The sequence below is a fragment of the Eulemur rufifrons genome, chromosome 14, assembly GCF_041146395.1.
Source record: "Eulemur rufifrons isolate Redbay chromosome 14, OSU_ERuf_1, whole genome shotgun sequence".
Taxonomy (NCBI): Eukaryota; Metazoa; Chordata; class Mammalia; order Primates; family Lemuridae; genus Eulemur; species Eulemur rufifrons.
In genome coordinates, this window is record NC_090996.1 from 11036511 (window position 1) to 11158406 (window position 121896).

A 121896-nucleotide genomic window follows, 5' to 3' on the forward strand; every position below is an offset into this window, starting at 1 on the left:
GATCATAAATTTGGTATAATTCGAAACAAAATTCAACAGATTTTTTTCTGTGAAATGTCACAAGCTGATTCTAAAAGTTGTATGTATAAAAAAAAGTCTAATAACTAAGATAACTTTGAATAAGAACAAGGGGTGGGCGGCCAGATGCGGTGGCTCATACCTGTAATCCTAGCACACTGGGAGGCCAAGGCGGGAGGATAGCTTGAGCTCAGGAGTTCAAGACCAGCCTGACCAACATTGCAAGATCCCCTTCTCTACAAACGTTTAAAAATTAGCTGAATGGTGGTGTGCTCCTATAGTCCCAGCTACTTGGGAGGCTGAGACAGGAGGATTGCTTGAGCCCAGGAGTTGGAGGTTGCAGTGAGGTATTATGATGCCCACTGTACTCTACCCAGGGTGACAGAGCAAGATTCTGTCTCAAAAAAAAGAAAAAAAAAAAAGAACAAGGAGGAAGATTTTTCCTACCACATATCAAAATATATATCAAGCTACTATAAAGCTCCAGTAATTATGAAAGCATGGCTTACGCTTTAAAATAGATTAGTGGAATATGCAAATTTGATTAATGAGTGAAATCGCAATGCAAATCAGTGCAGAAAGGATAGATTAATCATTAAATAGTATTATGACAACTGCATATTCCTTTGAAAAACAAAATGAGAGTGATCCCTACATCACACCATAAATCAACGCAACATGAATTAAGAGTTAAATACAGAAGGCAAAACTACAAAACTTCAGAAGATAGTATAGGCCGGGCAAGGTGGCTCACGCCTATAATCCTAACACTCTGGGAGGCCGAGGGGGGAGGATCGCTCAAAGTCAGGAGTTCAAGACCAGCCTGAGCAAGAGCAAGACCCTGTCTCTACTAAAAATAGAAAGAAATTAGCTGGACAACTAAAAATATATATAGGAAAAATTAGCCAGGCATGGTGGCGCATGCCTGTAGTCCCAGCTATTCAGGAGGCTGAGGCAGAAAGATTGCTTAAGCCCAGGAGTTTGAGGTTGCTGTGAGCTAGGCTGACGCCACAGCACTCTAGCTCAGGCAATACAGTGAGACTCTGTCTCAAAAAAAAAAGATAATATAATGAAATATCTTTAAGACCTCACCAAGGAAATATTTCTTAACTACTACACAAAAGATAGCAACCATTTAAAGGAAAATATCAATAAATTTAATTACAATAAAATTAGTAATTTCTGTTCCTAAAAGACACCACAAAAGAAGTAAAAAGCCAACCCATAAACTGGGATAAGATATTTGTAACACCTATAGTAATAAATTACTGTATCTAAAATATACAAAGACCTCCTACAAATCAATTTGAAATGGACAAAAATATAGGCAAAATACTAAATAGGAACTCCTTAGAAGAGGAAACACAAATGGCCAATAAACATATCAAAATATGTTCAACCTGATTAATAATCAAGGAAACACATTAACAGCATAAGATACCATCTTACACCAATTAAATTGGCAAAGTTAAAAATCTGATGATTTCAAGTGTTGACAAGGAGATGGAGCAACAGGAATTCTTTTACCTTGCAAGTAGGAGTGTAAATTGTTATAATCTCTTGGGAAATCTATTTGGCATCATCTGAAAAACCTGAAAATATGCATAATATTCTCAATCCAGCAATTCCAGTCCTAGGCATATATATCCTAGAGAGCGTCCTGCACAAATGCAGTAGGAAACATGTTTAGGAAAGTTTCTAACGGTTTCATTGATAATAGGGAAAAAAAATGAAAACTATCGAATATCCACTGACAGGAAAATAGGTAAATTATAGAATATTTACACAATTAAATAAAGCAACAAAATTGAATGAACTTCAGTTACTCTTATTATTATTGAAGGAATCTCAGAGATACAATGTTGACCAAACATAGCAAGTTCCAGAAGAATAAATACAGTATAATTACATTTATATAAAGTTTCAAAACATGCAAAAATAAATACTATATTATTTAAGAGTATATATGTGAGTAGAAATTCTAAGTAGCATAAATTTCAGAATAATTGATTCTGGAGGGGAAAAAAGAGGATGAGATCAGGAAGAGCTGTGGGGGATGGGGTGCTTTAAAGATACTGGTTATGTTCTATGTTCTACCATATTTCATTAATTCTGAGAAGCCAATTTTTTTTCACATTTTAATATCTCTGAAATAAAAATGTATCTTAAAAGCTGTAGCATTTAGAATTATACTTGGCATTAATTTTTCTTTCTCAGTGGCACATAAAATAATGGCATGACTTACAATTAATTTGATGAACTACAGCTATTTCTTAAACTATATGGCAGAAATATGGGTATGTGGTTTATTTTTAATTGCTTGAGTCTTATAAATATTATTTTTTATATATTCAATGTGTAATAAAATTGAGTTTTGATAGCATATGATGATGGGTCAGGTTAATACAGGGGGAGAGGATTCGGAGTAGGAACAAAACGAGACAGGATTAAGAATCTAGATGGCAATGGCATTTTGAAGATAAAGGGGGTAGGGTAAGGAACAAGATGGTAGATTTCAGGATAAAGTTAGAGATAGGAATAACAGCCTTTGCAACCAGGTGGTATGAGGGAGAGTCTGGAAACTGGAAGAGTTTGGTTCTATAGCCAAGAAAGATAAGAACAGGAAGGCCAGGGATGGGGAAAGCACTGAGGCACCAGAGCAGCGGCTGTCCAGTAGAACTTTCTGCAAAGACAAAAATTTCTCTTTCTGCACTGTCCAGTGTGGTAGCCACGAGACACTTGTGGTTATTGAACATTTGCAATGTGGCTGAATTTTAAACTTTACTCCATTAATATTTTAACTAATTAAAGTTAAATAGCCACATGTAGCTAGTGGCTGCAGTTTGGAACAGCGCGGCTCTGGCGAATCCTCAGGAGAGAGGCTCCTAATCCCAACGGAGGGCAGGAAAAGGGGCACCAGCCCCTCCACACTCACCAGCCACCACGAACAAAAAGATGCTGAAGCCCAGGACGTAGTAAGGCCACTGCACGAAGAACTGTGGGGGACTGGGCTTCATCCTCAGATCCTGGATCTCCAGGGCATGCAGCACCAAGGCCAGGAAGGCACAGGCCCCTGCAGGATCACAGGGAGGTACCCTCGCTCTCCTCTAAGGCTTCCCACCCTGGGTCCCGCCTACCTCAGACTTAGAGCCATGTGTGGCCGACAGCCCATGCTGCTCTGCCCAGAGGCTCCTTTATCCTGCCTGCACCCCTTGCCCTTTCTGAGCAGCAACCCCCTCCCCCATGCCTGTCCCTCCCGCCTTTCCAACTCACCCTGAAGCCCTTATGCCTCACCTCCCAGGGGCCCATCTTCAGAAATCCCTCTCCTGGTACCCTGTGGATCTGTGCCTTTGGCCCGCTCTAGGTTTGGCCCTCTGGGTGTGACACTGGATGAAACTCACCCTGATTTTCCCACTGAATGTGTTCCACCTCCTCCATTTGCCTGGGAGCCTTCCAGGGTGGGCCCTGGGTCACCCTTTTAAAATGTCAAAAGCTTCCAAAGGGCAGAGATGGTCTCTTACATTCATTCTTTCATTCAAGAAACATTTCTATTTCATTTATATTATATATTTCTATTGTAATTCTATGCCAGCTTCTATGACAGTCTCTGGGATACACAGGTTCTGGTAAAAAGGCCTCCCAGACAAACGACCCCAAGCCCACATGGTCGGGGCTGGCTAGCAGGAAATGGAGAGTGTTCAGAAGCCCCAAAGAAGAGGGATCCTAAATTGTGAGGGGCACGTGTGGGGGTGGGTTACTTCACAGACATGGCAACAAAAATTATGCCTCTCTTGACACCCCAGAGACCATATGACCCCCTTCTTGTGGACCCCTCCCCAGGCCCTGGCAATGGACAGGGACTGCCTGGCTGTTCCATACCTGTGAGGAAGCTGATGAAGGATGACACAAAATTGTACTTCCGGGTCCTTGGGAAGAGCTCAGATGCAAAGGACACCATGATGAAGGTGGTGAGGAAAGCCAGTACGACTGCAGAGAGCAGGAAAACCCGGCCGAGGATGATGTAAACTGCAGGGGACAGAGAGCTGGAGCTGGAGCTGGAGCTGGGTACCCTGACCCGAAGAGGCAGAGCCCGGGCAGGGCTGGCCCCCGGAGCCTCCCCCATCCTCAGGTCCCAAAGCATGGCCTTGGGAACAAGGTTGCCACTTTGCCCCCAAGAGTGCTCCGGCCTCACCATTTTGTTGGAAGTATATGGAAAAAAAGTTAGACTGACATCAAACACTGAAACCATTCATCAGTTCTTAAAAAATATTACTGTATGAATCTGGTTGTATCAAACCATGTGGGGAAACCGTGTATAATCCATTAGGGAAAAGTGGTGGTTTTAACAAACAACATGAAATCAAACTCTCATGATAAAAATTTGTCACATGTGCAAATGTGAAGAATCGCATCTGAATTGGTTACACTGAAATAACTCACCCATGCAAAATCAGAACTTCCTGAGGTCAAAACGTTCTGAACTCTGTGGGCACCCCCACACCCCTATTTAATTTTACTGGTTAATAGGAGTAGTGAAACAGACCAAGATTAGCAGGGCCACTGTCTGGTAGCAGGGTGGTTTATTCTCCTACTGCTGGCATGATGCAGACTCATGTTAAAAGGAGTTTGTACACCCTTCTGGGCGTGCAGAGATGGACAGCTGAGGGTAGGACAAAGAGGCAAAGGCATTTCAGAAGACCCAGAAATTCCAGAATCTACCCTCAGGTTAAATAGTGGTTCTCAACCAGGGGCAATTTTGCCCCTTGAATATTTGACAAAGCCTGTAGATAATTTTGATTGTCACAACTAAAGGTGCCTGTAGCACCACAGGCATCTGGTGGGTAGAAGAGGCCGGGGGTGCTATTAACTACCCTGCAGGAAACAGGAAAGCCTCACAACAAAAATGACTCAGCCCAAAATGTCAGTAGTGCCCAGGTCCAGGAATCTTGGATCAAGTTGCTCACACAGGCTGGCCCACATTATCTGGAGAGCTGCCACCTACAGCTCTGCAGGTGTGTGACCACCAAGGGGACAAGTAGGGGCGGAAGTCCAGCCACGTTCTGCTGACCAGGCTGTTCCCCTGGTTTGGAGCAGTGCTCACCCAAAAGGGTGGCGAGAGCTGGTGTCGCCTCACAGAGCAGTGGGACCCCCTCCCTGCTCCTAGCTAGAGCACTGCTAGCATAGCAATAAACTTGGTTGCTGACACATCTGCTCCGACTCCAGTGGCCAGCCTGGTGTGATAAACCAGCCTCCTACATTCCTCCAGCCCCAAGACAGTGGAGATTCAGGGAAACTGCCTTCACGGGCTTACTAAATTTTGTCCTATCTGCCCCCGACCTATCCTGTCATTCCCAGTCCCCACACTGCCCCATCTCCCTTCCCCCACCACGCCACCCCACCATCCCCGCCTCCATCCCTCCTTACTGGATAAGGGTCGAGGCTTCCAGCACTTGATATGGAAGCAGTTCTCAAACAGGCCACTGAAAAACACTTCATGGGAATCCTCGTTCATGAGCCTCACCCAGAAGGGAAAGACAGACACCAGCAGGATGAGCAGGTAGCCCAGGGAGGTCAAGGCCGGGGCTATGGCCCAGGTGAATCCCTTCATATCCTTTTCCTCTAATGTCAGCATCACCTGTGCAAGGGGAAAATGATGGCAGAGGTGGGACATCAACCTGAATTCTCCGGCAGCACAGGGTGAAGACGACAGTGGCTGCAGAAGTGCCAGCACCATGCATGGCATGGATGTGAGGCTCAGTAAGTGTTGATTCTGCCTTGCTTAACTTTACAGCCTACAGATCTCTGCAGCAGACCTACAAATGCATAAAACATTTTCTGCCACTAACTCACTGGGTGATCATGGGCATGTCGGGTTCCTCTCTGAGTCCCAATTTCCTCCTCTGGTGAAGTGAGGAGGTTGGACTGGGCCATTCCCAAAGCCTCTTCAGCTCCAAAGTCCTAACCATTCAACTGTATCAATGCCCACCCCACTGGCCATCAGAAGGAACATCGCCACTCTCTTTTGCAGTCAGCTGTGGCCTTCTGAGACCTCAGAATGAGAACCAGAGGAGAGATAGCAGGACCAGTGTCTCAGGTGCCCTTACTCAGTGACCAGCCTTCTGACCACAGGAACCCTGGGTTTAGACGGGGAGGGTCCATCTGGCCTGGAGGAGTCCTCTGCTGAAAAACGAGCAGATCATGTGCACACAGACAGTTTCACGAACACTCTCAGTGTTTCACAGAGCCTCCTGCGGCCCCAGGCCCTCAGTGAAGGATCCTCTTACATGCAGTCCATCATCTACACGGCTCTCTTTCATCACCATCTGTCATTAGATTTCTTTTGAATGAGCAAGTCGTGCCTTGGTAGGTAAGTGCTGCCTGGTCTTGTCCCAGCTTTACCACTTCCCAGATGTGTCATCTTGGGGAACTTGCTCAAACTCTCAAGACCTTGGTTTCCCCATTTGGAAAAGGAGAGAGTATGACACCTGCCCAATAAGGTCACCAGAAGGACCAAAGGAAACAACACATATCAAAGTGTCCAGCATAGTGCTCGGTGCTCAGGTGCTTGGTTAAAGCTGGGAGGCAGGGGGTGGAGGGCAGACTCCTTCTAAAATTCAGATATCCCTGTGGGAGAAGAGGCCAGTAGCCACTCACAACTTCAGGGCAAACCTCTTCAACGAGTCCTTTCCTCTCTGTGCTGAGCCTGGCAGCTCCAAGGAATGACAGTTTCCTGGAGCCAGCGAGGGAGGAGCAGGGAAAGGAGAAGAGTGGCTGGAGCCGGGCTGCAGGGAGGACAGGCCTGGTCGCAGACCTCCAGGTAGTACTGTAATGACCCTGGCTACCTGGCAGTGCAGAAGGGGGCATCAGATGAAAGGAAGACCTGAGGAGGCGGGTGCACCCCTAGACAACAGCTCATCTTTCCAAGTCACACCCAATGCCAGGCCTGGAGACTCCTGCTTATGCAGGATGGGCTTGGCGGCACCAAGGTTTACAAGCTGCGCACAGTGACTGCAGAAGACAAGGCTGTGGGGTGCGGGTGCTTCTCTCCCCTTTCCCCTGCGCCCTGTGCCAACACCATGCCCAGTGCCAGGCACTGGGGCCTCCCCACAGTCCCAGTGAGGCCCTCACTGCAGCTGAGGGGAGGGTCATCTTCCTAACTGCTGATGGCTATGGCCAAACAAGCCTAAGGGCAGAGGGCAAAGGGGTAGGTCCCCTTCTGTACCCCCCACACCCAAAAACATAAGTGTTCCTCTTGGATGCTGTCAGAATGACTTGAAATGCTCCAAAGTCCTTCCTCTTCCTTTCTGTCCTTCACTGGCTTTTCTTCTTCCCATCTGAAAAAATGTATCCTTCCCTCTCTTATAATCTCCCTTTTCCACCTTCCATCCTCTCTCCAGGCCACACTCACCTCTTACCTCACCCTCAGGGCCTCAGCCTCCTTCTCTCTAAAATGATGAAGTTGGTTGGACCAGAGAGAGCTGAGGAGTCCTGTTGGCTCTAGAACTCAACAGGAAGGAGTCACGGCTGTACCTTGACCCCTGTCCTCTGCAGATGGTGTGTGCTGAGCACTCTCATTTGGTAGTCGGCACCTCCTCCTGTCCCCCTGACCTCAACTTGTCGAGAAGTGACCTTGGTGTCTTCCCTATTTCCATCATCCTCTCCTGTATCCCAACACTAGCCTTGAGCTCACGCTGGTTTCTCCCTCCCCCCCAACACACTTCCATCTCCTCAGCCTTCCTCATCTTCTCAGTGTTCCTTTCATAAGTTCTCCAAGCATCCATTCTTCCCGCCCCCATAGCTGCCACACCTCTGTCCACACCTAGAACACCCCAGTCGCCCCAAGCCCTCCGTGCCTGGGTTCGCCCCAAGGGTGCCTGCTCTTCCCCTCCAAGCCTTTCAAATCCCACTCCCCTGACAAGTGTGGCTTGTACCATCCACTCCACACCGCTCCCCCAGCCACTATCCATTCCCTCGACAAAAATTCACTGTGCACTTACGAGTCACCCCATGCCCAGCGTAGGCCAGTGGTGGGGATTCAGAGATGAAAAGACAGGAACTTGGAAGCTCTTGGTAACTACTGGGGGGAAAACACATGTCATGTGATGCATTGGCTTTGATCTACCCTGCCTAGGACCACTAACCCCTGTCTGTCCCCACTTCCCTGGGCCAGGCTGCTCTGCAGTGATGAGGAACTTGTCCTCCCTTCCCCGGGCACTGGCAAGACCCTGTATGGCACAGCCCTTAGTGCTAGGACTGGACATCTGTGCCTCTACGGACAATTTAAGATACACACTGATGTAGGCCAGGCTTGAGGATCACAGACATTTGAATGTAAAAAGGGATTTGTAGAACCCTGTGTGCTGACGAAGACAAGGGCAGCTGGAGCACAGAGGACCGGTGGGGGATGCCAGTCAGTCAATGCTGGTGCTGCCTGACCCGCTGCACCAGCCGCCAAGGGCCAGCAGGTCACTTCAGTGATCCCCAAATCTGGAACTGTGTGGAGCCAGAGAACTTGTTCTCATAAGTATGTCCATGTGCACGTGTGAGAAAGGGACAGAGGATGGGGGAACATGTGATTACAACTTTGTACAATAGGGCATTCAAACCAAAACTGTTACCTACTATCACTGACTTGGTTTTTTTCACTATTATTTTTTAAAGGACCTATAACTCCAGGGAGTAGGAGAGCTGATAATCCTGGTGCCTGGACCAGCATCTGGGGACCACTGGCTTGGCTGCAGGTTCCTCATCCCCATCCAGATCCTGGAACCTCCCAGTCCCTGCGCCCCTCCCTGGGACAGCTGGCAACTGCTGGAGGCGGGGGCGGGGAAGAGGTGGGCTTGGAAGCGGGAGGAGGCTGAAGGAGCGGACCTTTCCCTCCGCTGTTCCCTCCTGTAGCTTGTGGCAACTGGGGCTGCAAACGGACTCAGGGACGGTCAGAGGCCCCTTCCTGACGACAACCTTTTCTCAGAATGCCAGGAGGCCGCCCTTCCGTGGCCCCAAAGCTATAGGGACAATTTCCACACCCCAAAATAGGCCCTGACCTGGCCACCGGCCCCCAAACCCTGCCCTGCGCGTCCTGACTGCCAGTCAGGTGACGTTGGAGGGGGGGCTTCTCTACGCCCTTCCCCTGCCCCCTCCCAACCTGTGGGCCCCTCCTTCGGTTGGGGTCCCCCTTCCCTAAGCGAGGGGTTCCCCCCAGATGTGTCCCCTTGGGCCCCTTGTTGGCCCCTTCAGACCCAGGCTCGATCCAAGCTTCCGTTGGCCCGGAGGTGCCGTCTCCCGCAGAACCCCCGGCACGGTCCTAGGCACGGTCCTGGGTGCCGAACTCCACCCCCGCACCCCAGGCCGGGCACCCCCGGCCCGCGGGAGATGCAGGGATGGTGGGGGGCGGGGGAGCCGGGCCTTCCCCACCGCCCGCTCACCTGTCCCCGTCGGCGGTGGGGTGATGTGGCCGTCGCGTGTTTACTGTAGTACTGGCCTCGCTCACGGGAGGGTCGGGGGCGGAGTAATCGAGAGTCGGACGGGTCTGAATTCGAATTTCAGCTCTGCCATTACCAGCAGGGCGACTTTGGGTAAGTCACTTCTCCTTCCTGGGTCTGGGTTTTCTCATCTGTAAAACGGCAATAACAGTAACTCTGCGCCTGACAAAGATCCCCGCACATAGTCCGCACTGCATAAACGCAGCTCAGAGCCGGAGCCCTGAAGAAGCCCGGAGTCTCTGACTCCCCCGGGTGCTGCGAGTCACTCGCCTTCCCCAGACCTTTGCTCAGCACCCCCACCGCGCCCCCACCCGCATGCACTCTGTTCCCGCAGGCCAGCCTTGCACTCATTCATCTCCCCCTTCTCTGCCCTCCCACAAGACTGTCTGCCCCTCTCACCAGCACCAGTGATATTATTGCACCTGCCCGGCTAGTTTCAAACTGGAGGAAACTTCAAGTGGGCACTGTTGGAGACAGGACTAGCTTCTGGTCCTGGGATGGGGGAGGGGGGCTGGTTATAGCCGCAAGAGCAGCCACTTTCAGCTGGATAAATCACCAGTGCCCCTCGTGCGAATTCTGTGTTCACCAAGGAAATGCATTTGTAACTCCTGAGATTTTAAAAAGCCAGGATCTCCCTACATCTCTCCACTAGCTGGAACATAGTCACAGAACACAGGAAGGGGTGAGAGCAGATGGGCTGAATCACCTATCATGTCAGAAGCACATGATGGGTTCTTGTGCTCTTGAGGACTCTATTTGCCATAAGGTTTAGAACCCAATTTGTAAGCACTTAGGCAAGAGAGGGCCTGTATTGACTTGGCTGGGGCCTGGTGGAGGTGTGGCCGAGAGGAAGGGAACCAGGCCAGGAGGCCCCTGCAGTCCCCCTCTCTTCCCTGATCTCAGAGAGAGCTTTGATCTCCCCCGCCCCCTCAGGCTTTCATTTTGTAGGTGGTAGGGCAATAGTCACCAACAACTTCCAGACTCACATCCTCAAATTTGGCTACCCTAGGGAAAAAGAATGCTTTTCTCACCCCCACTTAGTTCACAATTTCCCAGGGAAGTATTCTGATGGGCCCAGCTGGGGTCACAGGCTCATTGCACTCTGGCCAAAGGAGATGAGGTACAATGACCAGCTAGCTGCACCCCACAGTGGCCAGGCAAGCAGGGTCATGTCAGAAGCCAGCAGTTTGGACCACATATCTGAAACAAGGTAAGGAGAACTTTCTTGAGGAAAGGAGATGGTGTTCTCAGAGGAAGGCAGAAATCAGGGCAGACCATGACAGCATTTTCATATGAACTATCTTATATAACACTTTTAAACACAGTAATTTCAAAAGAGAGGCATTATGATCACCATACTACAGATGAAGAAACGGAGCCTCAGGTTAAGAACTTACTCAAAGGATTATCGATGGTTGCTTCAAACATTAGGCTGTGGAGGAATAGATTCCTCACATGGTACTAGAGTTTATTATCCGGGCAAATTACCAGAGCACAGGGAATGCCCCTCACCCAGTGGGGACCAAGGCTGTGTACAACAGATGCCTGGGGACTGCCAGGCCAGCCCATCCTAGGATTGGACATTTTAGGCAAGTATTAAAATGAGGGTTTCTTCTACATATCCATGACCGAGCCTCTACCTGTCTCCCCAGCCTCATGCTGATCTTCTCCCCTATACAGGGCCGCTTCGACTGTGGATGCACTCTGTTCATTCTCTCCCACAACATGCTAAGGCTTAGATGTTCTAGAGAATGTGCCTTTTATTTAGCCCATTGCCAAAGATTTAACAGCCTGCCCGACATATTCAAGAATGTAAATCCTACTGCTCTCAGGCCCTGTTCAATATCACCTTCTTCATGAAACTGAAGGTGACCCTTCTCCTGTAACTCTCCTCATCTCTATGAGTCACATGAAACTTCACTCATTCACATTCATTCAGTACATTTTACTGAGCACCAACAACATGCCAGGTACAGTACCAAGCTCTGAGATATATCAGTGAACAAAATGGACAAAAATCCTGCCATCTAAGATCTTTCATTTTAGAGGAAACAGACAATAAACCATGTAAATTATATATTATCACAAGGTGAGAAAAGTTCTATAGAGAAAAAAGCAAAAACTGTGGATTAGAGTGCTCCCTAAAGGGAATAGGAAGAAGGGCTGCAATTTTAAATACCATGGCCATAGACTCACTAAGAAAATAACACACAAGCAAAGACTTGAAGGAGAGAAGAGTATCTTGGGAAAGAGCCTTCCACACAGAAGAAACAGCAAGTGCACAGGCCATGGGCATTCAAGGAGGTGAGTGTGACTGGTGTAGAATGAGCAAGGGGGAGAGTAGTCAGAAATGAGGGCAGAGAGATCGCAAGGAGAGGCGAGGACAGTCCTGTACACTGCTATAAGAGCTTTGCTTCTACTAAGTGAGATGGGAAACCACTGGAGGATTTTAACCAGAGGAAGACAAGACCTGATATTGTCACAAGATCACTCTGGCTGCTATGTTGAGTACAGACTGCAGGAGGCAAAGGCAGAGGCAGGACAATCAGGTGAGAGGTGATAGTGGCTTGGACCAAGATGGTAGAGAGGAGGTGGTAAGAAGTACTTGAATTCTGGTAAAAATGCAGGTGGTCATGTCGACAGGACTATTGACTGATATGAGAAAACAAAGGTTTCTCTCTGGGTTGAGTAGCCGGAGGGATGGTGTTATTAATACTATCCACTGAGATGGGGAATATTTGTAAACCAGCTACAGCTTCTCCAATAATCTAAAAAGACATTTCTGTGTAGCTCTTCTACCAGTCTCTTGAGATCACCATGTCCCAAACCTGCTCCAACTTCTGGTGTATGAATATTCCTGCAACTCTTCCGTTGCTGTAACATTTTTCAAGATAAAAAGGGGGAGCACTGTGACAATAAATACTTCCTTTCTCTGCCCCCACAATGACTCACGAAACAAGTTCCTTGTACCTACAACATACTTCTTGATCGTGCCCCTGCCTTCCTGTTATCACTGTTATGTCCTAAACTCAGATCCTAAGACCTCTAATCTCCAGCTTCTTAATTGGCCTCTATGTGCCAATGTTTCCCTACCCCATACCATGCTAAGCAACTGTCAGACTGCTCTCCCTTGATATATAATCCTCATCTGCCATCCTCCTTTTGAGAAAAGTCAACCATTCTTTGACATCCACCAGACAAAATCCAAACTCTTTGGCCTGGCATTCATTTCCCACCTTCTTACTCCACTCTACTTTCACCGTCTTATTCACTATCACATCTTCTCTAAAGTCCCGTAATCTGAGATACTATTTCCTGAACATTTCTATCCCCAGGCATTTCCTTTTCCACCCTGGAACAGCCTCTCTTCTACCTTCACCTGTCTCACCTATCACAATCCTATTTATTTGCCTAGACGCAGCACAGCCTCCTTCATGAAACCTGCACCTGCTCCAGCCCCCAGCTGGAAGGGATCTCTTTCCTTGGAATGTCCAAAGCATATAGTTCCTGCCTTCCTTATGGCATTTAACCACATTCTGTCTTTGGGCCCCTCCTTAGAAGTATTTAGAGTGTGTGTGTGTGTGTGTGTGTGTGTGTTTTCCCTCCGTTTATGTTGTCTGCATTTGTAGATGCTTCCGTCTCTAAACGTCTTCCATTTCTTTTTCTCCAGTCCAAGTACTATGTAAAGAACTGAACACATTAAGTGCTTAAAAATGCTCCTGAGTACTTCCCAGCAATCCATTAAAAGGAAGTTCTACTCCATTAAGAGGAGAATCTATAATTTCCCAAATGGACCCATTTATTAAAAAGTCTTCAGGACCGAGACTCAGAATTCAGAGAGGTATGTCTCCTCAGGGGTCTGAACTATACTTGTAGAAGAGATATCAGAAACTTGGATGGCAGGAGCCCCTGGATTGCCTCAGCTGACAGCAGCCAGTGTGGGACAGAGCTAGAGAAGCAGCTGCCTTCTGAAATGACAGGCAAATCAAACGTGTCCTGTGGAGGAAGGCTTAAAAAAAAAGTCTCTTCACTGATCTGCTTCTAACTTAAAGGGAGGGGGAAACTTACGAAGTTCTTCAAGTAGTTTAACTACAAAGCTGTGTGATCCCAAGCACATTTACCTTTAACAGCAGAAGAAACGAACAATGCTTCCTGTACTGGGTCAAACAGAATCTCCCCGAAACGTCATGTCCACTTGGAACCTCAGGTGATATGATTTGGAAATAAGGTCTTTGCAAAGGTAATTAGTTAAGATAAAATCAAAATGAATTAGTTGGCCATAGGCCCAATGACTGGTATCTTTACAAGAGAAAGGAAAGGGAGATTCAAACACAGAGACACACAAGGAAGAAGGCCATGTGACAATGGGGCAGAGATTGGGGTGATGCAGCAACAAGCCAAGGAGCACCATGGATTACTGGGGCTACCAGGAGCTGGAAGAGTAAAGGAAGGATCTTTCCCTAGAGCTTCAGAGCCCTGCCGACACCTTGATTTTTAGACTTCTAGCCTCCAGAACTGTGAGAGAATACATTTCTTTTGTTAAAAGCCATGCAACTGTGGTCATTTGTTACCATAGCCCTAGGAAACTAATACATTTTTATTTCACCAAATCAACAAACATCTATGTACCAACTACTATGTATAAGATACTGGTAGAGGGACTATTATGGATATATATGACCAAAGTGCTTTGAAGCACAAAATTAAGAATGTTAATCTCTACTGAGTCGAGAATGACATCTCCAAAGAATGACATCAAGCTGAGTCTTGAACTATGATCAGGATCAACAAGGTAGAGCATTCCAGGTAAAAATAATAGCATATGCTAAGGCTCAGAAACATAAAAGACTACTAAGTTTAAGGAATAGTGAAAAAAACTCAATGTAAATGAAATGTATGTTCCATGTGGGCAGGAAGTAGGAGATAAGGCAGAAAAATAGAGTAGAGCCAGAGAGTGAAGAGACTTAAAAGCCACACTCAGGATTTTGGACAGAGAATAATATGATCAGATTTAATTCAGAGAAGGTCATTCTGACAGCAGTGTGGAGGACAGCCCAGAGCAGGGGTGGGGTGGGGGGACCAATAACACAAGAATATGTTAACAATCCAGAAAAAAAAAATTACAGGGGTCTAAAATGAGGAAGTGGTAGTGATAAGCAACAGAATTAAGCTTCTCTGAAAAAAACTGATAGGATTTGGTGACTGACTGAATACGAAGGGAAGGAAAATGACTCCAAGTTTTATAGCTTGAGACAACCAGTTACCAGGATTAACCAAAGTTGTCATTAGAAAGTAAGAAAGTGGCAGAAAAGGATGAGTGTGGAAGTGCACCTATGAACATCTAGTATTCGAGAGTTAGCTGGAAGCCAGACCACATAGTGGCATCCAAAGTCACAGAAGGAGATAGCATCACCACAGGAGTGAAGAGAGATGAGCACTGAGAACAGTCTTGGGGAAAATCATGTTTAAGAAACAGCCGGAGCCCAGCACAGTGGTTCACACCTGTAATCCTAGTGTTTCAGGAGGTCAAGGCAGGATTACTTGAAGCCAAGAGTTTGAGACCAGCCTGGGCAATATAACAAAACCCTGTCTCTACAAAAAAAATTAAAAATTAGCCAGGAGTGGTGGTGTGTGCCTGTAGTCTCAGCTACTTGTGATGCTGGGGCAGGAGGACCACTTGAGCCCAGGAGTTTGAGGTTGCAGTGAGCTATGATCACACCACTGCACTCCAAGCTGGGGAAAGAAAAGGAGAAAGAAAGAAAAGAAAGAAAGGAAGGAAGGGAGGGAGGGACGGAGGGAGGGAGGGAAGGAGAAAGGAAATGAAAGGAAAGGAAGGAAAGGAAAGGGGGAAGGGAAGGGAGGGTAGGGCAGGGAAGGGAAGGGAGAAAAGAAGAGAGGAAGAAGGGAAGAAAGGAAGAAAGAAGAAACAGCTGAAGAAGTAGGAGCAGGCAAAAATCCTGAGAAGGCAAGAGATATACCAGGAGAAAACGGCACTTCCAAAACCAAGTAACAAGCATTGCAAGGAGTGATGACATCTAAGGGATCTAAAAAATAAGGGCTGAAAAAATGTGTCCAGTAGATTTGTGCATTAAGCCACTGTTAATTTTGATAAAACTCAGTTTTGATGGAGCAGAAGCAGTGCCCTGCATTGAGAGGTGAATGGCAATTAAGAAGATAATAACAACTAGTGAAGGTTTTTTCTTAAAGAGGCATGGTAAGGAAGAGAACACAGGGGATTGTACCCAAATTCTCCTGCTCAATCAACCACCAAGTCCTGCACTTTTCATGCAAATCTCTCTCACATCTGTTTGTTTCCTTCCTCACAGCCCCAAGTCTGCTCCTGAAGTTTCATGGAGGAGTCCGCCCAGCACAGGGCCCCGAGATGTGTGGGGTTTGGGCAGGCAGAGAACATGGGAAGGACACAAAAGTACAATGGTGGGTGGGGAAATATGTCTGGGTTTGTCTTGGGGACCACTGAGGTAAGACTTCAAAGTCGAGTTGAAGAGGACCCTGAATGCAGGTTACAGAGTATGGATTCCAGCAGGCACTGTGAATTAACTTGAATAAATGAGTCTTTCAGGCAGGCTAACAAGGCACTTGGCCCTTAGAAAGAATAGCAGCAGGGACCCTTGATAAGGCCTTATGCCCTCTCATCTAAAATCTGATTGCTTTCTTACTCAAAATTCTTTTAAGACCAAATTCATGACCTTCCAAGGCTTCCTGGGCCAACATCCCGTTCACATTGATCTCCTCTTGTGAACTTCAACATTGCTGATTGGTCCACAGCCTTCGTAGTTGACTATTTCAACTCAATTCTAAGTTCGTGGGTGGGTACGGGTTAGGTTTTTTTTCAACTTAGTCTCAGCACCTCACAATAATTACTCAATAAATACTTGGTAAGTTCAAAAATTAGCCTGAACACATAATGAAAAGACTAAATGTGTGAAATAAAATCCCCCAAACATAAGCCATCTCAAAGTCCATGATGTAGATTATCTAAACCTTTGTCCCATAATTAAATTATCCAACTTCATTTTCTTTAAATGGCTGCGCACTATATAATGGTGGGGTGGCAGACAGAAATCCAAATGTTGCTATGAACAGTCTAACTTCATTCTCCATCAGCAGGTGGCTGACCTGTGTGTTACACTCTACAGACAAGGCACCCTCTTGGAGTTTACACCTTGGGTAGAAAATGTATCTTCCCTAATGATGAAGGAGAGCTTGGGTAGAGTAGGGGTAGAGTAGGCAGATGTCCACTCTTCTCCTGGTGTTTGGGGTAGGGGACATACTTGGCTGGGTTCATTCATTTATTTATTCACACATTTACTGAGCTTCTCCAGATGCCAAGCAAGTTAACAGGTACTGGAATGACGGATTCTCACGACAGGGCAATGACAGCGCTGCTGCAGCTTTGCTCCACACAGTGAGAGACGAAACATCAGCCACAGGCTTTATTTACAGAGGATAGAGCTTGGCGGGGGGAGGCGGGGGGGGGAGGCGGGGGGGGGGGCGGGGGGGGGTCAGTAGTCTTGCACCAGGACAATCCTAAATGTAAGGCTAATCTTGGCCATCTCACCTGGGACTGTGGTTGGAAGAACAAATAAATTCCGCCCAAACTTTGTCTAAATGACAAAGATAAGCCAGCTAGTTCAGCTCCTCACCCTTGCTCTTTCGAGGCTCCTGCTCTGGGGATGGACACATGGACTCCGGGGACATCTGCTCTGGCAGCTTCTCCATGGGCTGTATCCAATCTACGATATTGCTCCAAGGCCGAGATCTCTAAAAATTCTTCAGAACACGATGCAACAGACCAGCAATCACCTCAGGAAAGGGTGAGAGAAGAGGACGGATATAATAAGGGCAACGGTAGGCGAAACTTTCCCAAGAGAGGCTCCCAACCCAGAAGGAATTAGAAACTTCATTCTTGCTCCAGGCAGGATGGGCGAGAGCAACCGCCGCTGACGGTTCTCCGCAGGGCGCAGCCAGGTGAGCAGAAAGCGGTGTCCCCGCCCCTGCGACACTGACGCGGCGACACCTAGCCCGCCCCCCACGGACTCCGGGAGGAGCCCAGCGCCCCGGCCCACGCGGCCGCACTCCCTCGGCCCCAGCGCCGCCCTCCCCGCCCAGCCGACGCTCACTCACCCGGCCCCGCGCTCCGCAGCCTCGCGAGGGACGAGCAGAGCTTCGGGGTCCGCGGCGTGCACTTCCGGGGCCCATCTAGGCAGCTCGGAGGCCTAATCTTGATCGCGGGTTCTCAGGGAGCCGCCGGGGAACGCGGTCCAGAGCAGGGTGGGATGGGGGACTCCCTCGGCATTTGTCCTTCCTCGAGGAAGGACTGGAGGAAGACGGACCGGATTTCCTTACCTGTCCTTCAGCGCCCAGGTGGGCCTAGAATCTAATTTGGTTGTTTCCTTGGCATCGCCAAGGTCCCGGTTTTCCCCCTCAGTTGTCCTGCCCGTGACTCCTGCCCTATGTCACCATTCATCTCCACCGCTCTTGGGGATCACAGACCAGGCTGACCCTGCCGGGCCAGAACTCCTTCCCGGGTCCAGCCCGCCCTCCCTTCTGCCGCTCCCCGCAGCGCCTCCCAGCTTTGCGTGGAGCACACACACGTGAGCAGGGGACGGACTCTACCTGCCGGCCAAAGTAGTAAGAAAACCCTCAGGGAAAGGGCCAAGATCCTAATAGCCTACGGGCCAGAAGCACGGGTCTGCCAGAGGCACATTCAGTAAGTTAGAGGAGGAAAAGAAAAAGGTAAAGGAGATGAATTGTTCGTGATAAAGGATTTCCTGTTAAACTCAGGAACAGCAGCTACCAGTTATGGAGCACTGAAACTGACATTATCATTATTCTTCACAGCAATCCTATGAAGGTGGCATTTTTTACTATCTTACATGCCAGCAGCTGCAAAGTTAGCAGCAACTGCAGCATTTGAGCCCAGGCGTCTAACCACACCCATGAAGGCCAGTGGAGAAAGACTGAGTGGAGATGCGTGTAACATGAGCAAATAAGGAAAAAAAAAAAAAAAAAAAAAACAGACGCTTATAATTATGCCCAAGTTGTAAATTTATAAACATGAATGAAATATAAGAGCCAACCATTTTCTAAGTGAAGAGAGTAAATGGGATGTGTTACCAAAATAATTTAAAAATTCCTATACTTTTTTTCCTGTTGATTTGTAAAGGGCACCCCATCTGTTTGAAATCATTCTTACAGTCTTGGACTAAATATTGGCTCCTTCACACACTCATATTTTGAAGGGAGTGTAAAATGTGATGCCATATAATAAAGAATGTTAGAAAAAAGACACCGATGTCAGTTTGCTAACTCCAGCTGGGAGTGCCTGTTGGGAGGCAGTTCTTACCATGGCCCAGAGTGCTTGATCTTTTCTCCAGTCATATGTACATGCTCCAAATCCAGGGTTCTCAGACAATGCTAGTCCTTCCTACACTGCTGTTTGCCCACTTTTTTATATTTTATACTATCTCCCTTCTAACTTATTGGTCTTTATATGAATATTTGTATTCATAACATTGTGAGCACTATGTCACCAGTACCTTTTATTTATCTCATTTAACTTTCATAATGGTATTATTGTGTAGACAAGGAAAATAGTGAGGTTAAGTAAAATTCCCCATCACACAGCTAATAAACAGTAGAGCAAGGCTCAAATATAAGTACATCTAATTCCAGTCATTGCTTTGATTACTGCTCTAACCTGTAGTCATCTTTATCCAATGGACAGTTTAATTCATTAGGTCAACTGTATCCATTGGCTAGCACTGATTATCGTAGTGCCTAGAAATTGTATTACTGAATGAATGGATGAGGTTACATTTTTAGCTATGGGAATCCCATAGTACTTTGCTGTCTAGATGACTCCCTAAGGGCCTCCCTTGAACTTTGTTCTTAAACCTCCTCAGTTGCCCACATACTATTAATATTTCCTAGGGTGAGGCATTTCTCCAGAGTGCTCACTTATTACCTAGAAAATGCCATACTTGTTCATATGTAGGCCTTCTGACATGCCAACCCTTTTGCCTAAAATACTCTCCCTGCTCCTCTTCCAATGTTCCCCACCTTTCCAGGTTACCTCTATCCATCCTTTTGCTCAATCCAAAAACCTGGGAATCTAACTTGATTCTTCCCATTACCACTTTGCCCCACTGCTATAATATAACCAGAGGTGATAATAAATCTTACGTAATGTGAACTAAAAATAAAATCCTAAGCCCTTTGCTAACTGAATGGAACCCTCTCAGCCAAGGGGGCCTCAGAAACACCTTAAAACTGAGTTCCTAGCCATGATGGGATGGGAGAGATAGAGCACAATTACATGCGTATGATTTTCCTTCATAAATATTCATGACTCCTCCTATAGCTTGTTAATCATGTATTAATGTATTTCACCACTCAGCTCAGTATAAAATCCTGTTCCCTTTTGTCTCTTCTTCAAAGCATATGTGACTGGCTTCTGGCTGTTGCTCTGCTTCCCAACCTGTTTGAATGGCCACCCAACAGGGGGCTACCCTTTATGAGAAATAAAGCTCTTCTTTTTCCAAAGTATAAATCTCATTATTTATTAATTTATTTTTTTGGTTAACATTAAAGAGATATGCACATCAGCAAGTTCTAATTAGCAGGAAAAAATTAAAAACAAACGTGGGGCACTGAGAAAAGGAAATGTAAATCTAGTGATGGGCACGGGGTGTATCGGCAGGAGATATGAATTTGGGAGCTCTGACCTGTGACCTGTCATTGTCAAAATTGTCTGAGTCACTAAGCACGGTGGCTCACACCTGTAATCTCAGCACTTGGGGAGGCTGAGGAAGGAGGATCACTTGAGGCCAGGAGCACAAGACTAGCCTGGGCAACATAGTGAAATCCTGTCTCTACAAAAAATTAGCTGGGAATGGCAGCATATACCCATAGCCCTAGCTACTTGGGAGGCTGAGGCTGGAGGATCACTTGAGTCCAGGAGTTCGAAGCTGCAGTGAGCTATGATCCTGCCACTGCACTCCAGCCTGGGTGACAGAGTGAGACCCTGTATCCAAAACAAACAAATAAATAAAGTCTAAGCCTATTTGAAGGAGGAGGTTTGACTAGCTCCTAATATGTCGCAGAATATCCCCTCCTAGTATCCCAGAGAGTTCTGGGAGCATTTGGGATCGGTTGCAAACTGATGTAATGAAATCATTAGGGATATAATAGGGAATGCAGAGGTAGCTAGCAAAGAAAACTCTAGGTTCCAAGATGTGTTTAACACCAACACCATGATGACGGAATGCTTTGGGGTCAAACAGGCTTGACTTTGACACATTAACTTGCTGTGAGATCCTAACAAGTTCTCTAATTCTTCTATACCTCAGTTCCTCTGTAAAATGGAGCTAACTCCCTTGCAGAATTGTTGTGAGAACTAAGTTTGAATATGTTCATACATATATGCGTATGCAAGTAGATGGGGAAAGAGAAGATAAATAAATCAGGTGTCCCTATACTATTAGATTTCTTCTCTTCCCTTCCCCTTCAATACCAAAAAGACTAAGAACACACATTCATGTCTGACCAATTAAGTATCTGCTTAAAGAGGCAAGTTACTTGCCCTCAAGGATGACTTTGATTTCTCATTTTTAAAAATGTTTATTAAGAAAGCACATTCTTCCTAGTTCTGCTGAAACCTCAAACTATTCACTCTTATTTTATGTACCAATCATATCCCAATTGAATAACCCCTTAAATCCCAAACCCTCAGCATTTGTTCCAGAGGTCTGTGGAAAATCAGGCTATATATCAATAAAAAGGAGAGTAATCCACTCTTGCTGTGAAGCGAATTTCAGTGAGGAACTGAGTTGCAGCCAAGAAGGTGATTCCAAGATTCCCAAATGCTTCTGGCTGAGGCCTTCAAATTTTTTGAAACAGATTCTCAGAATATCAAACACACCTTTATTCAAGTGGAAGTACAAAAGAACATTCCTACACCAAATGCATACATGTGATTTTTACATATTCTGCTTTTTAAGGATTATGTAATCCTGTTTCACAGTCAGCACAGGTGGCTACTGGCAAGTACAAGTATACATGTTTGATAGAGAAAAAACATGCATTTTTCATTTGATTTTACATTTAGATCAACTCATTCATACATATATATAAATTTCATTTAGATCCCTACCCTGCCTTGATGAGATCCTATTCTTGCTGATGGCTAAGAAGTAAAATATAGTGGCAGAACTATCCTAGAGGTTAACTACAAGAGGCTTAAGAGAGTGAGCAATAAATTTCCATATACTTGTTGAAGATTCCTAGTGAATATTATAACATCTGAACTATGAAAGCCTCAATTGCTGGACTAGAATTTTTAATAACAGTTGTCTTATTCACTAAATGTTGTAAAACTTAACGAAAAATATAATAAAATGCTTTGACATGACCTAAAGAATCATGAGTTCTTGCTAAGTATGTGACGGTGGCCCTAAAGTATGGAGCCAACATCTGTGATCAATTTTATCAATCAAAAAAGCCATGTTCTTTTATATGGCGTGTAGACTCCATTAAAATACAAAAATGTAATGAATGAACAATTATGCACAAAGCTCCCACACTTCAAATACTACCCTGGATTGATGAGGGGAGACTGTGAGTAGGAGGATCCAAATAGATAAAGCAGCAATCCTAATGGTTAACATTTTACCAGGAACAAACCTGCCACTCTCTTGAAATACTGTCTCTAAAGACATTACATAAGAACAGCATTATCTTTGCTGGAACACTGAATTTCCTTGTGATGCTGATTTTTTCATAGGTTCTTTGTTTGCCCTATCAAAAGCAGACCTGAGCATTTTGCTGGCCATAAATAGAGGTATATAAAGAATTCTGAACTTAGGCATGCAGAATAGGCACTAAATGAATGTAGTTAGGCCACCAGGGGTCTTGTTGGCTTCCTGATGTCCTTAGCATCTCTTTTCTCGGGTTATGGATGCAGACAAGGCAAGTAAAAACTCGGGTGTCACTTGAAAATGTTTAGCTGCCTGCCACAAACTCAGGCAAAACTGAACCCTTCATACTTGTAAATGGACTGGATGTGGAAATCCAATTCCTTTCAAAAAGATGCTTTGCTTTAGGAAAGACACCAGAACAGTAACATCAAGTACAGACGGCATACCTGCTGGTGAAAAGCTTAAAACTAGGAAACCATCATTTGAAGTGCTTAAGAGAATAGAGAAATCAACAGCAATCCAAGTGTTGTGGCTGTAAAGGAATATCATGTAGGGTCCTTTAAAAAGAGCAGGCCTAGGAGTCTATTTTGGAGAGAACTTAGGCAGAGAATAGCAGAAAAAGCTAAATTAGCTACTTGAAGCTGATGTTTAACACTGGTGCATTAACGATATCTTATGGAAGTTGTGAACAATAAGAAAAAATTTCAAGAAAAATTAAAATGTTTATGGGCCATATTAAAATAAAAATCACTGATCCTATAAATAAAATATACATACCTACTCAGAACACTTATTAAAGGAATGCCACAAGATAATGGCACTGCATTCACCATGTCATCCCTCAGACTAGATTCTTTTGCAATGAAGATTAGGATTAGGTTAATATATATTAACAATTTCATATACAAATAATCAACAATTTTCTCTCCAATATCTTGACGTTGGGTACAGCCTGAAATATGGTGTCAAATTTTTCCATTTGCATTATATCAAATTCTCATCTGGTACGGATATTCTGATTGTGACAAAGACTAGATGAACTACAGAAAGATTTGCCACATTTACTACACTCAAATGACTTCTCTTGGGGATAGATCCTTTGATACTGAATGAGCACTGGGTTATGACTGAATCTCCTCACACACACATACATATTTATTACATTCATAAACTTTCTGTATGACTTGAATTTGATACCAAATAAGGTAGTTTGACTGACGGCTTTTTCACATTCATTTCAGTAATGGAATTTTATTCCAGTATGAACTTTCCAATTATGACTAAGGTATGAAAATAGCATGAAGAATTTAACACATTCAATACATAGATTTTCGCACTGGTATGGATTTGTGGGAGTTGATTAAGAGTTCAACACTAGTAGCTTTCTTACATTTGTCACATTCAAGAGGGTTTCTCTCTGGTGTGAATTCTGATGCTGAGTAAAAGTTGAGCTATGACTGAAGGCTTTACCACATTCAGTATCTACATTTCTCCTCCCTGGTGTGAACTCTCAAATGCTGAATGAAGCCTGAACTTGACTAAATGTCTTCCCACGTTCATTACATTCATAAGGTTTCTCTTTGGTATGAATTCTTTCATGCTGAACCAGGTGTGCACTCTGACTGAAGTTCTTTTCCCATGCATCACAATCAAAGACTTTTTGTCTGGTGAGGACTTCTTGTTGCAGGATAAGATCTGAGCTACGACTGAAACTTTCCTCATAATCATTACATTCATATGACTTATCTTTTCTGTGCATTTTGTGATGCTGAATAAGGCATGAGGTTTGACTGAAAGCTTTTCCACATTCATTACATTCGTGTGGTTTCTCTCCTGTGTGAATTCTTTGATGCTGAATAAGATGTGAATTCAATCTGAAGTCTTTTCCACATTCATTACATGTATAGGGCTTTTCTCTGAAACGAAGTCCTTGATGTTTAATATAGGCCAACCCACACTCATCGTACTCACAGGATTTCGCTTCTTGGTGGACCCTCTGATGTTCAACTAGGTATGAAGTATGACAGAAGTCACTGCCACATACAGTACACTTACAGGGCATCTCTCTGTGAATCCTCTGATGTTGAGTAAGGTGCACACTACGACTGAAGACTCTTTCACAATTGTTACACTTATAAGATTTGGCTCTAGTGTGAATTTTCTTATGTTGAATTATGCCTGAACTTGGACTATAGGACTTATCAGACACTTCACAGGATTTATCAGACGTTTCACATTTATAGGGTTTTTCTCTAGCATGTATTCTTTTATGTCGACTAAGACTTGAGCTCTGACTGAAAGATTTTTCACATTCTTTACATTTGTAGGGTTTCTCTCTAGTATGGATTCTCTGATGTCTAGTAAGGGCTGAGCTCTGAAGGAACATTTTCCCACATGCATCACACTTATAGGATTTCTCAGTGGTAGAAATGCTCTCCCATTTATTAAGGTGGGAGAGATCCATCAAGCTTTCCTTGTACTCACTACTCTGAAAATTCTGTGTTAGATTTATGTGTTCATGTTTATCAGCAGCTGCATTCTGCTTGAAGCTCATGTTGTATTTATCATTGTCATCAATATTCTGTATTCTAAGAACTCTCTGATCTGTATCAATGGTAGAGTCCAGACTGAAGCTTTTTTCAGGTTCACTGCATTCATTGTTCTTCTCACTGGTGAAGGTTTCCTTGCTGATTGTTATTTGCCTAAACTCTCTCTCCAGGAAGAGAAATTTCCTTAAAATTTCCTGAAGCCTTTCTAATCTGTCCTCAGACTTATTCACTTCTCTAGTATCAGGAACTTGGGCAATATCCTGTTTGAGTCTTCCTACTCTCACTTTGTATGAATGTACTTCTTCCGAAATTTTCTGCTTAGGAATCAACAGCTTCTCTTCTCTGGTCTCTGCATCTGATACAATATATAAATAGAAAATGCACATGTAATCTGTATCCTGTACATAGAAAAAGAAAACTCAAAGAGAGGAGAAAATGAAACAAAGTAGTATCTACGAAGATAAGAAGATAAGCGAAGTTTATTTACTCTCAAAAATAGGCACAAAATCTCAACAGGTGTATGGGCATGAATAGGAGCAGTGAGATAGGATCCAAATTGTCCAGGGTGTGGTATAAACAGAGGACATGTTGAGCAGAGTAAGATAAGCAGTTAAGGTGTTTCAAAGGAAATAACAGGGAAATAGTTTAAAAGAATTTTAGATAAGCATCTTAAATAGGGACCTAGTACAACTTGTGCATAAGGGACTAAATAAATGGACAGGGTCAACCTAAACTGAAGGGCAAAGGAAGGAGCTCTCCATTCTGGGACACAGACAGAGCTCTTCAGTTTGAGTGCCAGAGCAGCTGTAACCTGGCTCCACAACTGCACTTTACTTCCCTAATTCCATCTGATTGATGCTGCCTTACTCACCTGAGTAGTCATCTCTTAAGACTTCTCTATTCTTAGTTTCCAGATCAAAGATCTGTAGATCTTGTTCCAGCTGGGAGATCCCATCAGGCTTGGAAATTGGAAATCCTGATCATGGAGAAGGAAATGGGATGTGGCAATTTATCACCAGATGCCACACCAGCCACCTTTTATTTTAACTAATGGTTAATAGAGAGAGACAGTAAGTTCTAAGAAGACATTAATTAGGAAGACCGGGAGAGTGAGAAAGGCAAAGAGGCTCTACAAGGAACCCAGATTTGTGCTCTAAAAAGAGGTATGTTAATGGACAAGATGACTTGAGAGAAGAAGCCAGTCATTTAAACGTTATTCTGACAAGGGAATTTGTGCATGGGTGTGTATCTGTTTTCACAGAAGTTATCATTACCACTCTCCATCTAACATCAATCTTTGTATTAGACTTGGTCTGTAAGTATCAAAATGGAGGTTATAAAAATACAATTTTGCTAGACTAGAGAAAGGTGAAACTCAAGCACCTGCTGCTGCATGGTGAGCTAAACTGTAGCAACAGAATCAATGAAAACTGAATAAATATTCCAAGGACCAATCTCAAGAAACAATTAGTTTCAGTGCATATAAGGAAACTAAGAATAATATGACACACCCGTACCCATTAGGAGCTTACCATTTACTCAACGAACATTTAAGGAGTGCCTCCTACATGTGAAGTATGCAGGGGATAAAGAGCCCAAGTGAAAGGTCCATCCCCTCAAGGACCTCACACTCTATAGAGACAGCTATAAACAACTAACTACAGAAAGGTATCGTGAGAAGAGTGCCATAAAAGTGTATCTTCATATAAAAATGGTCTTTCCATGGCTTGCATAATGGACTGCTTGGCTCTAAATCTCTATTAAAGCTAAAGCAACAGGCAATCTGCTTCTGAGGGGACAGAACTTGATACTATTGGTATCAAAGGGCAATTTTTATATGTTTAGCCTAGAAAGCTTCTAGCAGCACACATACAAGGTCTAATTCAAGCTCCTCATCTCCAAAAGTCTCTCCATTTACTGAAGGTCTATAATATTTACTATTTGTTTCCCTTATCCTGAGATATCATCATACATTATACAGATTTTTTAAAAAGTAATTTTAGGTATTACCATCCCTACTTGATTTATAAACTCTTTGATAGCAGTGACCATGTATCTTATATCTTACACTCCTTTTGATTCATTTACTTAATAGCTATTTATCAAGTGCCAACTTGTGCCCAAGTGTCAATATATGAACAGCTACCCAATTTTATAAAAACGACATTGGACTAGAAAATATGATGAACAGTTGCTCCCCTGGGATTCTATGTGAGAGCCTATGAGAAAGAGATTAGGACAGATTTAAGAACAGTATTTATTGTGTTTCTGAATTCATGCTGAGCATTAATAGAGTCAGTTCTCGGCCGGGCGCGGTGGCTCACGCCTGTAATCCTAGCACTCTGGGAGGCCGAGGCGGGTGGATCGCTCAAGGTCAGGAGTTCGAGACCAGCCTGAGCAAGAGCGAGACCCCATCTCTACTAAAAATAGAAAGAAATTATATGGACAACTAAAATATATATAGAAAAAATTAGCCGGGCATGGTGGTGCATGCCTGTAGTCCCAGCTACTTGGGAGGCTGAGGCAGTAGGATCGCTTGAGCCCAGGAGTTTGAGGTTGCTGTGAGCTAGGAGGACCATGGCACTCACTCTAGCCCGGGCAACAAAGTGAGACTGTGTCTCAAAAAAAAAAAAAAAAAAAAAAATAGAGTCAGTTCTCTTTTTGGACACTAATTAAGGTTCTCATGTCAAATGTTTTGCAAGTTTAAAAAGTAAAGAGTGTGACATGAAGCAGCAATATTGTGCTCAAAATTCCAATAACATAATTTGCAACTTTTAACCTTGAGATATTTATTATGGTGTTTCTCAGTATTTGATAACTGAAACAAATTTTGGTTATTTACTTTGTACCTATATTTAAAACACATATGCACAACAAAAAAGATTGTCTTCATGTGGGATGAGGGGTTTGATTTCAGACTTGTGTTTAAGCTAATGAAGGAAAGTGTAAGAGAAAATGCCTAGCAGGCAATTAGAAATATAAGAATATAGTTTAGAAGAGAGAACAGGGTTCAAGATATAAACATAAAGTTACCTGTATCATCAGTATCATTAAAATATTAAGGTTTAGCAAGTATTTGGTAGGTGCAAAGTACCATGCCAAGAGCTTTACAAGTTTTCACTCATTTTATACTCACCATAATTTTATCAGGTAAAAACTATTATTATACCCACTTTACAAATGGGAATACTAAGATTCAGAGATTCAGAAGTAACTTGCCCAAGATTATAATAACTGGTAAAGGTACTTTTCAAACTCAGACAGCCCTATTTCAGAATCTGGCTTTTACACAACCTACTAGTAAAAAATAATGATTGTGAATGAAATCCATCCTTTCCTCCAAAATACACAGAAAGAGAAGAAAAGAAGACCGATAAACTGACAACGGAGTAAAAGGTAAAAACAATATAAACAATATAAACAATAAAGTGATTAGAATAACACATAGAGAGCCAGGATCCTAAGGATTTGTAGTCAAAGAGTTTTAATTAGATCATTGGCCAGGTGCGGTGGCTCACACCTGTAATCCTAGAGCTCTGGGAGACCGAGGCGGGAGGATCACTTGAGATCAGGAGTTCAAGACCAGCCTGAGGGGCCGGGCGCGGTGGCTCACGCCTGTAATCCTAGCACTCTGGGAGGCCGAGGCGGGTGGATTGCTCAAGGTCAGGAGTTCGAGACCAGCCTGAGCGAGACCCCGTCTCTACTAAAAATGGAAAGACATTATATGGACAACTAAAAATCTATATAGAAAAAATTAGCCGGGCATAGTGGCACATGCCTGTAGTCCCAGCTACTCGGGAGGCTGAGGCAGTAGGATCGCTTAAGCCGAGGAGTCTGAGGTTGCTGTGAGCTAAGCTGACGCCACGGCACTCACTCTAGCCTGGGCAACAAAGTGAGACTCTGTCTCAACAAAAAAAAAAAAAAAAAAAAAAAGACCAGCCTGAGGGAGGGTGAGACCTTGTCTCTACTAAAAATAGAAAAAAATTAGCTGTGCGTGGTGCACACACCTGTAGTCCCAGCTTCTGGGAGGCTGAGGCAGGAGAATTGTTAAAGCCCAGGAGTTTGATGTTGCTGTGAGAGCTAGGCTGACGCCACAGCACTCTAGCTTGGGCAGCAGAGCAAAAGAGAGATCATTCTTTGTCAAAGAATTGCAAATCTTTTTATAACAAAAATCCAAACCCTAGACAGTAGTTCAAGCAATATTCAATTTGAGGAAATTCCACTATCAAGAAATAACTTATAGGCAGGTCTATGATTTAAATAAAAAAAGGAAAGGAATCCAGAAATAATTTGTACACAGTCCTGAAATTTTTATTTATATTTAAAAATTAGGTCTATAGCTCATATCACTTCCTGTTCTTTCAAAAATATTAAAGTAACTAGCATGAGCCAGGTACTTAAATACATAATCTAATTTAATCCTCATACAACCCAGAAAGGTAGACATAATTTTTCATGTTTTATAGATGAAGAAAGTGTCAGACTAAATAATTTGCTGAACATATTACAGCTAGTAAGTGGAACCCAAGTTTGATTCCAGTTTATATCCTTTCCAATCTATCATACTGCCTGTCACAAAATGCATTAAAACAGGTTTTCTTGCCATTGACCCAAATGCCTTTTTCCTAAAAAAACTCAGAACTCTATGCTTTCAAAATATGCACTTGCTTTAAATTTTTCCTATTTATAATTAATTTTTTATTAAAACTTCTTGATTTTATTTAAATCTTGAGAGTTTTCTAATAAGATTTCAATCTGGTCTTTTAAAATTTTTTTTTTTTTTTTTTTTTGAGACAGAGTCTCACTCTGTTCCCCGGGCTAGAGTGCCGTGGCATCAGCTTAGCTCACAGCAACCTCAAACTCCTGGGTTCAAGCGATCCTTCTGCCTCAGCCTCAGACTACAGGCATGCGCCCCCATGCCTGGCTAATTTTTTCTATATGTTTTTTAGTTGTCCAGCTAATTTTCTTTGTATTTTTAGTAGAGACAGGGTCTCGATCTTGCTAAGGTTGGTTTCGAACTCCTGAGCTCCAAAGATCCACTCGCCTCAGCCTCCAAGAGTGCTAGGTAAAAATAACATTTTAAAATTTACCTTATTATTTGGTTTGTTTCTTTTACCAGAGTTGTGCTAAGATTTTAGCCATCTGGAAACATCATGTTTTTCTTCCTTGTCCGTAATAAATACACAAACAAAATCTATCCTTAGCAATATTACTCTTTTGTAGATACCTGTGAGTACTGGAATGCATCCCTGGACAGTTTTACTTGCATGTCTTTTCTGGTCCCAAACTATATAAATTGGCCTGTCTAATTTATAATGGCCATTTGAATTTTTCTTATAATCAGAGTACAGACAACTCATTAAAAATATAAAAAACTCCATATACAGTTAGACTAATTGTCCTAAGGCACAAAATAGTGAAAAAGAACATGGGCTTCAGAGACATGTCTGGGTCCCAAGCCTATCACTGACCATTCAAAAATCACTTAACTGTTCTGAGCCTCAGTTTCCTCAGATATAAAATAGGAGTAATATCATTTGCTCACAGGGCTATGCTAAGAATTAAATGAAATATACATATACACATATATATATGTATGTGTGTGTGTGTGCATATATATATATATATATGTACCTAGTAACACATTGGCTGCTCAGGAAATAGTAAATAGCTGTGAAACAGTGGTCGTCTTCCATGACATCAAGTTCAAAAATCAAGGGGTGCATGCCAAACATTCCTGACCCATCAACTCACTTAACATCAACTAGAATTTTGACAAGCATGTTTCTAAAGCCATTATCTGACAGGGTACTTGCCACACTGACCCATGTGAAATGCAACCCAGCTACCTGAGTCTCCAACACTAAGTCACAGGTAACTTCTCTATGAGTATGACCCTCAAGCCAGTTATTCATTCACTGTCAACAGAATATGCTTCTTTTTTGATTTGGTAATGAAAATTATTTATTACCTACTTTTTTACCCAGCTGTTTGTACTCTGTATATTTACTACTATGTAGTGGAAGCACTTAACCAAAGGACCAAAATTCTGATGTCTATGACATAAACAATCCGGAGCTACTGCCATAGGAAAAAGATGTGAACTAGAAAGTGGGATTGCTAAATCAGTGACTGAATTATAAAGTCTTATTTTACAACCCCAAACAGTAAGTTAATAAGTGCATAAACTTAAATTTCAGGTGGAGTTAGCTGAACCCACAAATATGAAAATGACTTCCCACGGACTGTAAAAATAACTGTTATGGAGATACTGCTGACTTGGTCACAAAAGCAAGTTAAGTAGGAGAGTTTCTTACGTGCATGTGTGCCTGGTATGTGTAAGCATGCATGCGTGTCCTGTGTGCATGCAGAGATGACAGAGGAAAACGGGTAAAGTTCAGTCTATAGCATACTGTGCTATTAGACTGCATTAAGCTGCTATAAAGTTTCTTTACTCCAAAAAGTAGACAAGTTAACTGTTGGAAATTCTGTAATTATTAGGTAAAATTAACAGGAGTTTACAATTGTATCACTTTACAGTTTACATAGTTATTAAATAAACATTCCTTTTGATATCCTGAAATAAAGAAATGTAACTTTTCTGCCCTCCCTTTGCCCCTCCATCAAGGACAGTGCTAAGGAACAATTACTCAGGAAAGGTAATATAAACGCATCAATGTGTATAGTGCCACAAAGAATAAAAGGGAGGAAGGTAGGACTTTGAAAAGGGAGAAAACTAGAATGTTAAACATGAGGAAAGCCCAGGGGTTGCAGGAAAGTTAGGCAATATAAGGGGCAGGTCGTGTCCACGACATTAAAAGGAGGGGCACACAGCATACGTTCTACATTCTAAAATAACATGAAAAGACCATAACTGAAGAGCTGAGGTTGAACTTTGTGATTTCTCAAAACACAAGTAGATGACCACCAACCATGGTTTGTGAATGAACTGGCTTCAAAAATACATCTGGTTGCAACAGAGGGCTTCCTGGCCCCTTACATTAGAAATTTAACAAAGGTCATTTGAGGAGCTGCAATTTACATAGTGGTGGCTTCCTGAGGAGCTTCTATTCCATCAGTCAAGTTTAATATCTTACAATCGTGGAAAAGGAGTTTCCGAGCAGGAACGAGCAATATCGATGGGAAGCCGACACTTGGACCATCTCTTGGAGATTCCTGCTTTAAGGACCGCAAGTGTTTCTCCAGAGAAAGCACTTGCCTGGGTATGACTCAGGGCCGGGCAGGAATTCACACTATGAATCCGGGTGATGGGAAGGCGGAGAAGTATGCCTATAAAGATCAAAGAGCCAGGAATGGAAAACACACGAAAAACCTTCTCAGTGGGCAGGCTGCCTCCCCATGGATAACACTTTTGAATCCTGAGCACAATCAGGGAGACAAGGCAATGCCCTGGATGCCACCAGCATAGGCAAAGCCAAAAAAAAAAAAAAAAGAAAAGAAAAGAAAAAGTGTTCTAAATACATATATACACAAAAAGAAGAATGCAGAAGCAGAAACAGGCAAAAAAGGAAGAGTAGGGGGCAGCCAATAACCCCTACTGATGTGTCTCAACAGCACTACAGATTCCTAATCCCAGCCACCTACTGTACCATTCAAAATCACAAAGGAGAGACATGGTTTAATAACTGACCCCACCTTACTGTGGGGTAAATATCTGAAACTTCTGCTGCCCTGGGTGTGGTTTCTTGGGATTACCATCTGGGTGACTCACTGAAATGTACTCACAGTGAGTGATGCCTTCAAATGAAGTCTCTCAAATTCTGCCTGCTTGGAGACAAATTTGGGGACCTTAAGAGGTGAGGGACTACTCAACAAGGATTTTAACTCATCTTTTAAAAAGGCATTTCTTCTTTCCAGGAAAATGGGAAACTCTCAGATATAGGGGCACTAAGATACCACAGAGGAAAGTGTCTGACTGGGGGTTGGGAGGCCACCTAGGGTCTCACCTATAAAAACGGAAAAGACAGGGAAGATGAGAACTCAGGCAAAGCACAAGAAAATTTCCCTTTGCTAACAGGGAACAGATGCCCCACACAAGTAGGAAACATGAACTGGGGATAAGAAGTAGAGTGTAACCTCTTGACACTCTCAAAGGAACCTTAATCACCCCTCCCAGAGGAGGTGACCTTAAAGATAGAGGATTCAAAGGTTTTAAGACCTAGAATCAAAGCCACACCCTACTGACCTCAAAGACCACACACAAACAAGAAAGTAAAGAAATCCAAATAGGTAAATTGAATAATAAGGTAGTCCTTACCCAGTGAGATCACGTTCCCATAATTCTCTAACATCACTTCTCTGTAGAGGTCCCTCTGAACAGGGTCCAGGTATCCCCATTCCTCTCGAGTAAGGTACACAGCCACATCCTCGAATGTCACAAACTCCTGAAATAATACATCCTGGCTACTCTGGGGAATGAGACCACTGTAGCAACATGGCCAGAGAATGAGATGAAAAAGAAGATATCCAGTGTGTATTTATGTTGGGAAGGTGGGAGAAGAGATTAGAACCTAGGGAATAAATCCCATAACCCTTAAACATGTAATAAGTGCCCATCACAGAACCATGGACAAAGAAGGAACAGTGTTTGCACGGGGTACTGGGGAGATGGGAAGGTGGTCTGTGTGACATCCAGATCTCTGAAGAGGATTGGTTCCCAAACTGGGATCTACTACTGAAAAAAATTCCAGGCAAGGTCTACAGATGGGATGAGGCAGAGGCCACACTCAATCAGCAGCAACAGTCCCTGAGGAAAAACAGATGGTTCCTCAGCTCACCTGGTACCTGGCTGTCATGAGCGCAGCTGCCTGGTCTCCTGGGCTTCCCTCATGGGGAAGAGCAGGCACCTGGGGAACAGGTGGAGCTGAGGGAGGAGAAAGGAGCCAAGAGTGAGAGCAGCCCTTCCCCAAGACTCCTTTTCAGAAGAGGCCTCTCCAGCCCAAAGGTGTCAGTGGGACCCGCCTTCACATCAATATTCCAGTAAAACCAATGAACAATTATCAGATACTGGGTGGGTCTACCCTATTCCTTCTCAGTACCTGCATGCCCTACTTACGCATGTTTAGACCTGAGATACAGAATTTTATTACGAAATCTTATGTTTCACTTTATCCTCATGGTATAACATTCCTCTCACAGAAGCATAAGCACTATACCTGTTTTGCAGATGAGCAAAGCAAAGCAAAAAGACTTGCGGTGACTTGTCCAGGGCCAGAGTTATTTAGTAGACTTCTGACCCTTTCCCAGACACTGTTCTGTAAACTTCACTAAGCTTCTCTCTTTCGCTGTCTCTGCAATCAGTATGGGAGGCCCACAAGAACAAGGAAAGTTGATGTTTCCTCACAATCCTTTCCACATTCCCACAATGCCCAACAGCACTCTACACACTGTGGCACTCCATCACTCCATCACTGTTCTGGAGGACAATAAGCATCACTGTGAGGTGAGATTAAGAGAAATTACTATAATAAGTTAAAATATCCCATCTGTGTTGCTGACACACAAGTTATTTCAGGCACTGGAGCTGGCCACAAGCAATCTAAGACACAGTTCTTACAAAACAAAGGAAGAAAAAAACCAACCTAACAATACATAAAAATGTGATTATATAGTCAAAACATAGTATGTATACATATATACAGGCATTGTGCACAAAGAATTTAAGGGTTGCTTTCTAGGCCAAAATTAGATTAGTCACAAACACTTAAATTGCAACAGAATGGCAGGTGGCAAAGCAAAGGAAAGAGAAACTAAGTGAAGGGAATGGGGGAGGGGAAAGGTCCTGAATCTAAGAGGAAGCGAGAGCTAGGCAAGGATTGTGAGATGTGACAAAAGCAGCATATCTCAGAAATTATTCTGGATGTGGTAACTGGGATGAAGTGAAGGTTATCTGAAGGAAAAAAAAAGCCAGAGCAGAGTGACTACCACTCTGCTAATTAAAGAAAGACAAGCTGTCCTTAATAGAGGGGCCCAGCCCAGGACTGAATTGAGTCACATCAGCCCCTCCCTTCCAGTCCTCCCTCTAGGGGCCATCTTCCTATTCAAGTCCCTGGCCTCTTTCACACCAGGCCCAGGAGCCCCCTCAGGAGGCCCCCTCTACCTGCCCATTCTCCTGGATGTAAGTGCTGTCTCTGCCTTACCCCCAGTGAGTCCCTGTTCCATGTCGGTGTCCTGTATGAACTGAGGCTCTGGGGATAGACCCTCAGACTGGGTCTCCAAAGACTGAAACTGGATCCTTGGTGATCCTGCTGCTTCCTGGGCCGACAGTTCCTCCATCACTGTTCTGGAGGACAATAACCATCACTGTGAGGTGAGATTAAGAGAAATTACTATAATAAGTTAAAATATGCCATCATTTTATATCCTCGGGACTTAGCAAAGTATCTTATGCACTGTAAGTACTCAATAAAAAATAAGTTGATAATGATTAACCACCCAAAATAAATAACAGAAAAAAAAATGCATGTTATTCGGTTTCAGATACTTAAGAACCAAATCATATGATCCAAGTATGCAGGTTTAATTGAACTTCACTAATTCAGAACTTGTGATATTAAAAAAAGTCAACACAGTACGATTTAAAAATGTTAAGCTTTCTCTGGAAAGTTTAAAATATTTACAATTTGCAACCTCCTTTGAAGGCTCAAGTTTGTAGCCAGAGAAATACTCTAGTTAGGATTGCTCGTTATTTTTTTTTAAAGGAGGCTCCTTAGGAATTACTTGGTAACAGTCCGTCAGCCCACTTGGAATTACTGAATGGGCTTCACTGATAATAAAACTCCACTTTGGGGTCAAATCCTTTGCTAACGCAGACTAGGTCGGCAGGCCTTTGCCCACAATCCTGAGGTAACACACAGAACAGCTGTGATTCAAACAGGTTTAACTGGCGTCCTTCATACCCAAGGACGTGACAGGGTTCCGTCCTCCTTCCACAACCCTCACTAAGGGCCCCCGCCCAGCTCCTAGTTTGGTCCTCAGAAGGCCTTGCCCAGCGCTGCTGCCCTCTTCCCACTTCCCTTTTAGTTAGACGAAAGGCACAGTCCCAAAGGGCCTGGGCGCGCCACACAGACCCAACTCACACTAGGGTACTGGGTCCTACGATGGGGTCACCGGGGCCGGACGGTGGGGCCCTCAGTCTGCGGGGCGAACCAGGACTGAGGAGAAACAGGCCCTCACACCCGGGCCTCCGCGCGCTCCTGGGGAAGGGAACCGCCGCCGGCTGGGGCCAGGTGACGCCTCCTCCTACTCCTGGGGAGACGAAACAAGTAGCCGCCCCTCTGTGACCCCAGAACGTCTTCTGGGTACTCACCCGACAGGAGGGCCGGGCCTGGCGGCTGTCCAGCCGAGGACACTCTCACTCCCAGGGGTACCACAGCCTTTCCGGGGCCGCTCTAGACTGCGGAGAGGCCAGCGTTTCTGACGTCACTTCCGGCGGCGGAGGGCGGGCCCCGGATGTGGGGCTATGATACTGCGTCTGGGCCTCGGAGCCTCGTTTGCCTCGCTTTCCCCTCGTCCTTTTCCGGTCCTACCGCCTTCACTGCTAACCCGCAAGGCATGTCTAGCCGTTATACCAGTAACGACCGCGACCGATGTTGGGAAAGGGCCCGTGGCCCTTCTCTGATGCCAGCCGACCCTTGAGAGTCCCCGCAGGGAGGTGGCCGGCCCAAGTGGGTGCGCGTCCGGGGGAGGAGGAATGGCTGACCTAATTGTCCGACTTCTGTGAATTGGCGGGTTGGAAACTAGCACGAGGGTGCCTGTGTAGAGTATAAAATAACGCTGATTGCTATGAGGCAAGGACCACAAAGTCGTGGGATCGAAATCTACTAAAGTCCTTGGGGAAAGCCGGGGCGGCATTGAGCAAGTTAGAATGAAAGAGAGGCTGAGGACCGAGACTGGAAGTCAGCAGCATTCCTGGCGGAAAGATTAAACTATGCAGAAACAGGATAGGTAAAGCATGGTGCACGGGGCCCAGCAGCGCTAGGACAGAAACCCTTAGGGCATTGTGACCCCGGTACCCCTGCCCTGTATTCTTAGAGAAGGTGATGTCTTACGGATGGAACGAGATCTGCTAGGCACAGGCAAGCCACTTAAAGAATCAAAAATGTGATTTGGAAGGAGGTTTAGATGTTACTCCTTTATTTAAGGAAATCAAATGCTGGCCTTTAGTGTTATTTGACATTTCAAATTAAGTATAAGGAAAATCCTAAGTGTGGCATTGTATTATATATGCTTTTTCTAACTGCATCAGCTTCTGGGAGATTCTGGTATACCTTTCCTCTCTTTCCCCCTTGAGTATCACTGATGTGCTCTAACTTAATACTATGACACAGTCTCTCTATAGTATCCACGTCACAGTGGATTCTGGATCAGAGAAAGAAAATGCACTGCTTAGACCATTGCTTGCTGGACGACTCCAGTTAGAAACTTGTATTGAACAGAAATGTACCTCCTGGTGATGTCTGTCATTTCCTTGGGACAACAGATGACACATTGCTTCCTCCTTTTCATAACCACTATTCTAATATCCTAGGATAGCTGTAGGTTTGGAGATCTTTCCTGAGTTGCCGTTTCCCGACCTCAAAGCTCCTCACAGGTTGTACCTATTGCAGAGTGGTGGGAAACCATTTCTGCAGCAAAGGTGAGCAAATTATTGTATCCAAGTTTTAGCTGACTCAATTTGCTCCAGCGAGAGGACCACTGCTACCTCACCCATAACTTACACCTATGCCTTTACGGAAGTTCTCTATGACTAACCTGTAAGCCTGAGGGATTACAGGATGCCTTATCCATTGACATACCTTAAACTAAGGAACCCATATGATAGCCAAGGAGGTATGACAATGAACCTAAAACTACAGAGTTCATGGTACTTACTCATCATCCAGAAGCAGCTAGCCAGATAGAACTTTGGAATGGCCTATTTGAAGACTTAGCTAAAATGCTAAGACAAAATGTCTTGCAAAGTTGGAGAGCTGTCTTTCTGGATGCAGTATATGCATTGATATGCATGGGACCAATATGGATATACAGTACTGTGTCTCCAACAGAAAGACTACATGTGTACAAGACCAAAGGGAATGAAACAGGAGTATCCCCTATTACTGTTACACCCAATAACCCACTTGTAGAATTTGTGCTTTCTAGCTCCAAAATCTAGACTCAGCTGGGTTATAGTCCTCATTCCCAGGAAGAATATTTCCTCTAGTAGACACATTAAGTGTTCCACTGAACTAGAAACAGAATACCACTGGGCCACTTTGGGTTTCTTGTGCCAGTAGATCAGTAGGCAAAGAAAGGAGTTATTATAGAGCCCCCCACAGTCCCTGCCACACACACTACATAAATACGAAAACTTATACCCTGCCAGCTGCATTCAGTAATCTACCTTCCTGAACCCTTTAGGCATTTCAATGTAGGAATGGAGACGGGGTGGGGAGGAGAGACTGGTTTAGATAAAGAAGAAAAATACAATGCATAATAGTGCTCTTAGAGATGACTTGGAACACTGGAAGAAAATATGAGGATGTATCTGGAGGAATAAATTCTGAAAATATGATTTCATCAAGGAGTTGGAGAGCCAGCCAGTGATAAAGGAGCAAAGGCACACTCAAGTGGATTATTGGAAAGTCATGAGGAAGTAGAAAGGCAGAAAATAATGGCAACCACAGCAAGGTCAAACCGCATAAGGAGTGAAACATTGGTCAGGACTTAGAAGGTAATTCAAGATACCACCTAGTCACAGGTAAGCTCTGTAACAGGTGGCTGTTCCTTTTGTGTGCTTTTCCATTGTTGAGCTCTACCACAAACTTGTCTCAGAACTTGAGTCGTGTCACAGCCAATCAAGGTCTCAGTTACTGTTTTATAAAAGCTGGTTATTCTTGACCTCCTCAGGAAGTAATGGTGGAAACCATACTTACTGTAATAACACTTTGACAACAAAAATGCCTCCAATTCAACTTTACTGTACCAATTTCGCTATCATTACTCTGAAAACTCCCTGGAAACATTAGCCACACTCAGAATCTCATAACTATCTGATGTTGGAAAGAACGTCTGTTGTCCATAGACCAAGTATTCAAAAATACTGCCCATTCAACTGTCAATACAAAAATAATCAGGGTCCCAAGAGAAGCACCCACGTCGGTTTGGGACACCACTTATCCTTGATCTTCCGCTGTCTATGGCGCTTGGTTTCAGTTCTTCTGCCACAGACACACAATCACTATTATTATTGTTTGATAATAATTACAACTATTACAATCATTGCCATCGATAAGAAAAATAGAAGAAACGTATAAGTATCTGAGCAGGGCAGTATGAAGGGAAAGCTAATCTCCTCGCCCCCGCACGTCCTCCGAGCCGATAAGCTGAGAAGTGAGATCCCCAAAGCCGGGGGTTGGAGCCCTGCGATTTGGAAACCGGGACCGAAGTCCTCCCGCGTGCTAGAGAGGACCCCGCAGCGAAGCTCAGCCGCGCGGAAGGCGTCTGTGACGCACTTCCGGCTCTTGTGACGCTTGTTCTGGGTTCTGACGCCCACGGGGGCTGGGTCCCAGACCGGTGTCCTTCGGTGCTCCAAGCCCCATCCCTTTTCTATCCCAGCACCCCAATCTCGGGGGTTCACAGGTGAGACGTGGGTGCTGCCCGGGAGGACGGGCGGGGACAGAGGTGGATGTGTGCGGCTGTGTTCCGCTGCCCCCCTCACCAGGACGCCCCCGAACGGGGTGGAGGGGGCCCGTGTCTCCATCCCGTGTCCCAGCCCCGACAGTAGGACGCGTTGTTTCCCAGCAGAGACATCCTTGGGTTCAGGCGAGAAAGGAACGAAGTTTTGGTTTCCAGACTGGGATGCGTACTCCTGGGACTGGGAAGAGGGAGTCTGCATGTCCCTTCTTGTCCCCTAGTCTTCGGTTTTCACCCCACGGAGTCACAGACAAAATGACGCTACTCTGATTTCTGTGCTCCCCCCTTGTCGCCATTTGTTTTCTTTCTGGTGAGGGCTTTTTTTCTGGGTTCCTAGGGACCCCAAGTTGTAAAATTCGGGCGACCTTAGAGAATACCAAGTTCCATGGGCCTTTTTTTTTTTTTTTAATTTGGTGGGCTTGGTAAGTCTCATAAGTGTCCACAGATTATCTGTTCACCCTCAAACCACCACTATTATGGTGGTGATGAAAGAGTCAATTATTGAGTAAAGAATTGATTAGGATGCAATAGGAAAAGATTATATACACTTCACCCTTTTCATTTCAGTTTCTAGAGGTTATGAGGCTTTTTAAATGAGCAATTTTGGACATTGCAGGGATCCGTTGTGGAAGTAACTTTGCTTGAGTCGGAGGGGTGAGTAGTGGAGGGAGTTGGTCGGTGATGCAGTGGAAAGTGCTTTGGGCCATTAGGAGATTGGTTATGGGCACTCTTTCCGCCACTGATTAACAAGATGTTCTTTGAAGAAACACATAGGCCCACCAAGTCTAAAATTTGTCCTAAATAAAATAGTTTATCTCAAGGGCCCTTCCAACTTTGGAGTTCTGTGATAGACTGAATTGAACTGTGAAAAATTCAGCTAGGGAACACCTAATGCCCCACCTCCATTTCCTGCTGTGCCACCAGTATACAGAAAGTTACTCCCATTATTGAGAAAGGTTAAGTGACAGAACCTAACAAAACATTTATCATACAGACCAGTGCGGCGTAGATCATAGGCAATCAATTAATTAATGTGGAGAATGCATTGTAAGCAGATCAATGAAACCTTATTATTTGAGAGGAATATAAGTTGGTTACACAGGGAAGTATAAGAGAGACATTTATATAACTTACCCATGGACATAACATTTATTTCTGTATTCTAAACCTGTGCTGCTATATAATATTCCTTCATTCTTACTCAGATGTTTTATAAATAACCTGACAATCATAGTGAAATCTCTTAATTGATAAATGGCCTGTCCTTCCTAGTATTGAAATAACAGGTCTATGGTGGATTTGTTGAACTTTCTACACATGAGCAGAAAATATTGATATTGTTCCATTTGAACAAAAATGTTTTAGCACATTAACTTCCCTGTGAGTTGTATTTAACTCATGCTAGTTTTGAGCCTGTGACCTCGTGAAGCATATGTAACTCACGCCTCTTCACTTTGGAAGCCATGTAAACTATTTTTCAAGGTGTATATAACTCATGCACAGAAAACAATAAAAAGTAACATATTTTTCATTAAATTAAAAAGGATCATTTTGTTTTTGAAGTTTTTATTCTATTTTGTAATAAAACACTGTGGCCCCAAGGGAAAAAAAATTTTTTTTCTAATGTGGCAGTGTGTTAAATGTCTACTCATTGCAAGGAACTATGTTAAGTGACTTACAATAATGAAAGCAAAAGACAATGTTTACTCTTAGGTAGTAGTCTAGCTGAGATAAGGCATGAAAGCATTAAAAATTAAATTTCAGGGCAAGAGCTGTCAAAATATATACCCAACCAGTGGTATAGACAGTGAGTCTAAAGTCAAGAGAGAACTGGGTACTGGGAGCATTTGAGAAATGTATAATAAAACCCAGTATTTTTATGGTTACCCACCCGAATTGAAGCAGGAAAATACTCTATGAGGGCCTGTCCAAGTCAGAGAGGAGTGACTGTGCTTCTGACTGCAGCCCTATCTCTTTCAGTTTTTCCTCCTCCTTGGATTCCCTTCATTTTGATTCATATTGCCACCGTGAGGGACAGAATGGAATTTTCAGGAGCTATGTCACTAAAAATGAAGAGAAATGAGCACAGAAAATATAATAGTTAGAAGGTGAGGGTAAAAATGGAAACACAAATGATGACAAATACTAGAAATGCTATAAGATGGGACAAAAAGAAAAATTAGAGCTGTCAGGAAGTGGTTAATGTTTTTCAAGAAAGGGTAGACTTTTGAGAGGTGGAGTTAGGGAGGGAGATGTTCCAGGAAAACAGATGAAGATGGGAAACCAACACATGTTGAACAGTGAGTCCAATTTGGGTCAAGTATAGAGTCTGTAAAGAAATAGGAGGAAAGACTTGAAGATTGTCATGGTATGGTGACCTTAGAATGGGATTTATGCTTAATTTTTGAGAGAAGAGAGTGATATGTTCACAGCTGTATTCTGGCAATACTGTTCAGACCCAATTATGTAGTTTGATTTGGAACAGGGAGAAGTTGCAGCTAAGTAGGTTATTGCAGTGATCTATGCTAGAGGTAATGAGAGCCCCAATTCTAGTTTACAAATGGACATGGGGCAGGGGATAAATTTGAGAGACATTTTCTGTAATGGTTCTTACAGATTAATGAATAAAAGAATGAAATTAAGATTTGCAGGAATTGCATTAGCTTCCATTAGTGGATAAAGTTAGTCAAAACAATGAATTCTTGGAGCATCCTTCATTGGATAGCTATTCTTGGGACCATCCAATCCATCCTTGACATACTTGCTATTATTACTTTGCAGGAATCAATGAAGCCATCTGACTAATTTTGAGGGTTAGTTTAGTAAAACCAAATAATATCTGTAAATCCACTAGGCTCACATAAACAGTAAAACATTGCAATATACTAGAAGCAAGGAAATGAGGGTACATTGTCAGCCCCCATCTGCTTTGAGATCTCATTCTCCCTCTAGAATAACTCATGGTTCTATGTAACATGAAATGTTCCCGTATTCATGTAATTATACAGCTTAATTTCTTCTTAATTCTAATTCTTTTCCCTGTGCCCCAGTGGATCATCTTGTGTACCCTACTTGGTGATTACTTTTAAGAGCTACCAGATCACTTTTTTGATTTGGCTATATAACAGTATACTTAGGACACTGGCTTCAGACTTGGGTTTGAGTACTGGTTCTATGTGTTGTTAGACTTATTTAATCTTTCTCAGCTTCTATTTTTTGTCTGTAAAACAGGACTAATAATCATGTGTACCTCATTAGGTTTCGATAGGTGTTAAAAGAGCTGTGTATGTAATGTACTAGATCTGCCTGGCACACAGCTAGCATGAATGACGGTTACTCAGCATTTACCATGTCACAACACTGGATTTAGTGAATTGTGTAAGTTGTTAGTGGCATAGCAATACAATGTTGCTTTTTAATACTGCCATTAAATTTTTCTACCCTGCAGGATAGCAGAAACCAATCTCATAAAACCTCCTAGGTCACAAAGGACAGCCCTACAAGACAGACCCTGTTTGGATCAAGTAGGCCTGTTCCTTTAACCTGAATCATGACTGCTGAATCAAAAGATATTACAGATTTGTCTCCCCAAGCTACCCAGGAGATGGAAGGCATAGTGATAGTGAAGGTGAAGGAGGAAGATGAAGATGAAGAAGACCATTTTCAAAGGGAAAAAAATAATGTAGAGTCATCACCACAATTTCTTAGCCGCTCTACAACTATGAATGAGAGAGCCTTACTATCATCATATTTAGTTGCATATCGAGTGGCAAAAGAGAAAATGGCCCACACAGCTGCTGAAAAAATTATACTTCCAGCATGTATGGATATGGTACGTACAATTTTTGATGATAAATCAGCTGATAAACTAAGAACTATACCTCTTAGTGATAATACGATATCTCGTCGAATCTGTACTATTGCAAAACATTTGGAAGCAATGCTTATTACACGGCTACAGTCTGGTGTAGACTTTGCAATCCAACTTGATGAGAGTACTGATGTTGCAAGTTGTCCAACACTCTTGGTTTATGTCAGATATGTGTGGCAAGATGATTTTGTAGAGGATCTCTTATGTTGTTTAAATTTAAGTTCACATATAACTGGATTAGATTTATTTAATGAACTAGAAAAGTGCATTGTTGGTCAGTATAAATTAGACTGGAAAAATTGTAAAGGAATTTCAAGTGATGGAGCAGCAAATATGACTGGAAAACATAGCAGAGTTATTGAAAAATTGCTGGAAGCAACCCATAACAATGCTCTTTGGAATCACTGTTTTATTCATCGAGAAGCTTTGGTATCCAAAGAAATTCCACAAAGTCTAATAGATGTATTGAAAAATGCAGTGAAAATTGTTAATTTTATTAAAGGAAGTTCATTGAACAGCCGACTTCTTGAAATATTTTGTTCAGAGATTGGAGTTAACCATACCCACTTACTGTTTCATACAGAAGTTCGTTGGTTGTCTCAAGGAAAAGTACTGAGCAGAGTGTATGAACTCAGGAATGAGATTTACATTTTTCTCATTGAAAAGCAATCTCATTTGGCAAATATTTTTGAAGATGACATTTGGGTAACAAAATTGGCATATTTAAGTGATATTTTTGGCATTTTTAATGAATTAAATTTGAAAATACAGGGGAAAAACAATGATATATTTCAATATCTTGAACATATTCTAGGATTCCAAAAGACATTATCGTTGTGGCAAGCAAGACTTAAAAGTAATCACCCCAGCTACTATATGTTCCCAACATTGTTGCAACACATTGAAGAGAACATTATTAATGAAGACTGCTTAAAAGACATAAAATTAGAGATATTGTTACATCTTACCTCTTTGTCTCAAACCTTTAGTTATTATTTTCCACAAGAGAAATTTGAATCGTTAAAGGAAAATATTTGGATGAAAGATCCATTTGCTTTTCAAAACCCAGCATCAATAATTGAGTTAAACTTGGAGCCTGAAGAAGAGAATGAATTATTACAGCTCAGTTCATCATTCACACTGAAGAATTATTATAAGACATTAAGTTTATCAGCATTTTGGATTAAGATTAAAGGTGAATTTCCATTGCTGAGTAGTAAGAGTATATTGCTGTTATTACCATTCACAACTACTTACTTGTGTGAACTAGGATTTTCAATCTTGACACGATTGAAAACAAAGAAAAGAAATAGGCTCAATAGTGCACCAGACATGCGGGTGGCATTGTCTTCATGCGTTCCTGACTGGAAGGAACTTATGAACAGGCAAGCACACCCATCACATTAAATAAAATCTTCACAAAATGTTGTGTTTGTACTTTTTAAGGGATTGTTTTGGTATGTTGTATTTAAATGTTAATAAAATTATATTTGGAATTAACTAGGTTTTTATTTTACTACATAGTATTGTTTGATGAAACTTGTTTGAGTTACATGAATGTGTGTGTACAAGGTGGTGATATAAAATATATTAATAGTTCTGTGAATTACTATCAATAATTTTGAAAAATAGTGTTCTTAACATCTTAGTTTTATACTGAAATCTATTCCTCTGTCCAGCACTGCTGCCTTGCTGCTGCTTTTCTGGCAGAGCCCTGTTTATACTGTTACTTGCCTTCTAGGTGTCTATGTGCTTTTCCCTTTTCTTTCTAATTCCAAGAAGTGAGTCTTGATGCTAATCTAGGTTTGGCCATCCAAGGAAATTAACACCATCCTCCTGACATGGGGTTTATTTAGGGAAGCGTGTGTGTTATGATTCTAGCTAATGAGATGTTTAGGTAGTCTGTTGGGCTATTTCTGTGGTTTTCGTTGTTATCAAAAAGGACACCAGAGAGAAGACAATGATCAGAGCGGCATAATTTTTGAATCTCCCCAAATCCCTCCTTGAAAACACATGGCAACTAGGACTGCAAAACTGAAACCCATGGATAGCATCTATAGTAAAACCAGGTGACAGGGCACCACCAACAGTTGTGAAACTGACATGACCTCAAGTCATTGTATAAGAGAAGCAACGAGCATCTTACAGACCTGAGAACTGCAAAATCAACAGGTACTGAATGCAAAATTTCCATGAGCTATATTGAGAACCACAGCTGAAATTAGGAGTTTGCACACTTCAGTACAGGGCAAGTGTTAGGGTTAGTGGTACAGTTGGAGCACTGTGCGCTGTGAAATATTTAATAGAATCCAACCTGACCAAGACAGGGACAAAAGAGACTATGTAAAAGAAGTCTTATCTTTGTGTCTTTAGGGACTGCTTTGTTTAGTTTCCTCTACCCAGAATTAAGATTTGTCTGTCTTGTTGATTGGTGAAAATTGGCCTTTGGTCAAGTTCTAGGTTGCAATTTTCTGCACAAGCACCATGCTTAAGGACCATGACAGTTTTTGTGGGGCCTTCTCAATCAAAAATCCTGTCTTGGGCCGGGCGCGGTGGCTCACGCCTGTAATCCTAGCACTCTGGGAGGCCGAGGTGGGCGGTTCGTTTGAGCTCAGGAGTTCGAGACCAGCCTGAGCAAGAGCGAGACCCCATCTCTACTAAAAATAGAAAGAAATTATATGGACAGCTAAAAATATATATAGAAAAAAAATTAGCCGGGCATGGTGGCGCATGCCTGTAGTCCCAGCTACTCGGGAGGCTGAGACAGGAGGATTGCTTGAGCTCAGGAGTCTGAGGTTGCTGTGAGCTAGGCTGATGCCACGGCACTCACTCTAGCCTGGGCAACAGAGTGACTCTGTCTCAAAAAAAAAAAAAAAAAAAAAAAAATCCTGTCTTGGCCGGGCGCGGTGTCTCACACCTGTAATCCTGGCACTCTGGGAGGCTGAGGTGGGAGGATCGCTCGAGGCCAGGAGTTCGAGACCAGCCTGAGCAAGAGTGAGACCCCGTCTCTACTAAAAAAATAGAAAGAAATTATCTGGACAACTAAAAATACATATAGAAAAAATTAGCCGGGCATAGTGTCACATGCCTGTAGTCCCAGCTACTCAGGAGGCTGGGGCAGAAGGATTGCTTTAGCCTTTTGAGGTTGCAGTGAGCTACAATGACGCCACTGCCCTCTAGCTGGGGCGAGAGAGTGAGACTGTCTCAAAAAAAGAAAAGAAATCAGGTAATATAACTCCTCCAACTTGGTTCCTCTCTTTCAAAGTTGTTTTGACTACTAAGCCTTTTGCATTTCTATATAAATGTTAGAATTAACTTAGTTTATACCAAAAAGCCAGTTAGGATATTGACTGGGAGTGTGTTGAATTTATGTATTAATTAGGGGATTTTTACTGTGACACATTTGTCAAAACTAAAAAACCAAGATTGATATGTTACTACTAACAAAACTCCAAACTTTATGTTTCACCTATTTTTCCATTAATATCCTCTTTCTGTACCAGGATTCAGTCCAGGATACCATGTTGTGTTTAGTGGTCATGTGTCCTTAGTGTCCTCTCATCTATGACATGTTCTCAATCTTTCCTTGTTTTTCATGACCCTGACAGTTTGGAGGATTATTAGGTATTTTGTAGAATATCTTACGTATTTGGAATTGTCTGATGTTTTTCTTATGGTCACACTGGGATTTTTGAGCTTTTGGAAAGAATATCATAGAGGGAAGTGCCCTTTTTGTTGCATCGTGTCAGGGAATATGTGATATTCACATGGCACTGTGTGCCAGTTTCTCCACCATAAAGCTACTGATTTCCATTTTCCATATTCTGTTCTTTGGGAGAAAGTCATTAGGGGGCAGGGATAAATCCCACCTCCTGGGCTGGGTGCAGTGGTTCACGCCTGTAATCCTAGCACTCTGGGAGGCTGAGGCGGGAGGATCACTTGAGGTCAGGAGTTCGAGACCAGCCTGAGCAAGAGCGAGACCCCGTCTCTACTAAAAATAGAAAGAAATTCGCAGCCCAACTAAAAATATATGTAGGAAAACTTAGCTGAGCATGGTGGTGCATGCCTGTAGTCCCAGCTACTTGGGAGGCTGAGGCAGGAGGATCGCCTGAGCCCAGGAGTTTGAGGTTGCTGTGAGCTAGGCTGATGCTTCTTCAAAGCAGGGAAAAGGTTCTATTTTCCAACAATGTGGGCCACTTTTGCAGGGCCAGAGTTAAAGGGAAACTAGGAGTGTAGAGTGCTCAAGCACAGCTACTCATATCTTCCCATTCCTTCCACCTCTTCCCCATCAGAGCTTTGCTTAAGTTCTATTTTTCTTGACTTCTTTTTTTTTTTTTTTTTTGAGACAGGGTTGCGCTCTGTCACCCAGGCTGGAGTGCAGTGGTGTCATCATAGCTCACTGCAACCTCAAACTCCTGGGCTCAAGCAATCCTTCTGCCTCATTCAAGTAGTTGGGACTACAGGCACGCATCACCAAGCCCAGCTAATTTTTGGTTTTGTTTGTTTGATAGAGGCAGGGTCTCACTCTTGCTCAGGCTAGTCTTGAATTCCTGGCCTAAAGAGATCCTCCCACCTCTGCTTCCAAAAGTGCTAGGATTAAGTCAATTATTAATTCTTATACTTGAACTTCAGTTCTGTGATTGATTCTGTTTGCAGGAGGTGAAGGTCTCTTTCAATGCTACCAAAGAGACCCTCTGAAACTTAGACTTTGCATTAAATTGGTGGTCATATGCCTTGTTATTTTCTCTTCAAGTAGTCAGTGGCTTTCAGCAAGAGCTATCCAATTCCATAATCCTTACATTATATTCCTGTTTGTCCCAAACCTTACAGAAGTCAGTACATCCCTTTCTACCCTTATCCCATCCCAGTTCACAAGTGAATGTCTGTGATTGGCAGGTACCATATGCCAGGGACCATCAGTCACGGGGTCCTCACTGTCTCATGGTGAGTGAGCAACTCCACAACCCACTGTTACAGTCAGCTTCCTAGGACCACTCATGGCACCAAATGTCTTAGGTCAGGTTCTCTAAAACAGAACCTGAGACAGGGATTCAGTGCCACGTAATTTATTAAGGGTATGACTAATTCGGGAAAAGGCTTTGAGGGCAGGAATGAAACAGGACAGAGAAGGAAGGGAACCCAGTGGATGTAAGCTCAGATAAAGTCTAGCCTTGGCCTGATCCCAGGATTCTGGAGCATAAACTGCACCAGCTTTCCCTCACCCTTGAGGCAAGTGAAGTAGCCTTGTGTACCCCTTATCAATCAGTCATCAGCTGGGGGCCACAGAGGGGAGATAACTCCCAAGTGAAGCAGTTCCCATCTTCTAAGGGCAAATCTCCAGTTTTCAGAAAAGCGAGAGAGCTGTGAGCACTTAGCTGCCCAAACTGAGAGCAGCTGGGGAGGAATGTTCCAGCATGGTAAAGGGGTCTGGACAGGTCACCACACCATGCAACACATACAATCAGCAATATTTATTGGGCATTTATTGTAAGCCAGGCAAGTCAGCAGAAGCAGGGCCTCATGGTGCCCTGAAGCAAACTCTCCCTCTCTCTAGCAAGAAGCTCAAGTGAACTCTCTCATCCAGGTCATCTTTCCTCTCACAACTCCTACCCAGACCTTCCCATGAGGCAGAGTTAACGGGAGCATGTACCTGCCTGTTCCTCGTTACTATTTACTTTCCCTTCCAGCTGCAAAGCAAACTGAAACTCATTCCGTCCTCCCTCACCCTACAGGGGAGGTCTATCCCCAAGCCACCTGGGAATCAGCAGGCATACTGCTAAGACCAAGATTCTTCATTCACTTTGGCCCAGTTCTGCCCATGGATTTAGCTGCCCTCGCTCTTGTGGGTACTGTAAGATAAACCAGTCCATGGTTTTGCTTGTCTTCTCTTCTCTGCTCCCCTAAGGTCCTTCTTCCTTCATCTTGAGATGTGACTGAGCAGCACAGTTTCTCCTGAATTTACAAATTTAACTCCTCCTTCTATGAGCTAACCTTGATGCTAGTAAAATCAGAACAAAAACAAGGTTGAGTGTTTCATAGAGAAGTTGTAGATTGAATAAGGCAGCAGGAACACATACCTTCCAGCCTCTGAACCCCAATCGTGCCAAAATATAGATATCTTAAGTCAATTTCTTTTCAACGGGGTTAATACTCAAGATGGGAACAATGACTGGAGTATTCTAGTGGTTGGGATGATCATTTCTAGAAAAGGAGCATTGCTGAGGTACCAAAATGGGTATCATGCTGAAAAATTCTTTCTTTCACCACACTCTTCCCTGAATAGATAGGCTGTCAAACAAGGCAAAAGCTACAAATAAAGCTTATTTCTACTGTGTTCATGAGGCTTTTCCCAGTGTCAATTTTCTGAGTTTCAAATGAATGAGTGTCATCCGAAGGCTTCCCTTCATCCACCATGTCCATAGGTTCTCTTTTTGTCTAGATTCCCAAGCACGAATATGCTAACTTAAGCATTTCTCAATGGGGAAAGCAAACAGGTGTCTTATGTATTGTGGATACTCCAGTGTGCCTTAAAAGCTGAGTTCTAACTGAAGGATTTCAACATATCTGTAGGTTTGATGGATAAGTTGGAAGAATGTTTGAAGTTGTTATTACACTCATTACAGGAATAACGTTTCTCTTCAGGAAGGCTTCTCTAAAGTTGAATAAGAGATGTTCTACAATAGATATACCTATACACTTAAGGTATTTATGGAATCTGTCCTCTCATGGCTTCTCAGATGTTTAAAGAGGCTACAACTCCAACTGAAGCTCATTCCACATTCTTTACATTGAAAAGGTTTCTCACCAGTATGGATTCTCTGATGTTGATTAAGGTGTGACTTCAGAGTGAAGCCTCTTCCACATTCATTACATTGATGAGATTTTGTGCTAGAATAGATTTTCTGATGTTGTTTAATGTGGGAACACTGGCCAACATTTTCTCTACATATATCACATTTATAGGTTTTCTTTGCAGTATGAGTTCTGTAATGCTGAATAAGGTCTGAGCTGTAACTAAAGGCTTTTCCACATATATCACATTTATAAGGCTGTTCTTGTAACTCAAGCTTCTTATCTTCAATCACTGTCAAGTTCCAACTATATGCTTCCTCACAAATGCCATTTTTTTCATTTTTCTGACCCATGTGGAGCACCTGATGTTCAATTAGGCTAACATACTGAAAAAAGATTTCTCCACATTCACGACACTGATGGGATTTCTCCCTGGAGTGGAGACGCAGATGTCCAGCAAGGTGTGAACGCCTGCCAAAGCCTTTCCCACATTCATTACACTTAAAGGGTCTCTCCCCACTGTGCACACTCTGATGCTGAACAAGATGGGACCTCACCCTGAATGCTTTCCCGCATAAATGACAGGTGTAGGGTTTTTCACCAGTGTGGACTCGCTGATGTTGAGTTAAGTGCACGCGTTGATTGTAGCTTTTCCCACATTCATCACACCTAAATGGTTTCTCCCCAGTGTGAATTCTTTGATGTTGAATAAGATGTGCACTCTGAATGAAGCTTTTCCCACATTCATTACATTTATGTGGTCTCTCTCCTGTGGAGGATTTTTTGTGGACATATGTGACTTCACTGCAATTCATCCTCTTTGAAGAGGGTTGTCCTAGTATCTCTTTCATGGGAATTCCCTGTTTTCTATCCACCTTGCCTTGGTGTTCACAGCCTTCTCCAAAATCTTGAACTTGAGAAATATTTCTTTGGATTTTTCCAGATAGTTCCATGTCTGCTTCTGAAAATTCTGAAATTTTCCTCTTAACACTTAATTTGGTATTCTTACTTCTTTTGTCACTGCCTAGAAAAATGAAGAGCAAATGCAAATGCCATCAGTTCTTTTACAGAAGAAAAATAACCCCTCAGAAAAAAAGGACAGTCAGATGAGCCCATGATGTAACAGGAGTAACAGAAGTGATGCATGTTATGTACTTGATGCCAACTAATTTTGGGGTTTGTCCAGTGAAAACCACAAGACAAAAAAGAGGCTTACTTAGATGGGTGGTGAGAATGATTGCAGCTCTGCAATAATCGGGAAAAGTAAAAAATAAAAATTTATATAGGAAGGACAGAAAGTTATTCTGACATGGGGGAGAAGACAGGAAATGTGGAGGGACTCGTTACCCCAACATGAGTTAGGCAGACAGAAAAAAGCAGAACAAAAATACACAATTGGATGGTGAGAACTGACAAAAACTGGAAGAACAGGAGCAAAGGAATATCATGCAAGGGAGTTGGGGGAGTACCTGATTAGGAGCCAGGAAAAAGAAACGGGACAGCAAAAAATTCTGTCAGGAGGGTGGGTGATAATAGCAATCCCTGCCCTGCTCACTCTTAGCCAACACTCTAGTGTCAGTCTCCCTCCCACAGCAATTCATACGTCTCCTCTGGGAATGCTTATCACCTTTACCATCTGCTACCCTCAACAGACCACCAGCTCCAAGAGGGCATGAGCTGTATCTCTGTTCTGTTCACTGAAGATCCCAAGCACCTAGCTCTGGAGACTCCCAATAAATGTGGCTGGATGAGCAAATAAAGTGTTCTCCCTTGATCCAAAAAAAAATGAGGGGAGCGGTAGGGGAGTATTAACTGGGAAACTAGCCATAGGAACAACTGCAGGGAAAATGTAAAAGAAAAACATAGTATTTTAAAGCAATTGCTTTTCAAGTCCAGAGCACTACTGGATGGATTTCCCAAGTGAGGCACTTGCCAAATAGAGATAGTGCAGCTCAACCCAGAACTTTCAAGACACTAAGTTAGTGTCTGTTAATGTGAATCACAAGTAGCTAGCCTTGGGGCATCAAGGCATAATTAAAAAAACAATCTTTGGCCAGTCTTAGAGTTGTCTCAAGTATACTGTAATAATGAAAGCCTTTACGTTCACAGCACAGAGAATGGCTAAAATTCATGAGCCAAGCAACAGCAGTATTATTTTAAAATATGGAATTTCCAGAAGAAACAAGGAAGAGCTGCGAGCAGGTAGCTCTGGAAAAAGGAAAGTTATGGGCAGGGGACGGGGGGGGTGGGGGGCCATAGGGTTTTACCTATTAGATAATTAATTTTAAGTATAAATAAGAACCAAATAAACTGTAATGTTTGCTTCCTACTGTTCCCCGTATCACCAATCTGTCCTGTCGTACTAATAAAACTACTAATAAAACAATTTTTGTCTCCACTTATTCCCTGAATACAAACCCCTCACACGTACATCTTTGGGATTTCTCTCTGAAGTGGCGTTTCAGGTGTTCGATCAGGTGTGAGTGCCGGCCAAAGTTCTTCCCACACTCATTACATCCGTAGGGCCTCTCACCACTGTGGACGCTGTGGTGCTGAACCAGGTGGGAACTCACCCGGAAAGCTTTTCCACACACCTGACACTTATAGGGTTTCTCACCAGTGTGGACTCTCTGATGCTGAGTGAGGTGCACACGCTGATTATAGCTTTTCCCGCATTCGCCACACTTAAATGGTTTTTCTCCAGTGTGGATGCGCCGATGTTGAATAAAGTTTGAGGCTTGAAGGAAAAATTTACCACAATCATTACATCTGTGACCTCTCTCACCGTTTGTGTTCTGCTTACGGTTAACGTCTGTGATAGCACCAAGATCCCTTTTCTGGGATGGATTCTGCCTTGATTTCCCCACAGTGGGGTTTACCTGCCACCTTTGTACCATGCCCTTAAGGTCACTAACTTCTGCAAACTCTTGACTCTGGGGAACATTCCTCTCAGTGCTTCCTGATGCCATCCAATGTGATTCAGTGTCATCAGAAATCTGCTTTACTATGAGCTCCATATTGTTGTCCCTGGACTCATAATCTGAAATAATAGAAGGAAAATGAAAAAATTAGCTATTCACTGCATTAGGAGAAAGAAAATCATGGGATAATTATGTGAAACCAACATGTGCTAGGGACGCATGACTTTGTAAAATGACTTTACACTACGATGGGATAAAAAATATTCAGGCAGAAAACTGAGGCAGGTTAGGGAAGGGAGAGCTGGTGAGAGTGGTTCAGAGGAAAGGGACTGGGGAACGGTCATTCTGTTTAATGAAGAGGATGTTCTCCTGGCCTGGTGCTTACATACAGTACCTATTCATGAGTACCTGTGCAATATTAAATATGCTTAATGAAATCTGTTATTAGGTTATGCGGTTAACCTTTCTCTTCACCTTCCTCTTCCTGGGAATTCAGGGAGTGGAGAAGATGATCTTTCTAGTTCTTTGAATCCCCAAAAGATTTCAGTTTGGTATGAATTAGTCTAAAGGAAAAAAGACATTCTTTCTATACCCAGAGAAGAACCTACTGCTTTCAAGGGCTAGGTCAACATTCACTGGTCACTGATGAACGCGGATGTTTAAGTGAATGTAATCAGTGCCCTTGTGCACCCAGATCAGCAACAGATGTTTCACTCAAAACACTAATGTTTAATATGGTTTGCAGAGATAAATCTTTAATAGTTAACAAAAAATAAGGAATATTATTTTTAAAATGCTAGAGGGATGTCAGCCTATTGAGAATTTCCTAATAAGATTTTTTTGTGAAAAGAAAAAGAGTTCGGGCTGGGCGCGGTGGCTCACGCCTGTAATCCTAGCACTCTGGGAGGCCGAGGCGGGTAGATCGCTTGAGGTCAGGAGTTCGAGACCAGCCTGAGCAAAAGCGAGACCCTGTCTCTACTAAAAATAGAAAGAAATTATATGGACAACTAAAATATATATAGAAAAAATTAGCCGGGCATGGTGGCGCATGCCTGTAGTCTCAGCTACTCGGGAGGCTGAGGCAGTAGGATCGCTTAAGCCCAGGAGTTTGAGGTTGCTGTGAGCTAGGCTGATGCCACGGCACTCTAGCCCAGGCAACAAAGCAAGACTTTGTCTCAAAAAAAAAAAAAAAAAAAAATTAAAAAATTAAAATTAAGATTAGAAAAAGAGTTTGCAATATTACATAATAATGGTAATAAGAGCTAACATTTGCCAAGTACGTATTATGGGCCAGGCACAATGTTAAGCACTTTATAGTTTAATGGCATATTTAATCCTTATGATGACCTTATGAGGTAGGTACTATCACTACCCTTTTTTGACACAGTCAGAAATTATAATTCTTATACCAAGAAGACAATATGTATATATATATATATATTTTTTTTTTTTTGAGATATTCTCACTCTGTTGCCTAGGCTAGAGTGTCGTGGCATCAACCTAGCTCACAGCAACCTCAAACTCCTGGGCTCAAGCGATCCTCCCACCTTGGCCTCCCAGAGTGCTAGGATTACAGGCGTGAGCCACCACACCCAGCCATGAAGACCTTTTTTTTTTTTTTTTTGAGACAGAGTCTCACTCTGTTGCCCAGGCTAGCGTGAGTGCCGTGGCGTCAGCCTCACGCTAGCCTGGGCAACACTCAAACTCCTGGGCTCAAGCAATCCTCCTGCCTCAGCCTCCCGAGTAGCTGGGACTACAGGCATGCACCACCATGCCCAGCTAATTTTTTCTATATATATATTTAGCTGTCTATATAATTTCTTTCTATTTTTTTAGTAGAGATGGGGTCTCGCTCTTGCTCAGGCTGGTCTCGAACTCCTGAGCTCAAACGATCCGCCCACCTCGGCCTCCCAGAGTGCTAGGATTACAGGCATGAGCCACCGCGCCCAGCCTGAAGACCATTTTAATTTTAATTTACCATATAGCTATTTTTACTTAATTCTCTTTCTAAAAAAACATTTTACCAGCACATTTTTTGTTTTTTATTAAAAACACCTTACCACAAACCCAGATGTTTTAAGTGCTTTTTCCTCTCCCATTTAATTAGACAGGTAATACCAGCACTATAGCATTTTTTTTCTCTGCTTTATTCACATCTAGTTGTGCTCTAACATTTTATTCTTATTAGAATTCTCTCCCATTTAACAAACCAAACAAGCATATGACTTTCTTCTTTCCAGGGGTGAATTTGAAAAAAAATCAGATTAGCCCAATGCATCTCTTTGGAGCTACTAACAATTATCCTTTTCAGGGACCATAACTTAGTTAGAAATAGGCGCATAAAATTCAAGAAGCAATGTGACATGTAAAATGTCAATGCCAAGACAAACATCATAAAGTAAGTATTGATGATCTGAGAATGGTAACGCAGTGAACAACTAGACATCTAGGCACTGGAAGAAAGGAAAAAAAGAATTAAGAGATATTGTAATAGCTACTATGATGAACGGTTATTCAGCAAAGTCTGAGATGTTTTCATAAATCACAATTATTCTGTTAAAATTATCCAATTTATCAAGGAGTATAATGACTACTAAAAATTTGTTAAAATCCAAACCTGATAATTTTAAGCTCTTTTATTTTAAACCAGTAAAAGCTTTGCTGGATTGCAAAAACTATCCCCTCAAGTACCATCAGTGTTATTTAAATAGAAATAGTCAGAATAAGCTGAATAAAATAAAAAGGAAGTTGATTTATTCTTTCACAGAAAAAAATAAGCAAAGTCATAGCAATTAAAACATACATGCTTTTATAGGATGTGCTGGAATATTCTTTACAAAATAGCAAAATTAAGCTGTCCTAATCCATGCAGATGCAGCCATTCTTACCCATGGAAGTAATACTCTCATAATTCTCCTTCCTGTCATCCCTATAAAGGGACTTCTGGGACTGGTCCAAATGTCCCCATTCCTCCAGGATGAAGGATACAGCCACATCAGCCACATCTTCAATTTTCACCAACTTCTGAAACAGGAGATCTCCACTAAATTCTCATTGCCTAGGTCCAAATTTGGGAAGAACTGGGTGCATTAAGGAAAGAAACAGGGGGAGGGACTGTGCCTCAGAGAGGACAGAGAAGCACTGGGGGGAAGGGAAAAGACAAAAGCTCATGAAGGCACTAACCCAGGACGGGGCTGGTCACTGGTTAAGGAAATAGAACTCCTGAAAGGTTTGGGATTAAGGCAGGTACTTGTCAGAGACAAGGTATAGGTCCTCACTGAGGGCAAAGGGGCACCAGCTCACCTGGGACCCAGCTGAGAGAAGTGAAGTTGTCAGCTCCTGGCTGTCCTTCAGGGGAAGGGAAGGAACTTGGAGAACAGGAAGGGCTGAGGGAGGAGAAAAAGAGGTTTAAGTGAGAATATCTCTGCCCAGTTCTCATTGCCATGATGCTCCTCTCTTGCTCACGACTCTGCAATGGCTGGGCACTGCACCCAGGCTCAAGTCTTCTGCTTGGCTCTCAGAACATAATTTCTGGATCCTCCCACACTTACCCTACTATTCCTCCTTCTCACAAAAAAACAGGCTCCCTACTTTGGTCAGACCAATCTCCGCTTGTCATTCTCCTACAAAGGATGCTTTCTGCTCTACCAAGATCAAATCTATTATCTGAAAGAACAACCAAAGTCCCTCATCTTCCATGAAGCTGAAGCATTCTCTATAGCCCAGGGCTTCTCAACTTCCATGTGCAAACAAATCACTTCCAGATCTTAGACACAGCAGATTCTGACTGAGGTGGTCTGGGGTGAGGCCTGATGTTTTGCATTCCTAACAAGCTCCCAGGTGATGCCAGTGCTGCTGTTTCTCAGACCACACCTGGATTAGCAAGGCCTCAGTCCAGTCTCCCTTCAAGGAATTTCCACGGTTAGTTTATACTCAGTCAAGAAGTGTGTACTGAGTCTACTCTGTATTATAGGAATACGCAGACAAAACAATTCTCCCCTTAAAAAACTGTTGTCTAATGGGACAGATATGTACGCTTTACTTACGACACATTGTGAGGAGTACTATAATTGAAGTCCACCCAAGTTCCTGTAGGAACACAGAGGCAGAAGTGCCAGAAAAGCCTTTCCCCAGAAAGTGACTGTGGGCAGTGGGGATGGCGTGGGGGAGATGGGGTGCTTTCCCTAAGAGGGAATAGCATGTGCAATGCCTGGAGGGTCTCATCTCTGGAAGTTGGGGACCCTTTGACCCTTTGCTGTCACCTCTGCTTGTTCTTTGTCTAAGATTCATGGCACATGTGGATCTGACTGTCTATGTGAGCCCTGACTTGGACAGACCTACCTGGGATTAACCTTTAACCCAACAGTTTAGACCCTGGTACGGTTTCCTCAGTCCTGGAGATCTTCGTGCACATGTGGCTTGCTGATCTCCAGTGACTGGGAAATAAGGAACAATGGCACAAAAAGGAGGTGATAATGGTGAGAGATGAAAGCCAAAAACAGAGAAGGGATCTGAAACCAGGAGAGGCTAAAGAGTCAAAGTAGGATTTGACAAAAGTGATGGAAAGAGTCTATCCCTGAGTGAACAGTAATTTTGTTTAAATAACAAAACAGGCTAGGGTCTGGTTAACAGAGAAAGATAAGCAGCACCTGGGAACAGAAGAAAAGAGGAGCCTGATCTGATGAGACTCTGAGAGTGGAGGGAGCGTGAGTGACTCAGGGAGGACAGCAGTCTGTGCTGGGGAGAACGTGGTGGTAGAGCAAAGGTGAGAAGCTCAGAATAGGGCAGAAATATGAATTTAGAGTCAACTGCTTGGGTTAAAACCCCAGCTCTGTTACTTAATAGCTTTGTCACCCTGGACAAATTACTCAACCTCTCTAGGCCACAGATTCTTAATTTCTAACATAAAAGATAACAATACCAATTCCACAGGGTTATCATAGGATTAACTGTTGGTATACCAACAAAGTGTACTGGACACAATTTCAGTTTTTGAGTTTCTTTTCTGAGCAGTTTTAAATATTTTTAAGGTCAGTATAATATGGCTATTATTTTTCAGGTCTTTGAAGAACAAAAAGGAAATTTATTTTTATTTTATAAATAGAATAAAACTTGTCATTTCTTTTTGTTTGTTGAGACAGAGTCTTGCTCTGTCACCTGGGCTAGAGTACAGTGGTGTCATCATAGCTCACTACAGCCTTAAACTCCTGGGCTCAAGTGGTCCTCCTGCCCCAGCCTCTTGAGTAGCTAGGACTATAGGCCCATGTCATGACACCCAGCTAATCTTTCTATTTCTCGTTCTTGCTCAGGCTGGTCCTGACCTCAAGCAATCTTCTTCGGCCTCCCAAAGTGCTAGGATTACAGGCGTGAACCAGTAATGAGACCATCCTGGCCTCATCTTGTAATTTCTATACAGATCCATCAGACACTTGTACAAATGTAAGATACAGTTTGGGGTCTGTGTTACCTCATTTTTCTTATACCCTGAAGCATTTTTCTATTTTATCATTCTATGACATTAATTATTCTCAACAATGCCACAAAAGACTAATAAGAATGAAAGAAGGGAAATATTTAGGGTCATGGAATAGTGAAATAAATCATCATTCTTTATTATTCTCAAAATACTGCATATGTTGCCCAAAGTATTGTATCATTCTTCAAGAAGGCAGAAAAGACTGTTGAAACCTACATCCAGCTTTCATTGAACACAGTTGAGAATTCAGAATTTTTCATTTGCTGTCCATATGGGAAAGAGAAGAAAATTTGCAGGGGATGACATTCATTATTATCAGACAGTTCAGAAGATGACCCAGACAGAGAGCAGCACTCTCTAAGGATAATGAATGACAAAACTCAAAGTATAAGGGAGATCTTAGAATGAATCTTCAAATGATAACATCCTAAACAGATTTTCTCAAACTCAGTAATCGACAAGGAATAATATACACGTATTTCTAATTTCAAAAAGCAAATATGGCATTCTCATCCATCAAGTCACTCAGCAGGGAGGACTTCAGGACTCCATCACGCAGTATTTTGCAAAAAGATCCTGAACCATCCCATTTTGCTAAAACGATAGTACTAGTACTATATGACAATATTCTTTCACCTTTTATAATGTTTGTACATTAAAATATACTTCATATATTAAAATTTCTTTTAAGAAGTTGTTTTTACTACCCTTTGATTCTTCTGTAAATTATTCACAAAATGACTTAAAAATATAAAAAAATAAAAAGGATCCACTGGCCCCACATGGCAAATAGTAACAACTATTTTTCCTGGTATACCGAAGGTTAAATGAGTTCATACAGGTAAAATGCTCACAACAGTCCCCGCACATAGTACGCACTACATAGGTAATAGCTGCTGCTGCTGTTGTCATTCTTACCACAGTGCAAGCAAAGCTAGAAAAAATCAGGGCAGTGGAGCATGTCAAGGTAAAGACCTGACCACTGAAGGCAGCCTAGGAGAAAGTCTGGAACCAAACAGAAAATATAATCCCTTGCCCACATTCCCTTGTCCACAATTCTGAAATCAAAAAGCTCTAAATACCAAAGGTTCTTTTTTTCATTAAGCTAGGCACTAAACTAATTTGACAGCAAGAAATGACCTGAACTGATGCGAAACTATGTAAACTCTTTAACTGACTTATTGTAAATCTGCATATATTTCACTACAGAAATATTAATGTATGTGATTGTGGATGTCAATTCAAATCCTGCTGCTAGTGTAATGTGTGATATACGAACATCACCTTACTAAATCTGCAAAATTCTGAATTCTAAAATATATCTGACACCAAGTATTTCTGTAAAGGGATTATGGATTTGTAGACATATAATACGATAATCAGCTGTTAACTTGTCTTCCTTGATATATAGAAGGCAGGTTAATAAAATTGAGGGGGTGGAGAGAACAAATGTTCTCAAGGTCATTGTGAAAAACTACTTCAAATAAGATTTCAAGGTGAATGACTGAGCAACCAGAAATGAATGCAAGGAACTAGAGAGCTTTCTTTTACATAAGCATTAAGATAACAAATCTATGAGGAAGAGGTGAAAAACTGCTGTAAGATGACTGTGATACTTTTGTAAAAGACCTTTGTAGATCTTTCAACAGTGCCCACACAGAGTGATCGTCATCTGCGTTATAGCTTTTGAATAAAACTGGTATTGTTCCTAGCCATCCTATCAGCTGACCTCTCTCTTAACAACAGGGACTCAACTCTGGGTCCCCAGCCCTTCCCCATCTACAGTCACTCTCTGGCAGATGGTGCCTGCCACGTGGCTAGGGTACCCACTCTCTATCCACATGTGTTCCCCTGAATTGCTGAGCCTCACCGTTTTCCTCCAGATGAGGCTTCTGTGGCTCTTGTTCAGGCTGGGTGTCCACAGACAGGGGCTGGTGACTGAAGGGCTCTTGCACTGTTCCAGGTGGTACCATCTTCTGAGGAAGCATGTCAGAACACGCAACAATCTAATAACCACAACCACAACCAATCAGCACAGTTACAGGGAAGGCTATAAAAGAATCCAGTTGAGTCACATTAGAATTTCATTCATTCTCTTGCCAAACAATTAAAGCGCATCTACAATAAGCCATTACAGTGGTTTACTACTTCTAGTTGGAGAAGACTTTCATTAAACACATCAACATACAAATAAATAGATAATTATAAACTGTGCTAAATGTGAGAAAGAAGAACCTGGTACCATGAGACCTACATTAGACTGGGAGGCCAGGGAAGGCTTTTCTGAGGAAGTGTCACTTAAGTAAACACCTAAAGGATGAAAAGAAACCAGCCAGGAGAAAAGTAGAAGTGACTCAGGCAGAGAAAAACATTAGAAAACACCCTCAGGCAGAAAGGAGGTGTTTGAAACAACCACCTAAAGGTGGCCAGTGTGGGTAAAATTTAGTAAAGGTGGGAGAGAGATGCAAAAGGAGGTTGGAAAGGTCACCATAGGACTAAGGAAGTCACACTGGGACAGACTAACACTAAGACTTAAGCCAGTTCACATCCAGCGAGCTACAGTCCTCCACCTTTCTGCTCTTGGCTCTTGCTCAACCCTGGGGTACACAATTACTCTGCCACAGCCGCTCCCTAGAATCTGCATATTCTGGAAGGTACTAAGCATACCGGAGAGAAATAAGACCCTGCACTACGATAGAGTTGCAATCCCCCTTGCCCCTCCTTTAGGTTTCAAAGCATTTTAAATTTTAATCCTCCTGGTACTGGCAAAATGTGGTACAGAAACTACATTAAGGGGTAGCTGCAAAGTACTGGTGGCAAATACCACTCTCTGTGGAAGTGTGTGTGTCGTGGTGGATCCACTCAGAACAGGAGTTAAGGTGATTCCAAGTAGGTTAAAGGGCACTTGGCACCAAGGAACCAAAGCAGCCCTTGAGGCTCACTGGGATGAGGAAAAAGAAACCCAGGAGGAGTAAGGATAGAACCTGAGAAAACACTTGCCAGAGACAAAACTGCTCGGAGATAAAGTTCAAGAGCAATGTTGGGGATACCAGAAGGCAGGTAGAGGGAAAGGCAAACAAAGTGAGCCATGGAAGCCCTTGGAAAAATCCCCTCTATAGGCCTGAAATCCTTGACTGCCACCAAGAAATGATTTTTATGTGTTCTTTCCAAAGATGGACTGTATATCACAATGAGAGAGGTAAATGTGTAATATCTGCTGTAAATTCTCTACCTTAAAAATCCTTTTGGTTTTAAACTATGCTTTTGAATATTTATTTCTCTAAAACAGTAAGGAAAATTTGTCCATTAGTGTCCCAAATCAGGCTAAAGGAATAAATGAGGATGTCATCATGAACCTGTACTTTGTGCCCTGACTGAGCAATGGAAAAGTCCAAACATTCCCATCTACAGGAGAATCTTTCAGGACAGCTGCAGGGTCTGGCCATGGGACAGCAGCCACCTCCTCTGCTGCTACCTGCACGATGGAATAGGCTAAACCAGCCCAAGAGCCTGAGCTCTGGAACGCCCTTACCCAAGAAGTAAGAACAATGAAACTGGTACTTTACACTTAAATGCAATGGCTCTAAAGAATGATGGAATTTCTCTAACTAGCTTTAGACTCCTGTAAATTCATCATCTCATGATTTTTGATTCTTTCCTATGAAAAAAATAATTTTTTTTTTTTTTGAGACAGAGTCTCACTTTGTTGCTGGGGCTAGAGTGAGTGCCATGGCGTCAGCCTAGCTCACAGCAACCTCAAACTCCTAGGCTCAAGCGATCCTACTGCCTCAGCCTCCCGAGTAGCTGGGACTACAGGCACGCGCCACCATGCCCGGCTAATTTTTTCTATATATATTTTAGTTGTCCATATAATTTCTTTCTATTTTTAGTAGAGACGGGGTCTCACTCTTGCTCAGGCTGGTCTCGAACTCCTGACCTTGAGCGATCCACCCGCCTCGGCCTCCCAGAGTGCTAGGATTACAGGCGTGAGCCACCGCGCCTGGCCGGAAAAAAATAAATTAAAGTTTAGGAGAGCATGAGCCTAGCAGCAACAGGAAGGTAGACGGTCAGGTTATAAATGAGTATAGGAAACGACAAGAAGATGCAACAACAACATATAGATACCAATCCTCCCCTAAATTAATATATGATTTAATGCAATACCAACAGGATTCTGGAGTAATGGAAACTAAATAAGTAATTCTAAAGTTCATAAAAGGAAAAGAAATTACTGAAAAAAATTTGAAGGGAGTAAGAGTAAAGCTACCAGATACCAAAACATTTCACAGAGCTCAAATAATTAAAATGCTGCTACATGAACAGACAGTAAGAACAATAAAACAGAATAGAAAGACCAGAAATGGAACCAAATACATGCAGAAACTTAATATGTAATAAAGGTGGCATTTTATCAGAGGGGAAAAAAAGTATTACTATAAAAGTTGTTGGGAGCAACTGGATAGGTATGCGGGAAAAAAATGAGATGTAACCACACCAAACACCCTACACCAAAATAAATTCCAGATGGAGCAATCATTTGAAAATGTAAAAAAAAAAGAAAGAAAGAAAGAAAGAAAGAGAAAAACTGTAGAGAATAAACTATGAAAAAAGTTTATTTTCATAATACTGTAGTGAAGAAGGCCTATCTAAGTATGGCACAAAACCCAGAAACCATAAAATAAAATAGTTAAACTGTATAAAAAAGACTGGGCGTGGTGGCTCATGCCTGTAATCCCAGCACTTTGGGAGACAAAGGTGGGAGGATGGCTTGAGCCCAGAAATTTGAGACCAGCCTGCACAATGTAGCAAGACTGTGTCTCTACAAAAAATAAAAAAATTAACTGGGCATGGTGGCAGGTGTCTATAATCCCAGCTATTTGAGCAGTTTAGCCAAGAGGATGGCTTGAGCGCAGGAGATTGAGGTTACAGTGAGCTATGATTGCACCACTGCACTCTAGCCTAGGTGACAGAGTGAGATCCTGTCTCTAGAAAGAATAAAATAAAAAAATAAAATTTAAAAAACCTGCAAAACAAAAATCTCCAAATGCAAAGACAAACAGCAAACTGGAAAAATAACACTTGAAACTCACATGACAGACATAAAGCTTATTGTTTCTATTAGGTAAGAAATGTAGGTAAGGAATATAAACAGACAATTTGCAAAAAAAGGGTATTCAAATAGCCCTTAAAAATATGTATTGATCAAACTCCCAAGAGAAATACAAATTAAAGTTGCACAGAAATGCAATATTGCATCTTTTGCATTGTCAATAACCACAAAGTTTGATAACATTGTGCTATCAGGCTGTGGCCAAAAAATTTCTCCCATATAATACTGGTAGGAATATAAATTGGTATAATCTCTATGGGGAGGCAATGTGTCAACAGCTATCAAAATTACAAATGTACCTCCGAACCAACAATTTGAGTTACAAGCATTCATTCTACAGTTATTGAGAGAGAGAGATGGGGTATTCATTGTAGCAAAGTTTGTTACAGTAAAAACTTAGAAACAATCTAAAGGAACAACTTAAATAGAACAACTCAAATTCCTTCAGTAGGAGTTAATATAATGTGGATTCAAAGAATGAGGCAGCTCTAGCTGCACTGACATGGAACAAACCAAGAAATAGTATATGATAAAAAAAAGCAGAAGTGCACAGTAACTTAGAAACATTTGTGTGTTTTAAAACATGCCATGTACATATATGCTTATATATACAGAACACATATCTCTGTAACATATACAAGTATCATGTAACAGTGGTTGCCTTTGGTGAGGAGAACGTGGCAGTTGGGAAATTAGGGTGAGAGGAAAACTATACTTTTCATTACAACCTTATTATGTACCTTTTTGAATTTTGTATCATATCATTCAAAAAATAAATACAGCAATCTAAAAAATAAGTAAGATCCCAGATTGTCTTCTACAGGTTAACGTACTGGATATTACTTCTTTTTGCTGGAGTGGCAGGAAATCTCCACAGTGTACCTAATCCCAAGAGAACAAAAAACTAAGAATGTCACCCCTGCTCAGCAGCTCCTTAACTCTTTCCTCTCCTTCCTCACCGTTCCTATGTCTGCTCTTTGACTCACCTGTTGTCTGCGTTCCTCCAGCTCTCGCTGTATGTTTTCTACCACAGCCACCGCCTCCTCTCCGCTTTCGGGGTGATGTTCTCTCACCCAGGCCTGGAACTCCTCAGGCAGGATGGTCAGGAACTGCTCCAGAACCAGCAGCTCCAGGATTTGCTCCTTGGTGTGCAGCTCCGGCCTCAGCCACTCGCAGCACAGCACGCGGAGTTGGCTGAGAGCCTCCCGGGGTCCGGATGCCTCATGGTACTGGAAGTGCCTGAAGCGCTGGTAAAAAGTCTCAAACGTGGGCGGGTTGTACTCCTGCATCCAGGTGCAGTCTTCTTCTTCCACCTTCACTATTAGAAGGTCTTCTTGCTCCTGTGAAGTCTCAGCTGGAGGGTCTAAGTCTATAACTTCCCGGGATTCTGTCATTATCATTCCAACTCAGAGGCAGTCTCTCGAGGCTAGCTGTGTTACTCTGAACAGACTTGTTTCCTGCTCTTAAAATTTGAAGGACTCTTTCAGTAGCGCCCAACCTACTGATGTATTGGGAATCATTATTAGCAAAGAGAGATGGCAAAAAGATACTAACGATGGCCACTCAACAAAGTAATTTTCTTAAAAATATGGACTACAAGGCAGCTGTCACTCGACCCATAATATGATTGCTAACAGAGAATATCTCCAACATTTAAGGGATGTAAAGGAGAGCCATAAAAAATGTGACATCAGGCCCGACCTAAAACAGTTTTAGAGGTAAACTTTACATTTCACATAAACAATGGGACAAGACTTACTAACTAGTCCAGATGCAGCCGCTCCTTCTCTTTACCATAAGCCAAACTAAAGTCAGAATAGGGGTGAAAAACATTACAGTGGTCAAAACTGGTGCTGTCCTTCAAGCTACAAGAGCTTGACAGGCCAACGGGAGACTTCATTGATCCCGAAGAGAAGCGGCGCTATAGGTACAGATTTGGAAGTGGGTTCCTTGGAATCGCCCCTGACCCGGAGACATGAAGATCGGCCCGCTCAAGGTTAGGGCCAGGACCCCCGTCCGGACACAAAGCTCTATCCCCTCCCCTCAAGGCCCCAGTCTCGGGGAGCTCTCCTGGAAGATCAAGCTCCCCGCAGCCAGGGCTGGGAAGGTGGGGTTCTTCTTAAAACGGAGAGAAAACCGAAGCCAACACTTCCACGCCGGAAGTAAGCAAGTCCAAGCTTTCCCTGTCCAACCGCGTTAAACCTTAAATCCCACCCTCGAGAGCACTTCCGAGTCCTCTCTAGGAATCCCGGAGGTCCTCGCCTCGCAGCGGGTGGGAGGCGCCCGTTTTGGGAGGCGGGGGCCGTGCGGACCAATCGGCGGGGAGACGGGGCGCGGGCCTGGGACCCCAGCCCACCCGCCGTGACCGGGCCGCCCCCAGGCCCCCCGAAGCCTCAGGTACAGCATCACTGGAGAAGGGTAGCCAACGGAGTCACTCTCTCCTCCACCCCAACCCAAAGCCATTTAAACAGCGCGAGCTCCTCCCTTCCTTGGGTGGGGGCGGGGGCGGAGCCTTAGGGGCCTGGCAACAGTCGATAGGGTCTGATTGGCCGTGGAGCTTGCGTCGCCCCCAACCCCAACACTCTGCGCCCCAATTCGAAGTAAGTACGTACCTCTCTGAGAGCCCGCAACCCTCACTTATCGTTCATTTCGGGCCGTTGGGTATTTTCACCCGAATCCTCGCCACTCTCCCCACCTCCTCTTCAAACACACCCACCTCTGTACCACCGCGGTCAGCTCCTAGGGCCGACATCTCCAACGTCAAACTGTCCAGTAGCGGGAGCCAGCGGCTGCCGGGACTACATCTCCCAGGAAGCCCCGCGCGGGCCTCGCCGGCTGGCCAATGCGGCCACAGCTCTCTCTGCAGTCTCGGTCTCGCGGGCCTATCAGAACGTGGCAGGGCCGAGAGGCGTGTCCTCGCGCTCCCCGCTGGAAGGCTGTGTGTGGGCCTCTAGTTTCCAGGGAGTGCTGTCCCAGCCGCGCGACTTCGCGAAGAGAGGCGCGAGGTTTGCGCAGGGCCTCCCTACCCCGGGGGATCCCATCCTTAATCTCTCATTTCCGTGTGGTGCCTTACGGTTCTCCAAGCCCTTCGCAGTTTACAAAGTGGACAGGTAGGACAAGTGTTACTATCGCCACTCTTTTTAGGGCCGCTGAGGAACACACTGCGGAATTGCAGCATCTGCAAACAGAGGAGAAGGTATTTAGAGGTTAAAGGTCTCTTTTCCGGGCGCCTAAAATCATGCATCATGTAGGTAGCTTCCTATCTAGTACAGAACCCCGATGAATGTTTGTATTGTGTGTATTTTTTGTGCTAGTGAGTTGACCTTTTTCGTTTTTGTTTTTTGAGACGGGGGTCTCGCTGTATTGCCCAGGCTGGTGTGCAGTGGCTCTTCACAGGGGCGATCACCACGCAGTACAGCCTAGAACTCCTGGGCTAAAGTGATCCTGTCCCTCAGATTCCTGTAGCTGTACCTACAGGCGCGCCATCGTGCCTGCCAACGTTTAAAAATAAAAATAGAAGGAGAATCTATAAGGGGATGTGGTATAGAATTTTGCACCTGTGGTTTAATTTTGCTCATTTAATTAGCTTAGTTTTTTAGTGTATATAAAAGTTGTTTAAGGTGGCTATACGTTTTTTCTAATATACTTACCTCCATTTAAATAATTTACAAATGCCCTTTACATTTTAATAGTTTCATTTTTCTTAAATAGATAACACATTCTCATGAGTCAGAATTCAAAAGGGTATACGGAGTAAAGTGTTCCTCCCATTCCTATTCTGCATCCATTTTTTTCCCTAGAAATAGCCAAGATGACTAGTTTCTTGTGTGCCTACCAAGGTATATTACATGAATATTCAAGCAAATATTACGTTCTATGTGTAAATGGTAGCACAATTTATATCCCTTCTCCACCTTACTATTTTTATTTAATAAATCTTAGAGATTGTTCCCTATCAATACATGAAGAGTTTTCTTATTCAGCTTACTGTCTAAATAGTATAGCATTATTCAAATATACTGTACTTCATTTAATCCTTACTGGTGGACATTGACGTTATTTCCATTTTTTTTCTATAATAAGCACTGCTCCACTATATAAATATCCATATATATGTCATTTTAGACATGTGAAACTACTGTAGGATAAATTCTTAGAAGTGAAATTGATGGGTCAAAATGTAAGATATATGTATTTTTTCAGATATATAGATATAGATATATCTTAACCTTTTAGCAAAACAAGCTACAGATATAGGTATCTATTGATCTGACTAGATAAATGCCCTGGACAAGCACAAGGACATGTAGAGAGGGTAAGTACAAATGCATAGTGGCACTTTATTCTTCTCTTCTCTGCCCAAGTATGCCCACCAATACAAGACTGCTTTCTAACAACTCTGCCAAGTTTTCATGTCTCATCCCTCCAGTGACAACATTTGTCCCCAGAGTAACAATATATTTTTATCCTCTGAGGTTCATGTCGGGAAGACTTCACTAGGGTTTCCCTCTTGACCTTGCTTGAATGTTGTCTCTATCTTTTACATTTTCAGGACTTCAAAGAATTAATACCATTATGTGAGGAAATGGTCTACCAACCTAGTTCAAAGGAAGGACACACATGTTGCAAAGTTCAGGAGCACCCTAGATCACCAACTGGAAGTTCAGGGATCCCCAAGATCACCCTCGAGTTCAATGATTTGTTAGAAAGACTCACAGAACTCATTGACAGCTGTTATACTCACAGTTGCAGTTTACTGCAGCAAAAGGATACAAATTAAAATCAGCCAAGAGAAAAAGTATCTAGGATAGGATCTATCAGAGTTCCAATCATGGAGCTTCCAGTTGTCCTTTCCCAGTGGAGTGGTGCAGCCAGTGCTAACATCCCAGCAATGATGTGTGATAATACATACACAGTATTGCTGACAAGGGAAGCTCACTTGAGCCTTGATGTCCAAAGTTTTTATTGGGACTCAGTCATGTAGGCCTGGTTCACTGCCCACATGGCTAATCTTAGTCTCCAGCCCCTCCAGAGGTCAAGCTGATACCCCATGGCCCAAAGTACCCTCACCATAAATTACATTGCTAACATAGACTATCTGGCATGGCCCAAGACCCCAAAGTGAACAAAGATACTCTTATCAGGCAGGATATTCCAAGGGTTTAGAGAATACCTCCCAGCAGCTTAGGGCAAAGACCAAACTTCCCTTTGAGTAAGAATCCTCTACTGCATGTGTGTCCTAAGCTTTTTTGCTTTTTAAATTTCTTTTCCCATTGCTAATGTTAATAGACACGTCTGACTGAACAATAATTTGTAAGCCATGGAAAACAGCTAGAGTAGCATTATAAGATTCAATCTATATAAGACATTTTTATGTCTAATTATTAAAGTAAACATTCCTGGATTGGCCTTAGACATACATACTTGTTAATTATGAAATAGATTGTATTGAGTTTTGGGGGTTTTTGCCTCCTAGCTGTAATCTTCCCTATCTCTGGTTCCTTACCACTCCTACCCTGTCTCCATAACATCTCTTCTTACACATATCTCCCCAAGCCAACAGAATATAAGAGTACCCACTGTGTTTAAGACTTTATTCTAGGTTCTTGATATTCGGGAGTAACCAAGACAGACAATAAAAACTTGTTTTCTTGAAAGAGCTTTTGTGTGATCTGTTAAAAATCCAACAATGTTTTGAATAGATTAATGATCCTGTTTTATGCCTATTTTAGATATTAGAAAAATAAGTCTCATAGTCCTTAAGTCCACCAAAACCATATCTTAACCTTTTGACAAAACAAGGTCTAGGAGGTCTGATTTACAGCCCAGGGTTCTCTGCACTAAGTCATTCAAAGTTGTGTTAAATAAATCTCCAAGTTGCCCCTAAGGTAAACATTTGGAATAAAAACGTTAAAACAATATAGGAATAGAGAGTTGGGTATTGTTATCCTGTTCCAGTACCAACTCTGCCACTTACTAGCCGTGTATGCTTTGGGTACATTCCTTATTTCCTCTGGTTATCAGTTAATGGCACTAATCTAGAAGGTTATAAGGATAGAGATATAGCCCTTCAAAGTTGTTAGCACATAATAAGTGCTCAATAAATGTTGGCTTTCATTATTAGTCATGTTATCCAGAAAGGTATGGGAGAAGGTTCTGACAGGTAGAAGGTGGAGAAGGCTGGGGAGTTCTCTGTAAGTATTCTTTGGGATAACAGGAAGAGAGTTGAGAGTTGGTGGCTGCTCTCAGTTCTTTCTCCTTTTGCCCTAGAATGTCTCCCACTTGCCCCTTTAGAACCTAGAGGCTTCTCAGAAATTTAAATAAACCTATATAGTGCACATTGTTATGGGTTAATTGGGTACCCCCCAAATTCATATGTTGAAATCCTAACCCCCAGTAACTCAGGAAGTGACCTTATTTGAAGATAGGGTGTTGACCAAGTTAAAATGAGGTCATTATGGTGGGCCTGACTCCATTATGACTGGAGTGCATGCAGGGAGAATGTCATATGAAGACAATGGCAGAGATTGGGGTGATGCCTCTACAAGCCAAGGAATGCCAGAGTGCCAGTAAACCACCAGAAGCTAGGAGAGAGGCATGAACAGATTCTTCCTCTCAGTGTTCAGAAGGGACCAGCCCTTGATCTCATACTTGTAGCCTCCAGAACAGAGACAATAGATTTCTTTTGTTTAAGCCACCCAGTTTATGGTACTTTCTTACTGCAGCCTTAGCTGTTTCCCCTTGCCACCTCCCGTCATCCACCCCTGCATCCAAGCCATAAGGGAGAGCAGGGACAAGTGCTATTCCTCTGCTATAGTCTCAAGAGTGATGAATGCTCTGGAAACATTTTACTGGGCAATCGATGACTGAAGGCTCACTGGGTACCTTGCACTGTGCAGGGAGATGCATATGTAATACGTAAATTCAATTTGCTGGTTTTCCTGGAGTAGAAGCACAATAGGTGGGCATATGTTTTTTGAATGAATGGATGAATGAATGGAGATTTAGGAGGAAAAAAATTATAACAAGTGAACATTGTAGCTGTGGAAAGCCCTGGGCCTGGAATTTGAAATAGGCGTGTTGGTCTCATCATCAAGTTACCCGCAGTTTGACATCGGGCAAGACACAAAAATTCTTTGAGCCTCTATTTCCTCGTTTTTGTTAGGATCAAAGTCGTTAAAATTTGATATACATAGAAGCAATTGGCTAAAAAAAAAAAAAAAAAAAAATTCCTCCCCAACCCTGAATTACTTCACCATTATTTAACCATTTTTTAAGGACTATAGCACTTTTCACCATCATTTTAAGATGATTTCTTTCAGCAGCTCAGAGCCCAAAATGGTTTTGGCAGACAAATCTATGTTGAGGCCCAGCTAACTGGATATTTTCAAGAAGTTGGCACTAGAGCCAAGAAGTTGGTGAGAGATGAACAGTGCGCATTTTTGTGCGAGGTGAAAAGTGCGGATCCTTTTTCGTTCTGGCTTTGGGCCACCGGCTCGGAAGCGCGTTATTTTCTTGCGCGGCAGGAAGCGGCCCAGGACCGGCTGTCCCCGGGACTAGGGAGGACTGTAAACCACCGAGATGCATCTCCCCTGGGCGCCTGGAGAAGCCCCGGAAGTAGCGGGGGGCTCCGCCGGGAGTCGGTGACACACTTCCGGCCTGGGTTATTTCTGTCGCGGGACTGAAGCCGGATAGCTGCGGAAAAAGGGGAAATGCGGCAGAGGGGCCGGTCGTAGAGGGGCCAGGTGCTGGGGACGCGACGGCGGTGCGCCTCAGCTTTGGGGAGAGCGGATGAGGGCCTTGGGTTTGCTGTCTCGTCGCCTGAAGGCGAGCCTCCGGGAGAGTCCGCACATGCTGGAGAAAGGTGCGTTCGGCGCTGACCGCCCAGAGGCGCGGCAGTGACGCCGAGGCCGCAGCCTGGGTGATGGCTGCGAGGTCCAGGGACGCCGCGTCGCCCCTGCGTGACGGACTTTTGATAGTGAAAGTGGAGGAAGACTCACCCGGAGGTCGAGAGCACCACCCGCCCGGGGGCTGCGAGGGCCCGGAAACTTCTCGACAGCGCTTTAGGCAGTTGCGTTACCAGGAGGTGGCTGGACCGGAAGAAGCGCTGAACCGACTCCGAGAACTTTGTCGTCGGTGGCTGAGGCCTGAGATGCACTCGAAGGAGCAGATCCTGGAGCTGCTGGTGCTGGAGCAGTTCCTGACCATCCTGCCCGAGGAACTGCAGTCCTGGGTGCGGGAGCACTGCCCGGAGAGCGGGGAGGAGGCTGTGGCCGCGGTTCAGGCTCTTCAGAGAGCGCTTGATGGGACCTCGCCCCAGGTGAGAAGTGAAAGGTGTGTTCTGGGTGTGTGAGGCTCCGACACACATCTCCTTTCCTTCCTTATTACATTTTGTGTGAACTTTAGGATGTGCATGAACTTTCCTATCCACAGGAAAAATGACAGATCTATCCAGGAAATGACATGAGTTATAGACCTCAGCATAAAGCTAACACGGATTACTGTTTATCCTCTGTAAGGCACCCTCTTGTCTTACTTGACTACTTGGCAAAGACTAATGTCATCATGGAAAGTGGGCTCATACCCTTTTTTTAGAACAGCAATTCCCCACCATTTTTAACGTGAGGATCTCTTTTTTCTTTCTAACGGTTTGACGACCCCCTCCTCCCACATTGATAATGGTTGTCCTTTTTTATTTTTCAATCTGCAAACGTGGTGTTCCATGGAGGGTTGGTATAGCGCAGCAGTGGTGGGCTTTCACCAAAGCAGATTCAATATAATTGTAATTCGTAGAATACTGTTGAACTTTAAATAAGGCTTGTTTCGCTGAGGGACAGCCAGTGTACCTAATTCTGTACTTTTTGTTTTTTATCATTTCATCCCATTTAGCTGCTGCTGGACCAAACAAAGCCAAAGCTAACTAGTTTTACTCATCAAAAACATACTGTGCAGCAGGTGAGAGAATCCAATATGGAGTGATAATATGGTGTTAAGACATTAGCAGATATTAATATGTAGGATCTCATTTCATTGCTGCATGTCAGTTGTTCAGGCTTTTCATTGATGACCTTTCATACTTTTGCACATAATTCCATATCACTCCTCCATGAAAAACAAAAATCTAAAGGGCATTTTATTGTATAGGTATCATCACTGTTAAACAGCTGATCACAGTTCTCCAACTTTGATTTTAAAGGTGGGAAGAGAGGAATCTCATTGGGATAAGCAGCAGATTGACTTTATCACACAGCCGTAGGTTTTCCTCCTAAGCACTGAGGATTCCTCGCACAGTCATGTGTCACTTAATGACAGGGATACATTCTGATAAACGTGTCGTTAAGTAATTTTGTCGTTGTGCAGAGATCATAGAGTATACTCACACAGACCTAGACGGTGTAGCCTACTACACACCCTAGGCTATATGCTGTGGCCTATTGGTCCTAGGCTACAAACCCGTATGGCATGATACTGTACTGAATATTATAAGCAATTGTAACACAATGGGAATTTTTTATGTTCTTTTCTATCATGGTCATCATCTGTCTAGCAGCAGGGACAGGATGTAACTTAACCTAGAAATAAGGGAGGCATGGCACGAAGCCAAATTCTAAGGAAAGGTACAAGTTGCTGAGGCCACTGAGAACCTAAGGACAGGCCAGCCAACTCATTACTGCCCATCTGATGTGCAGGGAAGAGTCCAAGCAGGTTTTTTGCACCTAATCATACTTTCTCCAGTCCCTGATATCATGTCTCACACACTGTAGTGAGTATTGAGTTTTCTGTGGATTTTAATGTGATATAAGTAAGAGGTGGTGGGTGACGGGCCCTGCTGTTTGAGGCCCAGAGGGAACCGTTGAAAGATGGTGTTTTATATTCTTTTATGACATGGTCAGTCAAGTGCAACCACAAGAGGAGACACCGGAGAGGCTCAGGAAAACAAAGTTTACTATACTCTCAGGTCCTGGAGAGAGGAGGCTTGCCACACCATGCAGCACCGCATGGGGAAGCACCTGCGGCATTCATGAGGCAGAAGGGACAGCAGTGAGGGGAGGGCCCAAGCCACAACCTTTATTGGAGTTTCCCCTGAAAGGCAGGGCAGGATGTGCTTGGGGTTGGGGGTAGCACTTTAGGCTTGGCTAGTTTGAATAATTTCAGCAGGCTCTAAGCCATAGGAGTGGTCCCCAATTGCCTTGTACTTGACCCTAGGAAGATTGAGGGAGGAGTACTGCCTCCTGGGTGTATAGGCCAGACAGAGGAAGTAGGGCTCTGGGTTGGTGGGTTTGCATAGCAAAGGCTTGCATCAAAGCCCTTTGCTATTGCTAAAAATTGGCTACCCTGGGAGAGGCAGTCTCTCCCCAGCCAGAAGGGTTTTTAAAGATGTCAAAACATCATATACAGAAAGTAAAATATACGTATATGTATATACATATACACACACACACACACACACACACACATATAGTGAGCAGGAAAGCCTTGGAGTCAGTTTGTGACCCTCACTGGAACCTGGACAAACATCTCGGTCACCAGTTTTAGAACCTTCCCTTTCTAAGAATTGTGGCTTTAACCTCTGTGAATGGTCAACTTACATTTGAATAAGCCGTCTCGGAAGAGCACCTGGTTGGATAATTATCTTATTGTGAAGTGGTCAAGGGAAGGGAAAAGCGGTTTTACTGAGCACCTGCTCTGGGTGAGGTACCTTCATCTGCTTGAGATATTTGTATCTGTTGCACATGTGAGGAAACAGTGTCCCAGAGAGCCAGCCTTGGAACTCAGGACTTTCTGGTGAGATGTACTTATTTTTAATCTACATCATGTTTCCATTTTGATAAATCACAGTGGTAAGACTCCAATATTGTGCTCCTGCCTATCTCAAAATAGTGTAGACAGTCCACAGAAAGGCTTTCAGGATAACGAGAGAATGTCAGCCTCTATCCTTGGCCCCTTCGACAGTCTCTGGTCAGGACAAGACTCCATACCTGATCCTAGCCAGAGCCCGAGAAGCGACAGTACAAGACTCTCCAGCCATGGTTATTGCGTTATTCTCGGCACTCCCTCCTTTACCGTCTGGAGTCTGGCCTCATCCTAAGACCAATGGTAGCGCTGTCTGGAGACAGAAAGTACTGAATGGGGATCTCGTATTGTTCCAGGGGATGGTGACGTTTGAGGACGTGGCTGTGGCTCTAACCTGGGAGGAATGGGAGCATCTGGACCCAGCTCGGAAAGACTTCTGCAAGGAGAGCGCACAGAAGGAATACGGGAGCACAGTCCTGCCCAGTGAGTGCTGTTATTCTTCTGGTTCACAGTCCTGTGTGTGCACATGCCGTGCGTGTGTGTGTGTGTGTGTGTGTGTGCATGCACGCATACGTGTGTGGGGATGTGTGAAAGAGAGATGTGTAGTGTGAAGGGCTGGGTTCACTACCACCCCTGAGCCAGTCTGCCATTCACAGACTTGGGCCGAGAGCCTTCAAGTTTCTTTCATAACCCAGGCAGGACCTTGTGTTCTGTATTGCTAGATGGTAGATTCACCTTTTTATTTTGGTTAATTTTTAATATTTCATGCATATGGAAAAGTATAAAAAAAGATAATGAGCATCCCTTGTATCTACCACTGGTTTATCAAATCTTACTACTTGGCCATATTGGCTTTATTTTTTTTTCCTCCCCCAAAGAAATAATATGTTACAGCTGTAGGTGAAGCCCCATCCCCTCCCTGAGGCTGTTCCCCTCGCTCCTTCTGAGTGTGGTGATTGTGGTACTTACCATTTCCATTCAGGTTTTGTATTCTCTCTACATATACATGTAGCTACACACTATATAGCATTACTGTATGTTTTTTTTCTCAACATTGCATTTTTGAGATATATCTGTGTTGATACATACAGTTCTGTTGTAACAAATATGTGTTTCACTGTATGAATACTCTAAAATTCATCTATCCATTCTTTTGATGGGCATTCAGGTATCTAGTTTTTCACCATTACAGTGTTACACCAAACATTCTTGTATATTATTAGATATTTTTGTATATCTGTTCATATATTGGAGTCTCTGAAGAGAATATACTTAGAGATATATAGTAGTCCCCACTTTGTAGTTCTACTTCCTGTGGTTTCAGTTTCCCATGGTACAGCACAATAAGAAATTTGAGAAAGATCACATTCATAAGACTGTTATTACAGTGTATTGTTATAATTGTTCTATTTTAGTATTAATCTCTTAATATGCCTAATTTATAAATTAAACTTTATAACAGGGATATATGTATCGGAAAGACATAGCATATTTAGGGTTTCATGCAGTTTCAGGCATCCACTGAGGGTCTTGGAATGTATCCCCCACAGATAAGAGGGGACTACTGTGTGTTCATCTTGCCGTCCAGAGTTTGTGACTAGTGTATACGCCTACCAGCAGTATATTACAATTATTCTTGCTCCACATTTAGTGTTATCAGGTGACAGCATGCCATTTTCCTGCAGTAGCACGAGTGTTCCTTTTCAAATGTTGGATCATGTCACTGCTCTGCTCAGAACCCACAGTGGCTCCTGTTTCACTCAGGGGGAAAGCCCCTGGCCTGTGATGTCTGACGTGCTGGGGCCTCACCACCCTGCTCACCTATCCCCTGCTCTGCCCCTTGTCCCTATGCCCTGGCCACACTGCCTTGCTGCTCCTGAACGTGCCAGGCATGCTGCCTCCTGGTTTTTGTGCTGGTTGATCCCTCTGCCTGGAAGGTTCTTCCTCCAGCTCTTCACGAAGCAAACTCCCTGACGTGCTTCAGGTCTTTGCTCAAATCGCTGCTTCTCAGTTAGGCCCGACCTGACCACCTGTTCAATGCTGCAACTCGCCTACCACAGCCCCCTTGTCCTCCGCGCCCGCCCCCCCGAGCTGCAGATCCCTGGTTGTGCTCAGCTTTGTCCACATCTAACATCATGTGCAATTAACTTCATGTACACTTACTGTCTGACTACCCCTTCTAGAATGTGGACTTCTCAAGAGAGGGATCATTGTCTGCTTTGTTGATTAATATATTCCCAGGACGAAGAATAGTGCCTGGCGTGCAGTAGTGCCTCTCTGAGTTCTGTAGGTTAAGCATCTTTGCATTGTTTTGTGGGCATTCTGGCTGCCTTTCTATGACTTGCCTCTTTATATCCTTTCTCTCCCCTCCCTTCTTCCATTATCTTTTTAAAATTGCTTGGTAGCAGTTCTTTACATTTTTGATACTAATCCTTTGTTATTATAGGTGGCTTATCTTTTTACCATGGCATCTTTTGTTATGTAGGAGTTTTAAATTTTAACATAGACAAATCTTTCAAACTTTTATTTTATGGTATTTTTTGAGTCTTAAGAAAACATCAGTTCCCAGCCCTGATTTCAACTGTGCAGAGGCAACAAGTTTAAAATCTTTTAGCTGTTTATTCAGGTATTGGTTTTCCTATTTCTAAATAAGATGTTTATTCTGCTATTTTTTCCCAATTTCAGTTATTGTCTCTTGATTGCCTACTGAGGAAGACTTTTGTTTTTCATCTTCATGTACACAATTAGCAGTCCATAATTCTCTCATTATAGTTAAATTAGTCTTTCTGGTTAATTGATATACAGTGTTTCAATATTATCTATATTCACCTACATAATTTCTTTTTACGACTTTTAGTTTTCCCTGGAATTAATAATACCTAATTTTGCATTTGCCAACTTTTCTAACTACTGATCACTAGTTCACCCACAAACTCTGTGTTAGAAATGTAAAATACCCTCAGTATGTTCAGTTGTATCAGATGTGCTAGCAGTTTTGTTCTTCCCCATGGAGAGATGCCTCCCAAGGCGTCCTCTGCTGTAGCATGAGTGGGCTGCTTCTTCCCCAGGCCTGTTGCACAGCTGCTGCCCTAGGACATCCTTCCCATGGCCTAGAAATTCCTCTTCTCTTTGCTGGGTCTCATAACATTTTCTTCCTTGGTTTACTCCCTTGGTTTGGTGGAGAACATCTTCTAGTATGTTCCAGAGAACTTATACGTGGGAGCTAAATCTTTTGAAACTTTGTATGTCTGAAAATGTCTATTTCTTTCTCACATTTAGATCAGGATATGGCTGGATAGAACATTCTAGATTAGAAATGATTTTGAAGATAGTGAATTCTCTAGCTAGTTTACCAGGTAGCTACGGAGAAATGCCATCGTGGTATTTTATCCTTTGTATGTGCGTTATTTTTAATATTCTGTATATTGTGATGTTTTGACATCTTAAAAACTTTTCCGGCTGGAGAGACCCTGCCCCTCCCAGGGTAGCCAGTTCTCAGAGATAGCAAAGGGGTCAGCCTTTGATGTAAGCCTTCGCTATGCAAACTCACCAACCCAGAGCCCTGCCTCCTCTGTCTGGCCCATACACCCTGGGCAGCAATATTCCTCTGCCTTAATCACCCCAGGGCTAGGTACCAGGCAATTAGGGACCAGCCCTATCACTGAAATTATCCAAACTAGGCAGTCCTAAACTGTTCACCCTGCCTTGTCTTTCTCACGGAAACCTCAATAAAGCCTCTGGCCTAATGCTGTCTCTTCACTCCTGTCTTCTGCCTCCTAATCACCCTGGGGTCTTTGCCATGTGGCCCTGCATGGTATGATGTGCCTCCTGTCTCTAGGACCTGTGAGTACATAAACTTTTTCTGTTCCCTTTCTGGAATTTCTCTTGGTTTTAGGACTCATAGACTGATACTGTAAGCACCACCCCTTCACCCCAATCCTTCACCCCAATTTTCCATTTTTTTGTTTTGTTTTGTTTTGTTTTTTGTTTCTACTCTCTAGGAGATTTCCTTACCTTTATTTCCCAATCCTGATGCCGAAATATTTGTGTTACTACTTATATTTTCATGAGCTTTTTCTTATTCTTTAAACAGTCCTTTTCTTATAGTCTCCTTGTTTCCTGGATGTAGTATCTTACTTATCTAAGAATATTATTTTTTATTAAATTTTCTTCTGTTTCAGACAGTATGTGTCTCATCAGCATTTATATTAGAGGTTTTCCTAAAAAGTTGGTAACCTTTCACTTTCCATTTGTGTTTAATAGTCAGAATAAGAATTCCATCTAGGCCGGGCGCGGTGGCTCACGCCTGTAATCCTAGCACTCTGGGAGGCCGAGGTGGGCGGATCGTTTGAGCTCAGGAGTTCGAGACCAGCCTGAGCAAGAGCGAGACCCCATCTCTACTAAAAATAGAAAGAAATTATATGGACAGCTAAAAATATATATAGAAAAAAATTAGCCGGGCATGGTGGTGCATGCCTGTAGTCCCAGCTACTCGGGAGGCTGAGACAGGAGGATCGCTTGAGCTCAGGAGTTTGAGGTTGCTGTGAGCTAGGCTGACGCCACGGCACTCACTCTAGCCTGGGCAACAGAGTGAGACTCTGTCTCAAAAAAAAAAAAAAAAAAAGAATTCCATCTAATAACTCTGTGTAATAGGGTAGGACTTGTGGACTGGTGATCTTCACTATGAGGTTGGTCATCAGGTGCTGTTTGATTTGAGAATTCCCATATGTCAGTGTGTATAGGTGTTTGGGCCTGGGCTGGTAATTTTTCCATACAGAGATTCATGCAACAAATATTTATGGAGTATCCACAGTAAACCAGGTGCTATTCTAGGTGCTAGGGATACAGTTGTGAATACAGCCTGTGAACAGACATAAAAATCCCTGCCCTTTCTGCCTGGAGAATGAAAGTTTTGGAGCCAACAATTTGGGACCTGAGCAGATGAAAGTGCATTAAGGTTCTACCAATTCTGTGTCAGTCTTCACGTGATTCCCTTGATTTGACAGTGTACCCATCCCCTGTTCTCAGCCATGCCTGATGTCCCAATCCTGAATTTATCTAGTTCAGCCTTCCTGGAGAATAAGCTGCAAAACTTTTGGACTAGGGGATGGAATCTGGTGGCTTGTCTGTTCCTTTATAAACTTTGAGCCAGTGCTGGATTGATCCCCCTAGACCTTACCTTCAGAAATTAGAGGCACCAGCTATGTCTGTTATTACAACTCATCCTGTGAATAGGATTTCTGTTGTTGGACCTCCCTTCATTCATGGAATAAAGGCTGTGCTGCCTCTCGTGACACGCCTTCCAAATTGACCTCTCATGAGGCAGTGATTTACCCAGCAGTGGGGCAGGGCAGGGGAAGAAGAGATGGATTGCTGGGAATAAGCACAGGTATCAAAGGAGAGGAACTGGATGCGCACTGCTCAGTGTGAGCACGTCTATAGGTTAAAGATTTCAGGAGGGTTTACTGGAGGATGTTTAACAGGGACTTTGGGGTGGGGGAGTGGGGGGCGGGGTTCTTCTGCCACTACTTATTTGTTTCAGTCTTGCACAGAGATGATTATGGCAGCAATTTGTATTTTAATGTTTCAGGTTTGGAGAGCACACCTGAGAACAAACAGTTCATTCTAAAGCAAGAGATATTAGAAGAAGCTGAGCCACAGGGGTGGCTACAAGAAGTGTTCCAGGGGAAGCCCCCCCTATTTTCTGAGCATGGTGATACCCATGAGGACAGGCTAGAAAAGCAATCAAGAACCCCCTCAACACTGAAACTCAAAAATTCTCCTGAAGGGCAAGGACTCACCAGCATCTTATATCTGAACAAGAATGGTTCCACAGAAGAGAGAGACTCTAAAAATAATGAATTTGGGAACGGTGCCAGATGTTCCAACTTTGTTCTTTGTCACCACATTCAAAAAGCAGAGAGGCCCATTGATGGTGATGAACATGGGAACAAATGCAAACATAGTTTAGATATGGTGAGACATCATGTGGTGAAAACTCTCAAGTCTGCTGACAGTGGAGAAAATGCCCATTGTTCTAGGCTATCTGAGACCCAGAGGTGGTTCCACGAAGAAAGACCTTATAAATGTGACAACTGTGAGAAGAGTTTCAAACAACGTTCTGACCTCTTTAAACACCAGAGAATCCACACAGGTGAGAAACCCTATGAATGCCAAGAATGTGGGAAAAGCTTCAGTCAGAGTGCTGCCCTGATTAAACACCAGAGGACACACACAGGTGAGAAGCCTTATACCTGTCCAAAATGTGGGGAATGTTTTAGACAGAGTTCACATCTAAATCGGCATCAAAGAACCCACAATGGAGAGAAATATTATAAATGTGAGGAATGTGGGGAAAGCTGCCATATTTCTAACCTTTTTAGACATCAGAGACTACATAAAGGGGAGAGACCCTATAAGTGTGAAGAATGTGAAAAGAGCTTCAAGCAGCGCTCTGACCTCTTTAAACATCAGAGAATACATACTGGGGAGAAGCCTTATGGATGTTCTGTCTGTGGGAAAAGCTTCAGTCAGAGTGCAACCCTCATTAAACACCAGAGAACTCACACTGGAGAAAAACCTTATAAATGTCTTCAATGTGGGGAAAGATTTAGACAAAGTACACACCTTATCCGACACCAAAGAATCCATCAAAATAAAGTCCCGTCATTTTGATATGCTTCTGCATGACCTATTTTGTTTCACTGTCTAGAACTACATTCTTTGGTGTTTACAGTATTTCAGTCAATCATGGATCGTATTTCCTCAGGTATCTCATACCAGATAGGTTCTGTGTGACTTGGGTCTCAATACATATTCTGATAGTATTTCAGTAAACAGGAATGAGGAAGTAGGAAACTCTCCAAAAGATGACCTGGTGCCACATAAGAGACTTCTGATGGTAAGAGCAAGGCTGACATGTGACAGGCTTCTGTCCTTGTCATCTATCTGCACTCTTCTGACATCTGCTTTTGGACCAAATCTTGCCCACTTCCATTACTTCCCAAAGAATTCATTTTAGTCACTTAGAATTGCCTCTTTCCTTAGATGGTGGAGAGGATTCCCACTACTTCATAATCCTCAAAACTCCTGGTAAAGTTAAGTACATACAGGAGACACTATATTTTTTACTTTTTAAAAAGTTAATTTTGTGACCTAGAGCTATAATTTGGGAGAAAATAAAGGAAAAAATATAATTTTGCAAACTCCCTCTCTTTTCCATTGTAGGAGTCTAGGAGTTCAGATTTGTAATTTGATTTATTTTAAAACAAACAAAAATCCCCACCCAAGTACACACACTTAATTCGTCTCATTGCATCCATTTCACAGATATTGAATAGGGTCCTTCACCTGAAAACTTTTGTTTGTTATATGGTCATCACTAAACCTTTCACTAAATTGTGTTTGGGCACTTGTGATGTCAGACAGTCTCAAACATGTCTTCTGCAGAGGCTACTTCCTGTGTGGGACATGAGGAAGTGCTCTTGCAGGACTTCCTTGGGGACGTTCCAGAAGGGGACACTGGGCACAAAAGCAGCAATATTCACTGACATTATCTAGTACTCTGTTCATAAAATGCATTGATGTACATTTCTTTGTTTGAATTCCAAGCATCCCTCTGAGGTAAGTAGGAACATACGTCATCCCCATTTACAAAGCGAGAAACTGGGGCTCATGTTTGACACTTTACAGTTGGGTGATCTCACTGCTTCTGTAGTAAATGCAAGCTTTCCCACCCCCTGAATGTGTGGCTCCCACCCCACCATTCACGTACTGACTCTCGTCCCCGTCTTCCTTGCCCCCTGCTCCTGCTAGGGCCTCTGCAGTGATGAGCTCTGGAGCCCAGAAGTAGTGATGGAAATCAGCGGGTGCACGCACACCCTCCTGGCCAGAAATACAAGCTCTGAGTTAAAAACCTGATTGTTCCTTAATGTCCCAGCACTGCCTTTTCCCATCCTCTAACCAGATGCAAGGTGGCTACGGGGTTGGCTTTCTTATCCCTGTTGGGTTTAACTTTAGACACACAACTATTTTCTGGAAGAACTCAAGTTAGAGCATCAATCTATCTTATTACCTTTCCATTTCTGCACATTGATAACAAGTATTACATCCCAATTCTTTTAGAACCTTAATTCTTTTGATCAAGGGAATATAAGCACATTATTGGATATTTGGAAGAATGATAGAAGAAAAAATTTACTCAATCCCTACACCTTCATCTACCTGTTATTGGCATTATTGGATAGTTCTGTTTTTTTTTCTATGCTTTTTTTTTTTTTTGCTTTTTAATTTTTACTCCAAAGTTCTGCATGCCACATATTTTTAAATAATAAAAATCAGTGTATTTATCATTAAATTTCACATTGTCTGAAGGATCAAACATAAGGTCTTCATACTCTACGCCTAAAAGCCACATCATTCTCCATCAAGTGAATGTAATTACATTCCTTTTATTGGATATTTCTAGTTTTTTGTACACAATGCTGTAGTGAATATCTTAATGAATGCAATTTTAGCATAATTTAGATTGTTCCCCAGAATCTAAGGCTAGACACCCAGAAGTAGAATTTCTCAGTGAGAGAACTGTTCTATGGCTGTAAATGCACATTCCTATTTGCTTTCCTTGCCTAGTATTAATTTTTTCCCTAAATGTACAAAAACAAAAACCAACTCCATTGCCTTCCAGAACTCACCCCCTCTGACCTCAGACATGGTAGAATAGTGGTACATGTTCTTGCCTGTGACTGTCCTTATAGCCAGCAGAAGGGAATTGTGAGAAGGCTGAGTAGGTGCATTGAGGCTTTAGGGTGTCCTGCTGAGAACTTTAACTGAGATGGTAAGAGCACTGGGCTGAGGGTGAGCAGATGTGTCCATGGTTTCAGCTCCAGTAGGCCAGGAGTTGTATCATTTTGGAAAAGAAGATTGGGACCTAGTAGTTACATAATTTTGTTTCTGTGCCTCCAGTTCTTAGCTCTACTATTTTATAGCATTTCTCATGTAGGAATCCAAGGAGATAAAAGCCTTGTAAGGGATGCCAGTGTTTTCCCCAAGCATATCATGGTTATTTGCCTAAGGTCATATACCTAGTCAGTGACAGTCATATATATTAATATAACCTGGCACAGGGCACTGATCCTAGTTCTTTTATTATAGGAACTCCACAAACATACAATGCCCTGTCTTCTCTGCATTTTTAGTTTCCCCCCCATCTTTTTCTTCCTCTTCTACCTCTGCTACAGACATTTACTGTTGCCTATGTACTATTTGAATTTTTCACATCTCCATGTGGAATATACCTTTGGTTAAAGTGCTCCCTCTGCTTGGAAACTTAGCTCCCATTCCCCAGCCCCTAAACCACCAAATCAACAAAGGAAAAACTCCACTCATAAAACAGTTTTAAAATATTGCTTCTCAATCATTCTGCCCCCAAATATTTGCTGAACTATATAGCACTGTCTTACTCCAATAGGGCTGCTACAACGAAATACCTCAGACTTGATAAGTTAAAAAAAAAACAAATTTATTGCTTACAGTTCTGGAGGCTGGGAAGTCCAAGATCAAGGTACTAGGAGATTCCATGTCTGGTGAGGGCTGGCTCTGCCTCAAGGATGCTGTGTCCTCACATGGAGGACAAGGGAACTCACTACAGCCTCTTCTATAAGGTCACTAATACCATTCCTGAAGGTGAATCACTTTACAAAGGCCCATCTCCTAATACCATCACATTGGGTATTGGTTTCCAACATATGGATCTGGGGGTGGGGACACTAACATTCAGACCATAGCCAACACTACCTTTAGGCTTACCATGCAAACTGTTACATACAATGAATGTGCATATGCCATCTCTGACCCCTAGATTGTAAAGGGTGTCTTAGTCTGTTCATGCTGATATAACAAAATACTGTACACTGGGGACTTGAACAACAGACATGTATTTTCTCACAGTTCTGGAGGCTAGAAATCTAAGATCGGGCCAGGCACGGTGGCTCACACCTGTAATCCTAGCATTCTGGGAGGCCGAGGCGGGAGCATTGCTTGAGCTCAGGAGTTGGAGACCAGCCTGAGCAAGAACTAGACCCTGTCTCTACTAAAAATAGAAAAGAAATTAGCCAAACAACTAAAAATAGAAAAAATTAGCTGGGCATGGTGGCGTGTGCCTGTAGTCCCAGCTAGCCAGGAGGCTGAGGCAGGATGGCTTGAGCCCAGGAGTTTGAGGTTGCTGTGAACTAGGCTTATGCCATGGCACTCTAGCCCAGGCAAGAGAGTGAGACTCTGTCTCAAAAAAAAAAAAAAAAAAAAAAAAATTCCAATCACTGGCTGGTTGAGAGCTGCTCCCAGGAAGTGTTACTACCCGACAGGCCAAGAGGTGCAGACACTGCAAGTCAGATGAAGCCTACAGGAAGGAGTAAGGCTGGAGGGACATGGGCAGGGCACCCACAGAGTGTGCTACAAACACTGACTTGGACTCTTACTAGAATCTACTAGCACATTAATTTTACTTTATGGATAAATTTTAGCAATTCTTCCTCCTCACCACTTACTAGCGAGTAGCCCTTAGTTTGTCTGTCTTAAGTCTACGCATTAGCAGGTCATTTTTCTATGAAACCCAGGAAAGGCATTCTTAAGTTGTTACAATGCATGAAACGGTCCCCAGCCTAGAGGACTACAAGGTAAAGCTTCTATGCCTCCCTTCTGCCTTAACTAGATTGGGGAGAACGAGGGTATAAAGGGTTCCAGAGAGAGCAGACACAACAGCCTATTAACATTTTCTATTAAGTAATTCTTGGCTACCGCAGAACTTTGGCTACAAAAAGAGGGTCTCCAAAGAAAAACCATTTCATTTCTGTTTATTGCATTTCATGAAACAATCAAGTTATACACACTTGCAGTACATGGTAAGTCCTAGTCGTTAAATGGTATCAGTTCCAGCTAATATCATGTAGACATCTGTCCTTTGTGAGTGCCCTGATGCTTAATAAAGCTTGTGTGCCACTTGAAAGATTTTCCGCATATGTCACATCTAAAGGGTCTGCTTCCAGTATGAATAACCTGATGTCGAAAAAGATTCCTCTTAAAACTAAAAGTTTTTCCACATTCTCCACATTGAAAGAATTCCTCCTTCGTGTGGGTTCTTTGATGCTGAATGAGATCCACATTCCGGCCAAAGGATTGTCCACATTCACTGCATTTATGGGTGTTCGGTTTACTGTGAATTTGTTGATGGCACATAAGCGTTGAATGCCGACCAAAGGCTTTTCCACACTCAAGGCATTCGTGGGGTTTTTCTCCACTATGGATTAACTGATGTCGAATAAGCGTTGAATTCTGACTAAATGTTTTTTCACATTCACTACATTTGTAGGGTTTTTCTTTGGTATGAATCCGCCTATGTTCAACGAGATACGCGAGCTGACGGAAACACTTTCCACAGTCAGGACATTTATACGGCTTGCTTTGCAGGTGACACTGTTTATGGACAATAAGAGCTGATCGCTGTTTGAAGGCTTGCCCACACACGTTACACTCAAAGGGATTCTCGAAAAAGTGAATTCTTTGATGCTGATCAAACCATGCCTTACGCCTAATGACTTTTCCACATTCACTGCATTCGTAAGATTTTGCTCTTGTAAAAATTTGTTCGTGCCTCAAAAGCAAAGATCTTTGATCGAAGGGTTTCCCATCCTCATCATATTTGCCCTGCTTCCACCCTACTTGAGCATTCTGATCTTGAAGAAGGTTAAGGTTTTGAAGGAATCCCTTGTGGTAGTCAACACCACCAGTAGGAAGGGCAAGCCTGCAACTGTCCACAACTTCTTTACATTTGTGCAACTTTTCTGAAAGTTTCTTGGCTGTTTCCTGCATCACCACTGACATCTCATATGACTCTAAATCTTCGGAAACTTTCTGCTTTGGAGTTAGCATTGTCATCTCGTACCTGGCTTCAGAACCTTACAGACAACAAGAAAAGATGTAAATGACCTGTTCACTGCAGAGGAAAAAAAGGAAAAGCACCTACTGTTAGGATATAAGATAATCAAATGAAGCTAAGAAGTGCTCACTTGTTTACATCCTCAGACTCAAGAGGCCCCAATTCTCAATTTCGGAGGACTGTCCACTGTCATAATAAAAAGAGCTCTTGGCATCAACAAGCCCACGGAAAATGAACACGAGTATGTGGCACAGAAAGCAAGAGAACAAACCCATCACCGTTATTGGAAAAACAACTCACTCCAGGTACTCAGGAGGGTCACATAAATGTTGGAGAGGTAGCATCCTATGCCCTGAGATGCATGTTTTTAATATTTCTGGCTGAAACAAGGCCTTAAAAATGAGAAAGTATAGGATGGAACAGAAAAAGAACCAGAAGGAGGCAGAGCCAAAGCCAACTGACTAGCACAATGGGTGTCAATCGGGCATGATTTTGCCCCCTGAGGTTTTGACAGTATCTGGAGACATGTTCGGTTGTCACAACTGGGGGTTTCTACTGGCATCGAGTGGGTGAAGGCCAGGGATGCTGCTAAACATCTCACAATGCAAAGGACAGATCTCCCACCCCCAGGAATCAATCAGCCCACAATGTCACTAGTGTCCAGGTTGAGAAAACTTGAAGGAGAGGGATGTGAAAAACAGTTGAAGCAGCATCAGGACATAGTAAGTAGGAAAATGTAGATATGTCAAGAAATACTGAGGGAAAATGAAAAGCAAAATGAAGCAAGGGAAGAAGTGACAGCAGAGAGAAAGGATAAGTAAAAAGAGTAGAACAAAGGAGCATCTAGGTGGCCTCAGAGCTGTCACTTGGAAAACACGAGAGCAGCTGCCTCAGAAGCACTTTATCCTGCAGGGGAGAGAGAGAGAGGACGAGCTTTGCAGACCTGAAGTCCAATCCCACTGTCCACTCCTAACCGTGTGAGAGATGTCTTTGTCTTTCAGTTGCTTCCTCGGGGAAGGGGGGTGCTGATCTTCCTCCCACCCTCACAGGGCAGCAGGGATGAAGAAGTGGGATCACACATGCCCAACCCCTGGCTCAGTATCTGGCCCACAGGAGGACTCCGTGACCATGACTGCCCTTCCTCTTCCTGACTCCACCTGCCTGGGTCTCTTCCTCACCCACCTGGGCAAGCACTACTGGAAGCCTTCCTATTGCCAGCTCTCGGAAGATCCAGGATCCAGGGCTCGTCCCACTGCTCCAGCTGACAGATCACCTCAGGTTTGGGACACTGAAATCCTACTCAGGCAGAAGTAAATGGGATGTGGCTGTTAGTGAGTTACAGGGAGCTGTCCTAGGGCTCAGGGGCAAGCAGAGATATGGGCAGTAATCAAAAGGACAGGTGAGAACAGAAATCGGCACAGTCTTTGTACTTATTGGGCAATCTTTACTAAAAGCCTGAACAATGTTCATACCCTTGGATATGGTCATTTCACTCTTAGAAATATAGCCTAAGGAACAATTGGGACAAAGACGAACATACCAGAGATGTTCAGCACAGTGTCCTAACAGCATAAAACTGGAAGTAAACACAATGTCAATAGGGAATGATTAAATCAAGTGTTGCACATTAATGCGATGAAGGCTTAAGTATTAGGTAGATAATAAAAATCATTGTGTTCAAATATTTATTAAAATAGGAAAATGCTCCCTGTATATTTTAAAGCAGACTACAAAACTCATGGATAGTAGGATCGAAATTTTTTCAAAAACTATGTGTGTATATATATGTGTGTGTATAAGGCAGTAAATACTGTTTGAGCATCTCTAATCCAAAACTCTGAAATCTGTAATGTTCCAAAAACTAAAAGCTTTTCAGCACTGACATGACACCGCATTTGGAAAGTTCCACATCTGACCTCTTATGGTCAGCTGCAGTCAAAATGCAGGTGCACAACACACAGTTGATTCAGCATCCCCAAAGGAAAAATAAAGTTACTTCCAAGCTAAGTGTTTAAAGGTATATATGAAACATAAATGAATTTGTTGTTCAGACTTGGGTCAGATCCCCAAGTTATCTCATTACATATATACAAATATTCCAAAATCCTAAAGAATCTAAAATCTAAAAAAATCCAAAATCAAAACACTCTGGTCCCAAGTATTTTGGATAAGGGATGCTCAACCTATAGGTAAGTAGACACAGAGGTGGTTAGGAAAAAGTAAACCAAAATGTAAACAGGAGTTATTTCTGGGCAATGGGCCTCTGGGTGACTTTTATTAACTATTCACTGATGTATTTTCCAAAATTTCTATAATGAGCATTACTACTTTTAGCACTAGTAACATTTCTAAAGGAGTACAGTGATATAGTAAAAGAAGCACTCTCAAATGCTACTATTTGATATCCAAAATAGCAGAAATTTTGTTTAAAAAAAATCACTTAATAATCCATAAAGATTAAACTGCCGGACCCTTTAAATCCAAAATTCCAGTTTTGGGAATACATCTTGGGAAATAATCAGAAATTCATATAAAGATTTACAGTCAGAAACATCCACTGGAACATTGTAATAGGGCAAATGATAAACAAACCAACCAACAAACAAAAACGAAGCCAAGCTGAATGTCCCCCAATGGGAAAACGATGAAATAATATTATGGATCATACAATGGAATTATATTACAATCATTTACTTTATCTGGGGGAAAATGCTGATGAAATAATGTTAAGTTTAAAGCAGATAACAGAATTACACATAGACTATGCTCAGCTACTTTTGTAAAACCATGGGGGGGGGAAAAAAGACTGGAAGGAAATATCCAGAATATTAACAGTGGTACCCCTGAACATTTCTCCCTTCCATTTATAGTTTTCCATACCTTCCATGTATTCAAGAATGCTCTTATGATACTTTTATTTTTTCATGTCCTGAGGATACTTGAGCATTTTGTAATGCTTATAAAAGGAAAATTAACATTTAAAAAAATCCAGAAGTGAGTGGATGATCACATAACAGATGATCAAGACTCTGCCAAGAGTGTCAGTGCGGAGATCAAACATAGAGCCCCAGAAAGAAATCTATTAATATTTAATGAAGCAATTCCCACAATGGGAAACTCTGCAGCAGAGTAAGACAAAGGAAGCTCCTAGAAAGATGGAAACAGTGAAGGTTCAGAAATGAAGTCAGTTTAAAATCATTTTCTGGGCACTTGCTAGTCTTGCAAACAGGAAGTTACCCATTTCCAGAGAGAAGAAAAAAGACTTTCAAGAGCATGAGAAGTGAGCCTTTGGAACCTAAATGGCCCATAATCTTTTCAACTCCTAGAGGTCTTGAAGATGTGGAAGATGGGGTGGGAGTGGAAAACAGAGTAAGTGCCTCTGACCCCTAACACAAAACACAACTATTCAATGTCCCCAAACTGAAACCCCTTGGGGCCAGATGTGTTTCAGGATTCAGAATTTTTCCAGACTTCAGAAAGGTGACTTGGTATATATGTTTTATAAAATGTAGCATCCCCTATAGGGTTTGGAGCTGAGCCCATAATCACACACACTGTATTTCTGAGGCTAGGTACATACATATGCACACGAAGGTGGAAAAATAAGGACAATAAATTGTTTCCTATGGGATGAAATCAGGTTTCACTGGCAGGTGACTTCAGGTCAGGGTTTGTAGCCAAGTGAGTTATGAAAAAGCTCCTGGCTTTCACAGCCTTTTCTGATTCTGGAAATGCAGATAAGGAAATGAGGACTTGTGCAAACACTCAGAACACACAGACAAAGCCCTGACTTCAAGCCGAGTCATTACCCAACAAGATCATGTTCCTGTAGTTCTCCAGCATCACATCTCTGTAGAGGTCCTTTTGAGCCCAGTCAAGGTGGCCCCACTCCTCTCTGGTGAAGTACATCGCCACATCCTCAAATGATAGCAACTCCTGAAAAATTGGCTGATAATTATAACTGCAATTCTCACAATAACTTGTGAGCGATGATTTTTATTCCACAAGTGAGGAAACTGAGGTTCGGGTACAGTGGCCTGACCAACGTCACTCAATTCATAAGGAATAGATACAGGGCTCCACTCAGACCTGCTGGCCCTCAGCCCAGACATGTTGTGTTTTCCATTCCACAGGGCCAACAGACTTGTCCGCCACAAGGCCAGATGGTAAAGATTTTAGGCTTTTCAGGCCATTTGGTCTCTTCTGCAACTCCTCAAGTCTGCTGCTGTAGCACAAAAGCAGCCATACCCGTTAGGTAAGTGAATGGGCATGGCTGTGTTCCAATAAAACTTTCCCAACAGGTCCAGGGCAGCTTGCTAGCCCCTGTTCCATACAATCGCACCAATAATCTACTTCTTCTGCCCCAGGTTCCCTCAGGAAACAGATAAGGTCATTGCGGACAGATTACTATGCCGGCTATTTACAAGGGGATGCACAGGCTCCATGGATGTCAACAAGGAATACGGAGGCAGCAGGTGCTGGCTGTCCTGGGGAAGCATCACCCACCAGGTGTGCAGGGGTGGGATAGGGGAGGCGGTTGGAATCCAGAAAGCTGTTGGAGCAGCAGCAGGACTAGAGCTAGGGCTGTAGAGGATGCGGCTACCCCAATCATACTGCCTGGCAGGGAGGGAGCTATGGGAACAGACACCCAACCTCAATTTCCTCCAGGCCCCTGGTCCCCTGCCCCCTGTCCTCTGATCCCTCCATCCCATTGCCAAGGGCCAACCAGGAGCCAGAAGTCAAGAGAGCCCATCACTGGTGAATATAAATGACATAGACCAAAGTGCAGGAGTGGAGGGCACAGCCAGAGCGGGTAAACAGACGTCTCAGCACAGTGCACGTGGTAGGAGTTTACATCTGCAGTTAACTGTGCGGTCCACTCCTGTGGGCTTACGCTAGAAGGTGCCTCACCCTCACTCCCAGGACACGGCAGCCCCTGGAGCAGAGAGGCCTGACGGCTGTCCACCACACTGCCTGTTCTCACAAGACACCGTGTGGGTTCAGAGAGGACATGTGCAGGGAAAGGGCAAACATTCTCTATGAATAAGTGATCCGGAATGGAAATTCCCACCCCCGTCCTGAGAAGCTTCACTTAGGTCCCCTCTGTGGACAGACACTCGAATTTCTCAACCTATACGCCTTTCTTTCCCCTCATCAAACCTGAGTTCTACAGCTTCGGTTTCAGTCCCTTTCTCATCACTGTCCTGAATGTCCCTCCTTTGCCAGAGCTGTCCTGCAGTGTCCTCCAGCTGCCCTAGTTAACCGTCTGCATTCCCTGCACCTATATCAAGGTTAACAAGTGCTGGGGAATCAAATGGCTTCGTCTGCCAAACAGTCATCTCTGTACATTTGTAGCAGAGCCCTGCATGTTCCTCAAAAATTCTTTCTCTTACAATCCTCACATTGGTATTCTACACCTTTATCATTCTCTTTTCTTCAATAAACATTTACTGAGCACCATAAGTTGCTAGCCTTCATCCTATATGCCAATAATAAAATGAACAAGGGCTACAGCTCCTGCTGAGGCCACAGAATGCTGCTACTCAGGTTGTGCACTGCTTAATTCTAGAGGACCTCATTTCCATCAAATCTCTATGAATGGGGCCTCCAGAGTCTCAGGTGACACACGCTCTTCAACTCCTCTCCCCTCCCACCACACTCCCCTAGACAATACACAAATTTTTACCCATCCCTTCTGTCTCCTCCCTTAGAAGAAGAAGGTCACCTTCTCCTAGAAATCACTCTACCTCTACCTCCAACTCCATTCTCTCCATCTCCTCCAGGATCTTACTCCAACTACGATGACTCTTCTTTGTCTGTATCTTTACCCTCATTCCCCTGTCCATGGGCTCCTTCTTAGCCAGGAAAAATGCTAAAATCTCCCCATCTTTATAACGATGTCCCTGTCCCTTACTTCCCCTCGTTCCCACCCTCTCTCCTTCCCTTACGGACCCACCTCTGGAAAGAACACCACACACTCACCTCCCAACCACTCCACACCCCACCATCCAGCTTATACCTCCACCTATCCTCGGAAGCTGTTCTTCTAAGCCCCCCAGAGACCACCTACTCAGGAACACAGGGAAGGGGGCGGCAGAGAAGACTGCACAGAGGAGATGATTTTGGAGTTGAGTCTTACAACATGAGTGGGAGAGTTTGCCTGTGGGTGGAGAGTACAGGATGCACAGGAGGGTGGAACGGAAGATCACTGGCTGTTCCCGCCAGCAGACTCTCTGGCTGTCAGGGAAAGGCAGGTGGAGCTTCATGCTGCCCCAGAGCACGTGGCCTCCCGGGAGCAACACTGGCAAGCTGCTGCAGCCCAACCCCAGCCTGTCCCCAGCTGCCTCTCACAACAGCCGCCGCTACAGCTTCCTAACCTGTCTCCTTCCTGTCAAACTCAGCCTCTTCTAATCACCCTCCTTAATGCTACAAATTCAATAACTGACCTTCCATTGTCCCCTGTATTATAAGGAGTTCTTTATATATCCCCTTCCCCAATCAGATTGTAATCTCCTTCAGGTAAGAGTTCATCTCCCAACGCTTAAGACAGTACCTGGAGAATACAGCGGCAGGTACACAGTAACGTTTACTGACACAAAATGAGCAACTAGCGTCCCGACATGCAACTAGACTCTATGGAAAGGGCTGCGCATGCTGCATTTCATTTAATCCTCACAACTCCTGGTGTCAGGCACTCTGAGGATCCCATTTTACAGACAAGGTAATGGGAGCCAGAGTGCTTATGTAACCCGCTCAAGGGAACACATGGAAACCAGAGCCTGGACTTGAACCTCCCTGACTCCAGAGTTTAAGCTCTTTACATCACACGTTCTAAGAAGGAAAATTCCCCCAATTGATAAAGGTGGCTCAACCTGAGCTAAGGAGTTGTTTGGCAGCAGTGAGTATACTGAGGAAGCAGAGGAGGAACCACAGCTCACCTTCCACCCGGCTGTCGGGAACACAGCTTCCATGGCCTGGTCTTTGACAAGGGGTAGGATCCAGGCTGCCGGGCTGGGCTAGAGGAAGAAAAAGATAACCGGTAAGGCCAGCCCTCACTGAAGCCCTCTCGCTGGGCAGACCAGGCACCAGGAGTTCCAGTGGGGCCCACAGGCAAAACTTACTTAATACAAAGTCACTCTGTTTGGTGTTGGAACATGTGATGAAATGAATGAGCCACTACAATAGTCTTTTAGGAATTTCGAAAGCTAGATCAATTTCTAAAGCTTTATCTTAGGGAACCTGTGGCCCTGTCCTTCCCTGCCCTCCTCCCCAGAGCATGTCCTACAGCACCTCACTGAGAGGCCACATACACAAAGGGACAACAGGAGACCACACATAAAAATAGAACTCTGATCTACAACCTGAAGCCACCAGCTCTGGAAGCCAAACCACAGCCTCTGCAGCCACGGGCCCCAAATCAGGACTTGCTCAGTAACTGCCAGCTTCACCCAAATTTTTGCCCTCCAGCCCCCTTCTACTTAGAACCAACAGGACAAAGTCAAATATGCTCCCCTGGCAATCACACAGGATGCCCCCTTCTGGTTCACCTAGGTAATCCAGTCAGCCAGCTTCCCCAAGCCAAAAACCTCCCAACAGGGCACACCGAGCCTTCCCTTTTTTCACTATAAAGCTTTCCTCTGCCTGCCGTTGAGTATCTGCCAAGCACAGTGATAACGGCCAACTCCCTTGATATAGGGAGCTCTGACACTGCCGAAAATATTCAAAAGCTGGTGCCACAGGCCCCAAAGGGCCTCGTGCAAGCTCGGCAAAGTCCCCTGAAAGCCAGGGGTCTCTCTGCAGCAGCTCCCCCGCGGCCCCCACTCCCCCAAGCTCACTAGTTTCTTTCTCCCCAAACCTGCTGGCGCCTCCGACACTCCGACTCGCCGCCTCCACCCGCGGCAGCCCCGGGGCTGGGGCTGGGCTCCCCTCTCGGTTCCCGGGCCTGATCGGGGCTCTGTCCCCAGCGGCATCGCTCTGCTAGCCCCCACCAGAGAGGGACTTACCAAGCCTTCCAACAGCAGCCTGGGGAACAACCTACCACTCTGCATGAAGATCATCTAGCACCAGCTTGGACTGTGACAATCACAGGGGAACAGGAAAACACAGAACAGCTGCACGACAGGCTCTCAGTGCATCCACCTCTCCACTGCGGGATCAGTCTTCCAAAGTACATCACAAAAGCGCCATCTAGGGACCTCTCCTCACTAAGGAGGAAGAGTTCCCAACAAAGGAGAACAGGTGCACCACAAGCCTATCTGCCCTGAGCTCAGAGAAGAGGTTTCAGATGAGAAGAAACCAGGAAAAGAACTCTGGCAACATGAAAAAACAAGACAGTTGGACACCCCCAAAGGATCACAATCGATCTACAGAAATGGACGCCAACCAAAAGGAAATTGTCAAAATGCCAGAAAACAAATTCAGAACGTGGATGACAAATAAGATGAATAGGATTGAAGAGAAAGTTGAAAACCAACACAAAGAAACCAAAATTAATTTCAGTACATGAAAAAAAAATGGAAAAGTTGCTAAAGAGATAGACAACAAAAGAAAGGATATAACAGAAATGAAAGAGACATTTAGGGAATTTCAAAATACAGCAGAAAGCTTCAACAACAAGCCAGACCAAGCAGAAGAAAGAATCTCAGAGCTTAAAGACAAGGCTCTCCAACTAACCCAGTCAGTCAAAGATGCAGAAAAAAGAATAAATAATGAATAATTACTCAGTGAAATATGGGACTAAGTGAAGTGAACCAACATATGAATTATAGGTATCCCTGAGGGAGAAGAAAAAGCAAAGTGCATGGAAAACCTATTCAAGGGAAATATTGAGGAAAGCTTCCCTGGTATCACCAGATTCAGATATCCAGATACAAGATGGTCATCAAACACTAGAAAGATTCACAGCAAATAGGACATCTTCAAGACAGTCATCAACTTGGCCAAGGTCAAAATGAAGGAGAAAATTTTACAAGCAGGAAGATTAAAGCAACAACTGACCTACAAAGGAAAATCTACCAGGCTAATAGCAGAGTTCTCAGCAGAAGCCTTACAAGCCAGAAGGTTGCAGTGAGCTATGAGGACACTGCCGCACTCTAGGCCAGGTGACAGAGTGAGACCCTGTCTCAAAAAAAAAAAAAAAAAAAAGATGGAGAAATAAAGACTTTTTCAGACAAGCAAACACTAAGGGAATTTGTCACTACTAGACCTGCCCTACAGGAAATACTTAGAACTGCCTTATACGTGGAACAGCACAATAAATACCCACCAACGTAAAACTCCCCAAAGTTAAAGCTCACAGCTCTTGTAAAACAATAGCACAAGACGGAAAACAAAACAAGGTATCATCCAACACGATGAACAGTATCCCACATAACAGTACTAACACTGAACATGAATGGTCTTGGTGTCCCACTTAAAAGACACAGACAGGCTGAAGGGATGAAAAAACACACGCCAAGCATATGCTTTCTCCAACAAACACATCTAACTCACAAGGACTTGCACAGACTCAAGGTAACATTTCTATATACTAATAACAGTCAGGCTGAGAGTCAAATCAAGGACTCAATACCATTTACAATAGCTACAGAGAAAATAAAATACCTAGGAATATACTTAACCAAGGAGGTGAAAGATCTCTACAAGGAGAACTACCAAACACTGATGAAAGAAATCACAGATGACACAAACAAATGAGACTTAATTAAACAAAAAAGCTTCTGCACAGCAAAGGAAATAACCAACAGAGTAAATAGACAACCTATAGAAGGGGAGTAAATTTTGCAAACTATACATCCAATAAAGGGCTAATATCCAGAATCTACAAAGAATTCAAACAAATAAAAAAATGAACAACCCCATTATAAAGTGGGCAAAACACATGAACAGAAGTTTTTCAAAAGAAAATAGAGAAATAGCCTACAAACATATGAAAAAATGTTCAACATCATTAATCATCAGGGAAATGCAAATTAAAACCACAATGAGATATCACTTTACCCCTATCAGAATCACCATTATTGAAAAGTCAAAAAACAATACATGCTGGCATGGATGCAGAAAAAGGAATGCTTATACACTCTTGGTGGGACTGCAAATTAGTACAACCTCTATGGAAAACAGTATGGAGATTCCTCAGAGAAATAAATGTAGACTTTACCATTTGATCCAGCAATTCCACTACTGGGTATATCCCTGAAGGAAAAGAAGTCATTTTATCAAAAAGACACCTGCACCGGAATGCTTACCACAGCACAACTCACAATTGCAAAGATGTGGAATCAACCTAAGTACCCATCAATTCATGAGTGGATTAAGAAAATGTGATATATATATACCATGGAGTACTACTCAGCCATAAAAGGGAATGAAATGTCTTTTGCAGGCCGGGCGCGGTGGCTCACGCCTGTAATCCTAGCACTCTGGGAGGCCGAGGCGGGTGGATTGCTCAAGGTCAGGAGTTCGAGACCAGCCTGAGCGAGACCCCGTCTCTACTAAAAATAGAAAGACATTATATGGACAACTAAAAATCTATATAGAAAAAATTAGCCGGGCATAGTGGCGCATGCCTGTAGTCCCAGCTACTCGGGAGGCTGAGGCAGGAGGATCGCTTAAGCCGAGGAGTCTGAGGTTGCTGTGAGCTAAGCTGACGCCACGGCACTCACTCTAGCCTGGGCAACAAAGTGAGACTCTGTCTCAACAAAAAAAAAAAAAAAAAAAAAAATGTCTTTTGCAGCAATTTGGATAGAACTGGAGACCATTATCCTAAGTGAAGTATCTCAGGAATGGAAAAACAAACATCACAGGTAGGCTCTAATAATTGGGAGCTAAACGATGGCACACATGGGCCAAAGAAATGTAAAGGTCATTGGAAACCAATAATGGGGGAGGGGAGATGGGAGAAAGGGTAAAAACTTTCCTACTGGCTACAATGAACACTATTCTGGTGATGGGCACACTAATTGCCCTGACTTGGCGTGTGTGATTTGGAGGGTGCAGTGGCTCACGCCTATAATCCTAGCACTCTGGGAGGCTGAGGTGGGAGGATTACTTGAGCTCACGAGTTCAAGACCAGCCTGAGCAAGAGCAAGACCCTGGCTCTACTAAAAATAGAAAAAATTAGCCAGGCATGGTGGCATACGCCTGTAGTCCCAGCTACTTGGTAGGCTGAGGCAGGAGGATCACTTGAGCCCAGGAGTTTGAGGTTGCTGTGAGCTATGACAATGCCACTGCTGCACTCTAGCCAGGCGACAGAGCGAGACCTGGTCGAAAGAAAACACAAAGAGAGAGAGAGCGAGAAAGAAAGAAAAAGAAAGAAAACAAGAAAAGAAAAGAAAACAAAACAAAAACTCTGACAGAGCCAAGGAAGGCCATGAAGAGAGGGTTTTCATGCCTGTATGACTAATAACAGAAACTGTCATAATAGAATGAAAAACCCACAACTTTGCACAAAGGCCATCACAACTTTACACAAAAAATACTTTTGCAAGGATATCTACCCTGCAACTACCTGTCCAACCTCTGACTGGCGTCACCCTTGTTATTGATCTTTGTAGCTGAGGATAATTATTTCAAAACAATTATATAATCCTCCTTATTTTTTCCTTTACCTCCCTTAATACACACATAGTTTACTATGGCATGCGAAATCCCAATACAATACTCTGTTCCCAAATATTTTCCTCTTTTAGAAAGCCTCTGTCTCTTATTTAGGTTGACAGGGAGTACACAAGGGATGAGATACAGGTGATTTTCATTTTTTTATGTGTTTTTCTGTATTTTCCTAGTTCTACAATGAACTTCATTTTACTCTCATCAAGCAAATAAACTCACCTACATAATAAATAGGTTTTATCTTTTCTTCCCATTGTCACTGGAGCCATCAGTTTAGCTTGGCCTGAAGACATTAATCTCCATACTTGATTCCCCTACCCAAGTCTAGCTAGCCATTTAGCGCTCCAGGAACTAAGGTCATTTCGGTTAGTCCCATAGGCTATTTCTTTGTTTTTCTAAATCTACTACTACGTATTCCCTGCTCCCACTGCGATCTCCACGCACTAACAAGCCCCTCTACATGTGTTTTGGGGTCCCTCAAACACCCTCTAGTTTGGTCATTTGCTGGAAGGACTCACCAGATTTGACAGCACTAACAATAACGGACTTACTTTCTCACTAAGGATGAATCTTTATGCAAATTCATCTTAATGAAAGCCTCTCACACGCAGTTCACCTTCCCTGAAAACACTGTTCAGAAGACTCCCTCCCTCTTAAGCAAAGAGGCACTTCAAAAACTGTCCTGATCGATGGCTCCAAGGTTGGGACACAGGCCTCCTTTCTTTCATTCTCTAAATGGTATTTATTGAGCATCTACTGTGAAGACCATGCATTTGGAAGTCAGTCTTGTTAATGAAAAATCACACGGAGGCCACGTTTGTGTATACCCCTAGGCCAACCATCACAGCCACGGAACACAAACTTAAAATATCCTGATTTCATCAAAATGCTGTTCTGACCAGGAAGGAAGCTGCAGCTTTTTTCTTGTCGGCATGATAAAAGTGAACCAATTAGCCACAGACGAAAAGCTTGCACAGCTCTCCTGGTCCTAAAAGGAATGGAAGTTTATAATAGCCAATTATCGCTACACTTCCTCATTATGGTTTATAAGGTGCGTTTTAACAGTTCACCAGCTGTTCCTCTGTATGCACAATAAACTCTTAAAACGTTGATGTGATGTGATTTTAACTAAAATGTTATTTCACAACGGTGTGAACACCTTAAACTTGTATCATCTCATCTCGTTTTCCCCTACAACAAAACCAAACAATAGCGTAACCCAGACGTTCATCCTTCGGACTTTGTTCCTCCTCGCTGCTGAAGACCCGACACCGCCGAAAGTATTCAAAAGCTGGTGCCACAGGCCCCGAGAGGCCTCGTGCAAGCTCGGCAGAGTCCCCTGAAGGCCAGGGGTCTCTCCGCAGCGGCTCCCCCGCGGCCCCCACTCCCCCCAGTTCACTAGTTTCTTTCTCCCCAAACCTGCTGGCGCCTCCGACACTCCGCCGCGCTGCCTCCACCTGCGGCAGCCCCGGGGCTGGGCTCCCCTCTCGGGTTCCCGGGCCTGATCCGGCCTCTGTCCGGGCCGCGCCGCTCCGCTAACCCCCACTAGAGGGAAAGAACGGATCCCCGGCTCCGGCTCCGCCTCCCCGGCGTCCTCTGAGCTTCTCGCCGGCCCCGGGGGCGCGCGGCGAGCACAGCGTCCCGGCCCGCGTTCCCTCTAGGATTGCGGAGGTTTCGCAACTCTCTGGTGGGACGAAGAGAGCGGCGGGCTGGTGTTTCACGCACACGCCCCCTGGCCGGGACCAATCACCGGCCGCAGAGGGCGCCTGGCCCTCGCTCAAGTTTTATTCCCATACCTATAGACGTTACCATATGTTTTTTCCTCCTTATATATACTGATAGATTTGCTAATGTTGAACAATTCTTGCATTTCTGGAATAAGCGCCATCTGGTCATAATATATTTTTTAAATGTGATGCTGGATTCTGTTGGCCATTTAATTTAGTACTTTTACATTTGATATTTATAAGTTAGAATGGTTTGTAGTTTTATTTTCATGCAATTTACATTAAGGCTTTAGTATCAATTTTATTATACTGTTTTTAAAACACTTAACCCTTGTAAATTCAGAAACCGTTGAGAGATAAACTATCTCTTCAATGGAAGTTGTCACCTGCTTGTTGGCCTTAGCATACCTAAATAAGAAAACTCATTAAAACACATGGAAGCTTTTTTTTTTTTTTTTTTTGAGACAGAGTCTCACTCTGTTGCCCGAGCTAGAGTGAGTGCCGTGGCGTCAGCCTAGCTCACAGCAACCTCAAACTCCTGAGCTCAAGCGATCCTCCTGTCTCAGCCTCCCGAGTAGCTGGGACTACAGGCATGCACCACCATGCCCGGCTAATTTTTTCTATATATATTTTTAGCTGTCCATATAATTTCTTTCTATTTTTAGTAGAGATGGGGTCTCGCTCTTGCTCAGGCTGGTCTCGAACTCCTGAGCTCAAACGATCCATCCACCTCGGCCTCCCAGAGTGCTAGGATTACAGGCGTGAGCCACCACGCCCGGCCCCACATGGAAGCTTTGATGAGAAGGTGATGTTTAAGCTGTGATCTTTATTATCAATGCGAGATGCTAAATGAAGAACTGGTAAGAATATTTGTAGAAAATTCTAGAACAGAATGTGAGAAGGTCCTGAGGTGAGAAGGAACATGTTACTTTAAGAATGGGTAGTGTGGCTAAAGCAGCATCTCGCAAGTGTGATTGTATTTTGGGTGAAGTCCCTGAGTGCCACACAGGAGTTTAAAAGATAAGATCCAAGAAAACACATATTGATTCGAGAGGATGGAGGCAGAGAGAAGCACGTGGAAGTCAGCATGGAAATCAAAATGGAAGAGGGGCAGTTTAGTGACACACAAGGAAAATTTCACTAGTTTTCCCCCTGTAATCCAAGTTACCTTCTGGAGTTTCTGGCTGGGATTTTTTGACTTAAGCTGCAAAACCCAGCAGGAGTTCAGATTAATTTACAAGCTTTGAAGTGTTTCCTGTGGGTAATCACCATGTGACTGCCATATTGGTAAAAGATGATGCAGAGAGTAGAAATTGACCTGCATGACTTAGTGATGCTGTGGACTGCACCTCAAAGTTAGCTGAATGTTGCAGAAAATACTTTGAGATAAGCCTCACAGCCTTTGTAGAGTCATGGATAGTCTGTGTCAAGCAGCAAACCAAACATACGAAGCATTTGGACAGTTCAGTGATGTGCTCAGGACTAGAAAACATTCTCAGGAAATCCATGCTGGAAATTGATTTTCAACCAAACCTCAACAGATTTTCTATTTCTTAAGTAACTGGAGTCTTTCCTGGAAGGAGAATGCAGACACAAGGGAGACATATGTGGGCTAACCAAGGCTGTCTATGGAGACAGGATTCATTGGACCTGGACTGCTTCCTTGGCTAACAGCAACGGTTGGGACTTTTCAATCTAAACTCTGTACAACCAAGCCAGGCATGGTGGCTCATGCCTGTAGTCCCAGCTACTCAGGAGGCTGAGGCAGGAGGATCGCTTGAGCCCAGGAGTTGGAGGTTGCACTGAGCTATGATGACGCCACTGCACTCTAGCCAGGGTGATAGAATGAGACTCTGTCTCAAAAAAACAAAACAAAACACCTCTACACTACCAGAAGCCAGTAATGTTCTTTAGGAGGGATGGTAGATTGATAGCATTCATGGCTCAGATTAATGGTCTCCCTGGATTGATACTCTTTGCTTTGTAACATTTAGTTGTATCCTGCTCTGACTCCAGGCTCTGCCATGTCTAGGAGCCAATGGGATGTTTCCAGATGGGATTCAAGTACAAATTTGGAAAAGCACTTGCATGTTTTTTGCTTCCTTTCTGGCTTCTCTGCCTTCCTTGAGAGAACATGCCTAGGTTAGCTCTCTCTTAGAACCCTGCCACCACCATCAGGAAGAGTTTGATCTAGACTGCTGTAATGTGAAAGACACATGAAGGAGAGACAAGTCATCCCAGCTGAGGCCCTATTGGAACAGCCAGCCCCTCACTAATACACCAGCTGATCATAAACACATGACCAGGCCCAAGGGGATCCACAAAGCTGGCTCCAGAGCAACAGAATCACATAGGCAATCTATAAACTTATGATTATTGTCTCCAATGATACGGTTTCAGTTATTTGTTGCACAGCAAATCTGACTGATACTAGAGGATACCACGAAGATAGGAGAAGAGAATTTTAACTTAGCATCAGAATATTCCACTCAAATTAGAGGGGAAGGTTTTGAGAAAGCAATGGAAGTTAAGAGAAAGTTTTCATAGCCTTGCATTGGACATTATATGTGGTCTTAAAGCATCAAATACAATTTGAACCAGTCTTACAAGAATTTTTAAAACAAATGATATAAATTAATGAGACTGGGGAGAATATTAGGAATTGCATTTGAATCTGGAGATATGAGTTTTTGTTAAGCCAGCGGGCCATAAAATTCTCAATTACCAAGGATTCTGATGACCATGAATAATATCAGCTATGGTAAAGGAACCAAGTGAGCCTCTAACCTTCCCTTTCCAATTGTGAATCCAAGAAGTATATTGCACTTTGTAGATACTCACAAGATTAGTCAATACTAAGCACCAAAACTTTTGATTCCACACCTGTTTGACAGGGTAATAGATTTGCTAAGGAAAACCACTTTGCCAGACCATGATGCGGGAAGTGGGGGGTGCACACGAGTGTGTGTGTCCGGGAAGGGGGGGGGTTTAATGTGACAAATATTTTTATGGCATTTTTATGGTCATGGATATAGAGCCCTTTTATATTTTGTTAGGATTCAGATTCTTCTGAAATTCTGTGATGTGAATAATGTTTTGGCAAATATCAGAAAGTAAATCAAACAAAACTGAGGAGAAGGAATCTGAGTCCACATGGAGAGAAGACAGCAGCTTGGTTCCCTGAATGTTCTTACCCGGGGCGAGGGCGGGGGGCAGTCCGAATACTGCCCTTCAGGGCATGGTCTTCAATCAAAGCAGCAGTGGAGCCACTGAGGGCAGGGGATCTGGTTGGACTCCTGGGAGCAATTCTCACTGCAGACAGAGAGGGGAACCTGGGGAGAAAGATGGCATCTATGGAGATCACTAGGTTCCCCATTTTCCTAATCAGGAGAATTGGAAGCCACACTACAGAAAGGGGTGGTGTAAGATAATCTGAAAGAAACAGATCTGTTTATGTATCTACTCAGTCCACCATTCCAGAAACAAAAAATCCTTGTGGGAATGAGGATGAGTTAAGAGAACTGAGAAGACAGACATATGAGGTTTTGGGGGGCAGGGGCAATATACTTGCATTATCTTTTAATAAATGTTCTATAGAGATTATAATATAATACCATCTATAATTTTTTGTACTCTCCTTAGAGTTATTATTGAACTTCATGTAAAATATAGATACATTGAAATAGTTCCATTATTTTCTCTATGTCCCACATATTACATATACATAAATTAGAATCCTAAAAATACGTGTTAAAATGTCAGCTTTAAACCATCCTATGTCTTTTAAATAAAGTAAGAAGAAAATAAGAGTCTTTTGTTTTTATTCATATATTTACCACTTCTGTTGCTCCCCTTTCCTTTTTGTATTCAGCCAGAACTTCTTTTAGCATTTTTTGTACTGTAGTTCTGCTGGGTATGATGTATCGCAGATATTGTTTATTTGACAGGGTCTTTATTTTGTTTTCAAGTTTAGAAGATAATTTCACTGGATGTAGAATTCTTAGTTATCAGTTTATTTTTCGGCACTTTAAAGGTTTTTATTGTTTTTAGCACTTTAAGTATTTTATTCCAGTCTTCTGGTCTCCATTTTTTTTTTTTTTTTTTTTCTGGTAAGAACTCAACTCTCATTCATATAGTTGTTTCCCTTATTGTAATGTGTTGCTTTTCTCTGGTATGTTCAAGATTTTCTCTTTATCTTTGGATTTCAGGTGTTTAACTATAATGTGTCTAGCTAGATATAATGTTCTTTGTATCTATCCTGTTTAGGGTTCATTAAGCTCCTTGTTTAGTTTAAGTTTTTCACCAAATTGGGAATGTTTGACCATGAGTTATTCAAATTTATTCTGTATCATCCTTTCTCTCTCTCCTTTCCTACTGGAAGTCCAATAAAATGCATGTTATATTGTTTGATATTGTCCCACAGGTCACTAAGGCCCTGTTCATTTTACTTCTATCTTTTTCCCACTCTCTTCTTTGGATTGGATAATTTCCATTGATTTATCTTCAAGTTCACTCACTCTTGTACTATTTCCAAAAGGATTTGTTCTGTAATGTTTGGATTCAGTTGAGGGGCCACACTAGAGGATCTGGAGGGCCACATATGGTCTTGAGGCTGCAGGTTCCCCACCCCACCCCCATCATTACTGGAAGCCTGACCTCTCCTAGGAGCTCTGTTGAAAGAATCTCTCACCCTACCAGCATGTCATTCTGCTCCAAGGTACTAGATTCTTTACTCTTTGCTGGATGATGACTAAGGCTATCCTCTTGGATTCCACTCTTTGATCTCTCTCTGTCTCTATTAAATGTCTCAGACTTAACTTCTTGACATATAAGTATATTACCTTTCTTTGACCCCAAGTGCTGGAATCCCTACCCATACTCTCTTTATAAATTGAATTTGAATCTGAATCAAACAGAAATGCTATGGGGGGAAACTACTTTTGGATTTAGATCACTTCCACAGGCTACTCTCAAATCTCTCATGACCTACATACTTCCACTACAACCCAATTCTCACTACCAGTTATTAGAAACATTTAGAGCTGGAGAATAGGTTATAGAGAGAAGGAATCAGGTTACAATGTAAAAGACTATAAACACTTTGGGGCAAAGCTTTATTACATACACTTTCCACTGTATTTATGAAAACAGGAGGATGACACCAAGGGTATACAAATAAATTGTCTCTATTGTACTCTAAGTTTATCATTCATATTCCACTTTAGCAAAGAGAACAAGATAGTGTGACCCACTGTGGCTGTGTCCATACAGCATGTGTTTGCATCAAAGCCTTTCATTCTAATTTTTTTAAACTTGTACTTTCCAATTACAAATTCCAGAATATATTTCAGACCCTGAGCTTACTCCTTACTAAGAGATAATGGATGAGGCTCAGGAAATCCAACTCCTAGTATATGGCTAAATTTCCCGTGTTGCCTTTAGGTGAAGAATACGACATAACCTTAGAGCACTGTGGGCATCAAAACTTTCATCCAGGTGCTCTGGTCACGTACATATTGTGGCCTGGTCTAACTCTGACAGGGCCTGGAGCAGGGGGCATAGAATCAGAGAATTCATCTACTCTCCTGAGCATGAACAATGACACACTAAAGTTTTTAAAGATTCTTTGTCCATTAATGTAATTCCTCCTACTGAGGAAAATCCCCAAGTCTATTTAAGAGCTTCTCAGAGTCCTCTTACTCTTATTTCTTATAGTTTGTCTCCCAGTATCTCTTGGGGACTCCCTGCCACCCATTCAGAAGGCTGCATATATCAGCTGATCTCCAGTAATCAGAGCATACTTGTGTAGTATTTAGGTTAAGATTTATAAAAACGGGATTCTTTATCTCTGCCAAATTAGCAGAAGTGACATCATATGATCAGACAGCCAGAGACATCACTGAAGAAGTAACGGTTGGTTCTAGGAGCAAAATATGAATGTAGTTATTGCTGATTAACTAGCCTATGCTGTCATGTGGCTGATTAAAGCTGTGAGTAGAAATTTTTTGTATTTATGGATGTATTTTGAAAGTAAATTTGGTATGGGCACGGGTGTGACAAATGCAATGATATTATCCGCCAAAGCCAATAACATGACTTTAATTTAAAAGAGAATGAATTCTACAAGCGCAGAATGGTAGCAATACCATGTCTAGCAATACAGGTTAAAATAATATTTTATTTTATTTATTTATTTATTTTATTTCAGCTCATTATGGGGGTACAAAAGTTCAGGTTATATATATTGCCCATGCCCCCCATCCCCCCGAGTCTGAGCTTCATAAATAATATTTTATTAATTAAATTAAGGTATTGATATATCTGTTTTAATGTAGTATAGGTAACTATATTTAATAATTCTATTGATCTCCTCATTCCTAAGACTACATCTGGAATATTTTGACCAATTTAAAGGAACGTTGAAGGCCAGGCCCAGTGGCTCATGTCTGTTATCCTAGCACTCTGGGAGGCCGAGGTGGGAGGATCACTTTAGGTCAGGAATTCAGGACCAGCCTGAAGAAGAGTAAGACCTCGTCTCTGCTAAAAATAGAAAAAATTAGCTGGTTGTGGTGGCGCACACCTGTAGTTCCAGCTACTCGACAGGCTGAGGCAGGAGGATTTCTTGAGCCCAGAGGTTTGAGGTTACAGTGAGCTATGATGATGCCACTGTACTCTAGCCAGGGCGGCAGAGCAAGACTCTGTCTCAAAAAAAAAAAAAAAGAAAAAGGAACACTGACAAATTCCTTAGTAGTGAATTAAAGGATGGTAACCAGGAGTAGAAGTAAATTGTCTTGTTAAAATGACAATAGATATGATTAATCTATTAACCTAATCTCTTTATGAATTATAACTTAATAATTGGCTTTCACAAAGAATTAAACAATATTTGTTAATGGAACTAGAGATTTATCCTAGGAGAGATTTAGGGGAAACAAGATAGCTGTCTTCAAATATTTAAAGATTTCTCTTGTAGAAGGATTATTTCTATTGTGTGATGACTGAGGGCAGAACCAAGAACAATAGATGGACATTACAGGGAGAAAGTTGTATTATACATTCAATAATAGGGACAATTTTCTATTAGAACTGTCCAGAAATTTAATGACCTCCTTGGTAAAGCAGGTAAAGGCATGGGCTAAAAGTAAAGCAATACTTCTAGAAGTATTTGGCTGGAAGATAGCAAGTAGAGGCTATTATGTTGTTTGTTGTTAAAGGTATTCTATTAATGGACAGTGGGTTCAAATATAAATCCTCTAAGACCTCATCTTAGGTTCTGTGACCATATGACCTATTGTCATATCTGGTACGCACTTCTCCCCTACTGGCCGGGCGTAGCTCCTTTCCCATGAAGAAATAAAGGCAAAGCTCTGACATGCACCCCTCCCCTGGGGCCCTTTGGAACCTAATCAGAAGTATGGTTCTATGGCTACAATTTAGTGCCTGTCTTTGCTATGCCAAGAGGACTTAGATTCACATGTTTCAGCCTGTTCTTGATTGTGTGATCCCAAAGAGTTCTCAGACCAGTCATATTTGTATGCTTGAATATAAGATCAAGGATGACCAGTAATGATGGTCACTACAGTTGGTCAGATAAAGATTTACTTGAGTGGCAAATGGCAAAGATACCAAAAGCAGACACAGGAACAGATCAAAGTTGCTAAATAAAATGACGTACATCTCTATAGCTATACTACCTTAATCTGGATAGATGTGTTTACTCAACACAATCCCACCCCCAACCCCTCCCAATACACATACACACAGAAAACAACTACCAACAACAACACAACAACTGCAATATTCCTGACCTTGCACAAAAGGAACAGCTGAAAGGAAAATATAAGGAATCTACATTAGTTGTTTCTTGCTCATTCCAGCTTTGTTTATGCATTATCAGTAAGTCCTGGTCACTCTATGAACAACTTTTTATATTACATCCATGTAAAGCAAGTTTATAATCTCTTCGTATGCAATCTCCAGCAACTAGAGTTTTTCCCCTATATGTTCCCTCAGAACTCACACCAGGTGGCAGATTTCTACCTCTATTGATCTCAATTTCCTTGTCTGTAAAAGGTAGGTGACAACAGTATCTACCTAATAAGATTTTTGTGAGTATGAATGAGTCTGTACATGTAAACTGCTTATAATAGTACTTGGTATGTAATGAGCTACCACCATATTATGGCTACTGTTATTACCCTATGTCCCAGATCCAGCTTCTTAGTGGCTGGAATTACAAACTTTGTGCCCTTATCCCTTATTGCCAAGGGCCTCAGGATGCCCATAAGCTCTGTAATGTTATGGATCCAAGTTACATTATATTCATCTGTTTGTATCCTTCCAACTTGCTAGTGTGCCTATATGTACAATAAGGGCCTTTCTGACTCAAACTATGGTGTTTATCTTCTATTGGGCACACACACTACTCAAAAGACAGTGAGGACTACAGTCCATTGGCACTGACCATGACATCTCACTTGCTCCACCCATGGATAAACTACTCTTGGTTTAGACTTTCAATTTCCACATCAGTGTTTATATTTGCATGATTTCTTGCTGGAGTTACATTTCCATTTGTCATCTCAAATATAATAATTCTCATGGTACTGATCAAAAGCCTTCAATATCTTTGCAACCCATGGGCTCTCATGGGTTCTAAGTCCAAGTTTTCCATTTCCTCCTCTGCCAGCACTTCAGCAGTGACATCTGTAAAACATTTTTCAGAGATGATGAACATCTTCTCAAAAGAGGAATTGAAACCTTACCCATGGCACACAGAAAGAATGAGAAAGCTTCCAGACATTGGCTCTAGTATCTGGCAAAATCCAGTGTTCTAAATCACAAGCCTTGCCAGGATTCACCTCTGGAGTGAGTATATCACACAGTATGTAATAAGGCTGGGCCCAGGAATTGTTATGGAATTAAGAGAAAACATACAAAGCTTTATTAATGAACAGCATTTCATTCAGAAATAGTTGGTGAACCCACTACAAGGAAGCCACAGAAGGCAGAGCTGAGCCAGGAGAGGAGGTCAGACTACCAGACAAAAGAACTAAGATTGCCAGGAAGGGTGGAGGGTCTGAAGCTATAAGGACTGGAGGAATGAGCACAGGTGGAGGATGGGATAGGGGTAGTCCTGTGCTCTGTGCTTACAGAAACCAGAAAATCCACCTTGCAAAGGTAGTGTCAAGAGTCAGATCTGGGTGCAAATCCTCATGCTGTCATTTACTAGCTGTGCGACCTTAGGTAAATTATATAGTCTTTTGCTTCATCTTTTGCTCTTCTCTCAGAATCTGAGAATCCCATCAGCCTAGGTTGTGGAAGCAAACTGAATTTACTTTCAGCTTCATCCTGGGAAACCCATAAAATTCATAACTGTATGAGATATTACCACATACCATTAGAGAAAATAATTTTAGCAACTATAGGCCCAGATCTTTTCAAATTTCCTCATGATGCTATTAAAACAAACAAACAAACACACCTCCTGTTTTCCCATTGTAATCCACCATAAAACTTGAAAAGGGCCTGTAAGATTATTCTGGGGAACAGTTAATAAAAGGCGTAAAGTATTTAGGCTGGTATAGTTCTATTCTAAAGTCAGCTGAAGGGAGGAAACCTCCCCAGCAAATGGTTGTATAAAGCTGAATACTTGAGGATTTAAGGGAGAATATAAAGACAAATACAATTAACTGAACTGGTACAGATAAATGATCCATGGGCTTGAGGAGCAGAATTCTAAGGTTACCCTCTATATCTACCTAGAGAGTTCTACCCAGTAGGAACTTTGTCAATTAAAATAATTCTCCTTTGATATGCTCATCATATAGATTTTCTACACTGTGCTGGATCTCATCTTTCTCCTTCAACATGTATCCCTCCATTCATCACCTAATGTGACAGTGTCATGATGCTGATATAGGTTATAGCATAGTCATGATTTATTAATAAGATCTATGGACTCCTGGCTTTTGTACTATGTAGAAAAGCTGGTCCCGGGAATTGTTATGGAATGATGAGAGAACATAAAGAGTTTTATTGAAGAAAAGCATTCTGTTTAGAAATAGTTGATGAACATACTACAGGGAGGCCACAAAAGACAGAGAGCTGGGCCAGGAGGGCTCTCTTCAGCAAATTCTTGGATACTGGGATATGACTGAAAGGCTTTCAATGAAACCAATTTTAAGTTCCCTGAATGTAGAAGCCATGTAATAAAGAAATTACTCCATTCTCCAATGCCTAACATAGCAGATACATGAGTAAATAGCTTTGAAGCAAGATTTTGTTCATTCCTGGAAACAATTACAAAAAAAAGTGTTGACCTTTTCCTCTTTTTTCTTGGTTTACCCTCCCTCCCACCTACATCCCTTGAAGTTCTGTATTAATTCACATACACAACTAAATTTTATTATAATTTCAGGTTATTCTATGATACAAACTATACAGCTGGAGTCAAAATTTAACTCTTTGAAAGTTCCTTCCAATCACTTTCACTCATGATTTCTGGTTTGTATGTCCTCTTCTACACTTGTTTCTCACTGTTAATGTTTGCCAACATTAGGCCATGGGTAGCAAACGCAATACATGGCCCTGGTTCATAGAAGTGGTTGAGAAAACTTAAAGGGGCACATTTAGCAAGGGTCAGTCAGAGTCAGAGCAGAAGTTGGTATCAGGTAGGTCAGTGCACATGAAATCAAAGAAAGCAAAAAAGGCCCAAGCAAAGGGATCAAAAATCAGATCAAAAAGACAATGTTATATAATTAGGGAGGGAAAGCAAAAACAAAAATAAGGACGTAAAGAGGTCTTGAGAGCTAATGTTGATCTTTATCACCTTTTCATCTGCTTATAATCCTTCTGAGTCAATCAGGAGTCTAAATCAGTAGTTCTTAATCTTGGCTGAGCCTTAGAATTACCAAAACTTCCTGGTGCCCAGGCTACACCTCAGTCCAACGTAATTAGCATCTCTGCGGCCAGGACCGCAGAGCTGTCTTTTAAAGCTTCTCAGGTGATTTCAAGGTTAATAACCACTGATTTCAATGTTTGAAAACATGCAAGTAAGCAAATGGAGTGGGGACAAAGAAAAGGAGGATGTTCTGGACTTTGATTTTTTTCTCTTTTTATTTCCCTAAAGAAAACTCCTGGTAATTTTCCTCTTCGGGGGTCCTGATCTTTTCCCTTTTGGCTTCAGTTTGAAACTATTTAGAAAGCCACCAGCCTCAAGTAATGTGCATTTTGCTCCTCTGTTTAGTTTTTCTATTGATTTAAGATACCCAACTCCTTACCTTATTTCTCTGCCTAAACCAGAATTTCTCCTTCTGTGCTTTCTTAGAAATCCTCTTCTCCACGGCCTCAGCTGTATTGGTTTTGCAACTGAGATATAGTCATAGAGCCCCACTAAGTTTACTCACACACATTCTCCCTGGACTTTCCTCATCCACTCCCACTACACTTTTAATGAAAAGTATTTTCAGCTCTTCACAACTTCATCTATCCCCTGCGCCTCACCCATATCAACAATCTTCTCTCTCAAGAAGCCCTTGCCTGGTTGCCAACCCATCCAATCTTCTTTCTAGACAGTGACATTCATCTTGCTCTCAGAAGTCCACTTTCTAATGGTTATTTTAAAAGGCCATAGACATCCACATCTACTTCTTATACTCCTCCCTACATAACAACATATCAAGGAAGGGCTATTTCTTCTGTGACACAGCCTCAAATGTTCTTGTAATATGCCCCATAATACTTAGATTTGCTCAATCAGGATAGAATAATTATTTTATGAATATACTGTATTCTATTTTTCATGAATTTCTTTATGTTGATGAAAGGCTGAACGGACAGTGAAGATTTTCTCACATTTCTTACACTTGTATGATTTTTCTCCTCTATGAATTTTCTGATGTTGAATAAGAGATGAACTCTGGCTGAAGGCTTTGTCACAATCGGGGCATTTATAGGGTTTCTCTCCGGTATGAGTTCTCAGATGCTTTGTAAGGGATGAGCTCTGGCTGAAGGCTTTCTCACATTCTTTACATTTGTAAGGTCTTTCTCCAGTATGAATTCTCTGATGTCTCACAAGAGCAGAGCGGTCACTGAAGGCTTTCCCACATTCGTTACATTTGTACGGTTTCTCCCCAGTATGGGTTCCTTGATGTTGAATAAGAGCTGAACAGTAACTGAAACCTTTCCCACATTCACTACATTCATAAGGCTTTTCCCCTGTATGAGTTCTCTGATGTTGAGTAAGTCCTGACCGGTCACTAAAGGCTTTCCCACACTCTTTACATCCATAGGGTTTTTCTCCAGTATGAACCCTCTGATGTTTAATGAGAGATGAGGTGTCATTGAAAGCTTTCCCACATTCCTTGCATTTATAGGGTTTCTCTCCAGTGTGTATTCTGTGATGCTGAATGAGGTATGTACTTTGGTTGAAGGCCTTCCCACATTCATTGCACTCATAGGGCTTTTCTCCGGTGTGAATGATATGATGTTGAATAAGGGCTGAACGGTGACTGAAAGCTTTCCCACATTCATTACAATCATAAGGTTTCTCTCCAGTGTGAATTCTCTGATGCTGAATGAGGGATGAGCTCCGACTAAAGGCCTTTCCACATTCATTACATACATAGGGCTTCTCTCCAGTATGAATTCTCTGATGTAGGATAAAGGCTGAGTAGTAACTGAAAGACTTCCCACATGCATTGCACTCCCATGGCTTTTTCACTGGGTAAGCTTTTGAATGCTTAATTGGGTTTGAACTTTCCCCAATTTCATTATAATGCTCCGTAGGGTTTTTCTTGTGTTTAATTACAACTTGCCTTAAATCATTCTTCTGATTTTCTTGCTGCCTTTCTAACGTACCTTCATGTTCCCAAGATTCTATTAACGTGGAGCCCCAGCAATCATCCTTTTTAAGTCTTTCTATTATCAGCTCCCTTTCAGATGATATTTCTTCATAAACTTCCTGCTGTGAAAGGAACTCTGTAGTTTCAGGGATACATTCGGAATCTGAAATGAATAAAAAGTATAAATGTTCATGTTCTGTGTGTTAAGCGAAAGAAAACTGCTAAGTAGCATGAGAACAAAGAAAATAAAAATTATACTTATTAAAAAATATATATATATGGATGTTCTCATAAAGAGCTTCATGGCAATGGCAAATGAAGACATTTCATAGAATAATAGGGATGAAAGGATGGCTAATATAAGATACAACACAAGGTCAGACAATGAGCATGCTCTACCTACAAGAATGGAAAACTGAACAGACTAACCAGGGAAGAGGACAAGCAGAAGAATGAAAATAAATATTAACATAAAAGAACTGAGAAGGGAGGAAAAGATGAAAACACACATTGAGAATGATAAGTTTTGAAAAAGTACTAGAGAAAAAAATCACTCATAACAATACCATCTGGAGAGAATCACATTTGACTTTTAAAATAGTCCCCTTTAGTCCTTGTTTAAAGCACAATTTTTTGTTTGTTTACTGTCTACTTTAAATATGACTTTGAGTCTCCACTAGCTGAATTTCTCAAACAGGTTTTATGCATCTTTTCATCACATACTTGCTCCTGAGCTTGCTGCAATCTGGCTTCTCTCCTCATTGTTCTCATTGAAGTCACTAACCAATTATATGTCACCTAAACTCAGTGGATCCTTTTCATTCCTTGTTTAGCTCAGCCTCTCAGCAGTACCTGACACTGTTGACCATGCCTTCTTCCCGACAATGTTCTCTCTTGACTTTTGTGACTCTATGCTCTCAAGTTTTTCTCCTGATCTCTATTTCTCTGGAATTTTTTCTGCTGTTTCTTCTTCTTAAATGTCAATATTTCTTAGCATTCCACCTTAGGCTCCCCTCTTTTGTCCCTGTGCCCTCTCTTCACTATATTCTTTCCTGAAAAGACCTTATTTATTCTATGGTTTTAATTACCCTTGACCAAAACCCTTATCTCCAGCTTAGTTTTCTGTCCCCTACACCCATATATCCCACCACCTACTTCATGTATCCATTTAGAAATATCAAATTCACTATATCTACACCTTGACTCATCTTTTCCTGCAAACTGTACATTCCCAGGTTTCATCATCTAAGAAAATATCACCACCATTATTCTTGTTAATAAAAAGGCTTTAATATAAGAATATGAACTCTACCACCAAAAGGTAAATTTTCTGAGGGTAGGAATCACATTTCCTTTGATCACTGCTATTTCTTGGAGCCTATCACAGGGCCGATAGAGAGTAAGCACAAATTAAATACATATTGTTTGAACTGAACTGAACACAAATAACACGAGCAATGAGGCAACTCTGGAGGCCAGTAAGCCTTTCTTAAGATTCTTTTATCCCGTTACAGAAATGTAATCAATATTTGAGTAACATATGCTTTTAATGTTGCTGTAATTTTTAGAAATTGAAAATATGATAGTATATAAAATTTAATATATACTATGAACTATAACAATATTAGATAAATACTTTTATGGTGTTCATTATATATAAATTCCTATTCTAAAAGGTTAAATATATTAACACATTTAATCTTACAAACCCCAAAGTTTTTCTAGCTGAAAGTCAGAAACCTGAGAATCATATTGGACTCTTCCCTATACCCTACTAATCACAACAAATAATTCACCAAGTTTTATGGATTACACTTCACAAATCCTTCTCAAATTTATCCTGTACTCTCCCTCCCCACTATTGCCACCCCAATTTTGCCACCATCGTCTCTCCCCTAAACTAATCCATCAGCCTCATGATGAGTCTGCTTGTATCCTCTCTCCATGCAGCACTTTCCAGGCTCATTCAAATCTGAATATAGAAAACCATAAAGTAATTAACAGAACAAGACTCAATGATTATCCAGATATTTGAACTATTATGGCATTTAAAATAACTATAATTAATATGTAAAAGGCTCTTGTAGAAAAGGTGGACAACACACATGAACAGCTGGAGAATTTTAGCAGAGAGATGGACACTATTAATATAAGACAAAGCCAAATGGAAATGCTAGAAATGAAAAAAACATGGTAACAGAGATGAAGAATGCTTTGCTGGTATATCAGTAGACTCAATAGAGCTAAAAAAAAGAATCAGTAAACTTGTAAAGAGGTGAATAGGAATTACCCAAACTAAAACATGAAAGAAGAAAAAAGAGTGAAAACAAAACTAACAAACCAGGACAGAGCACCTAACAGCTGTAGGACAATATCAAATGCTGTAGCATACATGTAATTGGATGGAAGAAAGAAAGAGAGAATGAGAAAAACAATATTTGATGAGCTAGTGGCTAAGAATTTTCCAAAAGTAATGAGACATATCAAACCAAAGACCCAAGGGAGCTTAGAGAATCCCAAGTATGATGAAAACACAGACACACACCCCTACTTAGACACATCATATTCAAACTGGTAAAAACCAAAGATAAAGAGAAAATATTAAAAAAGACTGCTATAGGGAAAAAAAGACACATTACATACAGGATAACAAAGACAAAAATTACAGCCAGAAGACAAGAAATGACACATTCAAACTGCCAAAAGAAAAAAAAAATTGTCTTTTGATTCTGAATAATGTCTAAAAAATAAAAGGAAAGAACAAAAAAAAGGAAAAATAATTGTCACCAAGAATTCTATATGCAGTGAAAATATTTTTCAAAAATGGAGATGAAATAAAGACTTTTTCAGACAAATAAAGCTGAGAGAATTAATTACCAGTAGACCTGCACTATAAGAAATGTTAAATAAACTTCTCAGGTAGATAGTATATGATACTAGTCAAAAACCGGCCTCTACACAAGGCAGCAGAAGATACTACAGGCCAAACCAGGCCCACCACAGGCCAAATCTGGCCACTCTCATTTGTTTACATATTATTTATGGCTGCCTTCACACTACAATGGCAGAGTTCAGTAGTTACAACAGAAATTTTATAGATTTAGGTTTTATGCTTAGGTCTGTGATTCATTTTGAGTTATTTACTATATATGGTGGAAGGTATGAATTGAAGTTCATTTTTTTTTTTGCATATGGATGTCCCAGTTTTCCAGTATTATTTATTTAAAAGACTCTCCTTTCTCCATTGAATTGCTTTTGCACTTTTGTGAGAAATTGACTATATATATGCAAGTCTATTTCTGGTCTATCTGCTTTGTTCCATTGTTTTATATCTATCCTTTCACCAACACCACACCATTTTTTATTACTGTAGCTTTATAAATCTTAAAATCAATATAATGGAAGCTGCCCTTTTTCAGTTCCACATAGAATGAACTTTTACTGTACAAAAGGGAAAATTCTGAGCCCAAAGTGATCAGGGATCCCCTAAGGAATGAGGGATCTCTGAATCTTAAGCAAAATTATTACATTTTAGATGTCATTAGTTATCGAGAGAGCTTATTGCTAAGGTCTGAATGTTTGTGTCCCTCCAAAATTCATATTTTAAAATCTTTTAACCCCAAGGTGATGGTATTAGGAGGTGGAGTCTTTGAGAAGTGATGAGTACCCTTATAAAAGAGGCCAAAGAGTGACCCATCTTCATCCCTTCCACCATATGAGGACACAGTGAGAAGGCACCATCTATGAACTAGAAAGTGGGCCCTCACCAGATACTGAATCTGCTGGCACCTTGATCTTGGAATTCCCAGGCTCCAAAACAGTGATAAATAAAATTGTGTTGTTTAGAAACCACTCAGTTTATGGTATTTTGTTATAGCAGCCTAAGTGAACTAAGACACTATGTTCCAGCAAGTAGCTTGCCTTACAAAATAAGACTTCCTTACCCCAAAATACCAGGCTCCCACAATTCTCCACCTTCATCTCCATGCCCATGTACCTTTGGGCAGAATTCAGCTGTTCCACCTCCACATGGGTAAAGTCCATTTCCTCATCTTTGACTGTCATCAATTCCTGGAAGAGAAAGCACATTCTTAAACGATTTGGCAATCCTGAAGGAAGAGAACAATCTAGAGGAGTGTTTTTGTTTTTTTTTTTTGAGACAGAGTCTCACTCTGTTGCCCAGGCTAGAGTGAGTGCCGTGGCGTCAGCCTAGCTCACAGCAACCTCAAACTCCTGAGCTCAGGCGATCCTCCTGTCTCAGCCTCCCGAGTAGCTGGGACTACAGGCATGCACCACCATGCCCGGCTAATTTTTTCTATATATATTTTTTAGCTGTCCATATAATTTCTTTCTATTTTTAGTAGAGATGGGGTCTCGCTCTTGCTCAGGCTGGTCTCGAACTCCTGAGCTCAAATGATCCGCCCACCTCGGCCTCCCAGAGTGCTAGGATTACAGGCGTGAGCCACCGCGCCCGGCCCCTAGAGGAGTGTTTTTTAATCTAAAGGTTAAATCTTTATTTTAATCAAATATTCAAAAATTACTAAGTATTAGTCCATGTTAAGGAACACAATGATGAAAGCTAACATTTATAATTTACTTTTTATGTGCTAAGTTCTTTGAACTCTCTCTTGTAACAAAGACCATATGAGGGCCAGGCGTGGTAGCTCACGCCTGTAATCCTAACACTCTGGGAGGCCAAAGCGGGACAATCGCTCGAGGTCAGGAGTTCGAGACCAGCCTGAGCAAGAGTGAGACCCCGTCTCTACTAAAAATAGAAAGAAATGATCTAGACAGCTAAAAATATATATAGAAAAAATTAGCCGGGCATGGTGGCACATGCCTGTAGTCCCAGCTACTCAGGAGGCAGAGACAGAGTGATTGCTTGAGCCCAGGAGTTTGAGATTGCTGTGAGCTAGGCTGACACCATGACACTCTAGCCCAGGCAACAGAGTGAGACTCTGTCTTAAAAAAAAAAAAAAAAAAAAAGACCATATGAGGTAAGAGGTAAGTAATATTATTAACATTATCTACATATGTAAGGGCCAGATCTGGGATTTGGACCAGGCAGTCTGATTCTAAAGCTATACTCTTAACTTTTGGGCCTCTAATATATTTTACTAAATAAGCCTAATACAAATTAACCATTGAATGATAATGAAATGTTAATTACTGATTATGTTGTAGATGGAATAAGGCTCAGATATGTAATATATATTGACTCCAGGAATATTCTGAGATTTATAGAAATTCAGTTGATATTCTATGATACAGACATTCATGCTGTTCTAGTATAGGCCTCTTCTTTCTCTGTACTTAGGGCCATGACTATGCAATTTGTTTTGTTATTCTTTAGTAATTAAAGTGGTTCTGAATGAGTGAATTTACGGATTTTAAGTTGAAAATGATCAATTGTTCTAAGGAAAGATAAATATAATGATAGTCTTGTGATAATTGTTTTAAGGTAAGATACTCTATAATGACAGTCATGTGAGTATACTTTGTTAACCATAATTCATTGGAGAATACTTTGTGAAAAAGTCAGTCAATAGGTGAGAATGGCTACAGGCATAGGATTTAGAATCAGATATAACGTGGGTTCTAACCAGGGCTCAACCATTTGATGATGCTGAGCAAGTTTCCATGAGCTTCAGCTCCTTCGTCTGTGAAATAGGTATTAACCCTAACTCACAGGCCTATTTATTTGAAATAAATAAAGAAATGTTTGAAAAGTGGCTCTAAATGTTGGAGTTCCCCAGGGCTCAGTCCTTAGACATCTTCTCTTCTCCATCTACTCTTACATAACTACAATGTTATTTCTCCCTTCTGAAAACAAACAAAACAAACAAACAAACAAAATACCTCTTTGGTCTTCTCTTACTATTCCTTTCACCTCTCGCCCTACTTCTCTCCTTTCCTTTAGAGTAAAACTCTACAAAATAGTTGTCTATAGTCCCTGGCTCCAATTTCTCTCCCCCTATCTTTTGAACCCATTCCAATCCATCACTCCCACCACTCCATGAAATTGTTCTTGGCAGTCACCAGTGACCTTCCTACTTTTAAATCCAGCAGTCGATTCCCAGGACTCATCTTCCCTGACTCAGCAGCAGCATTTAACACAGCTGATCATTCCTTCCTTCAAGTGGTCACCAGAACGCCAAACTTCTGGCTTTACCCCTGTCTCATTGTGTGTATCTTCTCATCTCCTTTGTTGCTCCGTCTTCATCTCCCTGAAGTGTTGGAGAGCTACAGAACTCAGGAATGACATCTCATTTCTTTTCTATCTACACTCATTCTCTTAGGAATCACAGTCAGTTTCATAGTTTAAAATATCATCCACCCAGATTACTCCCAAATTTGAAACTCCAGCCTGGGCTCTCCCCAGAGCTTTCAGTCTCCAAGGAAAAATTACTTTGGCTCAGTTCTCCAGATGGGATCTCCTTGAATCTCTGAAACAAGATGAAGGATGGACACGAGGACACATTATGAACACCAAGATAAGATTTCAGAGGAAAGAAAGCAAACTCAAACTCACCTGGAACTCAACAGGAAGGAGCTCAACAGTAGGTTCCATTTCTTCTGTGCTCTTCTTTTGGAGAAGAGAAGCATCCTCAGTAGTCATGGCTAAAAGGAGTAGAAAATAAGCCATGAAGGAGGTAAACTGTGTCTTCCCATTTCCAGTGGGAAGAAAAGTGTTACCTGCCCTTTTCACAAAGCAAACACTATGGAATATTCTCTCATCCACAGCTTCAGAGAGAATGTGGATGAGCATAGCAGCACTGAAAGAGGAAGATGGGACTGGAAAATGTGCTACAAGGAGCCTACAAGTGATTTCCAGAACAGTTACTGTGTACTCCAGGGCCTTCTCCTGACATGTGTCTGCTTTCCTTTTTCAATCATGTGGGGGAACTTGACCTTTTCATTCTCATCAAAGATATTTCTGCTATTTCTTCCATGTTTATTTCTGTAGTTCTTACCTTCCTCAACTTCAACGATCAGATAATCCATGATCAGTTTCCCTTCCTTGTCCTGTTATTGCTATGACTTCCTCACTATTCACTATTTCAGATGAGAGGAACATGGAGTTTTCAGCAATACATAATCTATCTCCTTGTGTAAATCATCCGACTCTGCTCTGAAGCTCCCAAGAGATTGTGAGGTTTTGCCTAGCTCCAGAATGATTCTTACTCATTCTCCCTCTGTCTTCCCATCCAGGTTTATTCCTATACATTCAAGTCCAAAGGCCTCAGAAGTAATTCTACTTTGCTTGGAACCTCTATTACTGGGGTAAAAGAATCTCCATGGCTGGAAGACCATCCTCTGGAGTACGAGATCAGTCACTACATGTTGCACTAAGGTGTGAACTAAAAATCTTAAGTTTTCTCCTTGCCAGCTGACTGAATGGACCCCATCTTGGCCAAGGGGATACCCTAAAACTGAGTTGCTGACCATGAGAAGAGAGGTCAGACATGCTCCCCTCCCTTCTTGTAGATAGCCTCTGTAAGTCATGAACAGGCCTAACCCTATGGAAGACAAACCTGCAGGGCCTCAATTTACATAACAAATCATTGAGTTTGAGTATGACCAGTGGCTTGTCTCTGATTAACAGACTTCCTTATCTTAACTTAAAACATTCCAAGCATTTAGACAAAGCTTCATTTCTTTAGCCAATTACAAATCAAAAGAGTTTATACTCATCTATAACCTATAAGCCCTTGCTTTGAAATGTCCCACCTTTTTGGGCCAAATCAATGTATACCTTACATGTACTGATACTTTACCTGTAATTCCTGTCTCCCTGGAATGTATAAAACTGTAACCCAACCACAGCGAGTCCACTTGCTCAAGGCTTTTTGGGTGAGGCTCTAGTTCATAGTCCTCAAATTTGGCTCGTATTAAACCTCTTTAAGTTATCTTACAAAGTTTGGCTTCTTTTCTGTTGACAAAGGCAACCAGGAGGACGTCAGGACAGTGAACCTTGGGCCTCAGTCACACACCCGGTTTCAGAACCTTCAGAAACTCCTATGAGACTCAAAAGCACACAAGTGGCCATAACGTGGCCTGCCTGTAATTACGGTAGCGGTAACTGCAAGTTGGGCTTCCCACAGTTGCTTCATCCTTAGTATTTCATAAACACAAAGCCGTACATAGGTGGGGCCTTTAGAGCGAAGATTCCTCATTCACTCTTTATCTTAAGACCCTGAAAATACACAGGCTAGGATTCCCTTGCACTGGCCCCCGAATACAGGCAGACCCCAAAACTCTGACAAAACAAAGCACAGAAGAAGGATGGGTAAGACACGGGCCCCATTTTTTTCTTTCTGTCTCATAAGTTCAGAACCCTAAGACTCTGGTGAAGTGACAAGGTTAAGGCCAAAGCAGCGAGCGCCCCCCGCACAAGCCCCAACTCCCTCGCCCAGAATCCTCTGCTCCTCGACTCCACTTCCCAGAGGTCTGAGCGGCAACCCAGCCCCCGGACGCCCCTAGCTCCGCGATGAGCCCAGGGCGTCGGCACGCGCCGCAGCGCGAGACCTTGGAGGAGCGCGCGGCGCGCCGGGGTGGGGCGGGGACCCAGGCGAGGCCCAGCCCTAGCCCTGCCCCGGCTGCGGCGGGGTGTCCGAGCCGCGTGCACAACGAGCGAGTGGCGGAGACCCCCCGCAGCCAGGCCCCGCAAGTTCTTACCCCTGGACGTGCTGCGAGCCCGGCTCCGTCCGCAGAGCTGCGCCCGGGTGGGCTGCGCTCTGAGAGGGGCGGGAGGAGCGAACACAGCCGCCCGCCGGACCCGCGGAGTGCGCGGAGACAAAAGGCTCGAGCCCGAGGCTCCGTGTGGAGTCGCATCTGCGCACTTGGAGGCGACCGCGCCAGGTCGGGGTCCGGGCGGAAGGACTCCACTTCCCAGAGGGCTGGGGGCCCCGTCGGGTCCTTGTGCTGGGGGGCGTCTGCGGAGTCGGGGAGAGACCTGTGGGCCTTCGCCGGCAGCGCCGGCAGCCTTAGGACGAAGATAATGCCCCATCAGATGGGGCTCCTTTCTGATTAAAATGAGACGCTGCCATTAAAATGTCCAAACAATTACTATTAACTGGGGGGCGAAGGGGTAGGGGACTGTTACACAAGTCTTTTCTCTAGTATTTCTCCATTCTTTTAATAAAGCCCGAAGTCTGCATGTAAACTGTGTGCACGTGCTGATTTTGTTGCTAGCTTTCTGGCTGTTAAGTAGCATAGGCAGAATTGAGAAACCAATGTCCTGATTAAAGAGAAATATAATAAAAGTAGAAACACGATTAGGAATGAGTTCGTAAGGGAAAGTTAGATGTGAGAAAGAAACCAGTACGGAGGTTGGCTTTGACATGGGG

The 121896-nt window shown here is 42.7% G+C and overlaps 7 protein-coding genes across 13 annotated transcripts in view; 2 read left to right on the forward strand and 5 right to left on the reverse strand.

Moving 5' to 3' along the window:
* Positions 1 to 8075, reverse strand: part of TMEM225B (transmembrane protein 225B) — a 9473-nt gene extending 1398 nt beyond the window's left edge. Inside the window, exons 1-4 of the mRNA XM_069486871.1 lie at positions 8016 to 8075; positions 5443 to 5653; positions 3898 to 4044; positions 2954 to 3091 (exon numbers count right to left, since the gene is read on the reverse strand). Of these exons, the coding sequence (XP_069342972.1) occupies positions 2954 to 3091; positions 3898 to 4044; positions 5443 to 5650 (493 nt within the window). The 5' untranslated portion in view covers positions 5651 to 5653; positions 8016 to 8075. The remainder of the gene's footprint in view (positions 1 to 2953; positions 3092 to 3897; positions 4045 to 5442; positions 5654 to 8015) is intronic.
* A 13629-nt stretch (positions 8076 to 21704) lies between these two features.
* Positions 21705 to 36178, reverse strand: LOC138394497 (zinc finger protein 655-like). Of its 2 annotated transcripts, none has more exons than XM_069486510.1 (4): positions 36098 to 36178; positions 34929 to 35071; positions 25640 to 25744; positions 21705 to 25123 (listed from the first exon to the last, which is right to left on the reverse strand). In XM_069486510.1, the coding sequence occupies exons 2-4, from the start codon at positions 35062 to 35064 to the stop codon at positions 23730 to 23732; spliced, it is 1635 nt and encodes a 544-aa protein (XP_069342611.1). In that variant the 5' UTR covers positions 35065 to 35071; positions 36098 to 36178; the 3' UTR covers positions 21705 to 23729. The 2 variants fall into 2 exon arrangements, with proteins under 2 accessions (XP_069342611.1, XP_069342612.1); XM_069486511.1 differs by lacking the exons at positions 21705 to 25123; positions 25640 to 25744; positions 36098 to 36178 and adding exons at positions 31241 to 32058; positions 33047 to 33173; positions 33567 to 33652 and having other exon boundaries at positions 34929 to 35094.
* Positions 36179 to 43015: 6837 nt separating this feature from the next.
* On the forward strand, positions 43016 to 44743 carry FAM200A (family with sequence similarity 200 member A). Its single transcript, XM_069486509.1, has one exon. It carries the CDS (start codon positions 43016 to 43018, stop codon positions 44741 to 44743), a length of 1728 nt encoding a protein of 575 aa, XP_069342610.1.
* Positions 44744 to 48822: 4079 nt separating this feature from the next.
* On the reverse strand, positions 48823 to 66383 carry ZKSCAN5 (zinc finger with KRAB and SCAN domains 5). 3 transcript variants are annotated; one of them, XM_069486506.1, is made up of 7 exons: positions 66352 to 66383; positions 64622 to 65136; positions 60396 to 60531; positions 56353 to 56435; positions 55938 to 56073; positions 52560 to 53168; positions 48823 to 51152 (listed from the first exon to the last, which is right to left on the reverse strand). In XM_069486506.1, exons 2-7 carry the CDS (start codon positions 65033 to 65035, stop codon positions 50026 to 50028), a joined length of 2505 nt encoding a protein of 834 aa, XP_069342607.1. In that variant the 5' UTR covers positions 65036 to 65136; positions 66352 to 66383; the 3' UTR covers positions 48823 to 50025. The 3 variants fall into 3 exon arrangements, with proteins under 3 accessions (XP_069342607.1, XP_069342608.1, XP_069342609.1); XM_069486507.1 differs by lacking the exon at positions 66352 to 66383 and having other exon boundaries at positions 55938 to 56070; positions 64622 to 65719; XM_069486508.1 differs by lacking the exons at positions 55938 to 56073; positions 56353 to 56435; positions 66352 to 66383 and having other exon boundaries at positions 64622 to 65719.
* On the forward strand, positions 65611 to 77522 carry ZNF394 (zinc finger protein 394). The gene is made up of 5 exons (XM_069486770.1): positions 65611 to 65797; positions 66412 to 66640; positions 71463 to 71955; positions 74786 to 74940; positions 77498 to 77522. Exons 1-5 carry the CDS (start codon positions 65611 to 65613, stop codon positions 77520 to 77522), a joined length of 1089 nt encoding a protein of 362 aa, XP_069342871.1.
* A 7731-nt stretch (positions 77523 to 85253) lies between these two features.
* ZNF789 (zinc finger protein 789) lies at positions 85254 to 99537 on the reverse strand. Of its 4 annotated transcripts, none has more exons than XM_069486514.1 (5): positions 99394 to 99537; positions 93300 to 93377; positions 90171 to 90297; positions 87544 to 87657; positions 85254 to 86380 (listed from the first exon to the last, which is right to left on the reverse strand). In XM_069486514.1, exons 2-5 carry the CDS (start codon positions 93330 to 93332, stop codon positions 85368 to 85370), a joined length of 1287 nt encoding a protein of 428 aa, XP_069342615.1. In that variant the 5' UTR covers positions 93333 to 93377; positions 99394 to 99537; the 3' UTR covers positions 85254 to 85367. The 4 variants fall into 4 exon arrangements, with proteins under 4 accessions (XP_069342615.1, XP_069342614.1, XP_069342616.1 ...); XM_069486513.1 differs by lacking the exon at positions 99394 to 99537 and adding an exon at positions 94217 to 94754; XM_069486515.1 differs by lacking the exons at positions 87544 to 87657; positions 99394 to 99537 and adding an exon at positions 94217 to 94754.
* An 8784-nt stretch (positions 99538 to 108321) lies between these two features.
* On the reverse strand, positions 108322 to 119551 carry LOC138394614 (zinc finger protein 892-like). Its single transcript, XM_069486771.1, has 6 exons — positions 119521 to 119551; positions 119079 to 119167; positions 116491 to 116617; positions 111885 to 112424; positions 111726 to 111800; positions 108322 to 108461 (listed from the first exon to the last, which is right to left on the reverse strand). The coding sequence occupies exons 1-6, from the start codon at positions 119549 to 119551 to the stop codon at positions 108322 to 108324; spliced, it is 1002 nt and encodes a 333-aa protein (XP_069342872.1).
* Positions 119552 to 121896: the final 2345 nt, after the last annotated feature.

What these genes read in the sequence shown, in the direction of transcription:
- LOC138394497 (XM_069486510.1), bottom strand. Translation starts at nt 35,064, where the DNA reads ATGGAGGAACTGTCGGCCCAGGAAGCAGCAGGATCACCAAGGATCCAG. An exon ending in GGAACAGGGACTCACTGGGG is followed by an intron (nt 25,745 to 34,928) that starts GTAAGGCAGAGA and finishes CTCCATGATCAG; the next exon opens with GATTTCCAATTTCCAAGCCT. An exon ending in CTTAAGAGATGACTACTCAG is followed by an intron (nt 25,124 to 25,639) that starts GTGAGTAAGGCA and finishes ATATTGTATCAG; the next exon opens with ATGCAGAGACCAGAGAAGAG.
- FAM200A (XM_069486509.1), top strand. Translation starts at nt 43,016, where the DNA reads ATGACTGCTGAATCAAAAGATATTACAGATTTGTCTCCCCAAGCTACC.
- ZKSCAN5 (XM_069486506.1), bottom strand. Translation starts at nt 65,035, where the DNA reads ATGATAATGACAGAATCCCGGGAAGTTATAGACTTAGACCCTCCAGCT. An exon ending in GCCTCATCTGGAGGAAAACG is followed by an intron (nt 56,436 to 60,395) that starts GTGAGGCTCAGC and finishes CTCCTCCCTCAG; the next exon opens with CCCTTCCTGTTCTCCAAGTT. An exon ending in TTCTCTCAGCTGGGTCCCAG is followed by an intron (nt 56,074 to 56,352) that starts GTGAGCTGGTGC and finishes CTCCTGTTTCAG; the next exon opens with AAGTTGGTGAAAATTGAAGA.
- ZNF394 (XM_069486770.1), top strand. Translation starts at nt 65,611, where the DNA reads ATGAAGATCGGCCCGCTCAAGGTTAGGGCCAGGACCCCCGTCCGGACA. An exon ending in CCAACACTTCCACGCCGGAA is followed by an intron (nt 65,798 to 66,411) that starts GTAAGCAAGTCC and finishes ACTGTCCAGTAG; the next exon opens with CGGGAGCCAGCGGCTGCCGG. An exon ending in TGTTATTCTTCTGGTTCACA is followed by an intron (nt 74,941 to 77,497) that starts GTCCTGTGTGTG and finishes CTTCTTCCCCAG; the next exon opens with GCCTGTTGCACAGCTGCTGC.
- ZNF789 (XM_069486514.1), bottom strand. Translation starts at nt 93,332, where the DNA reads ATGGAAGCTGTGTTCCCGACAGCCGGGTGGAAG. An exon ending in CAGGAACATGATCTTGTTGG is followed by an intron (nt 87,658 to 90,170) that starts GTAATGACTCGG and finishes CTGCCTGAGTAG; the next exon opens with GATTTCAGTGTCCCAAACCT. An exon ending in TTCCAGTAGTGCTTGCCCAG is followed by an intron (nt 86,381 to 87,543) that starts GTGGGTGAGGAA and finishes GTTGTCTGTAAG; the next exon opens with GTTCTGAAGCCAGGTACGAG.
- LOC138394614 (XM_069486771.1), bottom strand. Translation starts at nt 119,551, where the DNA reads ATGGATTATCTGATCGTTGAAGTTGAGGAAG. An exon ending in TGGGAGCCTGGTATTTTGGG is followed by an intron (nt 112,425 to 116,490) that starts GTAAGGAAGTCT and finishes AAGCTTACCCAG; the next exon opens with TGAAAAAGCCATGGGAGTGC. An exon ending in ATGTAGTGAATGTGGGAAAG is followed by an intron (nt 111,801 to 111,884) that starts GTTTCAGTTACT and finishes AATGTGGGAAAG; the next exon opens with CCTTCAGTGACCGCTCTGCT.